The 113,316-nt window shown below is 36.5% G+C and overlaps 3 protein-coding genes across 5 annotated transcripts; 1 reads left to right on the top strand and 2 right to left on the bottom strand.

Annotated features, from left to right (window-relative positions):
* Positions 1–5,927: 5,927 nt before the first annotated feature.
* fez1 (fasciculation and elongation protein zeta 1 (zygin I)) lies at positions 5,928–23,163 on the top strand. Of its 2 annotated transcripts, none has more exons than XM_048180762.1 (10): positions 5,928–6,234; positions 12,849–13,218; positions 14,764–14,815; positions 17,505–17,591; positions 17,893–18,058; positions 18,518–18,792; positions 20,301–20,381; positions 20,493–20,568; positions 21,698–21,763; positions 22,281–23,163. In XM_048180762.1, exons 2-10 carry the CDS (start codon positions 12,902–12,904, stop codon positions 22,295–22,297), a joined length of 1,137 nt encoding a protein of 378 aa, XP_048036719.1. In that variant the 5' UTR covers positions 5,928–6,234; positions 12,849–12,901; the 3' UTR covers positions 22,298–23,163. The 2 variants fall into 2 exon arrangements, with proteins under 2 accessions (XP_048036719.1, XP_048036718.1); XM_048180761.1 differs by having other exon boundaries at positions 5,930–6,234; positions 14,716–14,815.
* Positions 23,164–24,196: 1,033 nt separating this feature from the next.
* esama (endothelial cell adhesion molecule a) lies at positions 24,197–77,523 on the bottom strand. Of its 2 annotated transcripts, none has more exons than XM_048180759.1 (7): positions 77,108–77,523; positions 36,354–36,496; positions 32,547–32,751; positions 32,172–32,327; positions 31,318–31,440; positions 30,683–30,812; positions 24,197–26,779 (listed from the first exon to the last, which is right to left on the bottom strand). In XM_048180759.1, the coding sequence occupies exons 1-7, from the start codon at positions 77,175–77,177 to the stop codon at positions 26,326–26,328; spliced, it is 1,281 nt and encodes a 426-aa protein (XP_048036716.1). In that variant the 5' UTR covers positions 77,178–77,523; the 3' UTR covers positions 24,197–26,325. The 2 variants fall into 2 exon arrangements, with proteins under 2 accessions (XP_048036716.1, XP_048036717.1); XM_048180760.1 differs by lacking the exon at positions 77,108–77,523 and adding an exon at positions 36,644–36,828.
* Positions 77,524–83,496: 5,973 nt separating this feature from the next.
* On the bottom strand, positions 83,497–88,971 carry LOC125262186 (myb/SANT-like DNA-binding domain-containing protein 2). Its single transcript, XM_048180756.1, has 4 exons — positions 88,393–88,971; positions 87,011–87,266; positions 85,735–85,798; positions 83,497–84,841 (listed from the first exon to the last, which is right to left on the bottom strand). The coding sequence occupies exons 1-4, from the start codon at positions 88,831–88,833 to the stop codon at positions 83,977–83,979; spliced, it is 1,626 nt and encodes a 541-aa protein (XP_048036713.1). The 5' UTR covers positions 88,834–88,971; the 3' UTR covers positions 83,497–83,976.
* Positions 88,972–113,316: the final 24,345 nt, after the last annotated feature.

The raw sequence follows: 113,316 nt of genomic DNA, 5'->3' as shown, positions 1-113,316 counted from the left end.
TATTTGTATATTTTATATTAATCAGTGTATTATGAGTTCCATAAAAATAGTTAAAAGCAGCACAACTGTTTCCAAAACTGATTAGAAATGTTTCTTAAGCACCAAATTAGCATGTTATGATTTCTGAAGGATCATTTGACTCTGAAGACTTAAAGGGTTAGTTCACCCAAAAATGAAAATTCTGTCATTTATTACTCACCCTCATGCCGTTCCACACCCGTAATACCTTCGTTAATCTTCAGAACACAAGATATTTTAGATGAGATCTGATAGCTCTGTGAGGCCTCCATAGGGAGCAATGGACATTTCCTCTCTCAAGATCCATAAAGGTACTAAAAACATATTTAAATCGGTTCATGTGAGTACAGTGGTTCAATATTAATGTTATAAATAGACGAGAATATATTTGGAGCGCCAAAAAATAAACTAAATAACGACTTATTTAGTGATGGCCGATTTCAAAACAATGCTTCAGGAAGCATCGGAGCAGAGATGAATCAGTGTATCGAATCTGCTGTTTGGAGCGCCAAAGTCACGTGATTTCAGCCGTTGGCAGTTTGACACGCGATCTGAATCATGATTCGATACACTGATTCATTTATGCTCCGATGCTTCATGAAGCATTGTTTTGAAATCGGCCATCACTAAATAAGTCGTTTTTTTTGGCGCTCCAAAAATATTCTCGTCACTTTATAATATTAATATTGAACCACTGTACTCACATGAACTGATTTAAATATGTTTTTAGTACCTTTATGGATCTTGAGAGAGGAAATGTCCATTGCTCCCTATGAAGGCCTCACGGAGCTATCGGATTTCAGCTAAAATATCTTAATTTGTGTTCTGAAGATTAATGAAGGTCTTACGGGTGTGGAACTGCATGAGGGTAAGTAATAAATGACAGAATTTTCATTTTTGGGTGAACTAACCCTTAAGTAATGGCTTGTGAAAATTCAGCTTTGCCATCACAGGACTGGAATATATTACATTGTAAAATCAATTCAAGTAGAAAACAGTTATTTTAAATTGTAATAAAATTTAATATTATTGTTTTTAATATATTTTAGATTGACAGCTTTTTGATGAGCATAAGAGATATTCAGCTTTATTCAGGAAAAAGCTGTTTTATTAATCACTTACTGTAAATAGTTTGAGACGGACAAGTATAAAGGCAGATACTCTAGCCGATGAGTTTTCAACAGTGTGTGTAGTTCTCTGGCTTTGAGGAGATGTTGTTATTGATCGTCAGGCTGTGGTGCTGACAGCTGTATTTTCCAAGTGAATTCTGAAGCTGAGAAGAGAAACCAGGGTGAGTATTGATCATAGCTGAAGTCCTCTTTCTCTACATCTGCAGAATTCAAGCCCATACACACTAATGAGGCCTGAGGAGAAATAACAAGGCTTTGTGTTTAAATCTTGAACTGAATCTGTCACACAATATATAGAGTAGCTGTGCAGGGGACGTATTCCTCAGGGAGGCTGTTTTGTTCCTTCTAAGCAATAAAATCACTTTTCATTAAAGAAAATTCTATCTGATTTCTAAAAAAATAAGTAATAAATAAGGTACTGGTTGAAATAGTAATACTATTGCAGTCAAATTGATTAGTTTGAAATATATATTTATTTATACAGTCAAACCAAAATTTATTCAGACACCTTGAACATTTCATTCATTAATACAGTTTATTCACTATTGCTTAAAAAATGACATGATCTCAGTTAAACTGTCAGAAAAAAATCATCTTAATTATGTCAGATAACACTTAAGCAAAACATGGTCAGGTCAAAGTGTCTGAAGAATTTTTGGTCCCAAATTTTTATCACTTTTACTGGTAATACACTGTATGAACAATTTTTGGGTATAATATGTGTCAGTTTACTTTATTTTGCTATCCTCACTTACATAAATGAACTATAGTGTCTTGCATCCACTAGTAAAAATATATCAAATATGTCTGAATAATTTTTGGTTTGACTGTATAGCCTAATAAATGACACTCTATACACACACACACACACATTTACAAAGTTTTATGTTAGATGCGATTAATCGATTTGACAGCACTAAATAATACCAATAAATAAATAATAAAAATAATTTAGTTATTGTTGCAATTGCTATTTCTACTAATAATAACAATGATATTAAAATCATCAAATTTTAATAGAATAAATTGAATTTTTTATGCATAAACATTTCAATGGAAATTTAATTTAGTTTAGTTTACTGATTTTTTATTATTATTTTTTTTTTCAAAGGTGACAGTCGCCAGAAAAACTACTGTCTTGCTCTAAAAAAAGAACTGGGTAGCATACAGTAACTTGCTGTCACTGCATAAATATTAAATGCCAGCTGAAACAACATCTTAGCTCGTTAATTTCAGCGGCCACGTCATTCAGACCTATTAGGCCTTCGGTGTTTGGAGGCGTGGAGCTAATGGGCCAGTTCCAATCCTCCACCAATAACCACAGCAACAGCTCCAAACGCAATGCTCAGCTGCACAAACCCGGTTACCATGGCGATGGGGCCTCCGTCATTCCAAATCTTTTGACTGTATTGTGGAGGAGAGTTGCGTCTGTGTGAGCAGGGGGAGTCTTGCACAGGAAATCAGGTCATTGCGTGTGTTTCATTTTTTTTATCATCTCATCAAATTTTATAGCTGATAATGTAATAAGGATGGAAAGTGAACTTTTGACATGAGGAATTAGATAATCTGTGACTTTATTTTTTAAATAAAGTATGAGGGTTTTTGTAAAGACTGGTTTGGCAAGTAGAAAGGGCTTCGAATGATGATTTGAAGGATTTTTTGCATCGAAACAATGCCGCTTTGATGATAAAAATTGGCTGTTTTATGATCTAAGTGTTTTGTAGTTACTGAATACATTAGACAATGATTGACACTCCCATAGGAGATGATGTCATATTTGTCTTTGAGCTTTGCAGAATATTCCTCCCCCTTCATAAAGACCCACTACTGTTACTTTTTGCTCTCTCCTCCTTCTTATTAACCATTAATGGACTCACATGGTTTGAAGTCTGTTAGACAAAGCAATGCCACATGCATACAGCCAACAAACGAACCAAACTGTAACAAATATAATATATTAAATAATGCTTGAATTAACAATTTTCAAGCAGCCATTATTGCAGTATAATGCAAGTATACTTGCATTTGTATTTCAGTCACGCAGCATGCTTCAAGCACAGAAATGCATTTCTGAGTAAATCTGACCACATGGACAGGAAGCTTTACTATATAGGGACTGGACATCCTGTGATGTCTAAGCTCTATTAATGCCGCGTGTGCCACACTCTTGTTGTTTCCCACAGTCATCTGCTCGAAACTGTGAAAGCATTGTCTGTAATCCACAAAATCAGATGCTAATCCTTGGAATATGGCAAGCCAATTTTGAGCAGCTTGTATGCATGCAGACACATGCGTGTAGGATAGCGTCTCTTAACTGCATGGGTCTTTTTAAAGGCTGAGACGCAGATTAAGAGCCGTGAAGGATTAAGGGCAGCAGGGAGAGAGTGGCATTACACATAGGAGGTGTGGGTATGTGTGTCGTAGAGGGCGGGTGGGCAATACAATGACCAAACTAAACTGGCTCTTTATGCCCCATCAGTTCCTATAAGCCACAGTCTTTGTCTCTGCTGCATTTCTGTGTCTCTCTGACTCTGGATGGCCTACAGAGTCAGACATATCTTGGGGTCTAAAAGTCTGAGACACTGATATTCTGAGAATAAATATCTAATATAACCAGGAAATGGAAAGTTTTAGAATTCTGAGAAGTCTAAATCTAGGGATGCATCAATTAAATTCAGGACAATACAGACAATTGTTTACATATTATGTTTGATAACTGATAAATGTCAGATTATTAAAATTCTACACTATTTTACAAAATATAAATTACAAAAGGAAAAACTAAAAAGAATTTTTTTTTATTTTGACTGCAACAAGCAAATTTGGGTATCATAATGTACATTTAAAGGTGCTAAAGAGGATGTTTTGTTTTTATACATTTTTGCAAAATTACTTGAAACTGTCTTTACTAACTGATAAAAGACTATTTATTAGGTGCACTGAAAGTAATAATATTAATATACATCATCTGTGCACGAGGTAGGGCCTTAAAAACATCAGCCAATCGTTTACGCGATCATCGCCTAAACGATTGGCCCTCTGGCTTGTCAATCACTGCCGTGACGTTCCTTGTGAGAGATGAGAGCGGCTGCTTGCTCCAGTAACTTTCCACACTCCACAGGCGCTGCATGCAATGTTTTTGTCAGGAGACAGGAATAACAACTGCAGATTATTAAAGTTACCTGCGGTGAGTCCGACATAATGAATCCAAAAAACACGACACAGCGAATGCCGGTGGTAAACACTCGTGTTCCAATACTCGTGCACGAATTTTGGGAGGCGTTCCTTTGAAATGAGCTGTGAAGGAGGGGGGGCTGTTCTTACGCATGCACTCATTTCAAAAACTCAGTAACAGTCTTTGGATTCTCAGTCGACGAAAAAATCCTCTCTATCACCTTTAAACATGGATACTCATTTTGAGATTTGCTAAAGATTACAATTAAAAGTGCTATTAAGTTATTAGTGTTTTTAAATATTAACTTTAAAAGAGTGGTAGATGATGGCAGAGGTAATCTAAATCTAAAATGAAGGGAAACGAGCATGTTAAATGGACAAACAAAGAGAAAAACTCTAAAATAGGCCAATACAGATGTCAATAATTATTTTCATGTTATGTTTGATAATTGATAAATTGCAGATTATTAAAATGTTACACTATTTTGTTGAAATAAATTACAAATAAAACACTAAAAACTAAAATATATTATTTCAATTGTTACAAGCAAATTTGTGCACAATTAAACACTCAAAATGATATAATGCACATTCTTATTTAAACAAAGAAATGTTGACTTAAAATCAATAAAAAACCTTTACAATTCTGTCACTAATGCAAAGTTCTGTCATGAAACTCTAGGTGGCGCAGGCTGATATGTCCTTAACTCAATCTGCATGCTATCACATCATTCTCTTTAGGGCACAGCTGATTGGTTCCAGCTGTATCAGTAGCCAATGAGCTTGCTGCTCAACCTTCAAATACTTTGTCAGCATTTGCTGTAGTTGTTGCAGCACGATTTCAGAAACCCTCCACCTTCCCCAGCTCCACCTGTATAGGTCTGCTACTAGGGGTAATTCATGTATGCTATTTTATACAGCAGCAGCATGTCTTACTTGTTCACAGCAGCTGTGTGTGTATTAGCAGTAGCAAGTCCCATACTTGCTCTGCAGCAGCAATAACCAACAGCAGCAGCAGCATAGCAGATCTATTCCAAACATATCAACACTGTTATATCCATTACCATGCCAAAGAGTTGTCATGACAGAAATCTAATATCAAAATTAGTGACATTTGACAGTATGTTAATTTGAACTTTTCACTTAAATAGTTAAACTAATAATATAATTTGTAAAACAATTATTAAATTATAAAAAATACAATATAGAAGCATTTTCAGCAGTGCTCTCAGACTTTTGGTCGGCACTGTGCTACATTTCTACGCTACATACGCTATCTTGCCACATTTCTAGCTTTAACCTAATAATAGGAATGACTGACAGTAAGGAGCCGGCGTGCATGTTGTTAGCACGGCTTTCTCATTGAAAATCTCTTGAGCGTGCTTTGAGGGGTAATGAGAAAGGGGAAGCTGCCAAGAGACCCCTGATGTGTCCAGTGACAAGCGAGTTCAAGGTGTGAATAAAGCCCCACTACAGCTTCTCAGTTTTTTTCCTTTCCTCATGAATATGGAGGGATTTGGCTTAGGGCAGATAGAGAGAAAGGGAGCGGGAGGGGTAGGGGGCGGAGAGAGTGAGGTGCATGAGGAGAGGAGCAGAAGGGGGAGGGGCGGCAAGGAGGATGATTCCGTCAGTTGCCGTAGCAATGCGCAGGCTCCGTGGAACAGGAGAGGACGGCTGCTGCTTAATGATCAGAAAACAACACTTGGCGCCTCGGCTGGCTTAGACAAGACGCCGTGGACTAGAACAGGGTGCCGAGCAGCCATCACGACACAGAGCTTGTGTGTGATGGGAATGAATGTGTCTGGTGTTGTTTCATCCTGACCGGGATTTGCTGATGGTGGTTTCGCTCTGACTATATTGGAATAGGAGGGGCTCACTCTACCCAGATATACAAGGAGAGATTCTTCTGCAGGTAATTTGTTCCTCCCTCTCTCTCCTCCATCACTCCGTCTCCATCCCGCCATTGTTTTCCCGTTATTCCCTCTGGAAAATGGGGTAACCTTGATCTCCATTCGTCCTGCATCCATCCCTTTCTTTTTTGTCATTTTCATTCTGTACATAATTGTAGAAAAAGATATTATAATTATTATTTAGATTTTTTTATAGTGCACAATTTGAATATTATTTATCCATTTGGATAATCAAAAATATTAATTTCAAATCCATTAGACCTAAAGAAATGTTTAAAAAAATTTAATCCAGAACTGATACAGTGTGTTGTATTTTTTCTCTGCCATGCTTTATGATGTGATCCGCCATATTTCTTCCCGTCATGGCTCGTCAATTAATCTTATCTTGTGACATGGTTGTGTTCATATTCATTTTTCACAACATAGGTCACACATGCCACAAGCAACCATTAACTGGCACTCACAAATTCATCCTGTAATCCAAATTTATCCTCTAAGTAGTGCATTTGAGAAATATCTCTTGAATTTATCAGCATAGTGAAAAATATGAATGTATTGCACATTTAGATGTCGTCATCCTCAATGGAGGACCCACAGCAAAAGTGTTTTATTCCATTGCCACAGTTTGTGTTCCATCGATTGATTTGAGGTCAATATGCTATTTACACTCCTGCTCAATTCCACCCCCTTCCCCAGGAATTGTGAATAAGGGGCAGCAGTTTATCACTGTAACATTGAATTACCTCTGTGCTTTGGTCATTGGATTTGGATGTTAAGGTTTTTTTGAACTGGTTTTGCCCATAGGCACAGAATTATGGGTGGCGGACAAACAAATCAATGGGTAGCCAAAAACTAGGAAGTGGAAAAGGTCATCACCTTAATTCTGACGGTCAGACACATACACACGAGGGTAAAGTAATAAGAGTTTAGTGGAATGGCACATTGCTGACTAATGTGATGTTGGGGTAAAAGCTTATGCAAGCCTGTTTTAAATGGATTTTTATCCTGCAGTCTTTTAGCTTGTCGTTAAGCCTGATAAAGCCCTTCGAGCTCATTCATGGAAACTGTCAGATGACAGGGGGAAAAAGGATGCATGAACTAATGTTAGAAATACTCTCAAACTGAACTTGTTCATTCCAATGAAGAGTGAATCTTCTTGGATGTCATCTTGACCTGAAGTCAAGTCAAGTCAAATTTATTTATATAGCGCTTTTACAATTGGTAATTGTTTCAAAGCAGCTTTACATATTAGAAGCACAGAAAAAAGGGAAGTGGTTAAAAATAAGCTGTACAAACAAGCGTGGTAATATGTAACATATACAAGATGGTGCTACATTAAGCCAATGTCGGCTGACTCCCAGGGGTGGAAAAAACCCCCTAGGAGAAAAACCCAGCGTGCTAACACTGGGAAAAAAGTCCTAGGAGGGAAAAAACCCCTTGGAAGATATATATAATATATGTAAATGGATATGGAGATCAAAATCTGAATTATACATTTTTATTATAGAGATTAAAAATAGATTATATATAAATATATGTAAGCGGATACGGGGATTAAAAATCTGAATTATAGATGCAGCCAGAACTGGATCTGTAGGCCCATTGTCTCCTGGGCTACGTTGTAGTCAGGTCCAGACACAGGTTCTCCATCTGATCTGGATACGGCCTGGATCCAGCACCCGGCAAACCTCAGGATAAGCAGAGAGACAGATATTAGCGTAGATGCCATTCTTATTCTGATGTACAGGTATATCTAGTGTTATAGGAAATGTTCTCGGTTCCGGCCGACCTAATTATTGCAGCGTAACAATCCTTTAACGGATTTGAAAAATGTTAATGTATTGATAATGTGTTATGTGTATGCAAGAGCAAAGAGATGTGTTTTTAGTCTAGATTTAAACTGACAGAGTGTGTCTGCTTCCCGAACAATGCTAGGAAGATTGTTCCAGAGTTTAGGTGCTAAATAGGAAAAGGATCTGCCGCCTTCAGTTGATTTTGATATTCTGGGTATTATCAACTGGCCTGAATTCTGAGATCGCAATAAACGTGAAGGACTATAATGCATTAAGAGCTCACTTAGGTACTGGGGAGCTAAACCATTTAGAGCTTTATAAGTAAGTAGCAAGATTTTAAAATCTATACGATGTTTAATAGGGAGCCAATGTAATGTTGACAGAACTGGACTAATATGGTCATACTTTCTGGTTCTAGTAAGAACTCTAGCTGCCGCATTTTGGACCAACTGTAGTCTGTTTAAAAGCCGAGCAGAACAACCACCCAGTAGAGCGTTACAATAATCTAGTCTTGAGGTCATGAATGCATGAACCAACTGTTCCGCATTTGTCATTGAGAGCATATGTCGTAATTTAGATATATTTTTTAGATGGAAGAAGGCGGTTTTACAGATACTAGAAACATGACTTTCAAATGAAAGATTGGTATCGAAGAGCACACCCAGGTTCCTAACTGAGGACGAAGGTTTAATGGAGCACCCGTCAAGCGTTAGGGAGTATTCAAGGTTTTTTCGTGAGGAAGTTTTTGGTCCAAAGATTAGGATATCAGTTTTTTCTGAATTTAATAATAAGAAATTTCTTGTCATCCAGTTTTTAATGTCAGCTATGCATTCTGTTAGTTTTGTGAATTTGTAGGTTTCGTCAGGGCGCGAGGAAATATAGAGCTGAGTATCATCAGCGTAGCAGTGAAAACTAACACCATGCTTCCTAATTATCTCTCCTAAGGGCAGCATGTACAGAGTGAAAAGCAACGGTCCTAGTACTGAGCCTTGTGGTACTCCATATTGAACTTGTGAGCGATACGACATCTCTTCATTAACTACTACAGACTGATAACGGTCAGATAAGTACGATTTGAACCATGCCAAAGCAATTCCACTAATGCCAATATAGTTTTCAAGTCTTTTTAAAAGAATGTTGTGATCGATAGTGTCAAAAGCAGCACTGAGATCTAATAACACTAATAGAGAAATACAGCCACGATCGGATGATAAGAGTAGATCATTTGTAACTCTAACGAGAGCAGTCTCAGTACTATGGTATGGTCTAAATCCTGACTGGAAATCCTCACAGATTCCATTTCTTTCTAAAAAGGAGCACAGTTGTGTTGAAACTGCCTTTTCTAGTATCTTTGACAGAAAAGGTAGATTCGAGATTGGCCTGTAATTTACTAAATCTCTCGGATCTAGTTGAGGTTTTTTAATAAGAGGTTTAATAATAGCCTGCTTAAAGGTTTTTGGCACGTATCCTAGTGTTAAGGATGAATTAATTATATCAAGAAGTGGACCTACGACCTCTGGAAGCATTTCTTTCAGTAGTTTAGTCGGCATTGGGTCTAACATACATGTCGTTGATTTTGATGATTTGATAAGTTTAGATAATTCTTCCTCTCCTATAGCGGCGAATGATTCTAGTTTTACCTCAGGGACACTACAGTGCACTGTCTGAAGCGAAACTGTGGACGGTTGCATGTTTTTAATTTTCTCTCTAATATTATCAATCTTGCAAGTAAAGAAGTTCATAAAGTCATTACTGCTGTGCTCTATGGAAACGTCAGCAGTTGAATCTCTGTTTCTAGTTAATTTAGCCACTGTGTCAAATAAATACCTAGGATTATGTTTGTTTTCTATTAAGAGATTTGAAAAATAAGTAGATCTAGCATTTCTTATAGCCGTTCTGTACTCAATCATTTTTTCTTTCCACGAAAGGCGAAAAACTTCTAGTTTTGTTTTCTTCCAACTACGTTCAGTTTTTCTAACAGCTCGTTTTAGAGCCCGAGTGTGCTCATCATACCACGGCGTTGGATTAGTTTCCTTAATCTTCTTTAGACGTAAAGGAGCGACTGCATCTAATGTGCTGGAAAAGAGAGAGCCAATAGTTTCTGTTGCAGCATCGAGTTCTTCTAAGTTGTCAGGTATACTAAGGCGATGAAACTGCTCGGGGAGATTATTTATAAAGCAATCTTTAGTGGTAGACGTGATGGTTCAAAATTTATGGCTGGGTGGTGGTTTTGTAGCCTTGGCTATTGTATTATACCGACACTAAATAATGATCTGATATATCATCGCCTGCTGTAGAATTTCAACAGCTCAATATCAATTCCATGCGACAGTATTAGATCTAAGGTATGATTACGACAATGAGTGGGTCCTGACACGTGTTGTCTACTCCAATAGAGTTTAAAATGTCTCAAATGCCAATCCAAATGCGTCTTTATTATTATCTACATGATATTAAAATCACCAACAACAAGGACTTTATCCGAGCCAGTACTAACTCTGATAGAAAATCAGCAAATTCTTTGATAAAGTCATATGGTGTCCTGGTGGCCTGTATACAGAGCCAGCACAAATTCAACTTACATAATGTTACATAAAGCACCATCACTTCAAAGGAGTTATATTTGAAATTCTTTTGAATGATTCTGAATATATTACTATAAATTACAGCAACACCTCCCCCTTTGCCTTCTGTCGAGGATGTGTCGAATCATAACCTGAGGACTAGATTCATTTAAAGTAATGTAATCTCTGGTTTTAGCCAGGTTTCGTCAAACACAGCAAGTCTAGTTTATTGTCTTGATAATTTCATTTACAATAAGTGCTTTTGAAGAAATAGATAATATTCAACACTTTATCATTTGTTTATCTGATTTACTGTGATTTTCATTTTTTGAACATCAATTAAATTTTTACCCTTAAAAGGCGGAAGTTTTTTGTATTTACTGGAGGTACACCTCTCTATGTATAATATCGGTGAAAGAGTTTCATGTGCTGTGAATTATTTGAGTTCTGTGACAGGCGGCTAGCAGACGGTCGGTTTACAGTTTGTCGCCGAGGGCCCTGGTTTGTCAGTTTCAGCTCTAAGACTATTTGAAATTTCTAGGAGAGGCAGCACCATCCCGGGAGGGATGAATACATCTCTTTTCAGATGGTCTGCCCCAAGCTTTTCCAGTCTATGAAACCTAATTATTCTGCAAGAAGCCAGCCATTTTTCTACACTTCCAGAACAGGAAGAGGGCCAGAACAAATATTCTGCTGATAATGCGAGTAAATCTTTAATGTTAATTTTAGTGATCTCCGATCGAAGTAACATCATTTGGCCGACGTATAATGATTTTATATTTACGTTTAGCATTAGCCAGCACTTTTAATTTGCTTTGATGTCAGGTGCTCTGGCCCCCGGCAAACATGTGACATGGTGGCTGGTGTCTCTATTTTCACGTTCCGTGTAATAGAATCGCCAATTAGGGCACTACATTCTCAGTTTCACTGAGTGGGGAGAACCTGTTTGATGTTTTAATCGGAACAAGAGTTGTTTGTTCTTGCCAAGCCGCCTATCACCAAGCCTGCTGCATGGCTTCTAAACCGGAACCGAATGTGCAGTGTTTATGAGTCGCATACTATCTAAGGCCCTTTCATTCTCACTATCCTCAATTAAAGTTTGGATGCTGTCTCTAATTCTGAATTCTCTCTGTCATACAATATCCCTGCATTTATCACATGTGTAAGGCCATCCAGAAAGAGCTAAGCTGTACATGTCATTTAATACACATGTCTCGGACATCTGACCGTGTGTTTGATGAACCCGTCCGAAAAACTGCAACGCACACGGGACTCATGTCTCGGTCGCTTGCCGGTGCCTGGGGCAAGGGTGATGTGCGGGACGCTGTACCTCGCGGTGGATGATGAATGCCGGGCAGCAACGTCTCCACAGCTTCCCGATCTGGCGAGGACAGATCAGAATAACATACATCTGATAAATCCGCCATTAAATCGACAAGGAAGGTTGGTTTAGAGGAAAAAAGAAAGTAGACGGTAGCTAGCAGGCTATGGCTAACACTAGGTGATTACGCTGGTGGATTGCTAGTAATAAATCGTTCCGTTTATAATACTATGCAATAGGTTAAGTAATCAGTGAAAAATAAGAAAGTTATATTATGTGAATAGGAATAAAGAGAAGGATTTAGGATAAACTCCACGAAGCTCCGAGCGTTGACAGCAGGCAGCAGCAGCGTCTAAGAGAGATGTAATGTAATAGCATCTGTTTTTAGTAAGTTCAGAATAGAAACACTCGTATTGTAGTATTTAATTTGCTAAAAAATAAATGTTAATATTTTAATAATATCTATATTAATATAGAATGTATTATAAGGCCTAATGATTGGAGAAAAAAGATACTGTACATGCAAATGAATTTGAATGAGCAGTAGCTATAATTGCTGTTTGACTTTGGCTGCCTCACAGTCCCAGAATTCATTGGGAAAAATCCCAGAGGTTCTGCTGAATCAACTGCCATGCAAATTAAACACAATTACTTTCACTCTGCTTGAGCGAAATGCAGTCATTCGTGCTCCATACTTGCTTAGTGGAAGAGAAAGAAATTAATTTAATGAGATGTCAACTGAGAAATATTGTCTAAGTCTAAATGTTCAAAGTTAAATAAGCCTCACAAAATGTTCTTGACACTGAGGAAGCCATTACTGTTATATAACTTCATATTCAAATAAACTATTTGAATTATTCCACTTTCAGCCTTTTATGTTTTAGATGGTGATTTGAGATGTTGAATGACATATTGACAATTATTACATTTTTAATCAGGGATTGTTGCAGCGCCGACCTCCACGTAACTGTGCGATCAAGAGGGCATCAGGATGGAGGCCCCTCTGGTGTGCCTGGATGAGGAATTTGAGGATCTGCGGCCCTGCAAGATGGAGGAGCTCGGATCTGAGCAGACTCCCTGCCGGCCTCACAAAACAATTCCTCTGGCCCCGCTGTGCCGTGAAGACTTCTCCGAGCTAGAGAACTTCTCTGAGATGATGAGCTTCAAGTCCATGGAGGACCTGGTCAATGAATTTGACGAAAAGCTGAACGTGTGCTTCCACAATTACAACACCAAAACAGAAGGCCTGGCACCTGTACGCAACCAATCACACGCCGAGGAGGATGAGGAGAGGCTTCAAGATGAAGAGTAAGCAAGAATTTTTCTACACTTCCAGAATATATAATGTAAATGCATCTAGGTAGATGGTTTAATGAATTGATGCAATTGGCTTTACATTTTTGCACCATTAAGTATCACCAAATAAATGTATGAATACTGTGCTAATAAATATGCCCATCCAGTTGGTCGTCTCTCTGCCATTCAAAAAATGAGGACATGTCTCTTTGCTATCTGCCCTGCCAATCAAATTTTATAAAAAACACCCTTTGTCTATCACCAGCGCCTGTCTGTGTGCATGTGTCCATGGTTTGGCTGTGAATTATTCAGCAAATTTTTATACGCCTCAGTGCTTTTGTTTGTCCTGACTTGTCTGTACTGGCAGCCTGTCACCATCCTCTCTTTGCCGTCAAAACGGCCTCTCGCAAAACGGGACAAAAAAAAAAAAAATCCCTTGGACTAAATATAGCGCACATGCTTGTTGATTTAAAACTGTCAAAACATTATCACTGATTGAGACTGTAATGGCAAAAATATTCACAAATATTGGAAGGAAATAAAAAAAGAGCAATACAACATCAGAAATGTAGATTTACAGTAGAGCATTTGCTTTAAATGTATTTTTTGGATGCACATTTTCAATTTGTAGCCTTTTAAGAGATAAAAACGAGCATGTCATTGGGATTTCCAGTATTTGAGCATCTTGCTTATTACGCTCTTAGTGTGTGCTGTAAATATGTTGTTGATTTATGATTTGTTAGCATGTTATTTTCTGCGTTTCCCGCTGTGATGTGTTCTCATTGCCCGTGGCTTTTGTTCTTGGCTTGAATTCAGACACAAATCTGTCCTTGCGCTAGAATTCAGCCCGTGGCTGTGCATCTGACGAATTACAGAAACAAGCCTGCTGCAATTCTGAGGGGGTTTTTTTACCCAAAGTTGGTAAATATTCTAGATAAGATGTTGCCTTTAGAGATCTTCAGACAGTAAATAGAAATTAATCTCCTTCAGACAATGACATATTGGTAGACGATGAGTCTGTACCAGTTTGGTGTTGTTGCAGGGATGGCATGGAGGCTGGTAAGCTTGTGTCTGTATGCCCTCAGAGATCAGCGCACTCTGAATGGCCACTTGTTCCCTGGATGACTAGACAGAGGCACAAAGAAAGTGTGGAGAGTAATTTCAGTATGTAGATGAATAGATAGAAAAGAGAAAAGAAAGAAAAGAGAAAGAACGCATTGTCACTAGCCCGGTTATATAAACATGGAAAGCAGCTACTTAAAGAGCATCTTAAACACGTTGTAGCATCACTGTTGTGCATATAAAATGAATGCTGTACATTGGATCTGTCTCTATATTCTCAGTGCTAACAAGTCATAATTAATACATATAAGTGGAATTTATTAATAAAGTCATTATTAAAGAATGTATTATTCATAATTTTGAGAATGAATGTCTCATTTGTTCCATATTCATTGTGTGTCGTTTGGAACACTGTGTATATAAATGTCCATGCATGTGTTTTTGTAGCGTGTGGGATGCTCTGACTGACAACTACATCCCCTCCTCTGTGTCCAGCTGGGATGACCCCACCTCAGAAACGCTGAACGGCAACCTCTCAGATCAGGAGGTAAACATCTGCTCTGCTCTGATAACTTTCATGCTGTTGACATGATAATGGATTCGTATTTCCTGCAGGGTTACGGTATAGATTAGTGCTATGACATGACTGTAAGCTACGTCTATACTAGTACAATAAAATGCTAAGGACAACAAATTATTTACCAATGCAGGGACAACCTTTTCTTTTTAAGGGGCTATATGTAAGAATTTCCATATATCAATAATTACTTTTTTATTGACAATGTTTGAACAGCTAGTAACAAAACTTTAAAAACAAGACCTTTCCTGACTTCCTAGGTTGTCTATGAAAGCCTGTAGACTGATTTTATGTGAAGATCTTGGGTCGTTTTTGCTGGGAAAATCAAAAGGATGTAACTGTTATGCGCGCTCTTAAGAGCCTCTGTTCCGTTCTATGACACATGAAATGAATGCATATAAGATGTTCAGGATAATGCCTAAAGATCCATTCTGTACTGTAATGTCAATGTATCATGCAAAGAAAAGGGATTAATTCAAACTATAGTCTCACATAGTCAGATCAATATAGTCTGTAGTCTCAAAGATGCTTTATAATCAAAATTTACTTACTTACTTATAATCAAACTATCACAACAGTGTAATTTTAATTACCTCATCTGTCAACACAATGCCGGTGAATTACAGAGCTGGTGCAAACATATCCACATCAATATGATTAAATGCTTTCTTAACTGCTGCTTTCTCACCACTGTTATTTTTGTTGTGTGTGTATTTTGTTATTGAGAGGAAAGTGCGCAGCACATTTTTACAGTACATATTCATCTAAACGTCGCTCTCAGCAGCGTGGACGGCGTCTGGATGTTCGTTAGCAGTATATCGCTGCAACATCTTTTTACTTCTAAGTAAAGAACAAAAAAGAAACTCGCTGTAAGTATATCAAGGCATTGAATCACTTTCAGTCCCTTTTACGTTAAGAGCACGAGCAATAAGTTGCTGGCTGCAGTTCACATAACGGCCACCGGTGTTGCTAAAAACAAGGGTTTCTGAATTCTACATATAGCCCCTTAATACAACCCCTTATTATTAACAAAATAATAATAATAATAATAATAATAATATCAATACATATTATTTATTGATAGGGAAATTTAATAATATTAATAATAATATTATATTAATGGAACTGAATTAAAAAGTTAGTTCACCCAAAAATGAAAAGTCTGTCATTAATTACTCACTTTCATGTCGTTCCAAACCCATAAGACCTTTGTTCATCTTCGGAACACAAATTAAGATATTTTTGATGAAATCCGAGAGCTTTCTGGCCTCCAATAGACTGCAATGTTATTTCCACTTTCAAGGCCCAGAAAGGTAGTAAAGTAGTCCATGTGACTACAGTGGTTCAACCTTAATGTTATGAAATGACGAAATACTTTTTGTGTGCAAAAAAACAAACAAAAATAATGACTTTATTCAACAATTTCTTCTCTTCCATGTCAGTCTCTTACGATGCTGTCGTAGTAAACACAGTGCAGCACTTCCAGGTTCTATGTCAGAACACCAGCTCATTATTGGCTGGCTTCTGCGTCAGCATCACACGCATGCATCGTGTTGTTCACGTGAACAACATCGGCCAATACTGAGCCAGCGTTCTGACGTAGAACACGGAAACGCTGCACTGTGTTTACTACAACAACATCGTAGGAGACTGACAAGGAAGAGAAGAAATTGTTGAATAAAGTCGTTATTTTTGTTTGTCTTTTGTGCACAGTATTCTAGTTGCTTCATAACATTAAGGTTGAACCACTGTAATCATATGGACTATTTTAACGATGTATTTACTACCTTTCTGGACCTTGAAAGTGGTAATAATGTTGCCTTCTATCGAAGGCCAAATCCCACAGATTTCATCAAAAATATCTTAATTTGTGTTCCGAAGATGAACAAAGGTCTTACGGGTTTGGAATAACATGAGGATGAGTAATTAATGACAGAATTTTCATTTTTTGGGTGAACTAACTTTGCAAAGGTGAACTAAGTTGCAAAGCAATTACAATTAAAGCACTGGCCAATGCCATTTACTTCTTGAAATAATATCTTTCTCCTTCATTGAAGCATTTATTTCCTCTGAGCAAATGACTGCAGCACTCTAAGAGAGTACAGCTTTGCCCTCTTGATTCAGGGTGTGGTATGTTTATGCCAAATGGACAGCAAATACAGTCACTTGCTGCCAAAAACTCAACCTGATCTACTTTCTCTGGCATTCAGCCTGTCACAAGCTTTGTAATAAATAGTTTAGATACCATAAAAAAATCTCACAGATGCTCTGAAAAATGTTGCAAGTCTCCATGACTTACTGGCAGACATTTATGTATTTTCTGTTATATTTTGTCAAAATGTGAGATGACACAGCGACAGTCTTTGTAAATATTATGCTAATTATCATCTAATCCAATTGGTCAGATGACACTGGGTAATCTAATATTGTCAGCAGTAAAGTACAGTAGATGAGAAGTCAAGTTTTTGTTGTACATCAATGCAGGCCAGAAGAGCTGTCAAGCATTCTATAAGCTAACATCTGAAAGCACTCTCCTCAGCACATTACCAATGAGTGTAATGGAACTATATGGAGCCATTAGTCTCTGCCATCTTGTCATATTGATACTGCTGATGCTCCTAAACATGTTGTGAAGCATTTCATTGTCTTGGCTTTAAAGATACACGAAAAAGATGAGGATGAGATGAATGAGAAGAACGAAAATGCCAACTGTCTGAGTGAAGAACCTCTGATTACAGCTGATCAGGTGAGCCTAAACTTTTACACAAAGTAAATAGATGTGTTGCACTGGTAAAAAGGAAAGAAAAGACTGAAAATGATTATATGATTGTTTACAGTAACATTTTGCCAGCACACTAATGCTTGATTTAATACTGTATTTTAGGGTTTGTTTACATCAAGCAGGTTTCCACTTGAACAGTAACCTAGTTTTAAAGCTTTGCTAGATTAAAAATCATGTGTGCCATTTTTGTGATTACATTTATTCATTGCATACAAAGCTAAAATGGCAAACGCCCACTGAAATCTGTCATTTATTCCCTCACCAGGTGATTGAGGAGATTGTGGAAATGATGGAAAACTCACCAGATCCTGGAGAGACAGAGGAAGAGGAGGATGATGATATCGGGGTTTCTTCCTCTAAAAGCAGCCCCTCCCTACTGGAGGAGATCCGCATGCTGTCTCAGGCCTCCAACAATAACTGCTCTTATGAAGGTGCCCAGATAAACCTGCAATTAACAAATATATGTGAACCTCAGGGTGACTTTTTATTACGTTCTTCAGATAGGTAACAGATCATGTTTATCTTTATGGTTAAAATACAAGCAATAGCATGTCTCATCAGCAAAAGTCATTATTATGAGAAGTACCTTGATATTACTAGATTAAGGTCAATGTAAACGTGCTTTACATTTCACCAGGAATAGAAAGCGGTGTCCATTGAGAAAATAGAGAAGGTTTCTATTTTAAACCATGTTGTTTCAGATTCCCACGGACATATGAAACCAGAAACCAGAGATGCAGTGGAACAAATGTGAATGAAAAATAGCCCACGTCAACTGAGAAATAAATATTACGTTAAAGCCCAACATTAGTCACAGTGTGAAAGTCAAGTGTTGCTCGCTTTGATCAAGTCTTTCGAAACTGCATGTTGTTATGCTGTTTGTCATGCAGGTCTGAGGCTGATGCCGAGCTCGGCGCTGCTTGACATCTTGTGTCGGATGGAGTTGGCGATACGAGAGTATTCGGAGGAACTGGTGGCTCAGCTGGCCCGGAGGGATGAGCTGGAGTTTGAGAAAGAGGTGAAGAACACCTTCATCACAGCTCTAATGGAGGTCCAGAACAGACAGAAGGAGCAAAGGGAGCTGAGCAAGCGCAGGCGTAAGGACAAGGCCATGAGTCTACAAGGAACAACACGCTCCGAGAAGACTGGGAGCATGCCTGCGAAAGTAAGTGTGTTGAAAGTAGCTGCATGATGTTTACCTCCATTCAGTCTCCAGACACGGACATCTCTTTCTGTGGTTAATGGATCTCGGCCCATTACTCTTCAGCTGCACTTAGCACTTACTGGACGAGCAGAGGAAGCATTCCCCTGCAGTATGAGCTGTGATGGCAATACCGGCTTCCTCTTACAGTAATGCTGCTGTGATTTGATTACATCATGCAAGTAACTGCATCTCTGTGTCCTCAAACTCCATGTTCATGTTCATTTTGTACACAGAGACTAGAGTTAGCAAATGTGGCAGATTGTGAATCTGAGTTTAAAGGTGCCCTCGGATGAAAAATTGAATTTATCTTGGCATAGTTAAATAACAAGAGTTCAGTACATGGAAATGACATACAGTGAGTCTCAAACTCCATTGTTTCCTCCTTCTTATATAAATCTCATTTGTTTAAAAGACCTCCGAAGAACAGGCGAATCTCAACATAACACCGACTGTTACGTAACAGTCGGGATCATTAATATGTACGCCCCCAATATTTGCATATGCCAGCCCACGTTTCCAACATTATAAAAGGCATTAGACAAGGGCAGCCAGTATTAACATCTGGATCTGCACAACCAAATCATCAGACTAGGTAAGCAAGTAAGAACAATAGTGAAAAATGGCAGATGGAGCAATAATAACTGACATGATCCATGACACCATGATATTTTTAGTGATATTTGTAAACTGTCTTTCTAAATGTTTCGTTAGCATGTTGCTAATGTACTGTTAAATGAGGTTAAAGTTACCATCGGTTATTACTGTATTCACGGAGACAAGAGAGTCGTCGCTATTTTCATTTTTAAACACTTGCAGTCTGTATAATTCATAAACACAACTTCATTCTTTATTAATCTCTCCAACAGTGTAGCATTACCCGTTAGCCACGGAGCGCTATCAAACTCATTCAAAATCAGAAGTAAACAATATAACAGTATACAATACTCACATAATCCGACGCATGCATGCCACATGCATGACGAACACTTTGTAAAGACCCATTTTGAGGGTTATATTAGCTGTGTAAACTTTGTTAAGGCACTGTTCAAGGCAAGCGCGAGCTCTGTGGGTGGAGAGCATGGGATTTAAAGGGGCCGCAGCATAAAATCGGCGCGTTTATAATGATGCCCCAAAATAGGCATTTAAAAAAATGAATAAAAAAAAATCTATGGGGTATTTTGAGCTGAAACTTCACAGACACATTCAGGGGACACCTTAGACTTATATTACATCTTTTGAAAACATGTTCTTCAGCACCTTTAAATAAACAAACAGCTCCACAACATTGTTATGTATAAAGATCATTTGCTGAAAGAAACTTGTGAACACTTAATTTCTCAACATCAGTTCTAGATCTCCAGTTGAATTATACCAGATCTTTTATCTAGCTTGACTTAGGATGTATGCACTGTACAGTATGTAAGCAGAAGCCTCTGGTACTTAATATTTTATATTTTAATGTCTTCCAGCGCTTCAGCATGGAGGGTCTGTCCAACATCCTGCAGACAGGGATCAGACAGACCTTTGGGACCTCAGGGACAGAAAGACAGGTGAGGAGGAGCATTTCAGTTAATGTGCTGGATTAAACTTACATATATACTGTATGCAGGTGTAAGATCTGATCGTAAACTGTGTCTGTTTTTCTTGTGTGTGGTCAAAAGTACCTAAACACAGTCATCCCATATGAGAAAAAAGGGACTCCTCCATCTGTGGATGACTTGCAAATGCTCACAAAAAGTAAGTATATTGAACTGCACTATATAATATAGGGCTTTTCTGTAGCTCAAACACTAGATAATGATGCTAGCAATGGCAAGCTCATGGGTTTGATTCCCAGGGAAAGCAAGAACTGATAAAAATGTAAATGTGCACATTTACAGGGATAGTTCACACAAAAATGAACATTATCCCATAATTTACTCACCCTCAAGCCATCCTAGGTATATATGACTATCTTCTTTCAGATGAATACGATCAGAGTTGTAATAAAAATATCCTGATTCTTCCGAGCTTTATAATGGTAGTGAATGGGGCTTGAGATGTTGAAGCCCCAAAAAAATTCATAAAAATCATAAAAATAATTCAGCTCCAGGGGTGTTAATAAAGGCCTTCTGAAGCGAAGCGATGGGTTTTTGTAAGAAAAATATCTATATTTAAAACTTGATTAAATATAATAAGTAGCTTCTGGCAGATGGCCGTATGCATCGATTTGCAGCGGAAGAGCAACCTCTGACCCAATGCATGATATATTGACGAACAGGATAGAGCGCAGAGGATAGAGCACATCAAAACACCAGTCACAAATGAGAAATTTTAAAGAGAAATGTCAGAAGATTTCAATATATAAGAAGAGGAGCTTGAATTTGTTGCACAGCCCTATTTGTTTAAACCGTGAGAGGCGTCTAAGCTTACGATACTCCTACATCCTGCGTGATACATCGCATCACGGGTTACTCTTGTGGCGCAATTCGACTTGCGCAGTATGCGTACGGTCGTCTGCCAGAATCTAGTTATTTTAGTTTATAAAGTTTTAAATATGGAATTTTTTCTCACAAAACCCCCTCACTTTGCTTCTGAAGGCATTTATTGACCTCCAGGTGCCGTATGGTTTATTTTTTTATAACGGATGGATGCATTTTTTGGGCCACCTATTCACTACCATTATAAAACCTGGTTAGATCCAGGATATTTATAAATATATCTCCGATTGTGTTCGTCTAAAAGAAGATAGTCATATACACCTAGGATGGCTTGAGGGTGAGTAAATTATGGTGAGTAATTTTCATTTTTGGGTGAACTATTCCTTTAAGGCTTTGGATAGAAGTATATGCCAAATGCATAAATAAAAAGTAATATTGTTTTTCAGTTCTTTATGCCATGAAAGAAGACAGTGAGAAGGTCCCAACCCTCCTGACTGACTATATATTAAAAGGTAAATCTAAAATATTTTAACTTTTCCAGAATTCAAATAATTAAATAAATAATTCTGTATTAGATTTTACTTTGTGTAGATTTTGTATATCTGCAGTCCTAGTCTTCCATTGACACCCGATGGTAATATAGACAGATATTTACTTACATACAGGTGCAGAATGCTAGTTGTGCTAGTTGTCGTCTTTAGGTGTGTTCAAGCGCAGCTTTTTGGCTGAGACGCAGCCGACGAGAGGTGATGACACAGTCAGCTTTTGTAGCCGCTAGTTCTTTGACGTCGGCTTGGTGTGTCCTAGGCTTTAAATAGGTCAAATGATAAAGATAGAAATAAGAGATAAAAATTGTACTTTTGAAATAATAACACATATATCTGCATTGGATTCCCAGGGTAATACTGTTCTCCAGCTCTAAATATTGTTTTAAATATAGTAGATTATATAAATGTACGAAGAACATTTTATTCTAGACTTTTAGTGCCGTTGAGCCCTTTAATACTTTATCACATCTCCATCCTGCAGTTCTGTGTCCTACCTAAAGTCCTGAGTGTGATCTGCTGTGGTGAGACTGTGGAGAGGCCAGGTGTCTGTCTTCGTTTCTCCTCTCTCAGTTCTCCAGCCCAGCTGCATGAGCTCCCTTACCCAGTATCAGCGAGGGACCCTGAACATCTAACCATCCTTCTCTTGCTTACCTAATGACCTTTAACCTTGCTCATCTCACTGCCCTTCCTGTATTCACATATCCATGAGGTTCATACCACAGCGCCTGGTGCTTTACATGTTTTCTACTATGTACGTTATTTCGGGCCAAAAGCCATATGGAACGTGTAAGGATAACAGGTGAACTATAATCAGTTTAACTCTACAATCAGGTACTATTTTTATTTTTAAGGATATGCATAACAACATAATACTCGACCATTCACATCCGTTCTGAACACAGGTGATGATGAGAAGGGCATTATTCACAATCTTCTTAAGGCGCAGATGCATTGATTTCGAGAGCACATTTGAAAATAATCCATCCAAACATTCTGCTTTTTGCCGTTTTAGTATTGTGGCTTTATTTCAGCCGAGGTTGGTTGAAGATACAGCATGTTTTAGTGTTCTACATTAATGCCAAGTTATAGGGAGAAACCTTGTGACTTTTCTTATTTTGGGTAACCTGAGGTTTTGGTTTTTTTCATCCTATGTATGAAATATACAGTTCTACATAAAGTGTTTTTTTTTTTTTTTGATGATCCATTTGTCTAATAAAACTTTTTTTTATTATTATTAACATTAACTGTCATACATCACTTGTGCTTACATCTTTAATGTATATATTTCTTATTTACTAAAGGGACATGGAGGAATGTGAAGTATTGCTGAGTTACAGTTCCAATAAATGTCAAACCCTGAAAAAGCCTGAGTGACTGATTTATTGTAATAGGCTACCACAATATTCCACTAGAGGTCAGTCATACGCAAATAATTACAATTCATCATCATAAGCGCACGCTTGTTGAATTTTGATTTGGCCTTTAGTTTAATATTATACTTAAAATGTGTTGGTTTGTTAACCCTAATAACAGGTGACATCAAAACGGTTGATAATACTACTGATTGGTTGGAAAAAAGTTATAGTGCGCATGGTTGTACATGAGTGACTTTTCTAGATTAAACCAGCGTAAAAATACATTATTATTTATTTAGGGGTTATTAGTCCCCTGGGACTGATTTTCAGGGGCATTTTACATTTATGAAGTGATATTTTTTCTAATATATTACAAACCGTGTTGTTCATTTAGGTACGTTTGTCTGTTGAATCAGTTGAATCATTGAAATTAAATTATTACTACAGTGATTTAAAACAATATTTGAAATATATCAAATGTTAGATATAATATAAAAACAGGAATTAATTTTTGCTCAAGTAAACATATGTCTAGGAGACTATTCATGTGTGGAGAACTGCTGTCAAGTTAGCTTAGCCAATAGGCTAATGACCCTGACTAAATGTTAAACAAAATGTTACACACAACGTATTTATATTACATATCGTTCAATTTTTATCTTTTCCAAATATTATTAATGATGGATCATAGAAATGCCATAAAACACTAAGTATCTTACCTTCCCCACTCTTCTTTTTTAAAGAAAGTCAGTCAACTTAACCGTGCACGTGGACGAAAAAGTGCGCGAAAAATAATGCGCGCGACAATTTGTTTTTTTTTTTTTTTTAATCTTTAAAGGGACACTTTTTTAGTTTAGCTTTTTTCCCCACTAAAACACTTAATTTTAACTTTAGGACAGCCTCTTAGTTAGCATATATCTTCTAAACAGGTCTTTAATACATTAAACAAATACACATATGAACTTTAAGACACAAATTATGAGTTACTTTACTACATCTTATATATTTCCTTGGAAATAAATAAATAAATGGCTAGACTGCGTTTTTACAGTCAGTTACTTTTATTCAAAATATGGATACAAAGTGTTTTCATGTCCATAGACAGTAAATGTCCTATATACAGAACAGTTTGAGGTTGTCCAGTCTGCAGATGACAAAAATATAGACATGGGTACAGGCAATAAAACATTTCTAATTAAATAAAAAATATTTGTGCTTGAAAAACAGTCAGTTGCACAGCTTTTGTACATACAAGCTTTTGTTTGAAAATAAAAATACAGCAGTTGTTTAAAAAGCATTTATGAATTATGTGGTAAATTTAAAAATAATACAACATGAATTTTGGCATACTTACAGATTGTGATTTATTGTCAGCTATTAAGTTAACATGAACTGCCATTCACAACCCATTATACTTCCATAATGACACATTTCTGTGTAAAACAGGATGTTCAATTATGTGCTAAAATAAATAGGGTCAATTTTGAGTTCATGTTTCACTGGGGCATTTATTTCCGGGAAACTGGAAATACCCTTGTGACCTCCATCCATCTGCAGCCTAATCACACTTGTGTGCCTGTTACATATTTCTTAAGCTACCATTAATTTTGCTAGAATGTTGTCAACTGCAAGAAAATGACAGTAGCAGTGCTGTGGACCAATGCTGATAATTACAAGGAAATTTATTTTCCCACATCTACAACTACTGAACAGGAAATCTTTGGTTTTGTATACAGCATACCAGTTAAATCATGAACTTATTTGCTGCCATGAAATAACCACAGACCTAGAGTGAGAAATAAATACCTTATTTACAGTAAGGTAAAGGAATGTTTATAATTATAGTTTACATAATACAATACATTATCAAAGTTGTAAAATAGAATCATGGGGTACAAAACCACAATATAAATTAAGATACCGCCAAATTCTACAAAAAGCTACCATATATCTCTAAGAGATAACAACACAGGTTTGTTTTGAAATATATTTGGCCAAAAAATATTTAAAGGCAAATATAGCAACTTAATGTCACTTTAAGTGATGTCCTCGACATTCCCTTTAACTGATGATGCTATGAAACATATGCTATTGATCATATGTAAACGGAATTATTAATAAAGGAGTGTCTGTAAATAATGTGGAATAGACCTTTCATTTGTTTTCAACAAGGCAAGTTAGCATCTTTAGTTTGCAAAAGAACAATCAGCAAAGCAATAACAGCAACAAGAACATAAAAATAAAATGCTTTTCATGACAAAAAATGTGAATAATTCAAACATCTCAGTGTCTTTTTCTGTTTAACAAGTTCCATTTTACAGAAAGTAGAGGCTTTTCTGTAATACTTTGAAAAGTAAAAAAAAAAAAAAATGAATTTATAAAACAATACAAGGAGCATCTTTATATATGTTTACGTTTCTTATATATATAAAAAATAAAATAAAAAATGTAAAGAAAGAAAATTACACCATGCCATTTCCATACAGAGGCAGTAAGCTTATCGGTTCCAGTCCATCCTTTCCAATTTGCTTCAGGCCTTGTCCTCACTAATCTTTTTCCTCTCTGTTTTAGCCTTCCGTCCAAACTGAGGCAGTGTTTTTGTCCTGCGAACTGAGCTTTATGAAAACGCTTTCCCAAGTGGATACATTTGAAAACGCCTTTTTTTGCATCATAGAGTGTGGACTGTGAGACACATAGTTGGTCATGTGACACATATTGAACCAATAGATATGTATGTTTATACCACAGTTGTGCCTGTTATTTGCTATTCACTTTCACACTGTTGCAAAAAATACTTTGTACTCTCTTTATACTGCAGTCCTGCAAAGATGACAGACAGCAGTTGCGTTTTAGACCAAACATATGGAGTGTGACCTGGACACATCAGTGAATGGTGAGATTTTGCTAAATAAAATGATCCTTCCAGAAGAATAGCATGAAAACTTTATTATGTGGGCTTTTATGAGGTTTTACGCATGCGCAGTGAGGTGAATTTAGCATTTTCCGATGTTTCAGTGTGGATGAGAAACTTTTGGAAAACGCTAGCGTGGAAGGAAAATGGCGTTTTCAAATGTATCCAGATTAATCTAGATGTAGCCTCATTTTGTAGGACCACAGACGTGAGGTCCTCTTCCCTCTTTCCCTTTGGAGGTTCATCAGAAGTGATTGGTCTTACACCAGAGATCCGGCCTGGTTTTGCGCTGGCACCATAATAGGTACCCCTCCCATGCGGGAGATATTGGCCGCAGTTACGGTGGTGGGCAGCACTGGCGGACGTGGAATCTGAGGCTGGGCAGAGGCTGTCCGGGGCACTGAGGTGTGCTGGGAGCCCCCGTTGGTGCTGGGGGGGCCCAATGGCCCACGGGGCAGGGTGGAGTTGGTGTTATAGCCCGGCAAAGTGCGCTCCAGGGTGGCGTCTGCCGGAGGCTGCGAGCGATAGCCGGCTGTGCTGCCCGTGGCCGTGTTGATGGATGCGGTGTCGGAGTGAGGGTAATGATGGTGGTTGTGGGGGTCTCGCGGGAAAGTGCTGGTCTGAATGGAGGACAGGGTGCCGTTTTTAGAGATGATGTCAGATCCAGTGCCACTCTTGGCCCATGACACACGTTTGGGAGCCTGAGCATCCTCCCTGTAACGCACAAAAGCACTTAGTGTCTACACAAGTTATAAATCATTAAATCAGTTGTCACATCCTTGGACATAACTTTGTGTTTTTACTCGCATGTCTCTGTTGTGTGAGAGGGTATATGTGTGGGCACGTGCGTTTGTGTTCTTCTCGTTCTCCACACTCATTTGAGTGTGACAGGTGCAGCTGATTATACAGGTGGGTTGCTTCAGAAGTGTTTCTGTGTGTGCTCTCTATTTAACTGCACAGTTAAATCCCCAGAGTTAAATCAACTCTGCTCAGAGTACATATGGTCCCTCTCTAAATAATGTTAAAGTAACACTGAAGCAAAGTTAAAATTAATGAGATAATTAAGCAATTAATAAGGCTATGACTGAAGTCAGTTGTAGTCAGGGCCGGCGCGTGCCTATAGGCGAACTAGGCAGCCGTCTAGGGCGGCAGCACAGTGAGGGCGGCAAAAAAGAGAGGGATTTAGTTTTTAAGTTAATTTATTTATTTATTTTTGGGACATTCGTTTGGAATTATTACACGTATCAAAAAGTTATGTAGAGTAGGCTACCAAAACCCGCCCCAACCTAGAGTGGCATATCACTGAACCAAAAAAAAAAAAACAAAAAAAAAAAAACGGTAAACGGTGTGTGGACTATGAGTAAATTCTCTCATAAAAACTAAGAAATTTTGAATTATGTAAATAAGAGATTCAATGTGTGACAGCTTCATTTATTATAACAGAACTTTGTGAGATATCACAACTTTTTAGTTATTACAGAGGGAGCACTCTTTGTGCGCCTTCTGCCATGCTCCCTTACACAGTAGGCCTATTTTCTATTAAAATTAACAGTAGTTTGTGAACGTGGTGAACAGACGTCCCCGTTTTGGTGCTCCGTCCACGAATGGAGCTGTCCCTGGAAATGTCCCCGTTTTATAGGTCGTTCAAAATAACCCGCAAATACATTGCAAAAAAGCCCGACCAACATACAGCAGCCTGTTGTTTATCGGAGCAATCGTGTAGTGATGATGTTCACCAACAGAGGGGGCTGTGCAGCTACACTGTCACTGCTACACTTGGTCGCGCACGCGCGCCGCTAACCTGGACCAGAGCAGAGCGCCATTATTATCAGTTATCAAAAGAAACATCATTATCTGTTTCGACTTTCAAGGTAGTAACATAACTATTCATGTTAAATTAAAGTAATACGGTTATGTGTTTTATAACAGGGTGCGGGATTGTTTTGGACAGTTTAAACGTCCCCAATGCAGCAATTTCCACATGTCTTATCAAGTGGTGACGGTACACTCAGGTATGAATAAATAAATAATACACTTGCAACTTACTTAGTGCTTATAATGAGTCTAAAATGCAAAATAATTATTAAAAATAGTTACAAGTTTAAAATGTTTAAATTTCTGTAGGCTACAGTAGGCTAGCCCAGCTCGTAAAAATGAAAATATTAAATTCAGTAATAAATGTTACAAATATATGTTAAATGTTGTTTTATTTATCTAATCTAATATTTGTTGTTTTATTTTTGTAATGTGATTTTTTCAAAATAGTGTTTTTTTGTGTGTGTGTGGTTTTTTTTTAGGCCTGTTTAATAGTGTAATATTTTTTGGTGAATTGTATTAAAAATGATATAGTGAACCTGCAAAAGCGGAGAAAGCGGAGGAGTCACGTTGCTCACCTTTGTGTGCACGATATTTATAAATGCCATATATTTATAAGCACTATTCATAATGGAGAGCTGTGCACGCGCAAGTGATGGGATTGTGGGCGTGAGCTTACACCGGCCCTGGTTGTAGTTCTTGTGTTTCTCTTCAGTGATTCTGCTTGTTAACAGCAGGTGTTCATCACTAATGCACAATCATCACTTAATTAATTGTTTAATTATCTCATTAACTTTAACTCTGCTTCAGTGTTATTTTAACACTATTTAGAGAGGGACCATATGTACTCTGAGCAGAGTTGATTTTGCTGTGTGTGTGTTCATTTCATTAATTTCATTGCATTGTTTCGAAAACGAACAAAAGGACCTACAGGCTAGGGGGAGCTCGGCTCCCCTTAATAAGACATGGGCTCCCCAGAAAATGTGATTTGTGAAATTTTGGGGGGTCTCAAAAAATATTGACAATGTGTTATTTTGGCGTGCAATTTCAGTTTTGTGTAATGTGATCATCATGGATTATTATGTGTAAAATTGCAAAAATATCATTCATTCATGCATGACGGCGATTTAAACCTAATTCACTTCAATACAGATAACTATACTTGCTATGCTATGAGCATCAAGGTGTGGGGGCGCTGCGGTGCAAATTCCACTCATGTTTAGTACATGTTAAAGGATTTGTTCACTTTCAAATTAAAAATAAAATGTCCTGATAATTTACTCACCCCCATGTCTTCCAACATGTCCATGTCCTTCTTTCTTCAGTCGAAAATAAATTAAGGTTTTTGATGAAAATATTCCAGGTCTTATCTAGAGAAACCAATCGCTCATTTAAAAAAAAAAAATAAATAAAAAAATAAAAAAATATGCGTTTTAACCATAAATGCTCATCTTGAACTAGCTCTCTTCTTCTTCTTCTCTATTTAAATTCCAGCAGTGTAGACACTGCTAAGTGTATTACTGCCCTCCACAGGTCAAAGTTTGAAATAATTGTTATATACTTGCACAAGCATATTGTATATGACAATTTAGTTCAAACTTTGACCTGTGGAGGGCAGTAATACACTTAGCAGTGTCTACACTGCTGGAATTCAAATAGAGAAGAAGAAGGGAGCTAGTTCAAGATGAGCATTTATGGTTAAAACGCATAATTTTTTGATTTTTTTTTTTAGAAAATGAGCAATGGTTTCTCTATATAAGACCCTCATTTCTCATCTGGGATCACGTAGAATGCTTTGAAGCTGCACTGAAACTAATTTTGACCTTCAACCATCTGGAGGCCATTGAAGTCCACTATATGGAGAAAAATCCTGGAATGTTTTCATCAAAAACCTTAATTTCTTTTCCACTGATGAAAGAAAGACATGAACATCTTGGATGACATGGGGGCGAGTAAATTATCAGGAAATTTTCATTTGAAAGTAAACTAATCCTTTAACTTGAACAGCAAAGGAAGCTGACCCCAGGTCCTGTGTTAAGGTAAGGCATGTTATTCGCAATTACGTGTCGTGGCTGGGTTGTTATAGTTCTGCATGACTCTCGATGTATTAGACCTAATTGAACGGAGGAATTTTGGTATTCTTCTGTAGCCTGATGAGTAACTTTAACCGTTGTTCATGTGAACTCAAAGACAGCCTGATGCTTTGTTTATAGACCATTTCACCTATCAATTCATGCCAATAATGTATAATAGGGTAAATCCTATATAGTGATTTATCCTATATAGTGCTTGCATAAAGCATGTAGTGTACGCAGTCGTAGCTGTTATGTATCTTTGTAACTCATTGTAAGCCCTCTTTTGAGGCAAAGTATAGTTTGAACACAGCCTACGGGTGTGGAACAACATGAGAGAGTAATTAATGACAGAATTTATGAACTATCCCTTTAACTGGTAATTGTAGTAAATCAAAGTACTACTTTTAAGGGGGCTATCTTAGTAGGGAGTGGGGTGTCAATTTACTTTACAATGCATTTTCTCCTGTTTATGAATAGCAGGGAGGTAAAAACATGTCCTTTATTTTGCTTTTTGTTTTGATTCAGGAAAGATGTATAACCAGAGTTAGAGGTTTTATGATATTTTGGCCTGTCCTCCTCCCAAAGGTTTAGTTATTTTCCCTAAATGAACTATTTTTATCTAAAATAAACTCCTAATTTTTGCTGCATTCAGTTGCTTATTGAGAGTTTTTGTGGGAACAGGAGACATCAATACGTAACTTCAATCAATAAATCATAATTATCTTACTTGATATCATTGGCAAAATCCTCCTCTGTGTCTTTCCGTCTTGTCCACATGAAGAAGAGGAAGAGAATGATCAGGATGAGAGCCACAATACAACCAACCGTAACACCCGCAATCATCCCAGCATTAGTTGCTGCACAAAAAAAAAAAAAGAAAAAAAAAAGAAAAGTTGATGTATGCCACACAGAGTAACTCTAAAGTCTAAAAGACAAAATAAACAAATACACTACCATTCAAAATTTTGGGTTAGTATGATTTCTTAATGTTTTTGAAAGTCTCTTATGTTTACCAAGACTATATTTATTTGATCAAAAATACAGTAAAACTGTTTTCTATATTTTTAAATGTTTTATTTAAAATGTCATTTATTCCTGTGATGGCTGTGATTCAGTCTTCAGTGTGACATGATACTTCAGGAATGATTCTAATATGCTGATTAGGTGTTCAAGAAGCATTTTTAATTATTGTCAAATGTTGAAAACAGTCATGCTACTTAACATTTTTGTGGAAGCCGTAATATATTTCTTTGATGAATAGAAAGTTAATGTCATTTTAATAAAAGTAAAAAAAAAAAAAAAAGAATCTGACCCCAAACTTTTGAACAGTAGTTTATGTAATGACCAAACAGCAGTACATACATGTGATGACCTCCAGGTTGATGTAACATGTCTCCTCTCCTGCAGAGTTGGATGAAGTGCACATGTATTTTCCTGACATATTACTGCTCAGATTGTTCAGTTTTAAAGTTCCTGCTGTTTCATCTGCAACAATACAACAGTGTGAGGTTGCATGTTTAAAAAAATAACAGATCACACACACACACAAAAAAAAATCATGTAACAGTGACCGATAAAGTCCTGCCAGCTGAATGGCAGGAATGTTCATCCAACATATATATCCAAGGATTCCAGTGGCTCAAGAATGACATAATTAAGGTCAACAAATATATGGTTTAATCTCAGTCCAAACTGTTTCCCCATCATGCTTAAAGGATTAGTTCAGCCAAAAATGAAAATTCTGAAATGATTTATTCACACTAATGACATACTTTCCTCCAAGGGAATTTTTTGAGTAACAATTTTTTTTCACTGAAGCTCAGGTTTTTTAAAAGGGATGAAAAAGCACCTTCATAGTATCATAAAAGTGGGCAAGTGACCCGTGTGCTGTACACTATAGCTTAATGTGACAAACCGATAAAAAATAAAATCAATATTTATGAATAAACTTATCTCCCAGTGAGCTGTTCACATTGTGATTGGATCCTGAGTTGTGATGAATTTTAGTACACTTTTATGGTGCTTTCTTTGCCAGTGGCAAAGAAATGTACCTCTTTTCCACAGAAGATATACAGTCAAACATGTTTGAATGACATTAGTGTTTTTCATTGTTGGTTAAATTTGGTTTTCATTTTATCTCTGCTTGGTTAACTACCGAGCAGAGACACAATATGCTAATAGAAAGAAGACTGAAATAAATACATAGATAGACTCACTTAGTGCGGGAGAGAAAAAGACCTCTGAGGTAGGGCTCGTCTTGGTCCACTTGTATTTGGGGGCTGGTTTACCGTCATTAGAGTTACAGGCCAGAGTGATGTTTCCTTTGAGAACAGGCCTTTCTTTAACTTGACACACCGGCACTGAAGGAGGAACTGAAAGAGACATGATGGGTCAATGTGATGTTAAATGTGGAGTAAAATCGTTTTCTGCGAAACGCTGAACTTTATGGTATTTAGTGTTTAAAAAAAAGAATATGTGTCACAGAACACATCTGAAAGAGGATTAGGGGATGATGTGCATGTTTTTTCCATCTGACATGTGCATTTTATGGCTTTGCATGTGTGCGCCACAGTGTGGCAGCAAGTACACACCTTTAACATTAAGTGTTATTTGCCCTCCAGTGAGTCCTGGGGCTCCGGGGATCATGACCTGGCATAAGTAATTCCCTGAGTCCGATGCTTTGGTGTTTTTAATGTACAGGGACAGGTTGGTGTCAGGCATTTCATGGACAAAACCAACTCGACCTGCAAACTGGGAAGTGCCATTACTATACCCTCCACCGACGTATGAGATGATCTAAAGAAAGACAAAGAGGAGGATGGGAGGGATCATAATTACGAAAATGAGGAATGAATAGTTGATAACATTTACATTAAATGCATTTAACATAATGTTTTTGAAGCATTCTGTTCAAGGCTGCATTTATTTAATCAAAAATACAGTAAAACAGCAATATTATGAAATATTATTACAATTTAAAATCTTTTCTATTTGAATATATTAAAAATGTATTTTTTTTCTTGTAATGATAAACTTGAATTTTCAGCATCATTACTCAAATCTTCAGTGTCACATGATCCTTCATTTTATGTCACTCTAAAATGAAGAATTGGTGCTTGAGAAACATTTCTTTAAATGATCCTTTTTGAAAAAAAGGTTTTTATAAAAACATAATATTTTAATGGAAACTGTGATATACTACCAAACAAAAGCTGGGGTGAGTAAGAAAATAAAAAATAAAGAAATTAATACTTTTATTCAGCAAGGATGCATTAAAATGATCAGAAGTGTCAGTAAAGACATTTATAACATTACAAAAGATTTATATTTCTAATAAATGATGAACTTTTGAACTTTATATTCATCAAAGAATCCTAAAAAAGTTTCATGGTTGCCACAAAAATCTTAAGCAGCAAAACTTTCAATATTGATAATAAAACCATTAATAATTGAGCGCCAATAATAACTGATAATAACTGGCCACCAAATAAGCATATTAAATTTCTGAAGATTGGAGTAATGATGCTGAAAATTCAACTTTGAAATGAACTATAAAATATAGTAAAAACAGAAAACCGTTATTTTTAATTTTATCAATATTTCACAATATTATTGTATTTTGATCAAAGAAATGCAGCCTTGGTGAGCATAAGCAACTTTTTTTTTTTCAAAAACATAAAAAATTTATGATTTCAAACTTCTTTTTTTTAAATAAACCAAACAAAATGTATAGAAACCCCCCACATTTTTTCTTACAATAACAAATCCTAATTTTTGAAAATATAAATATCTTGTATAATAAAATATAAATAGATGAGGTATTAATAAATATAAAATAATATAAATTATACACACACACGCACACACACAAACACAAAAAACATTTCTATTACTAATGTCAAACATAAAAAGTTGCAAAAACAAAAAGACAAAAACTAGGCAAAAGGCAGTAAATTTCAAGACCATTGAGCAAAAGTAAAATAAAAAAAAATTGAGTGAAGATCAATCTATCAGAGCCAGAGACAGAATTTCTCATCGGACAGGTCTAAAAGATTCATATCAGAACAACCCTTCCCAGAGTTAATCTCAACTGAAGAAAATGCAGTAAAGAGGATTTTACAATCTGCAGATAATACGGTTTCTTACAGAGTAATGAGATGCCATGTAATCCAAAATTAAAGAGAATTGCTGCCAAGAGTGGACATTTCAATCACAGCTCTTAAGGTAAGATGGAGCTTGCAGAGTTGTAGTCTTCTGTGAAGACCCACATGAGTTTCAGAATGGTTAACACAAAGTGATTCTGTGATGTGGATATGAGCATCCATTCAAAATGATTTAAATAAATAATAAATATATATATTTTAAAAAGTATACATTTTTAAGAGCTTTTGACAATCGGTCCACAATCATTTTCAATAAAGTCTCTGCCATTCATAATCCAAATCATAACAAGAACAGATGGTGCTAAACTTTCTGGCATCTGCACAAAAACTAAGGAATGATCCCACCCATAATACCATACCATTTCGAAATCTAATTTGGACTGACATAACATCAGATGTCATTATAATTCTTTGCTGAATCCTCTGGCCTCACTGCACTGGAAACATGTTCACGTGAGCACTTGAGTGATGATGAGGAGCAAGATTTATTCTGTGTGCACTCTTGACCTCTAGAGCTGACCAGGGTCAGACATCAGCTGCATGTTAAATTATTATAATGTATTAAAACTATGAAATCTGTTTGAAAACAGCCAATATGTGCACATGACCTAAGATACTGATTTTAATGACCCTACAAGTCCAATTAAACCATCAAAATATGAGGAAAATATTTTTTAAATATTTTAAATATTGCGGGGTGCTAAACTTGGTTAAGGTATTTATCTTACAAAATTATTTGGCTTAAAAATAAACAAATAAATAAATAAAAAGGTCACAGGAAAAAAAATAACATTGAATACAATCATCAGTTATTAATATTTTGGTGGTTCTCTCTTGTTTTCGCTTGTGTTCATAAAAAAAAAAGTTATGTCCGCACAATTTGGCATGTTTCATTGCATTATCACAAATAAAAACAAATGACTTCTATGCTTACAAAGTCTTTAAACAGATTTGTGATAAAATTTGAGTAAAGGGTGAAGATGTTAATTTTCCCAGGTGGATTATCACTTTTGTTACCTACTGTTTAAAACTTCATAAAGTAAGTCTTTTTTATGACTATAGTTGATGTATGTCATGGTTTTGATATATGTCATAGTCTACATACAACGTCTCTCATTTATTCCAGCAAAAAAGAGCTTAAGAAATACCTTAATAATAATACCCTTACAATTATTACTCTATTAAGTTTGAATTGTTTATTAGTAACTGAAGCACATTTTATAGGCAAAAAAGTAAGTTTTATGACAAGCTTAACTTATGCTTTATTTTTGTTATTATTACTACTACTACTACAATTATTTTGTACTTCCTACTGTATTCTTGCACATTCTCCGTACATCTGACTACGTACTTGTCTTAGTCTGCTGTATACAGTTTTTGCACTACCTCAGGTGTTTTTATAACCATACTTGCCTTACTGTTATTTTGTTTATAATTATAACTTATTTTTTCCATTATTATTTCTTATGTTCGTCTTATTTTACCATTTTTACCTACTATTTATTTATATTTAATGCACAGTCTCTAGCTGACCAGGTTTACATTTCACTGCAAGTTATATTTTGTATATAACTGCCTATGATGAATAAATTCTTGAATCTTGAAATTATAATTTATATAAGGAAAAGTGACAAATAACATGTCCATGTTTTTAACATTAATATTTCAGGGTTTTTAGGTGTATATAATTTTTAAAAGTCACTATTTATTTAATATATATATATATAAAATAAATAGTGCACAAACAACCTATATATATATATATATATATATATATATTATATATATATATATATATATATATATATATATATATATATATATATATATATATATATATATATATATATATATATATATATATATATATATATATATATATATATATATATATATATATATATATATATATATATATATATATATATATATATATATATATATATATATATATTCTTGCACTTCAGTGATTCTGCAGTGTGACAAATTGATTTGTATTATGTATAAATATTCCATACAGTCTCTCAATTAATATGACTAAAATAAATATGTATGAGTAAATAATAATAATAATAATAATAATAAAAAAAGTGTATAGAAACAAAAAAATCATCATAAAAATCAAAAATGTGTAAAAATGTGTTTTTAGATGAATTATTGCATATCACACTACAGGACACTGCTGTCACTGCCAACACATACAAAGAAAAGCAACATATAGCAAAAGACAGTCACCATTTCTGTGCTGCTGGATATGTAGTTCCAGACGACCGTGTTTTTCTGAATCTCAGCACCAGTGTAAGAAGCCTGCAGCACTACCGCGTTCCCTTGGATCACTTCTACGTTTTTTTGAGGCACCTGAAGAGCAGCCAGGTCACCTGGAAAGAGAAAGACAGAAAGCAAAAATTGATTAACAACTTGCAAAACACAAAAAACTGACATTCTAACTAGTTGACAGATCACATGTCGAGGTGTACTCCTTTGAAACTCCAACAAAAGCTCTGAAACATCCAGGAGTGACTTACACTCCCCCAAGTGGAGGTAAACAAGCTGAATCCAGCTGTCCTGGTTGTCCGTCTGTTCCGCCAGCTTGGCCAGGACGCTTCGGCACGGCTCCCGTAGAAACAGATACTCGCCACACACAGAGACTCATAAAAGAGAATCTGCTTCTAAAATCCTCTTGTCATTTAGAACTTTAGATGAAAGTCCACTGGGAAAAAAAAAAACGGGTGACGCAACTGCCGAGCATCTTATTTTAGGCTTAGTGGAAGGTATGAGCGAGAGAGAGCCTCAATGTCATGTGTATGTCGAATTCCCCTCCCTTAAGTGTAAAACCACTAATCCTCAATCCTGTTTGTGCTCGTCTCTCTAATGTTTTCTTCTGCTTTATGTATGCGAGCTGGTCTTTAGCCCGATTACAAACTAGCAACGATAGTGCAATGGCTTCCGTTGACCCTCGCCAAATAAAGCCGTCACTTGGAGGTCAATTCAGAAATTTAGCCTATATGTGGGGCAGGATAAAAAATTGAATCGCATTATGAAGGTATAAAGGTATTAATCTGCTTTCATGGAAAATCTTCATCAACATTTCATTTTATAGGTCAAAGGGGAAAAACAGATTTCTGGTTGTGTCCCTTTCAGATTTATCTTAAAATCTGTGTCAATTCTATAGTTTACCAAAAGAAAAATATATCTTAATCATTTGCTCCACTTCGCCTCCCTCTGTTATTTTAGGGCATTGTCAAGGACCAGAGGTACGGAAGAGGATTAGGGCCAAGCAATAATAAAAAAAATAAAACCATCTTGAGATTAAAGTTGTTAAATTTCGAGAAAAAAGTCGAGATAAAATGTTGAGAATAAACTCATTAAAATACGAGAAAAAAATAGTTAAATTTCAAGAAAAAAGTCGAGATAAAATGTTGAGAATAAAGTCATTAAATTACGAGAAAAAAGTCGTTAAATTATGAGAAAAATGTTGTTAAATTTCAAGAAAAAAGTTGAGATAAAATGTTGAGAATAAAGTCATTAAATTAACGAATTTATTCTCGTAATTTAATGACTTTATTCTCAACATTTTATCTCGACATTTTTCTCGAAATTTAACGAGTTTGTTCTCATAATTTAATGAGTTTATTCTCGTAATTTAATGACTTTATTCTCGTAATTTAATGACTTTATTCTCGTAATTTACTTTTATTCTCGTAATTTAATGACTTTATTCTCAACATTTTATCTCGACTTTATTCTCGTAATTTAATGAGTTTATTCTCGTAATTTACTGAGTTTATTCCCGTAATTTAATGACTTTATTCTCGTAATTTAATGACTTTATTCTCGTAATTTAATGACTTTATTCTCAACATTTTATCTCGACTTTTTTCTCGAAATTTAACGAGTTTGTTCTCATAATTTAACGACTTTTTTCTCGTAATTTAACAAGTTTATTCTCAACATTTTATCTTGACTTTTTTCTCAAAATTTAACGAGTTTGTTCTCGTAATTTAACTAGTTTATTCTCAACATTTTATTTAGACTTTTTTATCGAAATTTAACAACTTTAATCTCGAGATGGTTTTATTTTTTATTATTGCTTGGCCCTAATCCTCTTCCGTACAGAGGTCACTGCAGTGATCTGTAGCCTGTATTCTGAACTGGTTACAACTATACTGTCAATCACAAATATTAAACTATAATCAATCAATCAATCAATCAATCAATCAATCAATCAATCAATCAATCTATCTATCTATCTATCTATCTATCTATCTATCTATCTATCTATCTATCTATCTATCTATCTATCTATCTATCTATCAAAAACATTTACAATGTTTCAAAAATGTCTATTTCAAATAAACTGAACTCTAAACTTTGAACTCTATATTCAAAGTTTCCACAAAAATATTATACAGTTTTCAACACTGATAATAATAAGAAATGTATCTTGAGTGCTAAATCATCACATTAGAATGATTTCTGAAGGATCATGTGACACTGAAGACTGGAGAAATGATGCTGAAAATTCAGCTTTGGCATCACAGGAATAAATTACATTTTAAAATGAGGGTTACCAATTTAATGCATTAATTTAATTAATTAGTTATGGAAAAATACGTGTTAAGATGATTTAAGGCAACAACTGTGCGTGATGTAGTCTATAGACTGCAGTTAGAAAGACCCTAAAATTCAAGATATCGGGGCAAAAATGCCCCATATATGAGCTTTTTTCTTATATTTATTACATCATATAATGTAGTTAAGCAATGTCACACGGGTAACAAGCACAATATCACACGAGTGCTGTTTTTATCTCTTTATTTACATTTACTCACCCGCATGTCGTTTCAAACCGGTATGACTGACTTTCATTTGTGGAACATAAAAGAAGATATTTTGAGGAATGTTGGTAACCAAACTGTTCTGGTCTATAAATATATCCAGATACCAATTCAGATGCAGCTTCTGGAGAAAAAGCCCAAAAGTTTATATGTTGAATCAAATAAACATATTTATTTCTAAAGCTAACTTTTATAACATATATTTGAGGCTAATACAACAATGACTCCAAATTATATTTTGGGGGTAATTTCTCAGCCAAATTTGTGATTTAATGGGCACATCATGTAATTAATTAGATTAAAACATTTAATCGCTTGACAGCCCTATTTAAAATATATTCAAACAGAAAACAGTTATTTTAAACTAATAATATTAATGTTTTACTATATTTTTCACATAAATGCAGCTGTGGTAAGCATAAAAGATTTTTCAAAAACATAAAAAAAAAAAAATCTCACGACCTGAAACTTTTGAACTGTAATGTGCAGTATATTACATATTCTTGAATATTTACTTGAATTAAATATAAACTAGATAAGTAAATAAAAAGTTTAGGCACCTTGTTATAGTTCTCAAGCATGAACACTAGCACTTTGAATTTACAATTTACAATTTTAATTCACAATATCACATATTTCTAGAACATTGCATGCTAGGATACACATACAAAGCATGTAAAGCCCTAGGCAGCTTAGAAATAATGCTTGTTATATTATTATAACTTTCCATAGACTACATACAAGCCCAAGAATTTGACCTGAAACTGTATTACTGTCTACATGCCAATAGAGGGCAGCAAATACTATGCAATAAACTCGCTCAGTTTAACTTTAACACCACTTGCATTGTTTTGCGAAGAATAAATAGATAGATAAATAGAATAAATATTTCGTTAACTAATAAATATTCATAGAAATTAATATTAAATATAATAAATGAACTGCAAGTTACAAAAACCAACATATGGTGTTTCTTGCACTTCACTAAAATTCCTTGATTTGGGAATTATATATGACAGATATCCAACAACTCTTGCAGTCAATCTGTGTGTTCAGTGTGTCTATTTTATCAGCTTCTGCCGCAGCAGAGCTTCTGAATCATTAAGTGCATTAACCAGCATTCCCAAGTCATCTCTTCATCTCTAGATCTCTCTTCCAAAGCCTCAATTAGAGATTAAACTAGTAGCTCAGTAGGGAACCTGTGTCAGCATCAATATCTCTCATTAATCAGAGCACTTTTGGGAGTGTTTCTCTCTCTTGTGAACACAGAGTCTCTCAGAACCACATAAGTATCTTAGTAGTGTTTAAACTGTCCTACTAAACTCAGTGACTGGAAGAGCAACCTCAAACAGACATGAAGACCTTTACACGCCACAGGAGGAAAACATTAGTACTGTGGATGAGGAGAGTTTAGCCTAATGTGCGATAACCAGTGACCAATTCAAAGTGAATGTCCACTACTAGATGTTTATAGTCATTTAACAATGATGAATGACTTCTCTGGAAGACGTTTTGAGGGATTTTTCTGTTTTACTGTGAGAATGACAGAGGGACAAAAGCAAAGAGCCCATTTCCTGACTCTTCGAGCATAACAACATCACAGCATCTTCTGATTTAGCTCCTAATGACAAGACATTCCAGCGATGTCCCGATCCCATCAGCCTAATGAGCCTGCAAATGATTTCTGGCATTATAGTCCTCAAAATCTCACATCTGTGTACACAAATGTTTCGCTGATGCAAATGTGCTTTTGTTTGTTCTGTTGTGAACCTTAGAAAGTTTGAAGGAAAGCTTTAGGGACAGGTATGGGCAATGAGAAGAACATACAGAAAGAGAAAGCAGATCGTGTAGAAGTCAAATATTGAATGTGGACTTTTGTTCTATTTATAATGGAGGGAAGCTCTGGAAGATTAAAGAGAAGAAGAGAGTGATATAAATCTGCTCACGGGTCTGATCTGAATAATAGATGTTATAGAGTGGCATGAAGTCAGAATGGAGATGGAAAGATCTACATGTGCCTTAAATGAATCTCACTCCTGCCACACAGCTGGTGAGGTAATGAGTCATCAACCAAAGCCCTCAACCAGTCAGTGCTTGACATTAACACCCACTAACACACCAAATGTGTGTAGATTTCAGCAGTGGCGTGTAACACAGTCACTCCTACTAGCCACTTTGGCGGGTTGAATTTTATAGGCCTATATTATATATACATTTTTCAACTGTAGTCTTTTAAAAAGGCATCTGAAATAATAAACTAAGTGTAATGTAGTGTTGTCAAAAATATCGATTTTTCGATACATATCCATACTGAAATATCTGAAATAGGGCTGGGCGATACATCGCATGCGATTGTCACGCGCATTTCGTCAGTAAAGCCGGTTCCCTGATTACCGCTAAATCGGCATCACCTGCTTTCAAATGGAGCAGCATTTAATAAACAGAGCCGTAGTTCACTGATAAGCTACGCAATATCGCGTTCATTATCGAAGGCGATTCATCTGTGATATGAACGCGATATTGCGTAGCTTATCAGTGAACTACGGCTCTGTCTATTAAATGCCGCTCCATTTGAAAGCAGGTGATGGTGATTTAGCGGTAATCAGGGAACCGGCTTTACTGACGAAATGCGCGTGACAATTGCATGCGATATATCGCCCAGCCCTAATCTGAAACGCTTCCAAAACTCATTTTCTGCAGACACACAAACCCGCCTCCCCTCACTCACTCATTTCATTTGCTCAGGATGAATATTGTTGGTGTTACAGGGCTTGAATTTCGGTGTGGGATTTCACGTATTGCGCATAATTTTACTCATTCCTGCATGTGCTCACACCCAAAGTGCGCACACATAAAGCAGCCTCTCAGTACTAAATTGAGCTCTTTTTCACTGCTTATTGTGCTTAAACAGTCAAATACACACACAAAATAATTTCAAAATGCCGGTCTAGGCAAGTATTCACATAAACACAGTCAATTATGTTTTAAAGGTGCCCAAGAATGCTTTTTCACAAGATGTACACTGTAAAAAAAAATCCCGTTGTTTCTACGGAAAAATACCGGCAGCTGTGGTTACCAGAACAATACTGTAAAAATGACATCAAACCGTAAACATACTTACGGAGTTACATGTGAATTTTACATTTTAAATCTGTTAAATTTACGGTAAAATAACATATTTCATTAACTGATATAATGTTAATTTACTAACCTAATGAAGTACTAATATCTGTTTTGTACCTTTATAATACACTGACAGTCACCAAACACAGTGGTGATGAGAGTCACATGATGAATCAAAGTTCATCACAAGCAGCTTTTCCACAAGCTGAGGAGGACAATACTAATATATAGAAGGTGCACACAGTGTCATTCACACACACACTAAACACCATCATGGTAACATGCATGAAATTTTAAAAATGCAATAAACATTAATTTAACAACATTAGATGTAACATAAAACCCTAATGTACATAACTGATTAGAAAAAAATGAGAAAAACTAAGAAACAGAGTTATTTCAACGAAAATATATCAAATGTGAAGTATCACGCAGGGAATTGTGGGAATGTCAATATACGGTTTTTCACTGTAAATTTTACAATGAATTGTTATTTTTCACTTCCAAAAACTGTGAATTTAACGGTATTTTACCGTAAAATTACATTAAATGTACCATTAGATCTATTACAGTTATTCACCGTATATAGTACGGAAACTTTCTGTAAACCAATCAACAGTTTTTCACCGCAGCATTTTTACAGACTTTTACTGTTAAAATCACGGTCATTTTTTACAGTGTAATATAAGTCTAAGGTGTCTCCTGAATGTGTCTGTGAAGTTTCAGCTCAAAATACCCCATAGATTTTTTTTAAATTAATTTTTTTAACAGCCTATTTTGGGGCATCATTAACAATGCACTGATTTACACTCGGCGCCGCCCCCTTAAATCGCGTGCTCCCTGCCACATGAGCTGTCGACTATATTACAGCGCATTTACAAAGTTCACACAGCTAATATAACCCTCAAATGGATCTTTACAAGATGTTCGTCATGCACGCTGTATGCATGCTTCGTATTATGTGAGTAAAGTATTTATTTGGATGTTAAAGTTTTATTCTGAGTGAATTTGAGGCTGTCCTCCATGGCTAACGGCTAATGCTATGCTGTTGGAGAGATTTATAAAGAATGAAGTTGTTTATGCATTATACAGATTGCAAGTGTTTAAAAAAATGAAAATAGCGACAGCTCTTGTCTCTGTGAATACAGTAAGAAACAATGGTAACTTTAACCACATTTAACAGTACATTAGCAACATGCTAACGAAACATTTAGAAAGACAACTTACAAATATCACTAAAAATATCATGTTATCATGAATCATGTCAGTTATTATGGCTCCATCTGCCATTTTTCGCTATTGTCCTTGCTTGCTTACCTAGTCTGTTGATTCTGCTGTGCACATCCAGACGTTAATACTGGCTGCCCTTGTGTAATGCCTTGAACATGGGCTGGCATGTGCAAATATTGGGGGAGTACACCCCGACTGTTACGTAACAGTCGATGTTATGTTGAGATTCGCCTGTTCTTAGGAGGTCTTTTAAACAAATGAGATTCATATAAGAAGGAGGAAACAATGGAGTTTGAAACTCAATGTATGTCTTTTCCATGTACTGAACTCTTGTCGAGGCTACTGAACTATGCCGAGGTAAATTCAATTTTTGAATCTAGGGCACCTTTAAGTGCAAATAATTTAATTATTTGCGCTGTACCTGTTTAACATCAGCTGAGCCTAAAGTTTCAATGTGGAACATTTAGCTGAGTATGAGATTCTGAAACATCAAAACCTAAAAAAAAAAAACCCTCTCATCATTTCAGAGATAACCCCATTATTCTAAAGTGCTGCGCTGACATATATTAAGACTCCTGGTAATGTGCTGTGCAAAACCAAAGTAAAACAATAGGTTTAATATCCTTTGTGGTCTAAGAATAACTAATCCATCCGACTTTAATTTATGGGTGACATGAACAAGCCCTCTTAATTTTAAACCCCTCCCCTCCAACAATCTGTCATATAGGGACACTTTTTGCAAGTCCTGCCCTACATTACTGTATCAATGAAGAATAAACACTGTGTTTTACTCTGAAATAGGTCACATTATGAACATTATTAAAGTCATGTTGACTTTAACATAACTTTCTTAAGGGAACTGAGGATAACGTGATTCAGAAAGACATGAACACGGCAGTTGGAGCACAACAGAATATGAGTTTGTTCCCATGTGTACGCTTATGTGCATGACTGAGATAGGGAGAGATGTTGATGCTTTTAATTGCAGGAAGAGCACAAATTTTCCTATTTATTTTACAGAGGTTGGCACAAGGCTCTGATAAAGAGTTCGGGAAAGGCCTTTGATGCATCTGACAGTTTGCGTGGATGCAGAGCACTGGGCGGAGACCAAAACTTCCTGTCTTAAGTCTATCTATGCTGCAAAGTTACCGTTAAAGCATTCCTGCCCTGGGTCTTCAGTCAGATCTGAGACCGAAGGCCTTTTCAAGACAAGTTAACACCCAAAATGATTGCAGATGCTCTGACAAAATGAGTTAACAGAAAATGACAAATCTAATCTCGACTATAAAGCCTTGATACGATCAAGCAGAGAACTGATATCTGGGGTGGAGATGTCCACAAATAAACTGCAGATCTGAGAGATTGATGGATGGCTTTCTTCATGTTACTGATAAAACTTTTATGAAGTGGTTTCGTAATGTGGTAGAGAGCCTTCAGGGAAAATCACCAGGTTAGGGACAGAAATTTATATAAAAAGGATACACGCCAAAACACATAAGGAGTGCGAAACAATATTTTTTTCAGAATGAAAAGAGATAAGTGTTTAAACTTTTGCAACCATTTTTTAACCTAATATGATATTTTCTTTTAAAAAAGCAGAGTGATTTTTTTTTAAAATATTATTTTGCGTAAGTCAATGTTTTACTAACATACTGTATGTGAAACCTTTTTGTTATCATGTGACAAAAAAAACCCTGAACGTTGGTTACACTTTTTTGTAGAAAAACTGGTTACACTATTGTAAGGTGTCCTTGTTACACTGTAACCATACTATATATTTAATTATTGAGTAATATTAATTAACAACATGTACTTACTATATAATTAGGGTTAGGGTTTGGTTTCGGTAATTACATGTAACAAGGACACAAATAAGTGGGTAACACTTTATTTTAGAGTCATTGTTACATATGTTACACAGAGTTACTATAGTAATAACTATAAATTATGCATAATTACATGTACCTAACCCTAAACCAAACCCTAATCCTAACCCTATAGTAAATACACGTAATATCACTCAGGACTTAAATGTATAATTACAGTGTAACAAAGACACCTTAAAATAAAGTGTAACCAGTTACAGTTACTAAAAAATATTATAATTTAAAAACAAAACACCACCACCACCAACAACACGAATATAAAAGTTACATTTTTAAGAACTCGTCACATGTGTTTAGATTTTAAAAAGATTTCTTCTTTTACAAGCTTGAGCATCCTCATTTGTCAACGACTCATGTATAGAGACACCAGGCAAGGTTGTCCTCTGACAAACTCCTTATCTGACGAAAAATCTTATTCCCTTGTCTCATTTCAACTCTCTTCCTCTTTCTCTACTGGCATTTCTCTTTCCAATCTCTTCTTCTCTCTCTATCTCTCAGTAATTACAGACGACGTTCAAGAGCGGATAGAGAGCATCAGTTCTATCAAACTGTGACTCTGTTTGGTTCATTTGAGAAGTATTTGTAAGTCATTAGTTTAATTGCTGAAGTAAGATTGCATGTTATCCACAATATCTGTGTGTGTGTGTGTGCGCGCATGTAAGAGAGAGCCGTGAGGGTGGATGTGCCGATGAAAAGGATTGCGATCGACTTTAGTGCAGCTGAGCGGCTCAAGGTTAATTGAAGCGGTAATGAGGGTGCAGAGAGAAAACTGATTGATGTGGACAGTGAAAAATGGACAGGCAGAGACTATAAAGTGTGACTTCATATCAAGACAACTGAAAAAAAAAATGCCTTCTACAAGTCAGAAGAGGTGAGAAATGGAGTGGTAAAGAACCTGACAAGAACATGTCTTGGCCATATTTCATATTTTAGCAAAATAAAAAAAATAAATAAAAATATTATATTATATTATATATATATATATATATATATATATATATATATATACACATATACATATATACACATATACATATATACGCATATACATATACATATTATATATATATATATATATATATATATATATATATATATATATATATATATATATATATATATATATATATATATAAAATATTATTTTTATCTTTATTTTTTGTGGTGAAATGTGACCCAGACAAATTTTCATGGGATTCACCCTAGAATTCACACATATGCTCATCTGAAACCAGTTATGCTTGTTCTTTAAACTATGGCTGATGCATTTTGGGTGAGAAATACTGGGCTGACACTGACATATAAGGCAACGCAGGAAGTGAAGTCTTAAGTCCAGTCAGTGTATTCAATCCTGTTTCCTTCTTTCCTGTTTCCTGTGTATTGTGTTAAAACAGGGATACAGGAAAGAGAGCTGGGCCAGATAAGACAATGACTGGGACACACAGTTCCAACAGAATGTAAAGGATGTAAGGTCACACACACACAAACTGTATATTCTCTCCCCCTACACTAATCCTACCCTTAAACCTACCATCACAGAAAACTTTCTGCTATTTTAGATTTTCAAAACACATAATTTAAAGGTGCCCAAGAATGCTTTTTCACAAGATGTATTTTAAGTCTAAGATGTCTCCTGAATGTGTCTGTGAAGTTTCAGCTCAAAATACCCCATAGATTTTTTTTAATTAATTTTTTTAACTGCCTATTTTGGGGCATAATTAACAGTGCACTGATTTACACTCGGCGCCGCCCCCTTAAATCGCGTGCTCCCTGCCACACCAGCTGTCGACTATATTACAGCGCATTTACAAAGTTCACACAGCTAATATAACCCTCAAATGGATCTTTACAAGATGTTTGTCATGCATGCTGTATGCATGCTTCGAATTATGTGAGTAAAGTATTTATTTGGATGTTAACGTTTTATTCTGAGTGAATTTGAGGCTGTCCTCCGTGGCTAACAGCTAATGCTACACTGTTGGAGAGATTTATAAAGAATGAAGTTGTGTTTATGCATTATACAGACTGCAAGTGTTTAAAAAAATGGAAATAGCGACGGCTCTTGTCTCCGTGAATACAGTAAGAAACGATGGTAACTTTAACCTCATTTAACAGTACATTAGCAACATGCTAACGAAACATTTAGAAAGACAATTTACAAATATCAGTAAAAATATCATGCTATCATGGATTATGTCAGTTATTATTGCTCCATCTGCCATTTTTCGCTGTTATTCTTGCTTACCTAGTCTGATGATTCGGCTGTGTGCAGCTCCAGACGTTAATACTGGCATGTGTAATGCCTTGAACATGGGCTGGCATTATGCAAATATTGGGGGCGTACACCCCGACTGTTACGTAACAGTTGGTGTTATGTTGACATTCGCCTGTTCTTCGGAGGTCGTTTAAACAAATGAGATTTATATAAGGAGGAGGAAACAATGGGGTTTGAGACTCACTGTATGTCTTTTCCATGTACTGAACTCTTGTTATTTAACTATGCCGAGGTAAATTCAATTTTTGAATCTAGGGAACCTTTAATATGATTTATAAGCTGTTTTCCTCATGGGGATAAAAAACAAACAAAAAAACGTCCCCATAAGGTCAAAATTTATTGGTACTGGTATATATGGGGACATTTGGTCCCCATAATGCAAGGAACACCAGGTACACAACACACACAGACACACAGACACACACACGTCTCCATCTAAGATCCTGAAATAACTTCAATATGAGCCCTTGTCACTACTCCTGCTTCAGAAGCTCAGGATGCTTCTCTGGCCCAGATCTGATCAGTTCAACACAGTGACTGACAGCTGGGAGTCAAATCTGTACAATACTGAGAGATGGCAGGTGATGGAATCTGTCCAGGAGACAGTGGATTAACATGATGAATTGTGCTGGGATTACCCTGTGTTTTACAGGAGCTGCAAAATGTGATCATCTGTGACACACAAACCTCATGCCTTTAATCTGATTCAGAGACACCATCTATCAGCTCTGTTTAATGCTGTATTAATCATACCTCACACCACTGCGGTCATAATAAGTGACACGAACCCACTACTGACAGGTGAAATGAGAAAGCCCATGTGTTGCTTGACACATTAAACTGACTGAAAAGACCACAGGACGCATTAAATATATAAACTTTACTGTCAATTTTGATCTATCTATCTATCTATTATATATATATATATATATATATATATATATGTGTGTGTGTGTGTGTGTGTGTGTGTGTGTGTGTGTGTGTGTGTGTGAGTGAATGTGTATATATATATATATATATATATATATATATATATATATATATATATATATATATATATATATATATATATATATATATATATATATATATATATATATATATATATATATATATATATATATATATATATATATATATATATATATGTGTGTGTATTATATATATATGTGTGTATTATATATATATATATATATATATATATATATATATATATATATATATGTGTGTGTGTATGTGTGTGTGTGTGTGTGTGTGTGTGTGTGTGTGTGTGTGTATTATATAAATAATTTTTTTCTTTTCTTTTTAAAGAAATGCTGTTATTTTAATCATTTTATTCATCAATGTATCACTGTTTTCACAAAAATATTAAGCAGCACAACGGTTTTCAACATTAATGTTTCTTGAGCACCAAATCAGCATATTAGAAAGATTTCTGAAGGATCATGTGACATTAAAGACTGAAAATTCAGTTTTGCCATCACAGGAATAAATTGCATTTTAAAATATATTAAGGTATTTACAGTTATTTTAAATGGTAATATTTCACAATATCAATGTTTTACTTATTTTTGACCAAATAAATGCAAACAATGTGAGTATAAGAGATAAAAAAAACAAAAACAAAAAAACAGTACAATACAGTTTTAAACAGTATTGTAGAAATAAAACAAATTTATATACATATTTAATATAATCATTTATAATATCCAATTATCTATAATTAATACATTTCATATTATGTATTAGATGATAGAGGTTATCTAAATGTAAAAACAGATTAACTGGAATTCACAAAAAAAATCGAATAAATCAAAGTGATGATGCAACGCCTGTGTGTACGTGTCCTGAAATACAGCTGCAAGCAAAGTACGCCAAAATATGTCCATCTTGCATAAGTAAAATTAAGAAAAATGACTCATTTGATAATTAAGCCACATGCTGAGGATGAATGTTCAAAAACTAATTACCCAACTCTGAAGACAATGTAATTACCATAGAGCTCCAGTCCTCTAAATCATATGGAAAATAGTGCAGATAAATCAAGGAGACCAAAGCCTTATCTCTACGCTCCGCAGAGCTAGTGTGATCATTATTTCTATGAGTAAAGAGATATGTCTCACTCTTGGATGGATGCAGTTTATCGGACTGAGTTTGAGGAGTATTAAGGACTCTTCGATTAAGACTTTCATTTCATTGCAGCTCTCCATACATCAGACGCTTGACCATAACAGTAGATAAAGGCTCTCTGGTAGGCTGAGTGAGGCATTAATCTTAATTTGGCATGAGAACCGATAAAACAAATGTTTGTTGAGCCAAATAAAGAATCACTCTGCCCAAATACCATCAGAAAGGAAAACATACAGCTTTCTGTATGCCCTCTTTTCTGTCCTTTATCTTCATAACACCAAAACAAAGTAGCAACAGTACTACTTCAAAATTATTTTTATACATAGCCGAAAATGTCAGTTTTGAGCCAAAGACATTTGCACTAAACTTAGCAGCACCACCAGACAGGCCGAGCATTATGGGGGATGGATTACATTACACTCTCAGAAGACTTAACGTTTCCACTGTGTCACATCAGGTTAGCGATTCTGTCTCGAAAAATGCATACAGCTTTGATCCGCCACTGAAACCCCACAGTTAAACCTGTCTTAAAAACACACAAGGCCATTACTGATGAGTAAAGCTCATGATACGGGAGGCTGGAAGGCCAAAAAGAACGGGCAGGAGCAGGAACAGCAGGTCGTGATGTTGTGTTTGGCCGTAATTAATCATCTCTGTTTTGGGTTTCTGCATTAGAGGAGCTGTGATTAACCCGAGGATCAACAGAAACAAACAGAAGCGGAGAGGATGTGGATCCTGTGGCACGTCTCAGTACACAGGCGCACACACGCATGCACATCCTGGGGCCAGTCACGTTTTCTTATTCTGTGATCAAACTCTCAAGCTGTGTATAAACAGCACATCCACAGCATGAATGCTGGTGTCTATAATGGCTGAATGAATAGAGAGAAAAACAGCCAATGAGAAAAGAGCAAAACTATTTCATTTGAAAACAACGAGTTATGAAAACACAGTCCCTGGGAGAACAGTGACGAGTGGTTTATGGAAAAATACCAATTTACAGAGTGTCACCACCCTTGACAAAACTCCTGCAGGGACAATTTTAGCCACAGATAAAACTCCCTTAAATCCCAGCACAACAAAAAAGACAATCACAATAGATAACACTTTTCAATAGGTTACAATAGGTTATTCTTTATCAAAAGGAACTTAAAAATGTAATGTCTATGGACCAGCAAATAAACTTACAACATGAACAAGCCGTATGGTTTAAAAGCACACATTTGTAACACACACACTCTGAAAAACGCTGGGTTGTTTTTTCTATGGTTGGGTAGTTTTTGTGTAACCCAACCATTGGGTTAGAAGCTGGTCAATCTCACTGACAGTTGAAACAATATGCCCCACCCCACCCTCCCTCCGACGCAACAACAGGCTCCAAATAGGAGTCAATCCTATAGACCCCCATGTTAAAATGCCCCACTTTACAACAGAAATAAATATGTTTACGGCCTGGTACAAAAAGTGGTTTTGGTCTATATAGCTAATTTTGCCCTTCATGACAACTGTGAGGGGGGTGGATTTTATTTTTTTTTTATAACTCATCCGTTTAAATTATATTAAGCCTTAAAGTTCTGCATAATTAAGGGCGTGGCCACTTGAGTGACAGGTGCCGCTGCTGTCAAGTCATCTTCATTTGTATAGTGCTTTTTACAATACAGATTGTAAACTGACGGTCACTACTAGCCGTTTGTGTGCTGTCTGTTAACTTCACCCACATCACGCATCTTAGCCCATTTTCAGTTATCCAGGAGTGGTTTATGGAAAAATACTGCCAAAAATGCTGCCAAGATGGCGACGTCCGACTCCGTCCACTTTGGGCTTCAAAAATGCTCTTCAGTAACCTATGGGTGACATCATGGACACTATGTCCATTGTTTTATACAGTCTATATGGTCAGTCAGCATCGGTCGTCTCGCATGGTGGAAACGTCTTTTTCCTGATTTTTATTTGTTATAATACTGAATGTTATTAATTTAGACATTAAAATATGTTCTCAGTCAGAACTCGGTACTGTTTGTTTATGTGCAAGTTATAAGGTGCCTATCACGATATCTTTCGGCTATGAGAAACGCAGAGCAGCGGTCTGAGGTTTGCAGCTCCCCTGCCGAACAGTGGCCCATCACCGTCTCAGATTTCGGCAACACACAGGAATATATGTGGAAATTAGCTGTATAATTGAGTTGTCATTCTTTTCTGCACTTTTTCACTCACATGTATACGTTGTTTTAACTCTTGCCTTATTTTTGTGCATTCCTGGGTGTTCTTGCTTAATATGTTCACCTCTTGATTATTACTGTTGCCTGTGTTTTTACTCAAGTAAAGTGAAGTTTGAACTAACTGTTATATACTTACACTAGCATATTGTATATGACAATTTGTGGAGGGCAGTAATACACTTAGCAGTGTCTACACTGCCGGAATTCTAATAGAAGAAGAAGACGACGACAGCTAGTTCAAGACAAGCATCTATGGTTAAAACCATAGACTGTAAAAAATATGGACGTAGTGTCCGTGACGTCACCCATAGAGTTCTGAACAGCAGTTTTGACGCAAAAATGAGGCCGCGGCCATCTTAGCTGCACGTGACCGCACGTCACTCACGGATAACTGAAAATGGGCAAAGAGGCGGGACGTAGTTGGAGCCCATGCGACTTGTTGCTGAAACCACGCCCGCCCTAGCTATCTATCTTAGACACTATCTAAAATATTAATAAAGATAACAATATCATTAGAAAGTACTAAAGGTTTACTGTCAATCTACAGTGATTTTTAAGATAACGTTATAGATGCTCTAACACCAGTAGGCTAATTAATTTGTGTGGGGTGTGCAAATAACACAAAAAAATCAACTGGGACTTCATACCTTTAATGAAATAGAAATCGCGAGATGAATCCAATCCGTTGCACTTGGGTAAAATGTCCATTTCAAAACATAAAACATCGTTTATAATGTAAAACTCTATACGCACATATATAGGTACCAGATATCTGTATAATGTTCTCTCAAACTAATGAGCACGTGTCCAAAGTATAATTTTTCAAAATAGTGCAGCAGTTTTAGTTATATCCAAGCAGTGCTGTCGGAGTTGTATATCCTCCTGGTATTGTCATTGTAGTAAATCTCAGGAACAAAACTTTTAGCCAATGCCACGACGATCCAACAACGTGTGTTCCGCATGCGAGCACATGTACACAGACTGACATCTGTCTCGAGTATGCAGCAAGCCATATATTGTATAAAATAATCCAGAAAAAAGGCACAAATACGGCTGAGATGCCAAATTCAGCGGCTGGAATTAGCTGAGGTAACATGACGGCTCACAGACAGCAGTGCCAATCCACCTGTCACTCAAGTGACCACGCCCTTAATTATGCAGAACTTTAAGGCTTAATATAATTTAAACGGATGAGTTATAAAAAAATTCACCCCCCTCAGAGTTGTCATGAAGGACAAAATTAGCAGTATAGACCAAAACACAATGTGAACCAGAGTGTAAACATGTTTTTTTCTGCTGTAAACTTGGCTATTTTAACATGATGGTCAATGAGATTCTGCTCCCTTTTGCAGCCTGTCCCTAGCGGCCAGTCGATGAATCGCAGTTTAAGTTACTTCCGTATTGGCTTCACGAGAAACTGGGGGAGGTTGCCGCTTGGTTAAAACGTATATAATTTTTTTTTTTTTTAGAAAATGACCGTTCGTTTCTCTAGATAAGACCCTTATTCCTTGTCTGGTATCGTTTAAAGCCCTTTGAAGCTGCACTGAAACTGCAATTTTTACCTTCAACCGTTTGGGGCCAATTGAAGTCCACTATAAGGAGAATAATCCTGGAATGTTTTCATCAAAAACCTTAATTTCTTTTCGGCTTAAGAAAGAAGGACATGGACATCTTGGATGACATGGGGGTGAGTAAATTATCAGGAATTTTTTATTTGAAAGTAAAATAATCCTTTAATAAAACAACCCAGCATGTTGGGTCAAACATTTAACTCAGCCAGCTGGGCAAAAAACAGTGCTGGGTTGCCAAATAACCCAAATTGTGTTGTTTTTAACCCAGCACACACATGAGTACATACATATTTGAACATTTACATTTTTCTGTTTATTTATACACATTATATTGAAATATTATATGTATTCATGCTGTAAATTGGGATTTGGCTGAAAACAACCTGCAATAGCTATTCCTTTAAACTTACAGCTGAAAAGGAGCAACTCAAGCTGAAACAGCAGGAAGACTTATTCCATGTCTTTTATATCAGTTATTGCCTCACTAATGTACCTGATGTCATAAAAAGCAAGCTTTAGTTCACAGCTGATGCCATAGAGGTGTAACAGCAGCGATATCATCTTTATTTCATGTCACTGACAGGTGGTCCGACTCTAAATGTAATATTTCCCATCAAGCTGCTCATGGGTTAATCATGATCTAGACACCCACGACCCAGATAAAGCTTAACCACAGCTATGGGCTTGATATTCATTATGCGTAACAAATCTCATTAGAGGCCTGCTGATCTAGGATCATATTTGTGATGTTTATACTAGTTCAGGTGATTGCATTATGACACAGGGATGTTACCGGTGTCATAATCCTTTTACTTGTGTTGCCAGAAACATTTGATCCAGGCCATGGGCTCGAGGGGAGCCTTTATTGAGATAAATGCGCCTCTCGATCAGGGGATTTTGCTCATCAAGAGTTACCCAGCAGGTTTTGAATATGACACTCAGTCAGCACTGATCTCATAAAAGCAAATTCTAAGCAAAAACCAAATCCATCCCTGACTTCAAAGTGTTTTTCAAAATAATTCCTGACATTGACTGAAATCTGTGTTCCCAAGCAGAGACGTAACAAATCCAGATTTTTAAATAATTGACTTTAAGGACTCTCAGACATGTCTATTTATATATAATAATAAAATATAAATAAAAATAAAAAGATATGAAAAAGAGAAATGTAAATTAAAAAGATAAATAGATAAAAATATATACAAATTAAAAAAGATTAATACAAAAAAAATATATACAAATTAAACACAAAATAAATAAATTACAGATTTTAGACCTCATTCCTAAAAAAAACAAAACAAAAAAACCCCTCCAAATACTAGCCCACTTCAACTCTTCAGGCAAACACATCAGCAAGCTGGATGGTTGCATCTCAGTGTGATTTTTGTCAAGAGCTGTCTAGTGCAAGGCTTCAACAGAAAAGCTATTTGCACTTGAGTGCACAGTCTGACCTTGAGCAGCTATGAGTTCAAAACGAGACACAGCGGTCCACCAGGACCATCTAAGCATTTACCTGCCTCCCACTGAGAACGAGTGCTAAGAGAGGGTGGACCTATGTACTACACACTGCTGAAGGCCCAGAAATGCTGTAGAACATGCCTCACGGTTGCACCTCGGCATGTCATCTCTTTCCACGCCTCCTCACAGCAAATCTCTTTGCAATTATCATTTGTGGTAACTGCATGAGATCGCGTGTTTGTTCACCAGACCGTCGATTAACTCTGACTCGTCTTGGATATTGGATTTGACGCTTATTGCTGAGTTTATGAGTGTTTGGTCAACATTTTCTTTAATTTCCAGTGTAAATATTGAACATAATAAGATGTTTGTGCTGCAGGGAGAAAGAAATAGATTTTGAAGCATACCTAGAAATTACATGTGAGGTTGGATCATGATTTGCAATGGTTCTAAGTACATTTTCCTGTAAATTTGTATGTCAAGTATTTGCAAATATTTTCCTCTCCAGTTTATGCCAATATAGTTCAAATAAATGGAAAAAAGGAAAAACAAGAGGAAAAGATTAAAAAAATAAATAAATAGAGTGTTTATGGGCATATAAAATGATTATCTGTCTTCAACTACGGCTGTTTCTCATAATGACACAGATGAGAGAGAGAATCTAAAGCTTTTCAGATTAAGGTGTGACAAATAAACTAATTACTCAATGTGTGAATTAAGAAGATGGCAAGATAAGCCAGAAAGCTTCCAGCTGACTGTTCAGGGTTAATGATCTGTCTGATCTAGAAACCCCAACGGGCAGTCCGTTTCTGAAATCCCTCTCACACACCAGAAATACATGCAATAAAAGACGGGCAGATCCAAAATGAACCACACCTGCCTACTGGGAGTGAATATAGCTTCTACATAATTCTTACTGTCCAAAATGTATTTTGCATTAACATAAATAACTGGATCAAAGACATTCAGATGTCCGCATCAATAGACATTTTCAAAAGTGATTTTATATACATAGAAAGCACATTAAATGCAAGTAAAACATCTGCTTTAAGCTTTCAAATAAGTTTTGGGAGAATAAAATGTCAAAATGTGGGTACAATAATGCTCCATTGTCATTCAGTTTAACACTTATATTTATGTAAAAATTGAAACAACATACTTATTTTGAGCTGTATGTATTAAAATATATAAAAGAATAAGTGAGCATACTAAATTTTATTGCATTTTAAATGAGTAAAAATTCTTGCTGACAAATGGGCAAAACCTAGGATAGTGGCAAAGTTTAAAAATGTAAAATTACAAGTAATTAGAATTTGGAATAAAAGTAATTAGACTTTAATATGGCATAAACAGATTTTTTGTTGTAAATATCCCTGACAAGATTGTTACACTGAATGACATTTTAGTGGGTGTCTCCTGTAAATCATGGTAAAAATGTATATTTAATTTTTGCTCAGAAAAACAAACAAACAAATTAAACACGAGTCACGACCCATTCTGATGTATTGAAAAACAACAACACTTCAAAGCTGTATATCACTTATTGTTTTGATGCTTGAAATCCCTTTTTCATCTTTGATCATTCTTGCCCATAACAACATTAGTATTTTAAAAAAAATATGGTGGATTTGCTCGACCGCCATGACAGTTACCGCAAGCAGAGTGATGGTGAAACCGTTCCAGTGTTGATGCTGGGGAAATATCGCATGGCTCTCAGCCAATCAACTTCGAGAACCAGAAAGTTGTACAAGAAAGCACAACTGTTGTATTATAATATAATATAATATAATATAATATAATATAATATAATATAATATAATATAATATAATATAATATAATATAATATAATATAATATAATATAATATAATATAATATAATAATATATCACATCACACATTTACAGCCACATTATACAGCCATTAGTGACATTTATTTCAGTTACCAGTTTGCTATTTATTTACCAGAATAGCAAATGAGTGGGAACTCAAACATTCTTCTACTGCCCACATTACAGCTGTAGCCCAAAAACAAAGCCCAATTGTGCAACAAAGGCCTCTCAAATACAAAGCCCCAAAAAAATGCATGGCTGTCAAATGTAAGTGACTTATTAAAATCTCCTTTATATTCAAATTCCACACATTTGTATGGAGAAGTCTATTCAGCGGGTATGAAATCCTGTATGAGTGAGATGGACGTGGCTTTGAACAACTATTGATACTGTTTAATTTATAGTGATGGACAGCCAAGCCAATTAATCAGATGATATTTGGCCATCGTGACATTATTCTATTAGACAAAACCTGATTAACAGAAACATTAGTTTCAAAATTAAAAAAACTATATGTTAAATATCTAATTTCATTAGTCTACATATAACTTTATAATTTTTATCGGGGAATGGAACGTTGGCATTTGAACCCATGAGTTCTACAGCTCAATACATTTTTTAAGGATCAACTCTTTAGACAGAATGTGAAGCTGGTTTGCGATCTGCTCTGACAGACAGGGGCCATTGAGCACCGCCATCTGTCTTCGAAATCCGCCTGTCCGAAATCTGTACACCCCTAAGAGACTGACCTCGAAGAAATGACACAACATCTTTGAGATCTTGTGTAACTTAGAAAACGTGTGTACCTTCGGTAGGTGTTTTTGTTTAAGATGATTAACCAGAGGTGAGATAAACCTATCCTACCACCTCTATCACCTTCACAACACCCTCCTGTTGCACTTTCTGAGATTGGGCTTGTCTTCTCTGGCAGTGTCTAAGCCTCGTCTCTCTCCTTTAATCTTCTCATGGCTCAAAGCCACCTTTAGATGTGAGCGGCTCCACACTTGTGTGCACACACTCAATCCAAGCTTTCAACGCAATAGAAGTGAGATACCTTTAGGCAAAACCTTCACAAATACCTAAGATTGCCACCACACAGGCAATGACCAGACAAATGGTCAAGCAACTTTGATATCCAAAACAGAGCAGACAGAATTAACGGCGAACAAGTTTTCCAAGAAGCTAGGCTAGTTAGGTTAAGACGATCAGAGTTGTAAGATCTTCAAGCCATGTTAAAGAGCGAAAGTTTCACTTGTTATTTTGATGAACAGACGCATTCAAAGAACACTGTCCTGCAATAGCAATGCCAGAAAAAAAAATGTTTTTGCCATCTCTTCACCTACAGAGCGCATTCAATGTTTGTCTGCAAAACGACTCTGTGGTAGCAAATCCTGAGGGACAATAAACAATAGCGCCTGCTACTGAATCCCAACAAAGCGTTCCTTTACAAGTCCCTTTTTTCAGCAGGGGTCCATTTTCAGGAAGGATGGGTGGAGGCCTGGGTAACAGTCACATTTCCCTTTAAACTTTGGAGATTAGATTGCAGACCTTCCGAACAGTGACCGTGATAATCTGCTGTGACTTCTTCCATCACGATGGAAATCTTATTCTGGCAAACACGCTTGAAAAATAGTTTGAATTCCAGAATGACTTACTATTTTCAAATAAAGTTATTCTACACATGCCACTGCTGGGAAAGTCGCTGAATGTTGGAGAAGTTTACGTATCTCAGGTTCAGTCACTGCAGTGATTACAGAATTACTCAGAGGACAGCGAAATGTATTTATTTACTTGGTGGTGATATCGAGCTGATCTGGGAACAGTGGAATTGCCCGGTGAGGGAATGCTGGAGCTTATCAGGGAGTGCCAGGCGGTCGGAGAGGAAGTGGAGAGTCAGAAAAAGGAAAGGTCTAAATGCTGTCTCTTCCTTAATTTATTGCTCTCTCTCCCCGCCTCTCCTTCTTTCTCCCACCCTCCTTCTACTTTTCCGTTCTTCCTTTAAGCATTTCAAAAGAAAACATGCTGCTAAGATGATGTTTTTTTTTTGCAGAGAACATTAAAGAAAACCGTTCTCCACACAACTAGCAGATATAAACCTTTTTTCCTCAGAATAAAAGGGTGTTAAGGTAACACAAGCCTTTAAAAGAGATATGTCAGCCATTATAGACCATATCAAGGGCTATCCGTCTGTTTAAGGAAGTGACATCATTGTTTTGAATGTGCTCGACAACTAACCAGAAATGTCCAAGGAACAATGGCAGGAGGCGCGTGATGCACAGTCGGTTTGCGATAATTTTTAATTTTTAATATTGACCCACCATTTGTTCAGGAACTCGCTATTCCATTTCTGTTCGTCAAATGTCAGTAAAATTTGTTCATTTTATGTTTCAGTTGAAACTTTTTATATTAATTTAAATACTTATAGATGTTATAGTTATAGTTATGTTGGAGCATTCAAACCCTCTTAAGGTGATGATACACGGGGCAACTTTTTGAGCGATGTTGCTGGGCAATGTTGCCAAGCAATGATGTTTGGGCACTTTCCCATTGGAAATGAGCAACAAATTTCTATCTGGACACTTTAGATCAGAAAGGAGCATGAACTTATATCTTTTTACGCTGGTAAGTTGTCATGCGTCAACCCAAAACAGGGAATTTACCTCATTTAATGCTTAAAGGGTTAGTTCACCCAAAAATTTAAATTCTATCATTAATGACTCACCTTCACCTTCCAAACCCGTAAAACCTCCATTCATCTTCGGAACACAGTTTAAGATATTTTAGATTTAGTCCGAGAGCTTTCTGTCCCTCCATTGAAAATGTATGTACGGTATACTGTCCATGTCCAGAAAGGTAATAAAAACATCAAAGTAGTCCATGTGACATCAGAGGGTCAGTTAGAATTTGTTGAAGCATCGAAAATACATTTTGGTCCAAAAATAACAAAAACTATGACTTTATTCAGCATTGTCTTCTCTTCCGGGTCTGTTGTCAATCCGCGTTCACGACTCCGCAGTGACGCTGCTGACGTAAGATGCTGCTGTTGTGTTATCTGGTGCGCCTGAGCTTCGTTTACAGTCTGAGGGAGACGCACCCTGTAAACAAAACAACCTTTGCAAACATGTCTAATGATTGACACATTTTTTTGCTCAGCCATATTTATTTGAACCCGAATACACGGACGAAGAACTAAGAGCGATGGAAGAAGCTCCTACACAGCAGCAACCGCTGTCACAAGCAGCGTCACTGCCGAGTCGTGAACGCGGATTGACAACAGACCCGGAAGAGAAGACAATGCTGAATAAAGTCGTAGTTTTTGTTATTTTTGGACCAAAATGTATTTTCGATGCTTCAAAAAATTCTAACTAACCCACTGATGTCACATGGACTACTTTGATGATGTTTTTATTACCTTTCTGGACATGGACAGTCTACCGTACAAACATTTTCAATGGAGGGACAGAAAACTCTCGGACTAAATCTAAAATATCTTAAACTGTGTTCCGAAGATGAACGGAGGTCTTACGGGTTTGGAACGACATGAGGGTGAGTCATTAATGACAGAATTTTCATTTTTGGGTGAACTAACCCTTTAAAATACCAACAGGCATCCAATTTAATGTGTGTAGGCTGTAATTTAGCCATTGAATGTTTTCAGTTAAATACTAAAAAGACGCATTCTGTTTAACATCCGTTCTGTAGTGGTGTAGGCTGTAGGGTGAATGGCACGTGAAAGTAGCCTTTGGAATTCAAACAATCGACGCAGGTTGGAATCTGCCTTTTGCCAAACTCGCTCTTCTCCCTTTTCCCATCACAAATCAGATCAGAAAGGCATTTATATTTAATAAAAACAAAAATAAAATAAAGTACCTATTGGGTTGGCAATAGATTTGCTCCTCTCTGATTGGTTGCTGCCAACTGTCCGTTGCCCTAATTAGTTGCCCTGTGTCTCACCAGGTTGCCCGTTGATGGCAACATTGCTCAGCAACATTGCTCAAAAAGTTGCCCCATGTATCATCACCTTTACACGCTGTTTCACAGCAACATGGCAACAAACTTACCTAACCCTAAGCACACATATTTTGAAATAAGTAATAATGGCACACAGAAATTAGTTTAATATCATACAGTTAGCAATGTAATTTACTATTTGCATAGATACAGATTGACCCTGCCATGCAAATGGAATGTAAACTGATAACCTTCCCGGGCGCCTTAGCGACGAGTACATTTTTGACACCGTTTGACTTGTTTCAGCTTCACCAAACAAAAGACAAGCGTCATCCACATTGTAAGAACAAATGTTACCAACCTTTCCACCAAGAAAGTAATTATACACATCCAGACTGCGTTGCGCTTTTACCGCATCTCTCATGTAGATGCAGGGCAGCATCAAACAGGTAATTATAGTCGCCTAGATAAGATACTTCAGCTAAACATTTTGTGTGAAAAGTTTGCGCCTCAAAGTCTTATTTAAAAGGGTACAGTAATTCTACATCATTGTTTATTTTCATTTTTTGTAAGTACCTTAACTGTTCCATTTGCGCTAGACAAAGTATATACTAGTTCTATGATTTAAAAGGGTGCCACCAGACATGCGCAGTAGCATTCCAAAGTGTTTGTTATTGTTTACATCCTTCAAATGGTCTATATGGTAGAATAAAATCTAAAACTCTCCACAAGGCTTTAGTATTGGAAAATTCTCATATACCACGCAGATGCAAAAATCTATGCGTCACCAGTCAACTCTATGGCAAAGTGTTTATATAAATTCAATGGTTATAAAGAGTGAGAAACAATAACAGGTTTACCACTAGAGCATTTAATTTTAAACAAACATCAGTTATATATCTATACTATGTTATTTTGGGTTATTTGAGATACTTTCAAACACAACATTTAAATTAAAAATGCAGTTTCACTATGGAGAACCACATAGGCCACCCAGTATTAAATTGATTGCCTATGGCTTTTTAATTACATGTGAGACATTTACGCAGAGGTTTAAGCATTATGATATAACAGATTCTCTTTTGGTAAACAAACTTGCTACTAATGGGACTGCAATGATGCATATCAAATGCAAATGCAAATTAGTACTTCATGTAATTACTTTTTATGGAAGGGAAAGCAGAAACTAGTGTTCAACTCACAAATCAGGGTATCTGAGAAAAGAAAAAAAAAAAAGAGCAAACCACCATTGAGACAAATGGACATAGCATTAAAATGTAGCTATGCAGAGACTAATATTGCTGTAATACCGCCAATACTAGCAAAGAGGCAATTGTTTTGTATTACAATGTAGCAGTAAACTAACAAATTCTGAAGGAGTTTCGAACTCATTTTTAAGAAAGATGATTTGTCATTAAATCAGCACTCAAAGAAACGCACTTCCTATTAGTATTATTAGTCTAAGCTCGAAGAAAGGACAATTATTTCCAGACTAAAGGGTCCACATGGTGAACACTTTGACCAATCATATAGTGCATGCCTTTAATGAGTAACGGTACTATGGTGCATTATGTATGTGTATGTGTATGTGTGTGTGTGTGTGTGTCTCTAGGGAGATGTTCCTGGAGGCAAGCAATCTAGCCCTTCATCTCTTCTTTTAAATTACTGAAAGAACAAATAAAATAAGAATTATTTTCAGCAGCATTTCAAGCAGATAAACGCTATGGTCAAGGTGTACACAAAAATGACACACACACATAGAGATGGACCACCAAAACACACAATACCATGAAATATCTAGTGATAAATACATGTATCAACCTGTCTGTTCCACTAATATTGGGCATTTTAAGATTATTGGCCAATTAACAACAGTGTTTTTTTTTAATGCAAAATAAAAAGCAAAATTAAATTAAAATAAAAAACTAAATAGAAAAGGAAAATAATAATAAAACAAAATGAATGATTCTTATTAATTTATTTCTTATGAATTAATTTATTAATAATTAATTCTATGATTTGGAGATTTTTATTTGCTATCATTTAATTATATTATATTTCATAAATCAACATCGTACTGGCAATCAGCCACAAGCATCTCTAGATGGATATCAGCTATTGATAAACATGTGTTTGGTCAGGAGTATCTTTATGAAGAAAAACCAACCCAAACCAAACACAAAACCAAAGCCAAAGCACTATTCATACAACACAAGTCTGCAGCCAGACTGGTGTCTAAAATTTCACAATATCTTAATAATAATACTTTTCCTATTCCTTTTTGTTGTATTCAAATGTTAATTTTATGATTTAAAAGTTATGATTTCAAAGGGTCACTGAAGTGCCTTGAAATGCACAGCATTATTCAATGTGTTGACGTAATTTCCACTGAAACAGGAAGACAGGACGGGACACATCTAACAGCTCCTCCTCTTTTTAAAAACAGCCAATAGCATTTCGTTTACATCACAGCTCAGCCAAAGCCTTTGAGCTCAGTAAACAAAGTCGCAGCCACAGTCTAATAGATTCCCCTTTTAGATTTAATATGAAACTGCTGCTAAAGCAAAACAGTGAACATAGTCATGCTGAGGATATGTAGTTTGAATAGTGTGTAATTTATGTTGGTGGCACCGGTGTTATCTCTTCCATTCGTCAGTGCTGTTTCTAATGTCGAGTCTGTCTAACCATTTCTCCTCATAATCTCCTCCATATCATTCTGTGCAGAATTCAAATGGGTCCGATACGTTTTCTGGTCTGTGCCGACTCTCGAATATGACCTGCTCTGTGATATCGTGTCTCTCGACCGGAGCAGACTGTGTGTGCACGCTGAGGTGGTTTACGTGACTAACGCGAAACCAGACTTCATTTGCTCCAATGGAAAGCGTATTTCTGAATCGTTCCCTATCCCTATATAGTGAGAGACTGTAAGTTTTGAACGCTTATATCTCCTAAATGTGAATTTTGTCATTGTTTTGGAGCACTCTAGTTTATAGATAACCTTAAGCCTAACATATTCATACTAAAAGCCCAAAAAATAAATTGATCTCAAGGGGACTTTAAGGAGGTCTGCCTCTTGTGAAAGAGCTGAGAGTGCTGCTATCTGAACCACAAACCACCGTGACAAAATGTAAGGTGATCGCCAGAGTCTTTTTGCTCTCTCTCATATGTGATTGTGACAATTTGATCAGACAACCCAGGACAAACTTGCGTACTTATCTGCCGTGCCCTAATAACTTCAATAAAGTTCCATACTCAGCTTTGCAGTATTAATAAATAATTCTTCAGATGTTCCACTTTAAGACTTTTTGCAGATGTTCTCTGCTCAGTCAGTCATGAGAAGTGAATGGCATGAGATTTACCTTAATTCTGCCACCAGAAATAGAAAATTCACTCGAGGGACAAACTTCTTTCATAGGCACACAACTTATCACCTGCGTGCAGGTTTGACAGCTGCCTCGCTCACAGAGCTGCAACTATCATTCATAGCCAAAACACCGAAGCTTCAAAAGAAAAATGTGAAAACGAATCTCTGAGTTAATTTGCGACAGCTGAATGCTGAACAATGTGAATATGAAGGTGTTTCTTCACATATCCCAGAACCATGCATTGCGCTTCCAAAGATGATATAAATTTCCAGTTACGCTAATATGTGTGAAATGCAAAGTACTACCTTGCACACAATCCTCAGGCGGCGTAGTAATCCTCTGCAACTGTGCATTTCAAATCTTTCATGTCTTTATAAAGCTTTGGAGAATGATTTCAGCGTCACCTCCAAGTTATCAACCTGCACAAGATGTAATATTCACTAAGGTGATTTGGAAAAGCAAAGGATACCATGGCTTTAAAGGTAAAGACCTTGAGCTTGTATTTACGCTGATCTCAAGTTCAAGAAAGCCAACTCAGTTCTCTGAAAATGTGAAGACCTTTAGTATTTAACCAATAAAGGAATTTCTTATTCTGCTTTTCTCTTTACACTAGTAACTTGATGCAGGAAAACCAAAAGATAAGATATTCTTATCAATGGTAAGTGCAACAAATTACACAACAGCTGCTTCACATTATATAAAACAAGTCTCAAAATAGTACAGTTTTACAAATTTGTCATATCAGCCAGTCCAATACATTTTATTATTGAGTATACCCTCCACACACACACACACACACACACACACACACACACACACACAAACAGTATCTGTGCTTATTCTGTCCTATTCCCGGATTAAACCCACTAGCTAATTTGCTGATTCTTCGCAATGCCTGAATAATCCAACCCTAATCCTTGCAGGCTCGATTAAACAGTCAAATCTGGAGCTCAGAATCTTTCTGTGTTTTAAATAGACACCTCACTTCAATACTCTCTGATCCAGACATTGCCTGCTGGTGTTTCCTCACAGCCTCTGCTTGATGTATTACAACATGTCCATTTATCCTAGAAAGAGTTTTCCTTCCATTGCCCACTGACCCCTGAGAATATCTGTCACCAAAAGACTGCCAGCATTCAGTTTTAATTTTATACAAGACCTCTTAACTGTAATGAACATAATTAAAATTCATAATTTATTCTGCAGTTATCAGCATCTGGCTATTATGTAAATTAAAATGGAAAGCTGCAGTCCAGGAAGCTGATACATCATTTCAGTGCTATACTGTACATATAGACAGATGAGCCAAAACATTATGAACACATGCCTGATATCGTTAGCCTCATAGCATAATTGCCCAGATCATATTTCAAAGGCAGATATCACAGTTTGGCCAAAAAATGACTTAGGCAATTATGCTATGAGGCTAACGATATGCTATTGGTCCACCGTGTGCTGCCAAAACAGCGCCGACCCACCGAGGCGTGGGCTCTACAAGACCCCTGAAGGTGTGCTGTGGTATCTGGCACCAAGACATTAGCAGCAGATTCATCAAGTTTTGTAGGTTGCGAGGTGGAGCCACTGTAGCTCAAACTTGTTGGTCCAACACATCCCACAGATGCTCAATTGGATTGAGATCTCTTCATCATGTTCCTCAAACCATTCCTGAACAATGGGCCTCATTCATGAAACTTTCGTAAATTTATGAACAAATTCTGAGTAATTTGCACGTAAAAAGAACCTCCCCGAAAACTCAACTCCGGAATTCCAACCATTTGTAAATAGGATGCACGTGCACGCTCATTCACAATTATCGTAATCCCTGCCTATGAACTACAACTACGCAAATTACGTGTCCAGGAACGCTGTGTTTGGCTCCATTATATTGCATAAATGATAAAGAGACTAAAAGGCCATATGCCTTACCTAAACATAAATATTCAATTAGCATGGATCTACCAAAGCATTTTAAGCAATTGAAAAAATGCCTGGTGGTCTTCTGAAAATGGCCAGCATTTGAGAGCGCTTTGGAAACGCAGAGTTTTTCCATCAGAGACACTTTGGTTGCTATGATTTGGAATATCCATGGCAATAACGTGTTACCAGTATCTCATTTTGAAGAATATTACTGAATATAAAAATGCAGTAACCAGCAATATTAACTTCTTACCAAATAACATTTTGAAAATACGAACATATTCATGAATTCGAAAATGTACGTCGGAATGGCCTTACTAACGATTTACACAAAAATTCCTTCAGCTCGTGTTTTTAATGAATGAGGCCCAATATGTGCAGATTGGTATTTTTATCTTTGGAAGAGTTCCATAAATCTCAAAGATAAATGCTTGACTCTCAATCATTCCCAATCTCATTAGTATTCACACCCTCTCCAAGGCTGTCGTTGTGAGAGGCAGCAGGTTAAAGGTGAAACTGTTTAAATGAACATTCACAGGTTTTCATCAAGTGCTCAATTATGTATCACACAGTAATTAGGAGCCTGAATTATCGATAGTGAAGGGAAAAAGCAGGCCTGCTCCTGACAGCTCCAGCTATTTTTACACTGATGGGGAGAAGATGAACTCCCTGTTGCGCCTCCTGTACTGATTATTTCTGAGTGGTGAGTGGGAATGAATGGCTAATGACAGTGACTGCAAGTAATGGATTGGGCACATGGTGAGAACAGGACATCTCTCTCATTCACTTTAATATGTTTTTGGAAGCGACACTCTGTTGGGGGACCCTGGGCTATTATTTTCATAAGTGTTTCCACAAATGTCAAGGGGAAACTGGCAATGGAGGGATGCATGGAGTGCTGCCTGTATAAATTAGGAATAAAATAGATGGGGGAAAGATAAAGCGGAAAAATATTACTCCAGAGATTGCAGTGTCAGAACATCCAGAAAATGATCTGTGCTTGAGCTCAGAGGACCACGTTACAACATACAGGGGAAATAAAAAGACAGTATTTGATGCAAACCAGGGTTGGTGACGACCGAAAACCTGGGCTTAACTGAAAGATGTGGGGATCTAATGGAGTAGATCTGAGAATTTGGACTGGATGGAATATCGATGGCCTCAGGCGTGCTGAGACTGCAAGACAAGGGTAATAAGCAATGCATTGTGGGATAGAAGATGTTTCCACTTTGTGATTAGGTGTCAAGTAGAGATATCCAACTCTGAGTGTAGACAGATGTTGGGGCACAGATTTATCTACACCAACTCAAATGCACACACACACACGACATGCGTGTCCCTGCATTTACTAATGCATACCGCATTACCCCGCTTCAAAACTGCATGCTTGATGTAGCTGATGGGAGCAGCAGCGTGTGAGATATTAGCTCGATATATATACTGCAGAGATGCAGCACCACCCCTGGGCTTTCTTAGAAGGATAAAATTATCATAAATTATCATAGAAATAGTCTATATGCTTAAATTTCAAGAAATAAAAGCAGGGGCACATTCAAACATCTGTATTATATCTTGCATTGGCAGTAGATTGTAGGGTAAGAAATAAAATGCACATAAATGCATTGGCAAATCTGAGCTCTTTAATTAGTCTTCAGACCTATCAATAACAAAATCTCTTTCTTAGATCACAATGTGGTTTAATTAAAATTTTAATTACATTTTTTTACAGTGTAGTTATATTACATTGGCAATACATTTCTGTCTTCATAATAATAATAATAATAATAATAATAATAATACACTTCAAAATTTAAAATACCTTTATATGTAGCAAAATATAATTAAAACCTTCTGGCTTCAATAAAAGAGATCTAATTGTACTACCTTACATAATTTGGATGTCATATCTTTGTGTTTTATTATTATTATTATTATTATTAAGGCATTTGGACAAAAAAAAAAAAAGAAAATTCTATTAATCAAAATGAATAATTTCTTTATTTAAAAATAATTCATTATCATAGTATCTAAATGGTCAACAATTTTGATTGCAGCACTAGCAGGTACATTAAACGAATACGAACAAAACTTTCAAATGAAAACACAACAACTTCTGCAAACGACAGCCAAAAATAACTCTGTAATGAGCCAAAGAGGATCCACCTTAATGACTATAGCATTTAAGTGAGAAAATCAATGACAGTAATGATCAGTCACTAATGAGGAAAGAAACACACTCGCAAAATGTCAATGAGGTCACAGAGAGCCGAGCAGCAGCAGCCTGAAGTTTAATCACAATACCAATATACAAATTAAAATGTTACATTTGATCTCTTTATTGAAGACATTTTTTCCAGCATAAAACTACAGGTTAGCATATGCATTAAGTGAGTGTTTTGATGAAATTCATGATCATTGCCCCACAACAAAACCATTTTTTTCCTTTATTTCCCTTTGTGTTTGCTCAGACTTGGCACAAAGTGTGTGGCTGTTAACAATAAGCTTAAACTCTAAACTTAGCAAGCTCATTTTGGAGAATTTAACCCTTAACACTGCTAATGAATGAGCATGAAACAAGAGGTCAGTGCCTGAGGCTCGGCCCCCTGATCAATCCCCCCTATTTAAACTGTTAGTACTCGTGTGGGGCAATGGCCATTCGGTCAGTGCAACTTTAGTGGCCAAAAAAATGTTTGCTTTGGATTCGTGAAACTCACACTGGACTAAACTAAATGTGTTATTCAGGAACAACCCATTCTCCTGGCACCCTTGATTGAATTACAGTAACATCTTTTCTGTGGAATTGAGATGGAATCCACAAGAAGTGGAATGGAGAATTAAAACAACAACATGCTAATTAAATCACTGTTCATTTTAGTTGTGATTGTGAAGTGTGTGTGTCTTGTCTGTGAAAGCTCGATGGGAGGATAAAACCAGCGAGACAGAGGGTCTTTACCTCTGAGCTGTCATTAACATAATGAAGTCTTAGCACTCCAAAACACTGGTGTGTGCCAGTGATCCTAACACTCCCTCTGAGAGTCTATAATTACAGCTTATAATGAGAGCTGCGCCAAAATTATTGTTATAGTCACCAGAATGTAAACACAGGTTCAGGACCCTTCAGTTCAAGTCTGAAGTAAGAGTATGTAATTATATGTGAAGATGACTGTTCTCAAAGGTTATAAATGACTGTGTGCAGGGAGTTTTTTTCATTCAGAAATGATGTTTTGAGGCTATACCCCACCGCAGGAGCAGAAATTGTGCTGATGAGCTGTAAAATAAAGCTTTCTGTCCTCTAATGGCTGATGGGATGACAGGTGGGCATAACCTCAGTGACAGCTTACTTCTGACTACTTCTCTAACTTCTTTCTCTCTCTCTCTCTCTCTCTCTCTCTCTCCATAATAATCCACATATTTTTTTCTCATTGTCTTGCTCATTTGTTTCTATTTCTCTGCAGAAAGAGGTGGTCTTCAGGAGCAGACGAGCTTTATACAACACACGCTGACCCCAAGGCTTAATAAGAAAAGAGCCCTCAGTGGGCCAACAGGCATCTAGCAATAGGTGCTTAATGATATTTTCAAGACTCAGAGCAGTCTACACTGTAAAAAGTAACACACTCTATCTACTCAAAATTGTGGTAACATTACAAGCAATTTTGTTAATTAAATTCAACATATAAGAATTGAGTTAGAATGAATCAAATTGATTTCCTTAAAAGTCAACCATTTAAAATGTGTAAAATTAGCAAACACCATTACAAAAACCACAAACTGACATAAAAAGCAAATAGTCAAACTGCCCAACTAAAAACACTGATCACCATAATGGTGATCAAACATTTTTAATAAAATCAACACCAACATCTAAACCTCTGTTAATTCTTGTGTTTCCCTTTCCTTCAAAGTTTCTGCTTGTTATCATCAGGTGTCTTCAATGTTGGCAATAAAGAGCTCTTAATTCATCTTTGACGTCTGTCTATTCAGAAAATTTTTGTTTAAATATTACTCGTTTAAAATGGTTGACTTTTAAGGAATTAATTTGATTAATTCTAACTCAATTCTAATTGTTGAATTTAATTAATAATATTGCTTGTAATCTGTTGCCAAAATTTTATTGAGTAGATATAGCGCATTACTTTTCATATAAGTTAGTCATATAACAAACAGTTATTTCTAAAACAAAATAATGGACACTGTACAAGCATTTGTTATTCTTGTGTAACATTCTTTTAAGGACATAACTGGAATATTTTTTCTAAATAAAATGTTTTTTTTTGTGAAGAATAAATACAAGATGGTGGATGAAGCTAAAAGAATGTCAATTATAAATAAATTGATTATTTCATTCAATACTGAGAAGTATCCATTTTTCTAGTCGACTAGTAGTTGTTCATTTAAGCCATTAAGTCACCTAGTCGCACGTTAATTATATTAATTTAATTAGGCATCTGAAAATGGTTTGAGTAAAAAACCATAATAAAATATAAATTAAGCACTCCAGCGCTCACATAAAGCTTGTAATGATTATGAATGTGTCAGAAAAACAGCAAGACTGCCTGAACATCTTAAAACATTAAAACATGTCATGTAGTAAAGAGCGGTACTAATTCAGTTTCCACACTATGAGCAATAATAGCATACATTTAGCTAGGTTAACATTAACGTTAGAGCAAGCGGCCATGTATAGTGGCTAACATTAGGCTACATGTTTCAAATGTTAAGACAGGATGAGTTTGATGGATAATAGGCAAATGTTCAGATTTCCTTCCTGACATAATCATAGACTGAGTGACTTCACCACTACCTGTGGAGTTTTTTTTTCTGCAACTAAGCCTCTTCTTGTTGACTAAAGTTTGGTTGACTATAGAGTGGTGCAGTTATGACATCAATTTGTAGGCCAAAATGGGGAAACGAGTTAGCATTTTAGCACTTCCAGTTCCATCGCCCCAAAGTCAATGGGTTATTTGAATGGGATTTTGGTTAAAAAGGCTGAAATAAGGTCTGTGGTGAACACAAGCTCAAAATACTTTCACGTTTTATTCTACAACATAAAATACATCAGTATTACCCAACGTGTGATTTTTTAAGCTGTTACATGTCTTGAGAAAGACGGTTGCTAACAAGTGGCTAAATTGGACTACAGAGGCTGTCCCATCAACGTCATCACGCCAAACAGGTACACTCAGTCCGCTTTTACAGCCTCATTATGCTTAATATTGTGCCCTTATAAACTATTCTAACTCAAACTTTCTATGGAACTTTTTTTTAAATAAAAACTGACAGAGCCGTCGGAAGCTTAGTGATGGTGACATGAAGTCGTGGGACCGTGGTGTACTTCGTTTATAGCTTTTTACTTCTGGCGACTGCATTTAGGCTTCAAAATTCATAAAAGTTGTGTTCTGTGCAAATTATCTTGATGGACAAAACGTTGAAGTGTCAAACTTTTGTTGATCACAGAGCTTGTTTTTTGCGATAACCCAAAAGCCTATGGAAAAATCCTATTGGGTTTTTGTCAAAGGAACTAGGGTGAGTCGGGGTACTGATGTAGAACCTGGAAGCGCTGCATTGTGTTTACAATGTGAACAGTGTAGGAGACTGACAAGGAAGAGAAGAGAATGTTGAATAAAGTTGTTTTTTTTGTTGTTGTTTTTTTAAATTGATGTCTTTAGTACCATTCTGTGCCTTGACAGTAATAATTAAATTGCTGTTTATGGAGGAGTTAGAGAGCTCTCGGATTTCATCAAAAATATCTTAATTTGTGTTCCGAAGATGAACGAAGGTCTTACAGGTTTGGAACGACGTGAGGGTGAGTAATTAATGACAGAATTTTCATTTTTCTGTGAACTAATGCTTTAAGAAGCTACCTGAGGTCAATGTTTTAGGTTAAAACTGCAAACAGAGAACTCCAGGTACAATGGACCAATCTGGCAGACAGACAGCAAGTTGCTGTCACTGCATTTCAGGACTGGATGTTTCCTGACCGGCCATATGAGATTACACTGGATTTCAGCAGTGGTAATTACTCTATCACTTCCTCTACAGACACTCAGCTAGCTCACTAAGATTACCCTTTGCCTGAGTAGCATTAACTGGATTTTCAGGATTCATTTAGTTTCATGTCAATAGTTTTGATGCTAAGTTATCAAAAAATTTTAAATTTCAAAAACAAGGGTAGAGATGCTAAGTTGCAAAGTAAGGACAATCAATATTTTGATGGTAGTAGGAATGCAACATCCAATATGAATATGATTTTAAAATTAATTGGTTTCATATAACAATATGCAAGTCTTCTTCACAAGACAACGGAAATTCACTAAGAATGAACTGCACCGGCTGACATTCATTTGCACGCGCTGTCTGCGTTGTTTCAGTGTTCTCTAAAGGAATTATGCAAATTAGGAAATGGTGCAAAGATACCCAAAAAATTGCAATTTGCCTTAATTTAAATATGCATGGCTTGGTTAAACTGGACTGTAGGTTGCTAGTGAATAAGTCATAGGTGTTGGCTCTGAAATGCATCACACTGAAGTGGCACAACTCTGCAATTCTGTTTCTTTCACTGAGATATTATATGAGTGAGATTCTGTGCGTGCCTTTGAGAGCTGACAGGACGAAGCCTCTGTGTCTGACCTCAGTGTCTCTAGTTTAGTGTCTCTAGACTCTAGTGTCTCTAATTGTTACACAGATTTCTGTAAGACCAGACAGAGAGCACAGTAAAAGCATCAACACACCGTCACCCCGCATGAGTTCAGTATAGACTAAACTGACACATCAGCACGACAACCTGCCACAACACCACATCAAGTTGAATCCAATGATAAATGGACAGGCACACACTAGCATTCTTAAATAGATATCAAGATTTTATCCAATTTAATTAAAAAAAATTATAATGATGATTATACAGGGAGTGCAGAATTATTAGGCAAGTTGATTTTCTGATCATATTTTTTTCCCAAGCACATTTTACCAATTCCAATCCACATCAATCTTAATAACTACTATTAATATTGTTTTTAATCATTTATAAGTGATATATAATTGTTCATGAAGGCTGGAAATGAAAAATGCCTTATATTCAGGTGTGCAGAATTATTAGGCAAGTTTTCTTTTACAGGCAAAATGAGCCAAAAAAGAGATTTACCTCAGACTGAAAAGTCAAAAATTATTAAATACTCATGAGAAGGACGCAATACTAATGCAATACTAGAAATTGCAAAGTTAAAGCATGACCAAGGGACAGCAAAATGCTCATTGGGTCAGCGGGGTCAGACAACAACAGGTGGAAAAGAAAAGACACGTTAACAGCAAAATAATTAAGAATTAAGGTGAAGAATTAAGTGTGAAACCATCAGGAACCCTTTAGTCTCCAGCGCCACCATTTTCCAGAACTGCAACCTACCTGGAGTCTCCAGAAGTGCAAGGTCTCAGGATCTCAGAGACTTAGGTTAGCTAAAGAATCCTAAAAAATGACCCGCACTTGATAAGAATCACAAGCTGAAGTGTTATAAAATACATGAAGACTGGGTTTTTATAGGCCTTATAAACAGACAGCTTGAGAGTGACTCCTGAAGGACCAGCACCACATCCTGTTGTACCACTGTTTGAAGAATTTATCTTCCAGAATCTGGCAGTAAGTTTTGGAAGATCATTTTTAGTCCATCTCTGCAAGACAGACATTTCAGGATAAGAGATGGACTAAAAGTGAACTCAAACACCTTACTGCCAGATTCTGGATAAATTCTTCAAACAGTGGTACAAGAGGATGTGGTGCTGGTCCATCAGGAGTCATTCTCAAGCTGTCTGTCTATAAGCCCTATTAAAACCCAGTCTTCATGTATTTTATAACACTTCAGCTTGTGATTCTTATCAAGTGCAGGTCATTTTTTAGGATTCTTTAGCTAACCTAAGTCTCTGAGATCCTGACACCTTGCACTTCTGGAGACTCCAGGTAGGTTGCAGCTCTGGAAAATGGTGGCGCTGGAGACTAAAGGGTTCCTGATGGTTTCACACTTAATTCTTCACCTTAATTCTTAATTATTTTGCAGTTAACATGTGTCTTTTCTTTTCCACCTGTTGTTGTCTGACCCCGCTGACCCAATGAGCATTTTGCTGTCCCTTGGTCATGCTTTAACTTTGCAATTTCTAGTATTGCATTAGTATTGCGTCCTTCTCATGAGTATTTAATAATTTTTGACTTTTCAGTCTGAGTTAAATCTCTTTTTTGGCTCATTTTGCCTGTAAAAGAAAACTTGCCTAATAATTCTGCACACCTGAATATAAGGCATTTTTCATTTCCAGCCTTCATGAACAATTATATATCACTTATAAATGATTAAAAACAATATTAATAGTAGTTATTAAGATTGATGTGGATTGGAATTGGTAAAATGTGCTTGGGAAAAAAATATGATCAGAAAATCAACTTGCCTAATAATTCTGCACTCCCTGTATATATATATATATATATATATATATATATATATATATATATATATATATATATATATATATGAAAATATACATTACTTTTTTTCTTGATAATGATTTAGGCCAGTGGTTTACTGAACATATACTGAACTGGTTTTAAGTGCATAATAGTGGAATGTTTATTCTTTATCATGCTTGGAAAATTTGTCAACACAATGACACAATGGAACGTCAAAGGAAAATTGGTTGTATGTGGGTGCAATTACTATAAATAGGTACAACTGTTCAACAACATCAGCACTGTACAAGCTATGTGATTTACAACCCTCTTCAATAGGATATGGCATGTCTTTTTAAAAATGGATTATGATGCCATTACACATGTGTGTGTGAGTGTATTTCCAAGAATGTCAACAGGCCAAGAAGAGAGTTGGGAAAGTCGCCCACTAGTTTTCTCATGACCCCAGACCTCACTGAGCATGTTCCTCTGGGGACACAGCACTGAGAGAGGGACTCCTCTCGTTTCCGAAAAAGGGACATCCTGATACACACAAAACAACCCACAACTCAAATGCTAATCAACATGGCAAAAAAAAAAAAAGAAAAAAAAAAAAAAGGGGGATTCTAACTGCAATGAATGACCCCAAAATATGTTTGGACACTTAAAGGGATAGTTCACCCAAAAATGAAAATTCTGTCATCATTTACTCACCCTCGAGTTGTTTCAAACCTGTATGGATTTCTTTCTTCTGCTGAACACAAAATAAGATATTTTTTAGAATATTGGTAACCAAAAAGTTGATGGGCCCCATTGACTTCCATAGTATAGGAAAACAAATAGTATCAAAGTCAATAGGGTCCATCATTCTTCAAAATATCTACTTTTGTGTTCAGCAGAAGAAAGAAATTCATACAGGTTTGGAACAACTTGAGGTTGAGTAAATGATGACAGAATTTTCATTTTTGAGTGAACTATCCCTTTAGGTCACACTTAAAATATTTGAATGTAATTGCATTAGGAAAACATGTCATACCAAATGACATTTACAAATAAATGATACAAAAGCGTTTCTCAGAACCAAAATTTTCTGATATTTTCACATATTTAAAATTCTTTAAGGTGAGTTTTAGTGGATTTATTAAGTCAGTCCCTCTGAATTTCACACAGATATGGTTGGCACATTACTTATGGACATGAAAGTGTCCAAATACTTTTTGTCTTAATTTTAAACAATAAATCTATTATTTTAACATTTAAAACATGACAATCATATATTTAAACAAACAGTTTGCTTGTGCTTTCTTTCTTTAATGAAATACTTGATCTGACTTTTTGTAATCTGATGCAAAGACATTCAGACATTTTAAGTGTGGCTTAAGCGGCCAAATAATTTTTGGGACACTGTAAATCAACATGACGTTTTCAGTTTCTATTCTAGAGCAGCAGTCCGTTGGGAGTTGTTGCTTTGTACTTTTATATATAAAAATAAAGACAGGACAAACTAAACCTTTGAATTACCCCTGAAATTGCTTTGTTGTTACCAGTGTCGCCAAAAGGCCAACAAGGGCTTTTACCAAAAGCCATGCTTTGACTTGTACACGCTACCAAAGCAATGCAGGATTACTGTAACTTATGATGTTCTTCTGAACTAATTTTATCCCTGCCACCTGGGCTTAACGCAGAAACCTGTGATGGAATGTTTCTGTTATTTCATTCCAGCGGTGTTAGTAAATCCTTGGTTTGCACTACAAACGTGAGACCTGCAGCTCACCTTCAGCTCAAACATTTTCTTTGGTTAAAGAATTAGACGGTTTGCACAAGCCATTTCACTATTTCTCACTCGCCTTGTCTCCATTAAAACTGATCAAGTTCTGTCCATTTTTTGTTTTAATCTAGTCAAGGAAATACCCTGCTGTTAATCTTTTTCACCAGCTTCCCTCATTTCCAGGCACTGCAGAGAAGAGGACGCACCTGCAAAATGTGTGTGTCGCTCTCTGCATGTTTGTATGAGAAAACAATGATTAGTAATCTCAGTACTCCCATCAGTCAGATCCTGTTACAACTGCTGCAGTATTACTAAAGCACTCAGATCCAAACAATATCAATTGTGTGTACATGACACATAGAATAATTCAAGGAAAATGACATTATTGCCTAGAAAAGCAGCTTGTCAAACGGCTCAGTAAGCAGATGACCACACCCAGGATGAAACTAGTCTACTCAAAGAAATGTTTAGATAACAGTGTTTTATGAGGGTATGTGACTCAAGGGTTTACTTTCACTAATGCGGGACACTAATATTATGGGTTAAGTTTATTTACTAACTAAAAAGACTAAACAAGTATAAGAATAAAAGTAAAATAATTAGAAAATAAGTAAAATTATTATATGAATTATATGTTATATGCATATGACAATATCTACACAAAAATATAATTAGAAATAAAACATAATATAATATATAAACATATAGTTTTAATAGGCTATGTATAGTTAAACTAGCAGGTGTCTTTAACAACATTACCGATCGACTTTTCTACATTTGGACTGTGAAAACAGCCAACAAACGCAAGAAAAAAGCTATTACACATAAAAAAAAAAAAAAAGTATAACAATTTAAATATATACAGTAGCCTATTAGTCAATACTGTTGTTTTTGTAATCTTTGGACTCTGGAAACAGCCTGAATGAAACTACCCAGTTCTGTATTCAACATAAAGTATTTACATAACCATCGCACACAGTTCAGTGGTGTAGAAGCAGCCTACCTGAAATACAGCACAGAAATGTGAATATTGACAGGCAGGTGTGAAGTTTCGCTGCAGTTAGCGTCTCCATGGCTCAGCATGTGAAGAGTGTCCGCTCTGCGCGCGCTCGTCCGTATTAACACTGCGCGTGAAGTAGATAACAGTTATCTACAAACTAATCAAAGCACTGAGGCTCTTTCAAGTGTCCTAAAACTGTGTGTTCTCCTCAAAACCAGCGATGTTCACCGTGGGAAGACCGACGCTACATCCAAGCTGGAAATCATCTTTGACTCCTCAGAATTCAGTGGTATGAGGCTGAACAAGTGTCTGTTTGTTTAGCGGCGAATATCCCAGTAAATTCTCTCAGTGCGGGAGTTTCTCTGCGCACTCCACAGACTACGAGAGTGCGGTGAACACTAGCGGTAGTTCAGTCCGAGTTGAATGCACCTGCACTCGCGCGGAACGCCCCCCTGCGTGCACTGACACGTCATCACTTCTGTTACAGGTGAATTCTGCATAAAACTGCACGGGACATTGATGACCCCACTGTGCTTATCTGCACTGATTAGATAGATAGATAGATAGATAGACAGATAGATAGACAGACATATAGATAGATAGATAGATAGATAGATATATAGATAGATAGATAGATAGATAGATAGATAGATAGATAGATAGATAGATAGATAGATTAACAGACAGACAGACAGACAGACAGACATATGGATAGATAGATAGATTAACAGACAGACATTAGATAGATAGATAGATAGATAGATAGATAGATAGATAGATAGATAGATAGATAGATAGATAGATAGATAGTCTAACAGACAGACAGACATATAGATAGATAGATAGATAGATAGATAGATAGATAGATAGATAGACTAACAGACAGACAGAGAGACAGACATATAGATAGATAGATAGATAGATAGATAGATAGACAGACAGACAGACATATAGATAGATAGATAGATAGTCTAACAGACAGACAGATAGATAGACAGACAGATATAGATAGATAGATAGATAGATAGATAGTCTAACAGATAGATAGATAGATAGATAGATTAACAGACAGACAGACAGACAGACAGACATATGGATAGATAGATAGATTAACAGACAGACATTAGATAGATAGATAGATAGATAGATAGATAGATAGATAGATAGATAGATAGATAGATAGATAGACAGACAGACATATAGATAGATAGATAGATAGATAGATAGATAGATAGATAGATAGATAGATAGATAGATAGACTAACAGACAGACAGAGAGACAGACATATAGATAGATAGATAGATAGATAGATAGATAGATAGATAGATAGACAGACAGACAGACATATAGATAGATAGATAGTCTAACAGACAGACAGATAGATAGACAGACAGATATAGATAGATAGATAGATAGATAGATAGATAGTCTAACAGATAGATAGATAGATAGATAGATAGTCTAACAGACAGACAGACAGACAGACAGACAGATAGATAGATAGATAGATAGATAGATAGATAGATAGACTAACAGACAGACAGAGAGACAGACAGACATATAGATAGATAGATAGATAGACAGACAGACAGACAGACAGACATATAGATAGATAGATAGATAGATAGATAGATAGATAGATAGATAGTCTAACAGACAGACAGACAGATAGATAGACAGACAGATATAGATAGATAGATAGATAGATAGTCTAACAGATAGATAGATAGACAGATAGATAGATAGTCTAACAGACAGACAGACAGATAGACAGATATATAGACAGACAGATATAGATACATAGATAGTCTAACAGACAGATAGACAGACAGATAGATAGACAGACAGATATAGATAGATAGACAGACATACAGACAGATAGATAGACAGACAGATATATAGACAGACAGATATAGATAGATAGACTAACAGACAGACAGACATATAGATAGATAGATAGATAGACAGACAGAGATAGATAGATAGATAGTCTAACAGACAGACAGATATAGATAGACTAACAGACAGACAGACAGACAGATAGATAGATAGATAGATAGATAGACAGACAGACATAGATAGATAGATAGATAGACACAGATAGATAGATAGATAGATAGATAGATAGATAGATAGATAGATAGATAGATAGACAGACAGATATAGATAGACTAACAGACAGACAGACAGACAGACAGACAGACAGACAGACATATAGACAGATAGATAGATAGATAGATAGATAGATAGATAGATAGATAGATAGATAGATAGATAGATAGATAGATAGATAGATAGATAGATAGATAGATAGATATTTTCTATTTCCATTTAATTTATGATTATAAGTATGTTTATTGTGTTTTTAAAACTAATAATATGGGTAACACTGTGTTTTACCGTTTATTTCCCTTTCATGATAAATCATTATAAAAACATTATATAATGTTTCACAGATCAGTAATTCATGTACATACTTATGGTTAATAAATGACTATGACTGCAGTCACAGTTCATGCCACACAGTATCAGTTATCCAGGTTCATTTAACTCTTTAAAAGCCTGAAGACCAATAAAAGCACAGCCAGGCTGCTCTAGTGTTGTTCAATAAGACAGCACTAATGTTGTGCAGTTCTTTTATATCACCTGAAATGATAATGCAACAGGACAGGGAGTGGGGCTTGTCACAGTGGTACAGTGACCTCAGCCCTCGGAGGTGAATACCTCCTCACTCCTGTTTCTTTAGGATGGCAAGTTGCCATGGAAACAGGGCTGAGGTGGATGCAGTCGGACTGCTGGATTATTAGGGGCAGATGAGCTCAGATCTGTGATTACACCCTGGGCTACTCGGACAAGATCATGTGGTTTTGCAGTCAAAGCTAATATCTTAAATGCACTCGAGCACCTCAGGCAAACTGCATCCAGACAAAATTCAAAGCACAGGGGAGCTGGGGTTTATGGGATAGAATTAACAGATGTTTAACACACCCTGACACAGAGGGTCATTTTTACTCTATAAACGACTATAAAGGGACATTTTTACTTTATAAATGACTAAAGACACAACACATCAAAAACATGTCCTAGAGGCCATTCCCAAGGCAAAACTGACAAATTTAGAGCTGTAAAAGCAACGTCAGACCAAAGGTCAGTGCTGTTAGTCACACAGGTACACAAGAGAACAAATTCAGAGCCACAATCATCTCACAGCTCCCAGACGAGCAAACAGAACAGATAATGATGTGAACACAAGCTGCAGTGTAATTTAGGCCCATCATCATTTATGACCACACAAACTGTAGCTCACACATAAACAACCAGGAGATAAAAACCGTGAGGATTCAGGATTTTAATTGGCTTTTTTTATTGTTATTGTTTAAAGTTAGGAACATGAATATTAGCCTAGACAGAATAAGCTGGATAAGCCATCATTTGTATAGTGGCTCATATATTTACCTTTATTTTATTTGTTTTATTTTTGAATTATTTTTTTTATTATTATTCAATACGTAATATAATATAATATATGTATACGAGAACCTACTTAAAAAACTAATAATAAAGATTTAAATCAGAAACTGATGGACAATTAAGAAAAATAATATATAGATATATATATATATATATATATATATATACACACACACACACACACACACACACACACACATATACATATATATATTATTTTTTTCCTATTTATATTACATTTTCTTTCATTATATACATATTTATAAAATGGTTAGTTCCTGTCCTTGATTCTGATTGGTCAAAAACTGTGTTTTATTCACAATAAAACACGGCTATGACCGCTTCACCCAGCGGTTCTGTGTACCACTACACAACACCCTTAGCAACCACTCTTAGCAACGTAAACTGTATGTTCTCAATCAGTATTGTTCAGTGAAGCTTACTATATTATGTAGAAGAGTATTGTGAGGAAGAGATTGAGTGATCGAGTTTATTATCTGCATTCAGATTTAGCATTTTCCTTCAGGTCAGTCCTGTTCATAATAAAAAATGTGTGTAAATGTCCACTGCGATATCTTGTCCTTTTATCAATTAAGGGGTTTTCCGTGACTGACGGCACTAGTCAAAGCATTTGTAAGTTGCGTCTTGTTCCATGTTCACAACAATTCAGTCTTTTCAATATAAAGTCTTCGCTACTGACTGACTCACTCATAAAGACAGTCTTTGCCACCATCTAATGGCGTAATAATGTAACTTCTGTTGCTGTTCATGGTCAGGGACTATTTTTTTCCGGTGGAAGGAAGGCTTTTAGTAAAAGTTTACTTTATGAAAGTTGCACTGATACATATTTTAGGCTTTAATATTTGTATTGTGTGGTAACCGTTTTATAAAGCAATAAGGTACTCAAGGCTGAAGTCACGGCTGAAGGGGTTGCAGGCACTCTCGTACCTTATTGCTTACACAATGAATGAAAAATGAATATAATCAAGAAAAATGATTTTATGTTAATTGTTATGTTAATTGTCTTAATTGTTATTTACATATATATATATAAATGAATGTAATAAAATGAATTAGGAAAAATTGTTATATATATTAGAGATGCACCGATTCTAAATTTCTTCACCAATACGGATAGCTGATTATTCAGAGTGATATCTGCCGATATCGATAACGATACTGATAGTTTGGGGGTTCTTCCTTTTATACCTTCTTTTAAATTAATGCATTTTTTTTCATTTTAAATAATAATTAATCATTATATTTTTAATTATTGTATTTTGAAAGAAATGCAAATAAAAACTTTATTCTCTTCATTTCATCAACTTGTTTCAGAGTAAATGGTATCAGTTATAAACAAACAGATTACTCAAATGAACATTAACTAAATTTGAAGATTTAACTAATATTTCTTAACTTTCTGAATGTTATTAATTCATATAATTACTATTAATATTGAACATCAGTTTGGTTTCTTAGCATTTTCTTTACACAAATTCAGTGCATTTTCCTGCCCTCTTTTAATTGACAGGATATATCGGCCCTGACTATATGCCGATATATATATATATATATATATATATATATATATATATATATATATATATATAGTCATACATTTTTCTTAATTCTTTATATTTATATATATATATATAATTAGTTTAACAGTACTATTTTTAAGTAGGTTCTCATAGATGTATTTCTCAATTACTGCATGTATTACTTTTGTACTTTTGAGTATTTTTAAGAACACGTAATTTTAGAAAATTGTGATCACTGTTATCAATGGTTCCTGTAGTTCCCTGTTATGAAAAGCTAAATAATGTTTTTAAAAAAATATACAAAGAAAAAAACTGCAAGGATTGAATAAATACCCATGAGACAAAGGTGCAATGATCAAAGTGAAATCAATATATTTTAGTCATCATCCAATTTTTTTTAAACCAGAGAAATCAATCAATAAAGCAAATAATAAATGTTTGTGGTTAGATGAAGTGTAGCAACCTCCATTGGGAGTGTTTTTTTCCTGGCCGAGGGAGATACTCATCTCATATGACAGGCTAAGCAGGGAAATTAGACGTTGCGTTTGAATTATTGATTCTCTTAGCACATGCTCGACCAACGCCAGCACTCCAACTACCTTTACAACACCATAAAAGAGGTTTACTACACAATCAGCATTACAAAGAGAAAGTGCACACTGTGTCAAATAAAAAACTATCTTCTGATTTGGGGTATAATTCACTGCATCAGGGTCAAAAGTATTGCATGTTTTAAGAATTACAAAATTCACTTTACTTCAAATGTTTGACAGGTACTTTGACATGCACTACTTAGAGCCTATAAGTAGTATTCTAATACATGATTTACTATTCTAGAACGTGACATTAATGGAAACTTATTTAATGGCCACTCACAGGTCTTTACTGCCACCTGCTGGTCACAAAAAAAGACCATCTCAAGTGCCTTAAATGTGGTGCAGATAAATTAAATATTAAAAGGGTTAGTTCACCCAAAAATGAAATTTCTGTCATCAGGAAATCACCTCATGTCATTCCAAACCTGTAAGACCTTCGTTCATCTTCAGAACACAAATTAAGATATTTTTGATGAAATCCAAGAGGTTTTTAAACCACGGTAGTCACGTTGACTATTTTAACCATATCTTTACTACTTCTCTGGACCTTGAATGTGGTAATTTCGTTGCTTTCTATGGGAGATAAAAAAAAACAACAACTTTTCAGAAGATGAACGAATGTCTTACGGGTTTGGAACAACACGAGCGTGAGTAATTAATGACAGAAATTTCATTTTTGGGTGAACTAACCCTTTAAGTAACATTAATGTGTTATTCCAAAAGGTTTAAATAAATAAAAATACCTAAAAAAAGAGAAAAAAAATGATGGAAAGTAAATAAACATTGCTTAATTTCATCAATTTATTTTTTGTCCTTCAAAACATGTAAACAAGACTGTGACCTGGAAACAATCATACATAAAGACACTGTGTGAGCTCACAAATAAAAAACAAATATGAAAAACATTCATCGAATGTTATAGTTGAAAATGCTGGAATGCTTAACAATATCAATATATACTCTTAAATATATATATATATATATTTATACTTCTATGTAGATAGACTTTATACTTAGATTAATTAAGAGTTCTCGTTGAGGATTCTTTTTTTTCTGACAGTTCCTGCATTTGGATCTCTGGCTCGAGAGATTTAAATAAAGGCAGTTTGCTCCCGTTTACGCTCCCTGATAAAGACAATTACTGCAAAGGAGACTACCACCCATTTCGGAACAGACTGTGCCTGACATACCACATAAATACTTTGAGTTCAAGTCTATATTTCAATATCCTGGCTTAAAAAGCTTCAATGGCAAATGGAACCATTACAGTGGATCCTTCTTGTTGAACTTTAACGAATAACCGATCGCAGTCTCTAAACATTCCACTAAAGATCCGGCGGAGAGAAAGTCCAGCTCCACCTCGATAAACTTAATGTAGATGTGTAAGCCAGAGAGGGTGCTTTCCCTGGCCTGGCCAGTGCAGTTGTCCTGCAGGAACTTGGTTATGGGCGAAGGCTCGCCACGGCCGTAGTGTTTGCCAGAAGTCTGAAAGTGCTGGAACAGACATTGCTGTAGCGTCCTCTCCTCTGCAATGCCGAGGTAACAGTAAGTGACTTTGGCTGATGTCCTCTTGTCCTTCTCTACGCTCTCACAATGGTCCGTCTCCTCCTCTTCCTGTGAGGATGAGGACTTGTCCTCTGCGCTAGACGAATCAGACCCGCTCGTCTCCTCGTAGCCTATCGCGTACAGGCCATACGTTTTTGGGATGCCCCCTGGCAGGAGGTACTGGGAGCCGTTGCTGCACCCTGCCGCTCTCGTCTGAGCGATTGGGATCCAGTCCACCTCCATGTGCAGCTCCAAACATCGAGCTTCGCTAATAGTGATGTCAAGGAATTTATAATACACGTTTTTCCAGTTCATCTTCTGCACCTTGGTCATGATAACCCTGCCCTCGGCCTTCTCAGGGTTGAAGTATTCCCGTAGTCGTTTTCCCAGAGGGACCTGTGAGCTGATCTCTGCGTAATGGTAGCGGATGTCCTCTCGCCACCGCGTGTTGTAGCCCACTCCGAAGATGGCCAGCTTATTGGACAGGTGGAGGCGAGAGAAGTCAGTCCATGTCTGGAAGTGCTCCCATTTGACCTCCACTGACTCGAGGATACGCATCACGTTCTGCATCACTTCCTGCCGTCTGTAGAAAGCATAAGGAGAGGAGGAAGTGAGTAGAAATGAAGAGTTTGGTTCCAAAACGCGATAAACGCCATTTTCAAAAAATTGAGTTTCCGCCAAAATCAGTATTGTATCTGGTCAGTATTGAAAAGTCATTTATTAGTTTTGCGCAAAATGCGATATCCGTCGTGTTATTCTGTCATGTTTTCTCCCTTTCTTCCCAAAACGCAACAAACGCCAGTCTCCTTTTTCTGCAGAACGTGATATATCCGCTCTCAACCAATCACAGCGCACCATTCCACGCACTGTAAACATTAAAGGCTTTTTTAAAAGCCGTTTTTAATACCAATGTATGCAGAAAAAAAGTGTGTTTATTTAACCGTGCGGTGGCGCCAGATACTCTTTAATCGGTAATGACAAATAATTCATAACATTAACAAGATGACCATTTTGGGAGCGACGGTTGAATGTATTTTTAGTAAAATGGCTGAATATAAGATAAATATTGGCAAAGTTTAGACTCTGTCATATATGTGAATCAACTTACTTTGTTGTGTATTTTCAAAATGAAAAATAACTTTTATATTGACGAATTAATTGCATTTTGAAAAAAAAAAAAAAAAGTGTCATGGATTTATTGCATTTTGGGAAAAAAAATAATACGTTTTTATAATAAACTTTTTAAAATCAAAATGTAGATTTGAATTTTTAATGTTTTTATATCCAAAAGATGCTATCTGAAAGTTTAAATAATAAAAATAATTAAAAATAGGGGTTTTCATCTTGCCACTTGGTAAAGAAAACACCTTTTTACTCAAAATAATCAAAATGGAGTTATTGCGTTTTGGAACCAAACTCTTCAAATACTCTGAATATTTAAACGTTTTGGGAAATAGAACACTGGTTGAAACTTACTGAGCGTGCTCAGATGGCTCCAGTCGGATCTGAAGAACTCTGGTTTTTGGAAGCTGGTTCTCCTCTGTGAAAGAAAAGATTGAATTATATGGGATATTAGAAATACATATTTTTGTGGCATCAGATTTTGAGTTGGGTCTTAAATATGCTGATTTTTCACAGATTGTGGTTGATAACTAGGCCTACATGGCATACTTTTATAACATTTTAGCATAAAATTAGAAATCTGCTGAATTTATTTATTGCAGAAAAACAAAAAGTCCAAAATATGTTCATTTATATTACACATATATATGAATAAATATGTAATATTGATAATAAATATTGTTATTGATTTGGAGTTAGTATGATTTTTTAATCTATTGCATTTATATGATCAAAAATACAGTAATTTTTGTGAAATATTATGGCAATTTAAAATAACTGTTATTTATTTATTTATTTATTTATTTATTTTTAAATGTAATTGTCTTGATGGCAAAGCTAAATTTTCAGCATGACTTCTTTAGTCTTCACTGTCACATGATCCTTTAGAAAACATTCAAATATGCTGATTTGCTGCTCGACACATTTCTTATTATTATCAATGTTGAAAACAGTTCTGCTACTCAATATTTTTGTGGAAACCATGATACATTTTTTTTTCGGATTCTTTAATGAATAGAGCATTCAAAAGAATTAAAGCATTCATTTGAATTTTTTTTTTGTAGCAATGTAAAAGTCTTTATTATTACTTTAATATTCACTTTTGGTCAATTTAATGTGTCCTTACTGAATAAAAGTATTAATTATTTAAAAACAACAACAAAAAAACTAAACTTTTAAGCAGTAGTGTGTGTATATACTGCATGTAAAAATATATTAAATGATCTGGAAATCAGTTGTGAATTGTGGAATTCGACTAGGACTCTTATGGTTGCCTGCCCTGATTTTTAAAGGGTTAGTTCAACCAAAAATGAAAATTCTGTCATTAACTACTCTCCCTCAGTCACACTGTTGTAATGATGTCTTTACTACCTTTCTGGGCCTTGAAAGTGGTAATTAAATTGCTGTCTATGGAGAATCGGATTTCATCAAAATATCTTAATTTGTGTTCCGAAGATGAACGAAGGTCTTACAGGTTTGGAACGACATGAGGGTGAGTAATTAATGACAGAATTTCATTCCTGGGTGAACTAACCCTTTGACTATAAGGCTACAGCTCTCATTTTAAAGACAGATGATATTCCAATTGTGACTTTAAACATATTCACACTGCAAAGATTATTGCTTTCACCTGTCTCTATATCTCCCTCATTGAAGGCAGCAGAAAGGTCCTGATTGCACCAGTCTTCCTGAGAGTAGTCCTCCATAGTACTTCCGTCTGACTCCATCTCCTGGTAGAGGCCGCTGCTGTTGATCAGCACAGGCTGACAGCTTTGGGAATCCCAGCCGCCCTGTCCAAACACCTTCTCCAGCTGCTCGATGGAGTAACTGCTCTTCCTCTTTCCAATGCCGTGCTCCTTCACTCGGCTATAACACCTTCTCAGTGTCTGCAGAGGACAACAGAGATTAAGGTCATGTTTATAAAAGCAGCAATACATGTGAAGATAGAACAACCAATTCTGAGAAATAGATCACTTAAAAAGACACGCTCAATTTCCTTTATCAACTTTATGAAATAGAAATGTGCACACTATCATACAATTTTGACATACCGCTATTTGCATACTATATAGCAGGGACATATGCATATATATACATTTATTTAGTTGGTGTGGTGTAGCAATAACCCTGGAAATGGAATAACCAACCTTATATATATATATATATATATATATATATATATATATATATATATATATATATATATATATATATATATATAGTGCGTAACAAATTTATTAGACCACCACCCAATGTAAAGTTTGCACCACAGCTGCCCTAAAGTACAGTATTGGCGATTGAAATCTTTTTTTTTTTTATGTTTCTGTAATCCACACCAGTATGTGAAAGCTCATTAGTCACAGTAGTGTTTCTAATGCTAAAATATAATTATTGTTGAGATTTAATGGATTCAAAGATAGATCGCACAAAAGTTTCATTAAAAGCAAGTCTTTGGGAACAACTAGAAACTATATGGAAGTCAATAACAACAGAGACTGTGGAAAAGTACATAACAATGCCAGCAAAAATGCAAGCTGTTATCAAGGCCAATGGAGGCCATACAATATATATGTATATGTATATATATATATATATATATATATATATATATATATATAAAATATATATGATGAAAGGTAAATCATATATGTTGAGGGTAGTATAAGTGATTTCACAGGTAGATGCTGAAGCAGGCAGTACAGACAAGCTTTTATGTTTTGTGTTAATAAGTGATATCTAAAGTTCAATGCCCTAATCACTGCCATTTGTTTAGATTTTGCCATATTCACCTAAGCTCTGTGAAGCAGAGACAAAATAACAACAACTCCATGATCACAACTGACTGACAGCCATCGGTCTAATATGCCTGAGATGAGACCGATCTATATCTATATTTTGATTTTGACAGCTTCACCAAAGCCATGTGTGACAAAAACAAACTGCCATACAAACATGACAACAAGTCTCTGAGCATATCCGAATGACAGCCATGTGTTTCGATGTGTTATTTACCTTCATCCTCTCTCGACACTGGGATGGGGTCCTTTCATAACCCAGCTCTGACAGCGCTCTGGACACCCGCTCGTACATCGCTGGTCCCGGCGCCTTACCAGAAAACACCGTCCCGGCCACCTCCAGCTGCTGCATCCGCGCCTCCGCCAGCCTCTCGTTGCCCCACACGGCGATCAGCGCGTTTGTTTCGGACGGTGTCCACGACATGCCTCGGCAAGCGGTGAAGCTGTTGGAGGCAGAGGCCGATCCACTCCGGCCTGCGCCCCCGGACAGCGAAGCTCCGACGTTCAGAGGAGAGAATCTGTTAGGGGTGGAGGGGTTGGAATGGTATTGGTTGCTGTCACTCAGATCCTCTGATTCTGGGGAAGGAACCTCGGTTTTGGGAATCTTCAGCGGCACCGATAGATCAGGAGAACCCTCAGCGTTACTGGGGGCCGCCATCTTGCCTCTGTTGCTAAGGGGAGGGGGCAGAGAGGAAGCGCGCACGCGCGCTCACCTCAAGCGAGATTGACAGCTTCTCTCTTATTTTAATATTATGCAAAATAGTATAAATAATTACGTTATAGCTAATAATATTCTATACAAAATATTATAGGTAATTATTATGAAAAGTAATAATTATATATAGACAGTCTAGAGTTATAATTTGCATTAATGTTACTGTTTTGAAGTATAATAATAATATTGTGGAAAAAAATATGTATATTAAATTGTGCTGATACAAAAAGGACGCTTCACCGTTTGTATCACTCCGCTTGACCAAGTTCACGCCACGGCGTTCTTCCTTCAACTGTTCGGAGTGAGAGCCGATTTGCAAATCAGACATAAAAGACTGCAACGGACTGCCAGAACAGCCGAGAGGATAATTGGTGTGCACCTGCCCAACCTTCAAGACTTGTACATCTCCAGAGTGAAGAAACGGGCAGGTAACCCCTCTCACCCACCCAGGCCACAACCTGTTTGGACTTCTCCCCTCAGGCAGACGTTACAGATGCACTAGCCTAGAGCATCTAAAACATGTTTCCACCAGGCTATCTCCACCTTAAATAGCTAGCACACAATTAGCCTACCTGTTTTTATAATCCACAATTCAGTACTCTTATGGCGTTTTTGACCACCTGAGAGTTAGGCAATAAATAAACAGGCCTACATGTAATACATATTTTTATTTGTACAGTTGTATATACAGTAGGCCACATAATGCACACATGTGAACATAAGTGTTCTGACCTAGATGTATATTAGGCTGCTTTATAGCTTATTTTTCTTAATTGTACTTATTTAAATGTTCTTTCTGTTTTCTTGTGTATGTACCAAGAGCTCTTAAAATCCACAAATTATTGTATGTTTGCACACACTTGGCGAATAAAGCTCATTCTGAGTCTGATAATTCTATATTATTCAAATAAACATTTGATAATTCAGATTTACCATTTCATCACTGTAACTTGCAGCAGCAAATTCTCTCTACCAGTTACAATTTTATAGGCCTATATAAAACATTAACGATTATTATTATTTTATATATTTTTAAATATTAAAATTAATTACCCATTTTATAAATGGTTATATTCCTCTGCTGCAATACATGTCTATTTATATTTTTTACATTACAAGGAAAAGTACCACTGCTGATCACTAGGCGGGGTTGCTCATCCTCGTTCTGCCTTGTGTCTGATCGAGTTTGTCAAAGTGGCAACAAACACAGACTTGGCAAATTTTACTTGCATGTGTTTTACGCACAACGAATATATATATTTTTTTTCTATAAAAAATAATGCATGCAATCATGCCCTTTTCTTGCTCTAATACATAAAATAACAGCTTTAGATTTCTAGTTTTGCAGGTCTCTTCTTTCTTTATGTCCTGTTTAATTCAGTATAATTTTGTTTCAGTTTTAATTCTGGCAGCCACTATTGTGCATTTTGTTATACTCTCAGAAGCCCAAGTATCTGCTCTTTATTATGCATGCATCACTCCTTAAGTAATGCTAAGGATTTAATGATGCTGTTGAGTTATTTATTTGTGTTGAAAAACATTTGCCATCCTATAGGGAATACAACTTAACTGAGTTGCAGCCTCACAGCTGTTCACATGATTTAACAGAGTCTATATAAGGTCAGAGGTTATAGCCCTTCCTAAGAACAGTGAACGATCCTGACACCATTTTATGTCCGTATCTGAGAGTTTTCTGACAACTTCATTGTGTTTGATGTCTGCTAAAGGTTATATGTAGAGTCAGGAGACAGTGTAACCTTTAAAAAACCCAAAGATGACAAGATTGTGTCTTCTCTTGAGTTTCTAAATGTACCAGTACATTAATGCAAAGATTTTCATGGTATTCAACGTATGGCGATGGAACCTGAATACTAAGCTGTAACGATAAAGTTATCAGTTTGTTTTCCATATAACTTTATATTACAAAATATAAAAGAATCCTCCTAAGCTCATATTTTCTATTATTTTACAAGTTAAGAGGAAACCTATGCGGATGATTCAATTGTGTATGAATTTAGCCTAAGGTGTTCGTTTCTCATCAAGATGCATTATAAAGAATCCCTCAACCATGATGAATATGAATAATAAAGAGCCGCAACCCCATATTGTAAAATTGGCTTTGTACTACAACACTGGACATTATATTTGTGAATGCAAATCTAAAATGGGAATCTCTTAGCGTATGCATATTATACCCCACAGCCATGCATTACCATACCTTCAGCTTAATGAGGGAATGGATATGTTTGCTCATGATCAGAAGCATGGCCTTCTGATTAGACTCGCTCTAGAGGCATTTCTAAACGTCTTGCTGGCATTAAGAGGAGCACTTCTTAGTCAGATCACATAGTAACTCACGGCTTCGTGAAATCAAGCACTTTTTTTTATCATCAGCGAAGTCACGAAAGCCCTTTAAATGGCTGAATGTGAGAGAAATTGTAATGACCCTCTGACACATTAAGGGGCGTTGAGGAAGCGAAGATAATTACGATTATTATTTCATAATTTAGCATTTTAGCAAAGATGCTGGAAGCGTTTAAGTGAATTTGTGTCTGAGAGATTGCTTTTAGGATTGGCAGTCAAAATTCCTTTGCATTTTATAAAGCTCAAAGTGCTTATTTGCATAATATCTAATGGGCAGAGATATTTCTGTTTATCCCCTACGAACAAAAATTCGCACATGCATTCACAGTCAATTAGAGCAAATTGTGATTTTTTAGCTAGTTTTGGAGGTGAGGATGTTTTCATAAATAACCTCTGCATGGTTGATGGCTGCCAGGCAGTAATTTTGGATCTTCAGGGTGTCCATGCTGACTGACCCCCTGCAGGGTCACAGATGTGCTGCTTGTCTGACAAAGTGTGCTCTGCCAAGATTCCTCCTGCGATGCCCTTCCATAATTTCACCTATAAGGCATACCAAGCCTAAACACCCAGAGCTTTTACTTAACATGAAGAGAGTTCATTCAGAACTTCATTTCGTTCCAGAATCTAGAAGTACAAATTCTGCCAGTGATACTGATGGATGCTTGCTCTCTTTTTTTGTATGAGTGAGTCGTCAATGATGGGAGCTTTTTACACCCATCTTCAAATTCTGTTTCATCTCATCTCCCTCGACTGGCTTTAGATCAGATCATTATCACGGTGGTGTGAATGATCATTAGATTCACTCAGCGGCGCGGCTGATTGCAGCACCTGCAGACTCCAGTTCAGATAAAAAGCACATTTTGGTTTGGAGGCTTTCATTATGAGGCAGCCTTCTATCTTTTTTCACCTAAAGCATCATGAAATCACACTGAAATACTAAAATATGTGCACTTTTTTCATCCGAACACTTTGCGTTATACGTGACATTAAAGGGAGCTGAATAGTTTTTGTACCTTGAGAAATTATAAACGAACCTATTTTTGATTCTTCAAACCATATTTCATTCTTGTTTCTATGCTTGATTTTTGAGTTTTTTTAGTTAGGCTATAGCTTTAAAGGTGATGAATATTTCTAATGTAAATTTGTAGAGAATGATAACCGGTTAGCTTGTTAAACACTTGCTAATTGTAATCGTAAAGAAAGAGAAATTGATTAAAGGGATAGTTCACCCAAAAATAAAAAATTCTGTCATTAATTACTCGCCCTCATGTCGTTCCAAAGCCGTAAGACGTTCGTTCATCTTCAGAGTGCAAATGAAGATCATTTTGATGAAATCAGAGCTTTCTGTCCTTCCATAGACAGCCTACGCAACTGAAACTTTGAAGCTTCATAAAGTTCATAATGAGATCAGAAAACAAATCCATATGAATTGAGTGGTTTAGTCCAATTTGTCTGACACAATTGATTTATATGATAATTATATAAATGAACAAATTTAATTTAGGCTTTTACAACGAACATAAGAAGAAACTCAACCAAACCTGAATGACGCACGAGAACAAACCTTTTCCGGAAGCTCAAACGTGCTGCATAACCAATGAGGTTCATTCCAGAAGAGGTTTGTTCTTGCACGTCATTCAGGTTCTGCTTATGTTCGCTGATCAATGTTTATATGTGAATAAAAGTCTAAATTAAATCTGTTTATCATCAAAAGCAATGGAATTTCTTCAGAAAATGTGGATTAAACCGCTTTCATCAAAAATATGTTCATTTGTGTTCCGAAGATGAACGAAGGTCTTACGGGTTTGGAATGAAATCAGGGTGAGTAATTAATGACAGAATTTTCATTTTTGGGTGAACTAACCCTTTAAACTCATATGTATTATAACATTTTTAATAGTTTTTTTTTTCTTCACAGGTACCAAAGTTGAGTCAGGCAGTGGAATCGCTTTGGAGTTTTTTTGACAGGCAGCTCTGTAAGAGAGACGATTTTCAGGTTCAACGAGTTGGTGAGTTGTTTACTTGAATCACGGCGAGTCAGACATGTCTGAAAGAGACATTCTTGGTTCAGTGCATCAGTGTGTTGACTTGCTTGAAACCAGTTAGAGGGATTCAGTCTTAATCTTGAACAAATCGCTCAGGGGTGTGTTTCCCATACAACTACATAACTCACTCCTTAACCACCATAGTATGATGATGCATCGTTGAAGAAATTAACTAGTAATGACTGTTTTCTGAAACCTTAGTAACTTTGTCCATTATTCAATCTGTACTAGAGCACATTCGCAAACCCAGCTGTATGGTTTTGTTAGCTGAAGTAAGACTGTACTGTATTAGACAGTCATTGAATGAGAAAGATAAAATATTTTTTTATATATTTTTATATTCTATTGTACCTTGTTATACCTCATCTTGCGGTAAAGGAGGCAACATGAAATGAGAGAGAGGAAACAGGTGATCTTTTGAGGGTTTTAATGATATAAACACAAGTACAGCGATCAAACATATAAATAGGGAAATTTGCTTCAGGAGCTGACCAAGCCAAAACAACAAATAAAAAGTCTATACTGACTGCAGCACTAGCTAACCTAACAAGAAAACAAAAGAAAAGCAAAATTCAATTAACTTCCCTACCTACCTATCCAAAAACAAAGAAAAGTGAGCAAACAAAATGGCATCAAACTTCTTATTTTTCCCAGATTCTTATACAATGTATTTACAAAGCTCTATTACAAGGCCAGAACAATTTAGTTAAGATGGCAAACCATAGTTGGTAAACAGGCAATGGGGTCAAAATACCAAACAGTTTCTAACTTACAATTTCTAATTAACAAATTCTAATTCTAATTAAGAATGATCACCGAGCTCTTAAAGGGATAGTTCACCCAAAAATGAAAATTTTATGTTTATCTGCTTACCCCCAGCGCATCCAAGATGTAGGTGACTTTGTTTCTTCAGTAGAACACAAATTATGATTTTTAACTCTAACCGCTCTCATTGAAGTATATGCGCGAGACATCACTGCCGTTGTCAGAGCGCGATCAGACCTTACTAAGCGAATGCTGAACGCGGTTGGACATAGTGGTGTATTAGAGGTAAAAAATTATATAAATACTGTTCGGTTTCTCGCACAAACCGATCGTTTTGTGTCTTAGGACATCAATGTGTCGTCACGAGCCGCAGGGTTTAATTTGGACTTGTCTATGCAAGTTTTATTTACTCTTATAGTAGAAGTTCCCATCCACTAGCATTATTTGACTGACAGACGGCAACGGTTGGAGTTAAAAATCATCATTCGTGGATTTGTGGAAGACGCCGTATCAAATCTAATAATGTCACTGATTTAACCCACTCCCTATCACTCAATAAAATAATCACATAGCTGAGTGTTTTTGAAAGTGTTGTCTTTGTTGAATCAACGTCTGTCAGCTTTTTAAACATTTATTTATTTGGGCATTTTCTACCATATGATGGCTGAAGCAGCAGCGCTTGACACTGTTCTCATGGTAACCAGATCAACATTGATAACGGAATACTACAAAACTGAAGTGAAAACATCAAATTATCATTCACTGGGATAAAATAGCTTATCTTCCCTGCAAACGATACCATGAAGAATGTTGATATTTAACCAAGTCAAAAACAAATAAGGTAAGCAGGTATCCATCTTCATTTCAGTATCAGCAGATGCAAAACGCTATTAAAGGCGACAACTTTTAAAGTAAAAAAACAATATAGTCATAAAAGTCATATAGTCATAGTCATAAAAAACAGTATAAGTTATGTAAACGATATAAACACCTGGGTTCTCGATTTTATCGATTTGAGCAACCATAAACGACGCAAAACATATGGATTTTGAGTTTTTGATAGGATTCCTATATAGAAAAATCACTCCCTGCCCTCCAGACTCATTCGCGCTGCTGCTGTGACGTCATGAGCAAACAACCTATTGACTGCTGCTTCAACTGCTCTACTATCATTCCGGTCCCCAAAAATCCCAAAATCACTGGACTTAATGACTACATACCTGTCGTTCTCACATCTGTGTTCATGAAGTCATTTGAGAGACTGGTGTTTGCCTACCTGAGGGACATCCCTTGCTGGATCCTCTTCAGTTTCCCTACAGAGCAAACAGGTCTGTGGATGATGAAGTCAACATGGGACTGCATTACATATCTTGCAAGTTGCAACATCTCGACAGACTGGGACTTAAGCAAGGATCTTATTTTTTGACTTCAGTTCGGCTTTCATCACCATCAGACCAGATCTTCTCTCATACAAACTGACCCAGCATTTTATGCCCACCCCAATCTGTCAGTGGATCACCAGCTTTCTGACAGGTAGGCTGCAGCTAGTGAGTCTGGGGAAACTCACATCCAGGACTCTCACTATCGGGACTGGTGCTCCTCAGGTTGGCATCCTCTCCCCTCTGCTCTTCTCCCTGTACATGAATGACTGCACCTCTAAAGACCCTCTGTCAAGTTCCTGAAGTTTGCAGACAACACCACAGTCATCGGCCTCATCCAGGACGGTGATGAGTCTGAAGTTGAGCAGCTGGCTGTCTGGTGCCGTCATAACTGCCTGGAGCTTAACATGCTCAAAACAGTGGAGATAATGGTGGACTTCAGAAGGAACATCCCACTCACCATCATGACCACCATCAGTCCCCAAATCAGACATCATGAGAATACAACGGACAGTCCGGACTGCTGAGAGGATTATTGGTGCTCCTCTGCCCACCCTCCTGGACCTGTACTCTTCCAGAGTAAGGAAGAATGCAAGTAAAATCATCACAGACTTCGATCACCCCGGCCACCACCTATTTGAACTGTTTCCATCCAGATGGCGCTTCAGATCACTAGGCACTAGAACATCTAGGCACAGAAACAGTTTCTTCCCACAGGCGATTTCCCTCTTGAACATTTAAATGCCATCCAAGAGCAATACCCCACTTTTTTTTGCAATATCCATGTAAATTAATTTAGTCCTATTTAGTCCGGTTCATTTAGTCCTGTTATATTTATGTGTCTACTGGAAGCTTCATTTCCAAGGTAAATTCCTTGTGTGTGCAATAAATCTTTCTGATTCTTACCAATCAGGACAGACCACTCATTAGCCTGCATAAGCCAATCAGCACCATCCCTGGACACAAACACTTCCCCAAAAAAAAAGACAAAAGACAAAATAAAGGGTTGTAACAATATGTAAATTCATATTTTTTTGTTGCTTTTTTCTCTTTTACATTTTGTATGCATAATGTAAATGAAAAAAAATGAAAGTGCATTTATAAGGCTAATGTTTATTATATGTAATGTTACAGAGCTTTTCAAAAACAAAACTTTCATTCTTTTGAAAAAGAGAAGAGACGTAGAATGAAATTTGTATATATATATATATATATATATATATATATATATATATATATATATATATAATGAGGCGGGACTCAGGGTAGGATCCATATGGAAGCTTTTATTTAAACTGAGTTCGTAGTCAACAGGCTTCGGTAGAACAACAGCAAACAGGTATGGCAGAGAGCAGGCAGAATCATAGTCGAGGAACAGGCAATGGGTCAGGGCTGGCAGATAACAATCGTAAATCCAAAACAGAGCAAAGAGTCCAAAGGGCAGGCAGCAGAGAATCGTACACGGGGAACAGACAGGAACAGTAACGGGCAGACAGACACAATGATAACCGCTCAGAATTGCAACAGAGTATACAAGACCTCACAATGTGTGTGAGGATGTGACTAGCTTAAATAGTCCAAATAATGTGCTGCAGCTGAGTGCAGGTGATGACCAGGGAGGATTATGGGAAATGAAGTCCGGGAATGACTGGAACTGTGACAATATGTAATGAAATATAATTTGTATTGCATGCTAGCTTGCTTATTTTTCTCGAGAGCATGATCTATTAAAGTCCATTTACTAACAAGAAACTATTCCTCTAATCATATGTCGAGAGCTGTAGTTCTGAACAAACAACTTTGCGATGCTGTTTGTGAAAGTTTGTTGGAACTATGGTTTTAGGGAAAACCGAATCGTTGAACTATGTTCCTAACGATGGAACTTGTGACCATATTTAGCTAACGATGGTTTTGTAAAATGCACCCCAGACCATTTTTGTGGATCATTTCAAATGATTCATTGAAAAAATTTGACTCAAAAGAAGGATTCATTCACAAAGCAGTATGGGTATAACTATTCACTCGTGTATGATTCAGTTTAATGCACGATACTGATCTCAAAATACAGTACTCTTATGATACTTTGAATAAAGCCAATAAGTTTTTTTATTATTATTACTTCTAACACATATGGTAAAAAATACTATGCATTAAAATGCTAAATTTGATATTACATCAGGGGTGAACTTGAATAGGCTTGGACTTGGTCCTTTATTCTCACATATGACACATATGCTTGGATTCTGTCCCTGACTACATACATTTAAAAGGTTTTAAATATTGTATTTTATTAAATAACATATTTTATTTTTAACTTATTAATAAGAAAATCTAAATGAAATGTCTAATCTTTCATTTTGGGTGAACTATACACGATACATGTTGCTGCTTACAATATATCAATATAATGTATATATCAATATAATATCATATGCCACAATATATTGCAATACAAATACGGACATTGCTGCATTTTTGTATTGCGATATATTGTAACAATATATTATTAAACCCTTACAATTCAGACATTGCTACATTCAAAAAGCCACTTTCTTTACAGTTTTGTGCTCATAGTTGTTTGTCCACATTAGTATTTTAAAGAGAGAATTACAGTTATATAATTTTTCCACTTAATCCACAGTATTTACAAACCTTATGATTTATGTAAATAGGTGTTCATTCACTACTTTGAGTGGAAAACCTCTCCAACATCCTCACCATGCCAAATGAATACCTAAACAGACAAATTAAAATGACACCACATGCCAGAGAGATTCATATGGGCAGCATCCTTTAGTTCATTATGTTAGTCCGTCATCCCAAATTCTCCTGCATGTCTTCAAACAAAAGCCTCTCATGCCCATCAGACAGATAAAGACGAGGTCTCTTACGTGGCCACCCACCGGCCTGATGAGAATTTACCTCAGCACCTCTCGCAGATGGGACCTGATCCCGTGGGAGCACTGTATCCGTGGCTAACCCCCCTCCGGCGGCGAGGCCCAGGTGTCTCCCCTCAGTCAGACGCCAAGGTAATTCAGTGGCGGCTCCAAAACACACGTGCACCCTCATCAGCAAGCCCTCACCGGAGAGCAACTTTACATTAAAGACTTGTCTCATTAGAGCGCAGCGGACACGGCCAAAGCTAATGAGAGAGGCTGTGATGACGGCAGGCTCTGATATTCAAGTGCAATAACAGATCACGGTCAGGGCCAAAGCCATGTCACGCCTGGGTGATGGTGAATGGGAACGGAGCCGTGACGTTGGCTTAGACGGCATCCAAGTTCAAGGCTCAGCAAGATTGAATTGGTGTTGGCCGTCTCTCTGTGCGTGTCGAGGGAGTTTCTGATTACAGAAGGAGTCTTGTAATGAGCTGCGCCAGATACAGATAGTTGATTTTGTGCATTATATCATGTTGGTAAACATATTTGGTCAGATCATCTGAGATTCTTGCTGTTTGAATTTAAGTGCGCATCTAATGTAATTATCAAAGTGCTTTGTGATTTTGTCGTATCATTTGATCCATTGTTAAAGTAGAAAATATTTTGAGATGAGACCCAATGCACGTCTTCGTTTTGCAAAACAAAACCTTTTTTCTGAACAAATATGTCTGGTCTTAAGGTGCTTTTACATTAGCAAAATTTCACAGGCAAAATAGGTTCACTGTCAATAGTGTAGCAATGAATAAAGCACAGCTCACACAAGGCATGTTTACTGATTTTTGTCAATCCGGATTCCGAATGAATCCAGTCTGATTTCAGATTCTGAAAGTTCTGTTTATATGAACCCTAAACTTTGCAATTTGAAATGCTAGGATGATCTAAACAGTGGGTTCCTGTGTGGGCTAGGGTGATCTGAGTGGTTCTGTATGGTCATTACTTGGTGGTTATGTGATTTATGGTCCAAGTCAAAAAAGCCCAACAAGAAGTCGAGTCACCTATATATACATGGCTTTATACAGTACAGATTGTTTCAAAGCAGTTTTACAGTTATAAACAGGAAAATAATGATTCCATGATGCAAACAGAATACAATTCTATTGAAGCTTGTTTCTGCCATGAAATAAAAAACAAAAAAGGTGATTGTGACATTTTATCTCTCAATTTTGGCTTTTTTTCTTGCAATTGCCAATTTATATCTCAGAATTCTGACTTTATAACTCGCAATTTCATGTTATAAAGTCACAATTGTGAGATATAAACTCAGATTCTCGCAATTCTGACTATAAGATGCAATTGCAAGTATATATATCGCAACTGAGAAAAAAAGTAAATTGCGAGTTATAAAGATTTATAAAGAATTGCATGATAAAAACTTGCATTTGCGTGAAAAAAGTCAGGATTTATATCTCTTTATATCTCACAATTCTGACTATAACTTGCAATTGCGAGTTTAAATTCTGAGAAAAGGCCTTAGAATTGTGAGATAAAAAGTCACAATTAACTTTTTTTTTTTTTTTGTTTAGGTGCAGAAACAAGCTTCCATACAATTCTTCTGTAAAGAAGCTCTATAAAGTAAATAGTGTTATATTGTTCAGATGAAGGCAGTTCAATGTGTTTGCTGATACAGAGAATAACTTTGGATTGGATTTTGTGCTTTGTAACTTTGCAGTCCTTTTTCATGCTCAAACAGCAGCATTACACACTAAAGAAGCAGATATTCCTATGTATTTGTGCTACAATCACAAGCAGAACATAGAAGTGGACTAATAAAATAAGAAACCTTCAGCAGTCCTTTAAACAGATACAGTTGTGTTTTTCTTTAGAAATGTTGTTCAAGTGTTGTGTGAGGGGTCAGGGATGGTTGCTACTGCCCTCATTATCCCTTTATCCCCTCACCTCCATGGACCTCTTCATTTGCAAATATAATAAGATGGAGCAAAAACATTAAGGAGAAAATCACTTCATTTCCATTGATTTTTGTATGACCAGCACTTCAAAAGCTGAAGGATTTACAAGACAGCTTTTCATGCACATGCACAAGTAGTCTCATAAAAGCAAATTAAGGACTCTAAAGCAAACAAAACATTTTTAAATTTGTTTCAAAGGTTTTGAAGCCCAACTGAGCACTTAGTGAAGCATATCCACTTTTATGATGATTTATTTTGCTCTCTTTAATGCACAGTCAGCGCTGATAACTCCCAGTCAGAATGAGTAACTGTGAAGGGAGTCAATAAAGGCATCAACATAGCGATGAGTTTGATATATGAGTTGATTGAGTATTCGACTCCGGTTTGTATTGATGAGGTTAGTGAGTGATGAACTGGCCTGATGGTGGTGTGGGCAGGAGGATGGCTGAGGATGGGCAGTTCTCTGGTCCTCTGTGGCCCAGGTGTGGGGCAGCTGCATCCTTCGAATGGATCTATGCGGTCCGGCCCCTGACCCCAGCACTGTCCGTCGTTCAATACACCATTACCCCCGGCAGCTGCACTGACCACTGATAACTCACATGCCTCGGTCACCGCTCATTATAACAGGGTCTGCAGAACACATGGCAGCTTTGACAAGGCATGCAAGCAGATTGCAGCTTCTTTGGCCATATAACTTCATTTATTTGTAAGCAGCAATAAGCCAGGCTAATTAATCATAGAAAATTGGCAGTTTTGAGGTAATTGTATCGGTTTTATAATCGATACCGGACAATAACAATGCACATTCTGCCATAATTTTGAATAAATATTGAATAAATAACTAAACACATAATTGTTATTGGGGTTATTGGTAATGGTCTTTTTTATTTATAATAAGAATGGTAAAACAAGTTCAAGGTCTAATTGTAGTTATGAGGTAATGTTTAAACTATTTTCAAATAATATTTTATGCACACATTTACTCTTATGCATATGTCTAATATGCCAAAAATGCTAAACATTTATTGTCTCATCACATTTAGTTAGGATTACATAATCAGAATATTTACTTGAATTGGTTGACAGTTGGTTGACATTTCAAGCTTTCTATAGAAATATTTCTCATCTCTGCGAAGCAAGTATACAGTGAGATTTTTTTTGATGCACTCAATTTCAAAGAGACCGAGATGGCAGAAAACCATATCCTGATTATTTTATAAAGGCACAACATCTTCTTGTTATTTTGAGTATACACAAATGAAAGTAGACCTTTCGAATGATGTATTATTCTTATTTGTATGACCAAAAATGACTGTATTTTAGGATCGCGCTGGCACCCTCATGTCTTGCAGTAAACGCTAATACTTAAAACACTTGGATATGCGCCTAATAATAGCACACATTTATCTAGGTTAATGTTAGAGTGAGCAGCCATGTAAAGTTGCTACTACTTACATGCTTCAAATGATAATAAATATTTGAGTTCGATGAATGATAGGCGAACATTTGGATTTTCTGCCCGACATACTGTAATTACCACAAGGACCCGTCGTTAACATATCGACCTATCACAAACTGTTTTTTTTTTCTGTGACTAACTGACTAATAACATTTTTGGTCGACTACGCCTCTTCTAGTCGACTAACGATTAGTTAAATATCAGGAGGCAGGCCTAGAAATTTGATAAAAATGTTGAGTAGTTTGCATCATATTTCTGTCGGTAGATTCTATCAGAAAAACAGTTGTCAAATATTAAATGTTTAGCTACTTATATCTTACAGTGCACTCTTTCACTGTTAAAATGAGTGTTGCGTTGGAATTTGCACTCATCTTCTGTGAACAGTAAGGTCTGCCTTCTTTGATTTGATTGGCCATATCAATCATTTTGACATTGACAAACGCTGTCACCAACACCGTGTCCTAACCAGACACAATGTCATAAGATTCCAGCAATTTGACTGTCCACACTAGACGCGACGCGAAAATGAGAAGTGATAAAATCAATCAAAAACCACAGCCAATCAGAAGAGAGTGTGGGTGGGCTCTCTCAGTAAGAGCCCAGCGGACACAAAGAAATGGGCAAGTACTTAGTAAAATTCATAAATATTACACAATTTAAACATTATTTAAAGTACATACGGAGTGACTGAACCAATCTTTGTCATAGAATACACTTGTGTGTTCACACTGAGTTGACAGTTTGAACGTTCTTGTGCCCATTTATTTATTTTCAAGATCTGAGGTGAATTAGCCATTGTTGTTTTCATTACAGCTAAAAAGCTGGGAACACAGAATGATATTCAAACTCACGTTAGACACTTTTAACATTAAATAAAGCACAAAAACAGTACCTGATATTATCATTGCCATACTTTGTGTTGCTGTTCTAGCTGCGACGTCGCAGGGAAATAGAAACCGTTTCTAAAATAGAATATTTGCGTGTCGCCGTCATGGCTGGTTAGGACAAAAACTCAGATTAACATGGAAAAGATACCTTTTACCGCTTGCCGCGGCTGGTTAGGACACGATGTGAGGCCAGCCTAAAAATGTAACTTTTAAAACAACAAACAAAGTGGTGTGTAATGGAGTGCAGCAACATCAAAAATATCAAATATTAAGGGGGACAATTTGGTCATTTCTAATTATTTGTGGTTACGGCCCAGGGTTGTTCTATAGAATGAACCTCTTTACAGGACTGATTCAGTTCACTTCCACATGTGCTTGACAAACAGTAAGTCAAGTTTGCATGAAATCCAAATACACAAGCACAGGTTGTCATTTTCAATAAGAATTTCGACCTCAGAATTTTCCACTGAGGCTGCAGCGTGTGATTGAGGCATATGAAATCCATCACAGCATGCCGTGTCAGACATTGGCCTTCTAAATCTCTGCACGGTGATTCATTCAGTCGACACCTTTCAGCTGCCTCATAATGAGAACGCTCTGCATGTGGAAATTGGCTCACTTGCTGTCCCCTGACTTTGTTCGCTCTTGATTGATAACCACAATCGAAGCTTAAGAGGATACGCGGTGAATGTGTCTTATCTCTCCCTGCTGAGGGCGTTCAGTTTCTGTCTGCAGTTAAGGCAGTTAGGATTTCTTTATTACTAGGCCTGATACATGGGCGGAGATACTATAGCTGAAGTTTACATCAAGAGACATTCAGTTGAGCCTTAATAAAGTCTTTGATCCAGAACCAATCTTAACCTAGAGGATAATGTTATTGTTCTTAGGTTGCTCTTTCAAAGCTCAGGAGACATAGATGAGTTATGTATCTTCTAACAACTTTGTCTCAAATACAGTGAAGAGAGATTATACCATTTTTGCCATTCAGTAAGTTGTAAAATTAATGTCGATAGTAGGGACACACAATATCGTATTGGTTGTAGGCTGAGAGACATTTATACTTATTGGATGATACTGAATATGCTCTTTTTTTTTTTTTACATGTCTTTCACATTAATTTAATGGTCACTTAAAGTTAATTTTTAAAAACGTATAATTTAATAACACTGGTAAATGATAAGCTTTAGCACAATTTAAAATGAATATACATTTTTCATAGGGTTAGAAAATGTATCATTTATCATTTATTGGTCTAGTAGATAGCATAGTGCTGATCATTTGATCTAGGATGAATTTGATGAGAAATGTTTGAGCTCATGTTGAAATTGTTTGACTTTTGATTGAAATCTTTAGTTTGTTGGCAAATGTGAGCACAGTTTAAGACATTGAGATCTTTTTGTAACTTTTTTGAGACTTTTGTGAGAGTAATGGATTTTTCTCAGAATAACAGTCATTAGCAAAAGTTGCCATTTAGTTTTGCTTTTGTCTAGGAGAAAATGAGCTCATTTGAGGTTTTCTGGAGTTTAGATACTTTTAAGATATTAAAAGTGGCCCATTGTCTTCTTGAAAATCATAATTAATGAATCGTATTGTATTGCGGTGTCATTCTGCTTCAGGGGTTGAGGGGTCGTTGTCCTGGGGTGAAAACTCTGTGGCATGACATTTTCCAGCAGGGTTAAAGGTCTACAGCCAAATGTCAGCGCGCAGGGGACTGGGCAGATGGCCAGCAACACTTCCAATCCTCCCCTTTGGTAATAAGCATCCTTTTATCCTAAAACAGACAGGTATTCTTTAGGTTTTGCATAGTAGTGTTTTTCAACACATAGAGGACACATTTTGAGTCCTGTACAAACTATTTAAATCTTCATATAATCCTGTTCATTTTATTATTGGATGAAGTTCAGACTCTTAGTCACACTTTTTCTTATTTAATATTGGTTACTGACAGACCGAGGCAGGGAAATGGTCTTTTGAGCACATGACTATGATTATGTTCTGGCCCCACTGGGGCTCACAGACAGTAACTCATACACTGGGTGGAGGGGATGAGCGGATGATAGAGTGATGGAGGGAGCGAGACAGAGAGGCACGTGTGTGGGTAAGGTGTCCCTGCTGTGAGTCTAATTAAAAGGGGCTGGAAACAGAGGGGCTGCAGCGGGGCCCACCGGGGCTCTTCCTTTCCTTCTGCCTTTGATTAACGGCATGCACTAATGACCCTTCAGACTATAAACATTTACTGTAAACATTACATAGCAGCCTAATGTTTCTTTGTTATGCGGTAGTTTTTTTGTGTTTTATAAGTCATGCATCACTATTTCTATTTAAGTAGAATTGCAGCTTGAAAAGGAAAGGTGTTTTTTTTAGGATTTTGGTGAGCACAAGTCAAAAAATCCCATAGCCTTACATTGAAATAGGACCAGAATAACAAAGAGACTTATAGGTGGGCTCTTTTGACTTTTAGCAGTAAGAAACCACCTAGCAACCACCCAGAACATCCTAGTAACCACTTAGCAACGTTCTAGAAGCCGCACAGAACACTCTAGTAACCACTTAGCAACACCCTAACAACCACTCAAAACACTCTAGTAACCACTTGGCAACACAATAAGAACCACCCAGAACTCCCTAGTAACTACTAGCAACACCCTAGCAACCCACCAACAACACCCCAGTGAAAAAACCCATAGACTTGCATTGAAATAAGACCAGAATAACATAGAGACCTATAGATGGTCTCTGACTAGGCAGTAAAAAACCACCTAACAACCACCCTGAACATCCTAGTAACCACTTAACGACAACCTAGAAACTACCCAGAACACTCTAGTAACCACTTAGCATCACGCAACCAAGAACATAGTGAAAAATCCCATAGACTTGCATTGAAATAAGACCAGAATAACATAGAGACTTATTGGTGGGCTCTGACTAGTCAGTAAAAAAAAAACACATAGAAACCACCAGAACATCCTATTAACCACTTAGCAATGTCCTAGCAACCACCCAGAACACACTAGTAACCATTTAGCAACACCCTAGCAACCACTCAAAACATTACTTAGCAATCACCCAGTGCATCATAGCGTCATGGTGGAACATTATAGATAGACAAGCATTACTCGCATTGATGGCAGTTGGCAATTTCACTCACATTGATTAGGCAATTTTGGTTTCATGTTTCTTTTGGAGATAAAGTAGTTAAAGCATTTGCAAGGAAAGTCAGGGAGCATTTGTGTGGCATTGTGGTCTCATTCACATTCTAATCTGGCCCTATTTCAAAAGGATTTAATTGCATTCATCAGATATAATGGTGCTTTTGTTGATTAGAAAAGTCAATGTTTGTTTGGTTTGGAATAATTTAGCAAGCAAAGCAGCCATATCTAGACATAACATCAATGGATTGCATTATTAAGTGTTGATGAAGCGGTAGCCTTTTGTTTAGCTAGTTATTGTGGGTATTGTAGAGAGAAACTGAGACTTTAAGCTGCATTGTCACTCTTGCACCACTACTGGCACAAAGTGGAACTGCAACAAAAATATATATTTTTTTTTTCCCCCAGAAGGTTTCTCCAAGACTTCCACCACAGTTCACCATTTAGAGGAATGACTTTCTATTCATGTCTATTTGTTTGAGTAGGGATTTTCAAACATTTTGAAACCAAGGACCTCTCAATATTTGAGGGACCTCCTGCCTAAAATATCAAAGCAGATATATTTTTACATTTAAAAACCATGTGTGAGAAATATTACAAAAACAATAAAATGAAATAATTGTTTCCTAAATTAAATATTACCATTTTTATTGTCATTATACTGAGGAATTTTTTTTCCTTGCTGTTAAAAACTGTCAGTACAATAAAAATGATGTTTAGGAAGCAGAATACTAATATTTCTTGTTAAACATATTTCTTTAATATACCGTTTTTTTTGTTTTGTTTTTTTGGAAATAAGTCTCTTATGCTCACCAAGGATGCATTTATGTGATCAAAAACACAGTAAAAACAGTAATATTGTAAATAATTATTACAAATTAAAATAACTTTTCTATTTTAATATATTTTCAAATGTAATATATTCCTGTGATGGCGAAGCTGAATTCCATTCAGAGAATCATTACTCCAGTCTTCAATGTCCCATGATCTTTCAGAAATCATTCTCTTGATTTGGTGCTTAAAGGTGCTAAAGAGGATGTTTTGTTTTATACATTTTTGCAATATTACTTGAAACTGTCTTTACTAACTGATAAAAGACTATTTATTAGGTGTACTGAAAGGAATAATGTTAATATACATCATCTGTGCACGAGGTAGGGCCTTAAAAACATCAGCCAATCATTTACGCAATCATCGCGTAAACGATTGGCCCTCTGGCTTGTCAATCACTGCCGTGACGTTCCTTGTGAGAGACATGCGCGGATTGGCCCTCTGGCTTGTCAATCACTGCCATGACGTTCCTTGTGAGAGACGAGCGCGGCTGCCCGCTCCAGTAACTTTCCACACTCCACATGCGCCGCATGCAATGTTTTTGTCCGGAGACAGGAATAACAACTGCAGATTATGAGTTACATGTGGTAAGTCCGACTTAATGAATCCACTAACATGACACGGCGAATGCCGGTGGTAAACACTCGCGTTCCAATAGTCGTCCACGAGTTTTGGGAGGCGTTCCCTCGAAATTCTTACGCATGCGCTCATTTCAAAAACTCCTCACGAAAAGATCCTCTTTAGCACCTTTAAGAAACATTTCTTATTATTATCAATGTTGAATTAGGGCTGGACGATTATGGCCTAAAATCAAAACCTCGATTAATTGAACATTTTACCTCGATTACGATTAATGAACGATTTTTTTTTTTTTTTTTTGCCCTCATAGTTCACTGACAAGGTTTGTACTGTAAATAGCCTATGATTGACTATTAAGGTGGGATTTTTTTTTCCCTGTTGAAAGAGTGATCTGACATCATAGCTCACTATCAGCAGTTAGGCTATTTTATTTATGGTTTGTAACATTTCTCGTTGTTAGTCATACCGTCTCTCTATTAATTGTGAAGCTGTGGGTTGTAAATAGTTCCTTCAAAAGTAGAAAAAATAGATGCTATAACTTTCTTTTTTTAAAGTTTCTAAGCTATTTCAGTGATAAATCACAGGACAGAGCTGACAACAAGTTTCTGCGTTCCTCTGTGTGCGCGCGATCTTCACGTTTTGCCCAGCTGTTTGTGTGAGTGTTCGTGCCACATGCAGCTGCGCGAGTGCGGCATAGATATATGTATATATATCGCGGTAGCTCGATATAATAATACACATCCGATCGTCTAATCGCTCGAATGTCCAAACCATAAAACAAATACAACTGACAAAGTTTAGTGAAGACGCAAGGCGCAAGGCGAAGGCTCACCGCTCGCGCGCCATCACTATGTGTTGAACCGGCGTTCACCTCCGTGTTTTGCTTTTATGCCACTGACTGACGGGGCGGAGTCACGTGGCTACACACGCAGTTATGTTTTTAAGGGGGAAGTATTAACAGGATTAAAAAACCGAAATAACCGACATGGGAAAATTACGTCGGTTAGAGGTTCTGAATTTCGGTTTCGATTACTTTTCGATTAATCATCCAGCCCTATGTTGAATACACTTGTGCTGCTTAATATTTTTGTGGAAACCATCATATGTTTGTTCAGGATTCTTTGATAAAAACATTTATTTGAAATAGAAATCCTTTGTAACATTATAATTGTCTTTACTGACACTTCTGATTAGTTTACTGCATTGTTGGCCCCTTGTGGGTCCCCGGATCCCAATTTGAATCCAATGCTCCAGAGAATGCATTATTTCTGGGTATATGCTTATTGAGTGTGTGTGTGTGTGTGTGTGGGTTGGAGGCTGAATGAGAACTATAGAGCGAGAGAAAAAAAAGAATCTAGATGTCTTTCAGCAACAAAGGTGATATTTGTATTGAATTCACAATCAGCTGATTAATATCCTAGAGACTCATCACACGCCACCACTAACAACACTTTCTGAAACATCTGTAGATAATGCGTAACTTTCAAACTTCACTCTTGACTTGTACTGCATGGTCAACTTCGCTCATAGGTAAACTTTTTACAATCTTGTCAAAACCCTTCACCAAGTCGTCTTCCGAGTTCTTAATTCTGTATTCATCTCATCTCCAGGAATTCTCCCATGTCGTCTTCTAGAAAGGGTCAGAGAATTCCATCTCTTGCTTCTGGAACTCTTTTCCCCAGTGTTGGCATGTCCCTCATTAGCATGGCCCCTTCATTAGCCGTGTTAAAGTCTGGGGGTCTGGGCTGCTCTTTGTTCTCTGATCCCCCCTCTGGATGATGCCAGGCATCCTCGTCCATCACACTGTCATTGGTTGATGCTCTTGGGGACCGGTCCATACCAGCCCATGCATATTCAACTGATACCCCACAAGCCCCCTAAAGCAGGACAAATGTGCCTCTGGTAAGGGAAACAGTGCCATATCAACCCCCCAAATATTAAAATGCACTAATAAAGACCACATGGATTCCCCTCAATAATGTGTCCCACGAGAACGACCGGGTAATTAAAGGCCTCATGCCTTATACGAACACCTATCATTCATCTCCAGAGTGGACATGCTCATACATACAAATTGCGTGCTGTTTTTTGTGTACTGTTGTAAGTTTAACCAACTAAACATCATTTTTTTTCTGGTGAGAGAAGGACAGTTCGGTGTTTTGAAGCACCAATTCACCAGACACTTCAAGGACAGTCCAAATTTGATCTGACTGTAGAAAAGAGTGATATATATTTTTATATGAATTGGAAGGAGTGCAAATGAAGGGCAAGGCCTTAATAAAGCCTCTTATTAGAAAAAAGAATCCCAGTAATGAGTTGGATATAGTAGAGCCTTCTCTACATTTGGTATTCCAGCACTGCTTTTGTTTGTAAGACAGGAGCAAATTGATACAAATAGAGGACAAAGGAAATACACAGAGCATCGTGACTGAAATGCAATGCAGCTTTTTCCAAGTGTTTCAAAATGGCCAGAGAGGGCGGCTTTACTGTTCCCCCGAAAAACTGAGAGATAACACCGGATGAGGGAGCAAACAAAATATGTGTTTCAAGAAAACTTTTAATTGTGTTTGGCAAACATAAGCTTGTTTGTGTATGCAGGAGCACATAGGTCGGCTCTGTGCACTTCAGGCCTCTTCAGAAAGTTGATTGTGCGTCAAATTGTGACAAGGGTGTGATGATTATGTGAATGAAAAGATGTGAACCTAATTACAAGGCTCTCTTCATTGTGTTAGAGTGGGTTTGGGAATAAGCTTTGTGCTTGGAGGGCGACGGGGTCCTCGGGGATGCAGCACTCACCCTGGCTGTGTTCTTATTCTGTAATCAGTTTGTCAGCTTTTGTGTGTGCGTTTGTTTGTTGTAAAAATGCGATGCTATTTATCAAATTAAAACTAACAAAAGAGAAGTTAAAAAAAAAAGTTAACCAAAAATTCACACCAAAGATGATAATAACAGTAAAGTTTTAATAATCATTCTAAAGTCCTAATGACAACGACATTGTTGGAATAACTTTCAGAGTCATTTTTTTCCAAGCTGATGATTGACTAAAAACATTGACAGCATCAGAATCTACAGATTTGAAAAATGTTTAAAGGGTTAGTTCAGCCAAAAATGAAAATTCTGTCATTAATTACTCACCCTCATGTCGTTCCACACCCGTAAGACCTTCGTTCATCTTCAGAAAACAAATTAAGATATTTTTGATGAAATCCGAGGGGTCTTTTATCCCCCATATACAGCAATTTAACCACCACTTTCAAGGTCTGAAAGGTACTAAAGACATAGTTAAAATAGTCCACGTGACTGCTGTGGTTCAACCTTAATTTTATGAAGTGACGAGAATACTTTTTGTGTGCAAAAACAAAACAAAAATACCGACCTTCAACAATATCTTCTCTTCTGTGTCATTTTCCTACGTTGTTTACGTTCAACGCTTCCAGGTTCTACGTCAGAATAATTATGAGTAATTAATGACAGAATTTTCATTTTTGTGTGAACTAACCCTTTAAAGCAGCAGATGACATAACAGCGGATGCTTATAACAAAAGTTATTGTCCGTTGAAGTGGACTCTTGCATAGTTAACATCCTTGGTGTGAATGGGGATTAAAGCTCATTTTTTGAGTCCTGTCTATTAATTCATTAACCCTTTGACGCATGCGATTACACCGGTGTGATCAGTCTTGGCTGGTCCCTGGAGCATACGATCACACTGGTGTGATTGGAACATTCAGTGCATCACGTGATCAACTGCCAAATTCAAATGTCGAGCGGCTACATTTGAAATAATGAATTTGAGCATGCAAAAGACGCAATATGTGAATGGCCCCTTAAAGAGCTTGAGCTTTTTTTCCTGTCTGTTAATTTATTTAAAAATTCATTAAAAAGGCACTTCTTTGATGATGAGAATTGAATATTAATTTTGATGCAGTCCAAGTTGTCAGGGTGATACAACTGTTCAGGAAACAGGAAATTATGTCATATAGAGGATCCTTGCATAACCTAATTTCTGTCATGACAACTCTCTGAGTTTTTGGCATGGTAATGCATATGATGAAGTTGATTTGTTTAGTCTTAGCTGAATAGCTGCTATTAATGCTCCTGCTGCTGATTCAGATCAAGTATGGGACTTGCTACTGCCAATACACACTGCTGTGAACAAGTAAGACATACTGCTGTTGTATAATATAGCATACATGAATTAGCCATAGCAGATCTATACAGGTGGAGCTGGGGAAGGTGGAGGGTTTCAAATGCTGACCAAGTATTTGTAGGCTGAGCAGCGAGTTCACTGGCTACTGATAAAGCTGGAACCAATCAGCTGTGCCCTATAGAGGGTGATGCGATTGCAAGCAGATTGAGTTAAGGACCTATCAGCTTGTGACATCTAGAATTTCATGACAGAACTTTGTATGACTTTGTCAAAATAGATAATTTGAGCTTTTATGACAATGCATGGTTAGTTCAGGTTGTAAAATCTCATATGGTGCAACTTCAAATATTCAAATATCGTAAATTATATTTATAAATTAAATACATTTTTCCCCTTGTAAATGCACTTAAAACAATATTGAAAATGTGTATACTAACATATATTTGAAATGGTCATTTAACTGAATTTTTGTATGAATGTTTTTAAAACCCATATGAGACTTTGAGATGAGATTTGAGATTTTTTTCTTATCTTTATCATGGACACTGTTATATGTCATTGACCTGTAAATTGGTTCTGAAATCATTTTCATCTGCCTTAGGTGCTTGACACATCTGCAGTCAGTCATTCAGAGATTTCTGACCTCCGAACCAAATTTTACCCTGAATTTTTCTTGTCCTCTTGCAGTAAAGCAGTCTTCAATAAAACAGTTCCTCAGATCTGTAAGAAATATCATTATAAGCCTGTCATTTCCTCTGAACGTCGTTAGCTCTTGGCCTCAGTGCGGGGTCCTAATAGCTTCAGTGTGAGAGATCTGAGGGAAGAGCCATGGCAGGTCTCAGTCTTTACCTGGAGGATGTCAGCGGGTGATGGAGCCCTACCAGCCAGTCTCTTCATTTGTTTAACTAATAAAAAAGCCTCTTACTTCCCCTATAATTGCCCCCAAACTTCAGCAGGCTGGGGTCCTGAGGGGTAGGTGGGTTTGAGGAGGATAAGCCTCATTCGAGAGGTTTGTTGAGCAGCTTGTACCCTCAGGAGACTAAGAGAGGAAGCAAAATGGACATCAGAGAGAGGCATGAAACAAAAAGTGGGAGGCCTGGCTAGACCGCATGTACAAAATGCGTAAAACATTTTAATGAGGAAAAAATACCTTTAAATTACAAACAAAAGCACATGATGATAAATTAGAAATATGTTTAAAATGATGTGCACTATTAAGACTCCAGACAAAGCTTTTAAAGTTTTTTATTTTATTATTTATATTTATGTATTTTTGTTGTCCTGACCATATCTGCCTTATTTTCTTTCTTAAAAAAATAAAAAGAACTCTTTAATACTAGTATTCTTTTTTTAATTGTAATTTCATTCATTTACATTGTTGTTTGAACAAATATAAATTGTGTACACCAGGCAGTGATATTTATTTAGTAATTTCTTTGATGTGTGAAACTAAATTAAACTAAGAGCAAAGAAATATGGGCAAAAACCCGAACAGCACAAACAGTTTACCGAAACCACTGGAAGGCTTTTCATTGTCTGCAGAGCAACTTTTAATTTTCCAGCATGTGATCACCGTGGACACAGTTAACCAAGCGAGCCCTTTTGGATTTGCATCTTGGAAGGAGGGAATGGGGGAAAAAAAAAAGCGAATTAAATTGAGTCAGAGAGGCTGAAGACGAGCAAACCTCATTGTCCCATCCGTTAATCATTCACTCACGCCTCTGGCTTCAATAAAGGGTTATAAAAGAGTATAAAAGAACAATTTGGCCAGCCCAGCTGTGAATAGCCAGCCCATCAGATACACAATAGTTGAGTGACGGCCACCGTAATTTAGCGTGTGATCTCGGAAACGCCCCCCTCTACCTCAGTCTTTGTTTAACTCGTCCAGCGATGGGACTTTCTTCACTTGGCCAGATGGGCAAATCCATAATGCAGAGAAGGGTTTAGGAGAGCCCCCACCTTCCCCTCATC

Source organism: Megalobrama amblycephala, linkage group LG2 (assembly GCF_018812025.1).
Source record: "Megalobrama amblycephala isolate DHTTF-2021 linkage group LG2, ASM1881202v1, whole genome shotgun sequence".
In the NCBI taxonomy this organism is placed as follows: domain Eukaryota; kingdom Metazoa; phylum Chordata; class Actinopteri; order Cypriniformes; family Xenocyprididae; genus Megalobrama; species Megalobrama amblycephala.
Note: the sequence above shows the minus strand (reverse complement) of the source record. Positions and strands in the feature narration are given on the sequence as shown.

Excerpts from the sequence above, each read along its gene's own strand:
- fez1 (XM_048180761.1), top strand. The coding sequence starts at position 12,902 with ATGGAGGCCCCTCTGGTGTGCCTGGATGAGGAATTTGAGGATCTGCGG. Across the intron at positions 18,059-18,517 it reads CAATAACTGCTCTTATGAAG|GTCTGAGGCTGATGCCGAGC; the intron begins GTGCCCAGATAA and ends TTTGTCATGCAG. Across the intron at positions 20,382-20,492 it reads CCTCAGGGACAGAAAGACAG|TACCTAAACACAGTCATCCC; the intron begins GTGAGGAGGAGC and ends TGTGGTCAAAAG.
- esama (XM_048180759.1), bottom strand. The coding sequence starts at position 77,177 with ATGGAGACGCTAACTGCAGCGAAACTTCACACCTGCCTGTCAATATTC. Across the intron at positions 36,497-77,107 it reads ATTTCTGTGCTGTATTTCAG|GTGACCTGGCTGCTCTTCAG; the intron begins GTAGGCTGCTTC and ends TTCTCTTTCCAG. Across the intron at positions 30,813-31,317 it reads CAACCTGGAGGTCATCACAT|CAACTAATGCTGGGATGATT; the intron begins GTATGTACTGCT and ends TTTTTTGTGCAG.
- LOC125262186 (XM_048180756.1), bottom strand. The coding sequence starts at position 88,833 with ATGGCGGCCCCCAGTAACGCTGAGGGTTCTCCTGATCTATCGGTGCCG. Across the intron at positions 85,799-87,010 it reads TGAGGGAGATATAGAGACAG|AGGAGAACCAGCTTCCAAAA; the intron begins GTGAAAGCAATA and ends TTTCTTTCACAG. Across the intron at positions 84,842-85,734 it reads GAGCCATCTGAGCACGCTCA|ACGGCAGGAAGTGATGCAGA; the intron begins GTAAGTTTCAAC and ends TGCTTTCTACAG.